Here is a 144,179-nt window from a genome sequence, read left to right as displayed (position 1 = left end):
GGAGACAACACTGTAAACAGTCTGTTTTTTGGCAGTGAAAATTCAAACCTTATTTGCAGCCACTGTAGCTCTTTTCGGAGCAGGCGAACGTACCCTGAAGCATGAATTTTTTGAAAGACCAGGTAAAAATCTCAGAAATTCATACAACTTTGATAATGAAAAATGTGCAGGTATCATGTCTTCAGGCGTGTGCACATGACCTGATTTCAGATTTTTTAAGCTTAAATTAGGCAATGTTTTTCCCAGTTTCTCTGGATAAAACTTTTTTATACTATTAAAAGTACACTTTTTTTTTTATTCCATTATAAACTAGAGAACATTCTGATTCCAGTGATATCTAGTTTTATACAGGTATCTTTCTTAATCAGTCCACCTATAAGGGTCACTTATACATGGTCCCTCAAAATATGACGTCATAGAAAAAAACTGTTGATTGCACCCTAAGTATGATGTCCGCCATTTTGAATTTTACCGGAAGTGAGGCTTTTTTTTCAAATGCCTCCCTATCTGAAATGAAAGAGAAATAGTTGAGGAAGGCCTATGCTAAATTTCATGCTTGTAGCAGGATGTGCACAATTTTTCACAAAGCCGCCGTACTATTATTATTGAAAAACACATGATAATAGCTGCATTTTAATATGATATAGGATATAACTATATAAAAGATTTCTTATAAATTAATAGAGATATCTTATATTTTAAATAAGATATCTTATATATTTAATAAGATATCTTTATAAACATTTTAATAAGATATCTTATTTAATATATAAGATATCTTATTTAATATATAAGATATCTTATTTAATAAATCAGATATCTCAATTAATATATAAGATATCTCATTTTGTTATTAAGATATCTCAATTAGTTTATAAGATATCTTATTTAACTAGATAAGATATCTCGAAATTGAATAAATATAATAACGGCGTGCCATAGGATAGCCTCGCGATTGTTCAAAGTTACTGCTTCTAATAAAACATACATCACTGTGTCTAAACCACACCGGCAAAATTTGTTCGGACTCAATGGTATCTAACATCCGGCACAATGACGGAACATTAAAAGACAGAAGAAAGCTAGGTTTCTCCTTATTTTCTTATTTTTTTTTATGATATCGAAGAATATATATACCTATACAACTATTTTCTATTGTGATATGCAATATTTTCTACAACCGTTCTATATTAACGAAGAAATAAGTCAAAATGCATGTCAAAATGACGAATTGAGTGAACCTTGCCTCGAAATTGTTTAATTTCTCGTTAAATTGTTCACATTGTACGGAAAGAAAGGTACGGGAAGATAGATATTGACACGGAGATTGCAAATTTAGTTCTTATGAGCATCTCAATAATTGTATTTCTGTGTATGGAAATATAGAAAACGGTCATGTCAAATTAACATAAACCGGTTTCGTCAATGTTGTTACTACACAATCACCCGGTTTCGTCTATATATATCAGCCGTTTTTTTTTTGGTTTTTTTGAACAAACAATTTATGAAAAGAAACTTTGGCACGGATCTAAACATTGTCTTTCGAGAATTTAAATATATATTTATTGTAAAGTAAACTTGGCGTGTTAAAATCTATTTTAAACGGGCACTTTTGGACATAGTTAATTATGATAATACACATTTTCCTATTGAAAGGCGTATCCCTTATTTCACTTAACCTCAAACTAATTTTAAATGGAATATAAATACTGAATAGCAAATACTGGTATCTAATTATTTTGTAACATTATTATATTTTCTTTGTTTATAATATTAGTATGTAAAGATGAAAAATAAATAGATGTGTTTTGATTGTGCCATAATTTTAATTTACTATACTATATTATATACACTTAGTTTACAATATTAACTATCAATTATTAATACGTTTATGCATTCAATCATTGACGAACAGTCCCAAACCGACTATAGTCTATACTGTTCTGCACAAATTAATCATGCATGCAGTCCTGCCAGATTTTCTGGTACTATATATACTGTGTTACTTGCGCACTAAAGAGAGTTTTCACACTTAAGCATCCATAACATAGCAGTGAGATTTGTAACTTTCTCCCCGTTTCTGGTAGGCACATTTATTTTCATAGGCATGTTTTTCACATTATTTTTACAGTTCAAATTCATTTTTTGTACAGTTCAAATTCAATTGAAACTTCAAGATAACTTTCGAAAACAATATCTGACAGTTTTGTATTTTCAATGTGAATAAAAGTTGGTTTGCAAAACATGACCGTCATTTATATCTAAGTCTTATTAAGAAGAAGTGACGGTAACCACTTATCCCATAAACATTGACAATGAGACAACTTTCTTTTAGACACAAAAATTATGTTGAATTAATCAAGTTTAGGTCAGCGTATGCCTTAAACAAAGAGAAAAACACACAAACTGCATGAAAGCAAGCTATAACAGGGCCCTAAATTATAAATGTAAAACAATTCAAACAAGAAAACTACCTGCCTATTTTATGTTCAAAACGCATATGGTATAAAGCAACCAAAGACAACCACGGAATTACAAGCGTGTGATTCGGGAATGGACTGAGTCAAAGTGTTATCGCTGACACAAACAGTACAACAAAAGTACAAATAATAAAAAATGATGAAAAAACCTTAACTCGTCCGATGACAGAGCCTGTATAGTAAATGCGCGATGTGTGCCAAAACTTGTATCATAGTTAAAATTATCCCTTAAATATAATAAATATACATGTATTCGCAGTTTACTATGAAGTCCACTATCACTGAACTAGTATAAATATTTATTAAGGGGCCAGCTAAAGGACGCCACCGGATGCGGGAGTTTCTCGCTTCATTGAAGACCCATTGTGGCCTTTGGCTGTTTTCTGCTCTATGGTCGGGTTGTTGTCACTTGGAATTTGTATGAACTTTTCATGTTGATAGACAGTTTTAAATAATCTGTTGTTTTTTATTAAGATAAGCTGTCCTGAAGTTACGGTGCGACATGTTTATGCTGGACAGACGGATAGATAGACGGACAGACGGACGGACCGAATGACTGATAGATGGAGAAACGGACGGATGGAAGGAAGGACGGACGGACAGACAGACGGGTGTATACAATAATACGTCCTGTCAAAATTGGGACGGGCGTACATGTAAAAACGCAAAGAAATGAAGAAAAAAAAACTCGTAATTAAAGGTCAATAAGTTTTATTAGGATATCGGCAAAGTCGATTTATTTGTATATTTGTCTGCCTTATCACTTTTGCTATATAACTTTTATACATACATGTATTTGAAAAAAATGTATAGAAATCGATAAAAACAACTTGATATTCGGCATTTATTATAATAAACATAATCCAACTCACATAATCCGATTTCCCGGGTGTCCCTGTTTTCTCATTTCTTACAATATTTTAATTCGGTATACACTTTATAAGATAAGTGGCGAATCTAAATGACGTATAGGTTGCACGCCCCGACCCCACCTTTGGCTGCCAAAACTATATTTATTCCTGTATTTAACGATTTTGTAAAGCAAAAAATAATCAAAATATTGTTCGACTCGCTACGCTCGGCGGTATGTAAAAGTTGTTCGAATTACGTCCACTTTGAAATAAACTGAATCCGTCTGTCCGTATATATTGTCAAAATATATTGACCAACGTCAGTGAACGATCATCATAACACAACGGCGACAGTACAGACTCGTTTTTTTTAGTAATATTAACAAAATAATTATTATTGAATTTTGTCGATGACCTGAGACTATTATACTAATTTGGACATAGCAGTACAGTTACAATAAGGGATAAAAAAATATTTTAATGCATGGTAGTTGTAATCCTACATTCATTTTCTATGTCGATTATGCATGCATATACAGTTGTCTTATTATCAAAGTTTATCCTTAAGAAGATTTATTTTTAACGATTGTAGAAAAGATTACATACATAGAATGATTAGATTACTTATAAAGGTGTCCATCCTTTTGTGCGAGAAAATCACATGTCAATTGTGTGTTTCGATTTTTAAGACCGTAAACTTTAATTTCAAGTTTAAACATGTTCAACATATTTTCCCATAACTCATATAGAAAACGCATATTTCGAGAGCTTTAATCTCAATATGCTGTTAAAAAATTTCGGAATGCAAAGTAAATTAAAAATTTTGTGTTCTATAAGAGTAGGAATTCAAGTTTTTGCTTATTATTTATTTGAATCTGAGACTAATATAAATAATAAGCCGTTGTCCGGTAAACGAACTTGTTTTCAAACGACCCACAAAACTCCTTTTGAACGCTGAAGTTAAATAATCAATTATAATGTAATGCGATTATGATTTTTTTTATTTGACCAAACCGGGTTATGCATTTTGAAATCTATGACGAAACCGGGTTGTATACATTGACGAAACCGGCCAGTTTCATTTTGACATGACCCATTTCTTTCGTTCCATACACAGAGATACAATTATGGAGATGCTCATAATAACTAAATTTGCAATCTCCGTGTCAATATCTATCTTCCCGTACCTTTCTTTCCGTACAATGTGAACAATTTAACGAGAAATTAAACAATTTCGAGGCAAGGTTCACTCAATTCGTCATTTTGACATGCATTTTGACTTATTTCTCCGTTAATATAGAACGGTTGTAGAAAATATTGCATCTCACAATAGAAAATAGTTGTATATGTATATGTATTCTTCGATATCATAAAAAAAAAATAAAAACTAAGGAGAAACCTAGCTTTCTTCTGTCTATTTATGTTCCGTCATTGTGCCGGATGTTAGGTACCATCGAGTCCGAACAAATTTTGCCGGTGTGGTTTAGACACAGTGTACATATGTATCGTAATTATTTCTTTATAATTACATTAGATGTATGTTTCATTATAATATTTTATTCTGATTGGCTAACTGCACATCACGTGTTATTCCGTAAGCAGTTGTAATGCTCAATACAACTTTTCATTCATGATAACACGTGCTCCAACAATAAAGTGCACAGGTGAATTAAATAATAAAATATATAAAATTCGTGTTTTCGTGATCATAGCTACAAAATGTAATTATAAGTATTGAATGCTTCTTTTTGTAACTTTATAGGGTTGTAAAAGCGTTGACCGTGCGTACATTTTTAGAATGAAGCGCTTCCGCGCTTCATACAAAATGTACTTCGGTCAACGCTTTTACACCCCAATAAATTTACAAAAAGAAGCATTCAATTCTTAAATAAAATAAAACAGATATATAATTGCACGCGCTTAACTGCACGCGCTTCATATATACAAAAACGTACTTCGAATCGGTCAAAGCTTCTACTTCCAAATAAAATCATACCAAAAGCATTTGATTCTTTATATTATTAAGATTTTTGTTCGATATTATCTCTGAAAACTTTATCATGACCTATACTTATGCACACGATATTTATACCAGGTGAAAATGTGTAAACATTTTTAACATCTACGAAGTGCCACACATGTATGATAGATAAAACCGATAGTACATGTTTAAGCGACTGATTCGTCAAAATGGCAGTGTATAAACTAACCTACTTTAACCTACGGGCACGCGGGGAAGTGTCAAGACTGTTATTTGCTGCAGCTTGCAAGGAATATGAAGACTGCAGAATTACCTTTGAAGAATGGCCTTCAATTAAACCTAGTAAGATTTAAATTTGATTTTATAAATAGATTTTTCCTGTTCTTGTTTATTTGCGTAAACTGAAGTGTTCTTGCACTTAAAATATACTTTAAACTTCTTAATTGACATCTCATCTCTTTATTAAGAATTCATATATTAATTTATGGACTCTCCATTTGGCAAAGAAACGTATGTATACATAAATCGTTTACTTTGCACATATTTTTTTTAATAATAGTTGATTTACAATTTCATTTTATCATATTACACCTATGATTCTTATATATTTATGGTACAGATACTAAAAACAAAACATTATTTTACTGCTTATACACGCCTTTGTTGATTTCTATGATTGAAGTATATTTGTTGGGTATTGTCTCGGGTGTACGGAAGCTGGTTTAATAGTGTCAGGTTGAAGTTTTATTTGTAAGTCGTTACAACGACTTAGATGACTTGTCATAATGACTTAGCTAAGTTGTTATAACGACTTAGCTAAGTTGTTATAACGACTTAGCATATTTATCTTGTTATATCAACTTAGCTAACTTGTTTTAACGACTCAGCTTTATATTTGTTTAAACAACTTAGCTAACTCGTTTAAACATCTTAGCTAACTCGTTAAAACGGCTTAGATAACTTGTTTAAACAACTTAGCTAAGTTGTTATAACGACTTAACTAATGTAACTCGTTATAACAACTTAGCTAACTCGTTATAACAACTTAGCTAAGTGGTTTAAACAAGTTAGCTAAGTTGTTATAACAAGACGATTATGCTAAGTCGTTAAAACAACTTAGCTAAGTTGTTATAACAAGTTAGCTAAGTCGTTTTGAAAATAAAACTCCAACCTGACACTAACCAGCTTCCGTACGGGTGCTTCCTAATTAATTTTTTTTTTTGGTATAAAAGTTACGTGATCACGAGCTCGTTGAATATAATTGCACTCAAAATCAACAGTACGTACATTTGTTGTCAAGCCATCCAAATTCTGTCAAAAATGCTATACCTTATGGATTCGGTATTCGTGTTAAAAGAATTTGCTCATCAGAAGAAAATTACATAATAGGAAGAGAAGAAATAGAAACGCACTTAAGAAATGGGAATATAATCATTCGTCAACTGAAGATCAATTAAAGTAATATGAAACGATTGACTGGTGAAAAATAATGTTTATCCAATTCTTGAAACAAGCATGTATATATCATAATTTTAGTCTTCTGTGCACGAACTTATAATTTTTTACGCAGATATATCGTATAAACATCTTTTTTTCCCTCTCTGTCTGTTATGAGGTGAAACAATGGCAGCTACTTAATTGTTGTGTTTTGAAGCCGTAGTTCACCTTATAGTAAAGCATAGATATTGAGTACATGTACTTATAGATTATCGTTGACAATCTCAACGAGATTGATTTTCTCGCTGTTTTACCTATGACGACGTTGTCACTGTCAATTTCATTTCATGTCAATTTCATTAGCAACGCCACGTGCCTCCTTAGTTTCTAGCGGAAATTTTCCATCTCAAGCGAGTAGCATGATATGAAAAATTATCACAAAAAAGGATCTAAGGAAAAATGCACAAAATAGCGATAAAATCAGATAATTGTTTATTTAAATGACAGATCCATTCGTATTGCGATCAACGGATTTTTACGACAAGGGTCACGCTGATGTCACTTTGCATACGGAAAATATGTCGGCGAATTGCGTCCTGGAAGCAAGCAATAAAAAAAAGTAGACTTCTTCTAAATGTGGACAAATTAAACAATTTTTCTGCAGAAAAAAGTATATGTACACAAGTTTTATAATTCAACTATCCATTTAGTTCTAAAAAAACATATGCATCATTTTTTTTTAATTTGAGGTTTCATATGACTTTTAAAAAAGACGACATTTTAAACCGAGACGATCTTTTACAGTGCAAGCCAAAGGAAGAAAACAACAGAGTAACCTTGGTAGTTTCCAAAGCACTTCCAAATATACTTTCAAGCACTTTGATTACTGTTCTAGGGTTATGTCCCTTTACACATTGAAAAATTGCTGAATTTTTCGTTTCCGTTCTCTAATTTCAGTTTGTCTTAACTATTATACCGCAGTCCCACTAGGCCATGATCGCACTATGATTTGTTAAAAAAAAATTTTGATGATCGTGGTACGATCGTGTAGATCGCAGTAAGGTCGTATCACGGTCGTGGTGAGGTCTTCAAGATCGTGATGAGCGTGGCAAACTTTGAACATGTTCAAAACCATTATGGTGCGGTCGTGGCGAAATCAGGTCGTAGTAGAAGTGTAGTGAGAGCGCACTAAGATCGTAGTAAGATAGCAAAGGTCGCTGTACCATCGTAGTGAGAGCGTAGCGAAATCGCGATTCTATTCGGAAAGACTGCGCTACGATCTCACAGCGACGTTTAATATTACGACCTCACTACAACCATCACGTTCTCATCGCGACCCAACTACGCTTCCACTACGACTATACCACGCTCTTCGCGACTACGCTTCCACTACGACTATACCACGCTGTTCGCGACTACGCTTCCACTACGACTATACCACGCTGTTCACGACCATAGTACGATTCTAGGGCGCCCTTGTCGTTCTCATCACGCTCCTCTTACGACCTGACTACGTTCATACTACGATTATTGTCATTTTCACATAAGATATATTAAATCTCTCCAGGTTTTGTTTGTTTGCATGTAATTAGGACTACTTGACTTGTCCATTTTCTCTCACGGCTCAACCATGCTTCTCGTTTTTTAAATATAGATTAGACCGTTGGTTTTCCAGTTTGAATGGTTTTACACTAGTAATTTTTGGGGCCCTTTATAGCTTGCTGTTCGGTGTGAGCCAAGGCTCCGTGTTGAAGCCCGCACACTGGCCTATAATGGTTTACTTTAATAAATTGTTACTTGGATGGAGAGTTGTCTCATTGGCACTCATACCACATCTTCCTATGTCTATTGACACATCTGTGTCATCTCTGCTATCGTTCACTGAACTATCGTCATTTGAGCTTTATGGACCGGCAATAGGTTGTAACTTAGGTTGGATTGGTCGGTCTGACATCTCTGCTTGATCAGGCCTTGAAGTCATAAAACTTTCGAGTCAGTTTTTTTTGTACTCAAAAATCAACCAATCAAAATGCTGGATTTCATGTTTCGAGTATGATTTTTGTGCTTCGAGCACTGAGTCATTTTTTATCACTTCAACCCAAGGATTCGTTACTATCAGAGCTCCCTCTGCCTCTAATTCAACCCCTACCACCACGCCCACGTGTTCTAATCGATTTTGGTGGCATGACTGTATTGTTTCCGAGAAATCTACATATTAATCAGAAATAAAAGGAATGAAACTGTCTTGATGTGGAACACGATATTGACGTTATTGGTGAGAACGTACTGAGTAAGATCGCGGTATGAACGCAGTATAATCATGGTAAGAACGTGCTATAATCGCAGTAGAAGCGTGGTAAAATCGTGTTGCAATCGGATAACTCGTGGTATGGTCGTAGTGAGAACGTGATGAGCGTAGAAAGATCTTGATAAGCGTAGTGAGGTCGCAGAATAAGCGCGATGAGAACGTGGTATAATCGTAGCGGGATCGTTGTAAAAGCGTAATGAAGACGTAGTAGGATCGTGAAAGCAACGAAAATTTAAATTTGTATGCCGCTCATACCGCGACCTCACCACGATCTGAATTTATTTTAGATCGCGGTGAGCGTGGTGCGATCGTGGTCTAGTGGGACTGGGGCTTAATACCGCAGTCCCACTAGGCCACAATCGCACTACGATCTGTGAAATAAATGAATATTTTGACAATCGTAGTCGATCGAACGTGCAGATCGCAGTAAGGTCGTAGTACGGTCGTGATGAAGTCTTCATGATCGTGACTAGCGAGGCTATATTTGAACATGTTCAAAACAATAGTGCTTCGGTCTTGGCGAAATTAGGTCGTAGTAAAAGCGTAGTGAAAACGTGGTATTATCGTAGCGGGATCGTTGTAGAAGCGCAATGAAGACGTAGTAGCAACGTGATTAAAACAAAAATATTTTCATGACGCTGATATTTCGAGCTCACCACGATCTGAATTTATGATCTATGAACGCGATGAGCGTGGTGCGATCGTGTTCTAGTTGGACTGGGACTTTAATGTTATGAAATTTATGTATTAATGCTAATTACCACAAAGCTTAGTTTAAGTTCAAATTTTGGTAGCGTCACTTTTACAGTTCTTGAGTTATGTCCCTTTATAACTTTATATGTTAGCGGTGTCATCATCTGTGTCCCTATGGATACATTCCTCATTTGTTTGGGTTCGGATCAAAAATCTATATTACTACACATAGTTTATTATAAGTTTATTATAAAATGAATTCATTTTTTTTTTTATTTTAGCTACACCTTTGGGACAGGTCCCTGTTTTATCAGTAAACGGGAAGTTGATTCCCCAATCAAGAGCTATCGAGAGGTATCTCGCCAGAGAATTTGGTAATATAAATAACTAAACAAATAACGGGCTTATCCTAAAAATACCTTTATTGATTTGTAGGAAATTACATACAAAATATCATTTTATCATACAATTTATAGTGCAAAAAAAATGACAAAAAATCGCACGGTAAATCCTAAATGAGGATGGAATTTGGACTCTTTTCCCATTCCTAAGATGACTTATATTTATAGATAGATAGATATGTATATAGATAGTTATTCTCATACGACCATGCAAGTACAAAGGTTAGAGAGAAGTTAAAAACATGCATACAAAATATAAATAAATACATTCATAAATGAATAAAAACGTTAGATATTTATTAAACAAAAAATAAGAATACAAAACAAGTAAATAAACCTGTTTAAAGAAATAGTTTTTGTGTGTAATGTGTTGAAATTATGGTTGATAAGAAGGAGAAATTTTACTGTACATCTTATGAAATTGCAAAGCTGTCTGAGTGTCTTTGGATTTTTGGAGTTCAACAGTGTCTTGAATTTAAAACATTATACAAACACGTTGATATATTCATCTCTTAAATCGCTTGTTTAAGTTTTACGTATCTAGTGTCTTAACATTTGAAATATCAGCAGTTCAAAATTAATTACTGACTAATGATAATTTAACAAATATTTTGTTAGTATGCTGGACTTTGATTTAAATCCAGTCGCAAATTTTCAATGCATATCCCAGTCGAGATTAAAAAGAGGAAATGCCGGATAGGGTAGACATCTTGTTATTGCGATAATCCGCCATACACTTTCGAACAAACCTAATAACTTTTCTGTCTATAGTGTGTAGCACGATCTCTTCTTGTTTAAAACCTTGTGCAAGTTCAAACAACTTTCTGAGGGGGGGGGGGGGGGGGAGATGTGGTATGAGTGCCAATGAGTATGTTTACATTCCAACTCAGTGAAACTGTTTATAGCGTGTCTTAAACAATAGACAAAAAAAATAAAATGCAGATCTAATTTCTAAATTCTTTGAAAATAAACACATTATATATATATACAATTCAAAATATAATTTTAAAACTTATCATGTTGGGAATATTTTAAACTGCCGATTTATTTCAGGTTTATATGGAAAGACTAATATGGAAAATACTATGTGTGATATTATCATAGATACTATTCATTGTGATGTTAGACCAGAACTTCGAAAGTACATTTTTGAAAAGGATGAAGCTAAAAAGGTAAAAGCAGTTAATTGGGAAAAATTTAAAAAGACTATAATAGATATAGGAAGATGTGATGTGAGTGCCAATTAGACAACTCTCCATCCAAATAACAATTTATAAAAGTAAACCATTATAGGTATAAACATGTTCCCCCCTCCCTGAAATGACATCTTTCTATGTGTATCTTATAAAAGATAATATAAATTTGCTATTTTTTTATAGGTGAAATATGGAATGGAATTATATGAATATAGATAAATATGTGATTACAGTCTATATTTACAGTTATTAAATAACATGTTTTGAAATGAAGGAATGTTGAAAATATTTCAGGCCGACATCAGCAAACATTTAGTCGAAGAAGTATTACACAAATTTATGTTATTTATTGAGAAGACGTTAAAAGAAAATGGAGGAAATTATCTTGTTGGGAATGATGTAAGTAACAAATATTTTTGTTCTTCAAATATTTTTTTGTTAATTTTACTCAAACCAAACTAGCATTATGTAAAGTAAACTTGTTAATCTGTTATATTTCTTCATTGTTACAATGATTGCATATGATGTTGAATTAGTGGTTGCTTGTTGTTCACTGAATATCCAGCGAACAATATTTTTTGCATATTCTATTCGAGAAAAGAAGAATACATTGAAAATATGGATTTGAATATCAAAGCTATACTTATCTTATTGCACGTTAGGAAGACGAAATCAATTTGAACGTGAAGTTTTTTTTATTTTATTTTATTTTTGGTGTTTTAACGGCACTTTTAAGCACCACATTGTGCTATTTCGTGGCGGCCAGTTTTTATTGGTGGAGGTAGCCTGAGTGTCTGGAGAAAACCACCGACCTTTTATAGGAAAACTGACAATCCTAGTCAATTAAGATTGGAGTCGAGTGCACCCGCACGAGCGGGGTTCGAACTCACAACCTCAGTGTTGACTGGCTAGTGATTACAATAGTAAATACTTAAACCACTCGGCCACCGAGGTCCGGATGTGTTTTCTTTGTGAAATCTGGTTAAATATTAAAGGGGCACTAGCTGTCAAATTCATGGTCACCGATTTGACTCAAATTCTAGGGTATTGGATTAATAACAATGTAAAACATTTATCCAAATCATAGCAGTATAAAATAAGCAATTTACAAGGCATGGTGTCAAGAATATGTAGTTTCGTGTGTTTTTTAGTCTAGACGCCATCTAATTAATTATCGAGTTGTCTCCGAATACTTCCGATGACCATATAAGTGATATAAACATAAATAAAGATATAAATAGAAAAAAGCGAACTCGTGTAATTGGATTTTTCTATGTCTGTTTAATTTTATATCATAGATTAAAAATATATGTTAATCATCGTTTTTTTTCTGTATTAGAATGAGTTTTTGTGGATCGAATAAGTCAATTAAGGTAGATGGGGTGTCTAAATTATAATCCATAGAATCTTTTAATAATTTGCCAAAATGTAGTTCATATCCTGTTTGTTTAAAAACATTAATAAAAAGAATGGGTCACCGTACTTATTTTCACACTACAGGTTGTGCAAAATTGTCAAGATTTTGTATAGATTATGCATGGAAAACCCATTTTTCCACCATAAAACGCAAACCACACCATAGAATTTTGAGATAAAATATGAGAAGATAGCTCCAATATTATGCTTTCAGATAAGAAAAAGAAAAAATGGGGTCACCGGACTCGTTTTCTTGCTACATATAAAAATGTATAAATTCCTAACACATTCTATTGTAAAAGTAACACTATCTGAATTATCTGCCCTTGCATTTGAGTTGTCTCCCCTTATTTGACAAAGTTGGAAAAAAATGAATCAAACAAAAGAATTCTTATTTTTGTAAAATACAATCATAAATATGATCAAACATAGCATTTTCTATATTATAATGAAAATTCTCACACATGAATTACCTACTACTATAAAAATTTGCACATTTCATCAAAGATCTAGACCTTGTTTTCTAGTATTACAAAATCCAAGATGGAGGAAGACACCCTATCTACCTTAAATGATTTACCCTTGTTCCACTTTCAATGTTGACATTCTTTTCCTTTAAATAACTATACACACACAATTCAGGTGTTATCCATCACTAACTAAGGGGATACATTGAAGTTCACATGAATACGGATTTAATGAGGTCGAATTATTCACTTGCAAGTGAATAGTACAAAATCAATGTTTCTTCGCTTATTTTGACAAAATTAACCCATACTGGCGGCTAAAAGCGATTTATTATTTCACTGTTTCACTTTCATTTATGATTGAACAAAAAATATTATATTTTTGATATTTTATATATCTCGTAGCTAGTGCCCCTTTAAGAATATGTTTGTCAAAAAGACGCGTATATTTGACAAACTGAATAGAATGCGTTTATTATGAAAGAACTGTCATATATGCCTATATATTTTAATTGTTTATGTCATGAGCAGTCTATCGTTTGAATTAAGTTCTATGTATATCGGGTTTTTGTTTTAGCTAACTTGGGCAGATCTAGCTGTATTTGACTTCACACAAGAGGTTTTAGCCGTTTGGAAACACGAAAAACTTAATTTTCTAGAAGAATTCAACAAACATCACGAAGGAATCAAAGCTGTTCCGAAAATCAAGAAATGGTTGGAAACGAGACCAAAGACAGAACGGTGAATCCCGATTTTTTTCACTGACACGTTTATGTTTTGTGTTTAATTGTATGTCTTTGTTTACCAAGCGAACAAATAATGGCACCATTGTGCATTGATTTTGTCATCTGTCAAAAATCATTAAATCAAAATAAAATAAAAATATATCGATCACCACTGGCACTTTTCTCTGTATTTGTTTCTACAAAATCTTTGAAATTTTAAAGTTAATCAAATGTTCTTAGGTTAATTATTAGTACGTCAATACCCAATAACCAACTCAATCTTCAATGCAGAGTTATCGGTCCTTGCTCTCTCTCAAGGACCGATAACACCTTGCAATCATCCAATACACTAAATATAGTTGACCTATTGTTTGTAGATTCAAATAAAACAGACTTAGCCAAGAAAACTTAACATTGACAATTTACAATTGCATATCAATGAGGGATAATTCATGTAAACACAGAAGTGCTGACTACAGGACTGGTGATAACCTCGGAGAATAAAAACTCCATCAGCAGTGGCATCGACCCAGTGGTTGTAAATAAATTATTCATCGATACCAGCATTGAAATTATGTATTTGCGCCAGACGCGCGTTTCGTCTACAAAACTCATCAATGAAGCTCGATTAAAAAGGGTTAAAAAGCCAAATAAAGTACAAAGGTTAAGAGCATAATGCCATTTAGGACCAACGTTTCTTAAAAGTATTGCCAAATACAGCGAAGGTATTGTATTTCTTAGGTAGACGCGTTTTCAAAGGGTACTGAACCATGATTTAAATGACGTCATAACACATGATTTTTAATATTTATTGAATTATGTTTATAATTACACTTAAACGAAATACAAACAATTACATTAAGTGCGGTTATTATAACCTTAAATAACAATTATTAAACCTCTCAAAGGTTAACACAAATTGAACTTAAGTTGTTTAGCACCTGTATATAACTGCAGGCTCTGAAGAGCCTGTGTCGCTCACTCGGTCTATGTGCATGTTCAACAAAGGAAAAGACACTCTTCATCATTGTATATGAGAATAGAATTTATGACAAACACTTTTGTTGGTCTTTTAATGCTGATTATTCAATCTGTTTATTTTATTTTGCCTTAATTATTATTTAAGTGATTTAAAGTGTCTATGTATCTATTATGATTTTTATCATATAAGACAAAATAGCAAAACAAAAAGATAAAAATCGTAAATAAAGGACAATAACTCAAATAAGGAGTGACAGTCTTTGGACGATTTTCTCCATATTGACTTTTAAAATTGTAGGTCTTATCTTGTTTATTAGTGTTTCTTCATTTCAATTTCTATCTATCTATTATAGTTTTTTAAAGATGTAATACAAAAACACAAAAACTTTCTTGGTACAATTGTCATCAAATGACATTAACTCTAAAAAGAAGTCGACTGACGATTTCGACCATTCAGACTTATTTGTAGAACTTGTCTTGCTGATTATTTTTGCAACTGTCTTTTATAGTTTTTAAGAAAATTGAAAAAAAATAAATGTAAAATTATAGGACAATAAATCCTATAAGAAAACGTCTAACAGTTTTGACGTATATGATTGTATTTGACGTATATGAACAAGAGCTCAACATTCTGAACTTTTTCCCCCTGTTAGATTGTCCTAAATATGAAGGTCTTTCAAAATAAAAGACAAACCTTGCATTATATCCCGTATGTTCTTTTTTTAGCTATGTCTGCCATCTTGCTTAGCAGGCGGGGTCTGATGATTGTCATTAAGTTTGGTTAAATTTGTTCTTGGTTTCAGAGAACAAAATTTTTGTAACTGTAACCGAACGAGATACGACAAACGATGACGATTGTGGGCGACAGACGCCAAGTCATGAGAAAAGCTCACTTGGTCCTGTTGGCCAAGTGAGCTAATGATATATAGTATGTTCTTTGTTTACCGGAATGTTTGTTCATTATATTTGGCGACTGTTTTTTTTCAACATTTACCAGGAACATTGTTGTGTTTGATGTGTTCCCATATATCTTTTTGAAATATAGCGTTTGACAAAAAAGCCCGAACAAATAATTTACAATTCCAATTTTCACTCTCTACATATGCCGAATAACAATAAGGCTGATGCATTTCAATATTTGATATCCAGGGTAGAAATCCACCACCATAAACATCTTCTAACCACAGAAAAGGTACCTCCTTAGTTGTGTTATACATTTTTCTAATGACATCAATGGACATTATGGAGGAAAATCCATCACAGTATGGTGGAAACGTTGGATACCGGTACTCCGATAAAGATGTTCTCCATTTAGAGTTATTATGTCTCATGGGTTCGGTATCGGTAAGCATATAACATTCTAAAACATTCGTTAACAAATTTTCCTTAGTCTTTTGTCGAAGGTGTTGAATTAATAATGGAATATTGATAATAACGTCATCATCAACTTTAACTACAAAGTTTGCATTACTGCAAAAGTTGTTGACCCAAAACAAACTAAATACACGTTTATATGTTAGATTTCTGTAAGAATCTACAAAATTACCTTGCACAATATCCATATATTTCTCACTCTCGTCATTAATTCTCTGTTGGATTTCTGGTTTTGGGGTTTGTCCGAGGACAAAAACATATTCAATGTGTTCATTTTCATAATCCAAAATTGATCCATATGTTGAACGTATCTGTTGGCGTTCCAAAAACTTTCTTGCAGAACTATGTACAAAAACCAACAAGAAAACACCTTTTCCTTTACATTTCATGTCATTGTTCAATAATGCTCGATACTGATGTTTGTGTAGCAACGGATTTTCCAATTTGTCTTCTGATATGTTCCTGTAAAAGTATTCAAACTCTGTAGAAATATTCATTCCTTTATATATTGTTCTATTAGATATACCTTTTCCTTTAGTCAGTTCCTTGCGTACAAATCTTTTGGAATTTGGTATTTCTGTCGAAAATATCGGAATTCTAATTTGGCTGTCAAAGTCCGATGTTAAATCATTTGTTCCAACCAAAAGTTCAAAATTGTTAGTTTTATAAATACTTAAAATCAACCATGATACTGTACAGAAAATTATTAAGGTTAAACATTTCTTCCAAGTACCTTTCATGATGACATCAAATGTGTATTATGTAGTAGTGTTTGGGATCGTGGCAGGAAGTGTAACAGTTGTGCTGCAAATCAGATATTTGCTTAAATTTGATTTTTTTCGAAATGAATTATCTTTTCACTAGTAAATGTATTACACAATTAATCAATTTGTTCAGACTGACATATGGATATTTTGACGAGTCCTCATAATGTATCTACTTTCCCTTTGTAAAAGATAATTGTTTTTAATCCTACCAATTCAGTTGTTGGCTATGCAATATTTTTAAATGATCAAAGCTTAAATAAGAAATATATTAACGCAATTTTAAGTCAAATCCGTGAATATGAATTAGACATCTAGTGCCCCTTTAAAAGGCCACCAGCTGTCAAATGTATGTTCGTCGACGTGACCAACATTCTCATATTGTATTCATAATATACTATAATGTATATTCAAATTTTAAAAAAGTAAACAAGAAACAATTAGCACTGCAATAGTTTTGTATAATGTGTCAGCATTTCATAAGTATTTTAGACCAGACGCCATCTAATTGGCATTCGAGATGACTCGCGAAACTGCCGATGGTCATATAATAATAAAGACATATTTCTTAAACTCTGAATATATCAGAAATAACAATAGTATGCAATGAAATGCATGTATACATGAAACATAATAAAATTGTCAATATTTCACTGATTAGTTATGTTCAATTTTGAAACATTCATAATGATTTTATTGACATGCGCAGAATTGTACATTGCATTATTTTCTTTATTAGGCTACATATTTTATTGACAAAAATAAGAAAGAAATCGTATGGGTTACAATTAGGTTCATTGTCTATGGCCAACTTATAATCATAAAGGTATTCTTAAATGTAAAATATTAGAATAATACATTTTTGAAATCATGAAGTTCTACGGTAGCGTATTAGCACCACATATTTATTAGGTCTTTCTACTTTTTTGTGAAAAGACCTATTATACTTATTGTGACCATTTTTTTTTCTTCCACTATATTTCTAAATTTGTTTTGTGGTTTAGCAAGATGTCGATTAGATTTTTTGCTCATGATATCGAACATTTTTTGCCCTTTTAAGACTACATTGATTGCACTTTTAAGACTGACTCTGTTAAGTGGAAGACTTTTTATTATAACAGTTATCTCCCCAAACACTGTTTTCTTTCGTGGTGATATCTCCTCTGTAACCGTAAAAGAAAGCGACAAATTGATGTTATCAGATTTCTCGTTATATCCTCATGATGATTTGTCAAATTTTAACCGAATCAATTCGTACACTACACTTGACACTTATTTCCCCTTTTGACTTTGACATAAGTGATATGTCAATGCATCACATGAATGGTAAGAAAGGCAGGTATAAGTTACATGTATTTGAGCTCCTGTGTTCATAAAAATAAATTTTAGGTCAAAGGTCAATTTCAAAGGTCGAGTTCATGTTCTAAATTTTGACTTTTCAATCTTCCGATATCTCCTCCGTGAATGTATAAGAAAGCGACTTTATTGTACCAAATTTCTCGTTATATCTCAAGGGGGGTACTAGAGAATAGCATAGCATTTATCATGTTAGGGTTAAAATCAATATGCCAATATTAAGACCATCCTAATATTTGTTCTAAATTGCTATTTAAGACATCCGTGTATTATGCAAGGACTGTTACTAGAACAAGAAAGAGGTGTTTCATCAGCACACGATCAAGTAAGACTTATCAAATTACCAGCTATGTCATTTAGATAAATAAGAAATAGTAGGAGACCCAATATAGAGCCTTGCTTCTTTTTTCTATTTGAAATATAACTAATTAAGTGATTAAATACAGTTCTAAATACAATTCTTTCAAATACTTTGCCCACTGGTGATAATAATAAGATTGTACAATTGAAAATCAGTGATTTGTCTCCGGTTTTGAAAATATATGAATACTCCTAGTCAACACATTTTAAAGATTTTGTGAAAGTACAATGGTAATGTGCATTTTTTTTTCTTTTACATAAAACACAAATAAATAAACACCCATTTTCAGATCGAAATATCTTAAATACCGCAATCCAGAGATACCATGTAAATAAAAAATTTATGTATACTCTACTGAATATACCATATTGATAATTTTACATTCGTACTGGTTATGTAATAAGATCTGTGTCCATGAAAAAATAATCAGCAGGGGGGTGTATACAATAAAATGGTTAGTGGCTTGTATTATACAAAGAGAGAAAATTTATTTAATTTAAGTGTCATATACTTGCCTACAAAGTATTAAACAAATTATAAACTATACATTTAACAATAATAAAAATAAAAGAAATACCCAGCCTAGATAGGCATGTGAGACACTTAACCTATTGCAACTAAAATGTTCAATTACAAACACGTTTTGCAGGATCTCGATATTGACGACTTCACGTCTAAACCTCCGGATTGCACTTGTGCTAGTTCCCAATTCACATATAATCCTGCTTGCCACGTTATTACCGGTGACCTCAACATTTTTAATAAGACTTCTCTACGAAATGTGTTATCTAAAGGTCCAAAATATCGTGAGCCTAAATCCATCAATTGAAAATACAACTTTAATGTTTTGATGGATTCAGTCGAGGATTATGCCAGGCAATGGGCTAAGCGCGAGAAGGAAGACGTAGACACTCTTTCCGAATGGATTAAGGCAGTGAGGTCGTTGATACAAATCAGAATTAAGAAACTGGATTGGTCTATCAATGCCCATACTACGTCAATCTTAAAAAACATATCTTTAAATCTTTAATTTTATTTACTTATTTTGTTTCGGAGGATAAACTAGTGGGCTTTCCTAACTATTTTTAACAGAAATTCTTTGGTTCAATGTATGGACGACCTGTATACTAAAACATGTATATCAAAATAAAAAAAAACTCTACGTTGTCTTTTTTTAAAATTTTCACTGGACCTTTGCTATTCTTCATCCTCTGATTATAGATATAACAAGTCAATTGTACAGCAATGACCAATAGAGGGGTTACGGAGGACCTAAATGCCAAAATACACGTGAAAATTAAGAAATAGCCAATTTTGAATAATGAAATAGATATTTTGAATAATGGAATGGACTGCTGTGACCCTTCAACCCCTAATGAGAGATATACCTTATACCTCATTCAAAAGCTTATTAAGGAAGGAACAAAAGGTACATAGTAAATATGTGCTGCAACGCATATTAGAGAAGTATCGAAGGACTTAATTATCGAAATACGCGTGAACATTGAGAAATAGCATATTTCGATATTTAGGTCCTTCGGTACTCCTCTAATATTAAACAGTCCAACAAATCAATGGAGAAAGAATGTATAATAAACCTACAAAGTAATTGAAAAGGAAAAGTAGAAAAATAGTGTTCAAATCTAGTTCAATGTATTATATACTGTTTTTGTATTTTCATTGTCCACTAGATTGTGTATTCAAATGTTAGTTTTTGAAATAAGTAAATACTCTGAAATTGATGCCAAGAGCAAACAGTACATCTGATGCTGTTAGTTTTTTTTTTTTTAAGTATTTGTCCAACCGTCAACCTTGAGAGCTTTGATCAGTTATTGTCAGCATCATCAAAGTTCGTTTTGTAAGGTTGTAGAATCCTAATTGAAAATTTAACCATTTTTAATTAGAATTATTAAATGGCAACTGTTACGTTTGAACTGCCCAATGATTCAAAGGAGAAAATATGAAAACAGTTTGAAATAGTCTGATGCATTTGAATGTACATGACAAAATGGTAAAAAATTACAAAAGATTATTCAGACCTCATTACTTATAGTTCTGAATAAATTGAATTGAACATGAATTTTATTTTGTATAACCATTGTCAACTGGATATTACATCTACGTACACATATATGCAGCAGCTGTTTTTTGAAAATTATTGTTTACAGTTTATAATACAAATAGATTTCAAAGGAATATAAAGCTTTTTATACATCAAAGATATAGTACTTTAGAAGAAAGATGTACTGTTGATAGTTGATAATAGAACAGAGCAGAAAGTTATTACCAACAAACATGTGATAATCAAGCTCAACTTTACTTACAGTATGCGCCAAATTGTGTTTTTTTCCCCTGACCGATAAAGAAATTTAACGTTAACTTTATCTATTATATTTTCAAATGAAATATCTGAAAATATAAGTCTGATTGAATGACTTTTTGTCCGACATTTTGATGGTCAGACAGAAGTTTATTGTCTTTAACATTGAGATATATTCTTTCTCACAATATGAAGTATTGTATTTTTTCATAAAATCATATTCATAAGAAAAATAAACTGCATTTAATTTTCTTAATTATACGGCTATATTTCTTGTAAATGAGTATCGAAAATTTGTCTGTCCTCACACAATCTATGTATTTTTATGGAATAAGTAAATATAGTAGAATGTGTTTTATGTGTGATATATATGTAGTAGAGAATGCATTTCATTTTAATTTACAATGTACAAATAAAAGTCATGATAGTGATACACGTAAAAAGTATAATTGGAATAGACCTTCGATTTATACATTAGTACACTTACTTTTTGTTGAAAAAACTTATGAACTTTGTAATCTTGGAAAGTACTTACTATAGGCATTTAAGAGCAGAAACAATTTCTAAGACCTATTTATATTATATGTAGTCAGAAACTCACAGGCTATATAATTAATATGTGACTGATATTTCTGACGTTTATTGGGTCTTTCCACTTTTTGATGGCCAAGTTACAATCAATCAGTTTATGCCAAATCTAGTTGACAATGGGCCGGGGAGAAAAAAATAATTATTGTCCTATGGTTTGACGACTTAGTCAAATATTTTGTATCCGTTTATAACAACATTTATTATTTTTGTTAACCGAAATATTATTTTTCATACCATTTATTGACTTTGTTTTAACATTTACAAGATGTATTCATTTGCTTTGAAATTTGTTCCCATATATCTTTATGAAATATAATGTTCGACGAAGAAGACAGATAAAATAATTTACATGCGTTTCCATGTATATTCTCATTCGTCACATATATCCCATAACAAGTTGGCTGATGCATTTCGATGTTTGAAATCCAGGGTAGAAATCCACCACCATAAACATCTTCTAACCACAGAAAAGGTACCTCCTTAGTTGTGTCATACATTTTTATAATAACATCGATGGACATTATGGAGGGATTTCCATTACAGTATGGCGGATATGTTGGAAAAGGATACTCCAATAAAGATGTTCTCCATTTAGAGTTATTTTGTCTGAAGGGTTCGGTATCGATAAGCATATAACATTCTAAAACATTCGTTAACAAGTTGTCTTTTTTCTTTTGTTGAAGATGTTGAATTAATAATGGCAAATTGACAATAACGTCGTCGTCAACTTTTACTACAAATTTTGCATTACTGCAAAAGTTGTTGACCCAAAACAAACTAAAGACAAGTTTATATGTTAGATTTCTGTAGGAATCTACAAAATTACCTTGCACGATATCCATATATTTCTCACTTTCCTTATTTATTTTCTGTTGGATTTCTGGTTTTAGGGTTTGTCCGAGCACAAAAATATATTCAATGTGTTCATTTTCATAATCCGAAAATGATCCATATGTTGAACGTATCTGTTGGCGTTCCAAAATCTTGTTTGCAGAACTATGTACAAAAACCAACAAGAAAACACCTTTTCCTTTACATGTTATGGCATTGTTTAATAATGCACGATACTGATGTTTGTGTAGCAACGGATTTTCCAATTTCTCTTCTGATATGTTCCTGTAAAAGTTTTCAAATTCTGTAGAAATATTCATTCCTTTATATATTGTTCTATTAGATATACCTTTTCCTTTGGTCAATTCCTTGCGTACAAATCTTTTGGAATTTGGTATTTCTTTTGTCATTTTAAATAATGGAATTCTGCTTTGGATATTAACGTTCGATTTTAATTCATTTGTTCCAACCAGAAGATCAAAATTGATAGTTTTATAGATACTTGAATTCAACCATAATAATGTACAGAAAAATGCTACAGTTAAACATTTCCAAGTTTTGTTCATGATGAAATCAAATGAATAGCGTGTTGTAGTGTTTGATATCGTCGTAGGTCATGTAACATTTGTACCTTCAATCATTTGCTTAATGCGATATTTTCCAAATGAATGATTTTTCAATAGCAAATGTATGACAAAAAGAAACAATTTGTTTAGAATAAAATATTGATACTTTGATGAGTTCTAAAAATATATTCACTCACAAACAAACAAAAATCCATATGATACGTTTGTGTGTGACGTGGTACAGTTTATACACCAATTAATTCATTTAAAAAAGCGTTGTATCCTTATAATTTTTTAAAATTTTAGATAAGGAATTTATTTTTTTAACCACTCGTAATCTCTTTCACACGCAAATTGTATATTTGTGTCATTGAAAAGGACTGGCGCATGCATATATTTGTTGGTAAACGTATATTTTTTATACTCCATGAAATTTGCAATCCGATAAAAAAAAAAATTCAAACGAATGTTTATAATTTAACGATTAACGCGAAGTGAAAATAAATTTTGTTAACGTCGATCCTGATTGTGTTATTATCGCCGCCATATCTTGTTTACATTGGTTACGAGAAGACGTTCGGTCAACGTCGTCTATTGAAAAAACGTCAAGAACAATTACCGGAAGTCCTGTCTGTCAATCAATCATATCAACGAATTCCCTAATATGCAAATCACATAAGAACTATATTAACGTGATCTTAAAGGGTCATCAGCTGTTAAATTTATATTTGTTGATGTTAACAACATTCATATATTTCATATATAGAAACAATCAGTTCTGCAAGCTAGCGTTCTGTATAATGTTTCAGCATTTCGTAAGTATTTTTCACCAGACGTCATCTAATTGTCATTTGAAATGACCCACGAAACTGCCGATGACCATATAATAATAAAGACATATTCCTTCACCTCTCAATATATCAGATATAACAATAATACATGCATGCATGTATTCGCGAAACATAATAGAAATGTCAGTATTTAACTGATTTATAATTTAGCAATTTTGAAAGGTGATTTTATTGACATGCGTAGAATTATACATTGAATTATTTTCTGGTATAATGTTTTTTACCTATTCGTCTGTTCGTCTGTCCGTCCGTCCGTCAGTCAGTCAGGCCGTCAGTTCTGTTCTTGTCATCGCGACTTCTATGAAACCACATAACATAATTTTATGAAACTTAGATAATAAGGACAGGAAATTATGATTCATTTTTTTTTCTAGGAGTTTCGCCTTTCTGAACTTATTTGCCTCAAAATACAATACTTCTACAGCAGTTTGTCATCACAATTCCTCTGAAACTACACAATAGAATTTCATCACTCTTTTTAGATAATAAGGACATACTAAGTAGATGTGCATATTGATAGGGAATTCTGCTTCAATATTTTTCTAGGATGTACGCCCCTTTAAACTTATATGTCCCAATATAATAACAGTTTGTCATCGCAAATTCTCTTAAACCACACAACATAATTTCATGAAACTTTGTAGATAATAAGGACATACTATGTAGATAAGCATATCGACAGGAAATTATGATTCATTTTTTTTCTAGGAGTCAAGCCCCTTTGAACATATTTGCCTTAATATAAGTTGCAACAGTTTGTCCACGCCACACAACAGAGTTTCATGAAACTTTGTAGATAATAAGGACATACTATGTACATGCGCATATCGACAGGAAATTAGGATTCATTTTGTTTTCTAATAGTTATTTCATTCGTCCAGTGACAATGTGGGGGCGTGGGGTATGTTAGAGCGCTCACTAAGGTTCTTTAATTTAAGTTAAAAGGGAATCAGTTGTTATAAATGCAGGAAGCTGCATGTATTAAAATTAACTTATTTTAAAGTTAAGTGCTTGTGGATTTAACACATATCAAGACATAATGACGAGGAGGAGAATACCTGTAAATGTGTATATCTATACTATTTACACCACTGGGTCGATGCCACTGCTGATGGACGTTTCGTCCCCGAGGGTATCACCAGCCCAGTAGTCAACACTTCGGTGTTGACATGAAAATCAATAATGTGGACATTTTTATAAATTTCCTGTTTACAAAACTTTGAATTTTTCGAAAAACTAAGGATTTTCTTATTCTTATCCCAGGCATAGATTACCTTAGCCGTATTTGGGACAACTTTTTGGAATTTTGGATCCTCAATGCTCTTCAACTTTGTACTTGTTTGGCTTTATAAATGTTTTGATATGAGCGTCACTGATGAGTTTTATGTAGACGAAACGCGCGTCTGGCGTACTAAATTATAATCCTGGTACCTTTGATAACTATTCATACAACTTGAATAGATATTCAAATATACAAAATTATACATCGGCTTAAAATTGAATTATTTCGGCAGAAAAGGGTTGTTTTTAAGTAAGAAATCGTTTGTTGAAAACTCCTTATTTAATGAAATTTCGCTTATTAAAAATCATGGGGTTTAAATTTCAATCTAGTGAGGTAGCTTTTTAAGATGTTTGGGTAGCAGGTCTTATGTACAGTATATAATTATATTAAATAAGCGCATATGCGCTATAAGTTTGTTTACATATTCCACGTTTGTTTGGATGTCAGAAAACAAATTTCAACTGATTTGATCTATTTAAGATCTTTTGCTAAATAAGTTCATTGTGTAATAAATATTTTGAGCTAAGCGTTCGATCCATCATAAACTACGTTTCCAAAGTGATAGCATTAGTATCTGAGCTTTCACTGTCAAGGTACCATGTATGCCAAGCTCATCAACTATTATAAATGTTATAGATGACTGACACAATATTTCTCCTTTTGTTACATCAAACATTAATCATTGTCTAATTCCACCAATAAAATATTGTCATCCACTACATTCCAACGAAGGTGAGAGGTTTATCTAGCTACTAAAAACTAAGTTTAATCCACCATTTTCTACATACATAAAGAAATACATGTACCAAGTCAAGAATATGACAGTTGTTTTTTGATGTGTATGATTTTTCGATTTTGCTATTTGATAAGGGACTTTCCATTTTGATGTTTCCTTGGAGCTCGTTTTTTTTTTTTTTTTTTTTTCTTTACTTTTCTCAAAAATGTTAAACTCGTTACTGGAATCCAGTATGTTTTCTGTGTCGGCAAGTTGACGAATTCCACGATCTGAGGTAAAATCTTCCTTTCTGTAATAAATTTCTGGAATCACGGTAAAATTTAATGAAGTTGTCCCTGTCATTAAAACTAGTTAAACATTGTCTAAATACAATTCCTCTGTAATTATTGAAGCTGTTTGACTGATTCTCTTCAAAATTGTTCACAAAGTTGCATTTAAGTATAAATGTAAGCCTGAAGTTCCGAATAAGACTGACTTGAAACCATAAGTTGTACACGTACTGTTCAGTCACTTAACCAGAAGAAGCGAGTTACATCACGCCCTGAATTATTAAGCACAAAATGCCTAAATGCATTTTCAATGTCTGTTGTCATTTCGAACTTCTGAGTACGTGTTTCGGTTATATCGTTTGAAATAGGTTGATATGAATGAAGATGGTCATTCAAAACTAAACTTTGCGTTGTCTCCACAACTGCAATTAGACACAAATCTAATTGGAGTAGTTGTAAAATCAGATGACACTTGTCATTTAGTCATGTACACCAAATATAGTAGACCTGTTGCATACAGTATAATTAAAAACAGACAAAAACACAAAACTTTAACTATAACCACTGAACCATGAAAATGAGGTCAAGGTCAGATAACAACTTCCAGTTGGACATATACACCTCATAATCCTTCCATGCACCAAATATATAACACCTATTGCTTATAGTATCTGAGATATGGGCTTGACCACCAAAACTTTACCTAGTTTATTGATCCATAAAAAATGAGGTCGATGTCAACTGAAAATTGTCTAATGGCCATAAGGACCTTGCAAGGTAAGGACATAATAAATAAAGTTACCTTATTACTCATAATAAGAGGGAAATTAACATGACAAAAAAAATAACTTATTTTCAAGTAGTCACTGAACCATGCAAATGAGATCAAGGACATTGCATATGTGACAGACATCCACTTCATAAAATAAGGCATCTATATACAAAGTATGAATCATCCAGGTCTTCCACCTTATAAAATATAAAACTTTAAATATAAAAGTTCTAAATTAACACCGGCGGCTCAATGCCCCTTTGTCGAACTTTCTGCAACAAAAGTGTCAACCTCGACAATTAGAAATTCATCATGGCTCTATGTTGATTGTTTATTTATACCACGATCCGGCATACTCAGGCAAACTTCTGCCGATCAAAAATCACTGAATGAAATACAATTTGTTAATACTACCTTATCTAAGATTCGTAATAAATGTTAACAAGAGTGCACACGCTAAAATGTCTCGCTTTCTTTATTAACCCTTGATATTATGTTTAGTCCTTAATATAAACCTTTGCTACAACAATCACATAAACTTAACACAATCCAAGAAAATGGAGTCAAGGTCATATAAACCAAACGAGGAATACATGTTCACCTGACAATCAATCAATACACTAAATATAGATGACCTATTGCTTATAGTTTGTAATAAAACAGACTTAACCACAAAAACTAAACGTTGACAATTTACAATTATGACCATGATAATTCATGTAAACACATAAGTGCTGACTACGTGGCTGGTAATAACCTTGGAGAATAAAAACTCCACCAGCAGTGGCTTCCGTGAAATACTAAGGCTTTTCTACCTCGGGCATAGATTACCTTAGCTGTATTTGGCAAAACTTTTAGGAATTTTGGTCCTCGATGCTCTTCAACTTCATACTTTGTTTGGCCTTTTTAACTTTTTTGGATTTAAGCGTCACTGATGAGTCTGTTGTAGACGAAACGCGCGTCTGGCGTATATACAAAATTTAGTCCTGGTATCTGATGAGTTTATTTCCACCCAGTGGTTGTAAATAAACTCATCATAGATACCAGGATTAAAATTTTGCATTTGCGCCAGACGCGCGTATCGTCTACAAAAGACTCATCAGTAACGCTGGATCAATAAGGATTAAAAGGCCAAATAAAGAGCATAATGCTATTGAGGACCAAAATTTCTCAACAGTATTGTCAAATACAGCTAAGGTAATCTATTCCTAAGGTAGACTTGCGTTTTCAAATGGTACTTAACCATTGTTGAAATGATGGCATTACAAATACTTTTTACTATCTATTTTATTTTATTTTGCTCACAACACAACAAAGGGTTAAGTAATCCTCATTGAAGCAATCACTCCTATAAAGAGTGACATTCGAATAAATACATCAGCAAAATTTGACTTGTAAGTAGATCATGCCTTGTTTATCATTTTAGTGATTTAAAGTGTCTATTTATCTTTTTTGATTTTTATCATATAAGGCAAAATAGCAAAACAAATATTATACAAATCGTCAATAAAGGACAATAACTTAAATAAGGAGTCGTTGAACGATTTGTTCTAGATTGACTTTTAAAATTGTAGGCCTTGTCGTGCTGATTAGTTTTCCTTCATTTCAGTCTATATCTATCTATTCTAGTTTTTTTAAGATGTAATACAAAAACACAAAAAAAAATATTTGTACAATTGTCATCAAAGGACATTAACTCTAAAAAGAAGTCGACTGAAGATTATGACCATTCAGACTTATTTGTAGAACTTGTCATGCTGATTTGTTTGCAACTTTCTTTTATAGTTTTTAAGTCAACCCACCATTTTTTCATAAAATGCCCTGTACCAAGTCAGGAAAATGGCCATTGTTACATTATAGTTCGTTTCTGTGTGTGTTACATTTCGGTGTTGTGTCTCTGTGGTGTCGTAGTTCTCCTATATTTGGTACGTTTTCCTCAGTTTTAGTTTGTAACCCGGATTTGTTTTTTCTCTATCGATTTATCAATTTTGAACAGCGGTATACTACTGTTGTCTTTATCTAAGTAAATAGGCAAACGACAAACGATAACGATTGTGGGTGACAGACGCCAAGTCACACTTGGCACTGTGGGCCAGGTGAGCTAATGATATATAGTATCATTATACCTTAGATATATTTTAAACAATTCTATTGGGTGAAACGTTATCACGTGACATGGAATAATTCAGTTGTTTTTCATTCAATTGCAAGGAAGGACGAATAACCCCAAAAATGTTCACCAGCGGTGAATGACCTTTTGAGTTTGTTGATTTGTACTTGAATTATCTCCCATTAAAATGACGTCACAGACTTAAATAAACAAAATGGCAGCGTTCACGTTACACTGGAAGCCCACTGAGAGACGGACGAGCAAATAAGGCATTGGACATGAATAGAGTGCCAGCAGCTGATGATATATGATATATCTTATAAACGGTCTTTTTCAGGGCCATCAATATTTTACAAAACGATTCTACCTTTGTTGTACATTCGAGAAATTCTAGAACACAAATGTATTTTCAAACGTCAGCTTGTCTTTATTGTGTAAAGTTTAAAGAATATAGAAAGTGTCCGAAAGGCCTTTTCACTGTTAGTTCGGTATAATAAAACAATTGTGGCCCCTTAGAATCGGTGAATATCCAAAATTGTCAACCCTCAAACATTATTTCACTTCGGGCTGCGCCCTCATTGAAATAACCTTCTCGTGTTGACAATTTTGGATATTCACCTTTTCAACGGCCCATAATTGTATATTGTTCATTATATTTGGTGACTGTTTTTTCCCACATTTACAGGCTACATTGTTGTGGTTTGATCTGTTCCCATATATCTTTTTAAAACATAACGTTTGACAAAAAAGACCGAACAAATAATTTACAATGCCAATTTTCTCTCTCCACACATGCCTGATGCATTTCAATATTTGATATCCAGGGTAGAAATACACCACCATAAACATCTTCTAACCACAGAAAATGTACCTCCTTAGTTCTGTTATACATTTTTCTAATAACATCAATGGATTTAATGGAGGAAAAGCCATCGCAGTATGGTGGAAATGTTGGATACCGGTACTCCGATAAAGATGTTCTCCATTTCGAGTTATTTTGTCTCAAGGGTTCGGTATCGATATGCATATAACATTCTAAAACATTCGTTAACAAATTTTTCTTAGTCTTTGAAGGTGTTGAATTAATAATGGAATATTGATAATAACGTCATCATCAACTTTAACTACAAATTTTGCATTACTGCAAAAGTTGTTGACCCAAAACAAACTAAATACACGTTTATATGTTAGATTTCTGTAAGAATCTACAAAGTTACCTTGCACAATATCCCTATATTTCTCACTTTCGTCATTAATTTTCTGTTGGATTTCTGGTTTTTGGATTTGTCCGAGCACAAAAATATATTCAATGTGTTCATTTTCATAATCCGAAATTGCTCCATATGTTGAACGTATCTGTTGTTGTGCCAAGAACGTTTTGTAGAAACTTCTTTTCCAACAAAAAACACATTTTCCTTTTCATTTAATGTCATTGTTCAATAATGCTCGATACTGATGTTTGTGTAGCAACGGATTTTCCTATTTTTCTTCTGATTTGTTTCTGTAAAAGTTTTCAAATTCTTTAGAAATATCCATTCCTTTATATATTGTTCTATTAGATATACCTTTTCCTTTAGTCACCTCCTTGCGTATAAATATTTTGGAATTTGGTATTTCTTTCAAAAATATTGGAATTCTAATTTGGCTCCGATGTGAAGGTGATACCTAACACTACAGGGAGATAACTCTGTAAAATCAGCTAAACGTTTTAATTACGTTGTGTTGTAAAAAGAATATTAAGCTTCTCAATGATCAAAATTGGTGTTTGTCAAACTGCTATATAACCAGTGTAATTTTTCTGACAAAACGGTTGTTTCAAATTTTTGAATTTTTTTATATTTTTGTTAAAGTGTCAAAGTAAATACTTTGACAAAATTTCATGAAAATTAAACGAGCCAAATTTATTTAAGTGAAAGTGTTGGGTACCACCTTAAATCATTTGTTCCATTCAAAAGATTAAAATTGTTAGTTTTATAAACACTAAAAATCAAACATGATACTGTACAGAAAAATAATAAGGTTAAAAATTTCTTTTCATGATGACATTGAATGTGTACTATGCAGTAGTGTTTGATATGGTGGCAGATGTAGTGTAACATTTGTACTTCAAATAAGATATATGCTTAATTTGATTTTTTTCCAAATGTATGATCTTTCTACTAGTAAATGTATGACGAAAATAATCAATTTGTTCAGACTGACATATGAATATTTTGATGAGTCCTAATAATGTATCTACTTTTACTTTGGAAAAGATAATTGCTTTCAATCCTACCAATTCAGATGTTGGCTATGCAATATTTTGTAATGAAAAAAACTTTAATAAGAAAATAAAATATAAAATATATATTAAAAATATATTAACGCAATTTTAAGTCAAATCGGTGCACATGAATAAGACAGCTAGTGCCCCTTTAAAAGGCCAACAGCTATCAAATTTATGTTCGTCGATTTGACCAACATTCTCATATTGTATTAATACTTAAATGTATATTCAAATTAAAAAAGTAAACAAGAAACAATTAGCACTGTAATGGTTTTGTATAATGTTTCAGCATTTCATAAGCATTTTAGACCAGACGCCATCTAATTGGCATTCGAGATGACTCGCGATACTGCCGATGGTCATATAGTAATAAAGACATATTCCTGAACCTCTATATATATATATTAGAAATAACAATAGCGCATGATGAATGCATGTATACGTGAAACATAATAAAATTGTCAATATTCACTGATTGGTTACATTCAATTTTGAAACATTCATAATGATTTTATTGACATGCGCAGAATTATACATTGCATTATTTTCTGTAAGGCTACATATTTTATTGACAAAAATAAGAAAGAAATCGTATGGGTTACAATTAGGTTCATTGTGTAAGGCCAACTTATAATCATAAAGGTATTCTAAAATGTAAAATATTAGAATAATACATTTTTGAAATCATGAAGTTCTACGGTAGCGTATTAGCGCCACATATTTTAAGTCTTTCAACTTTTTTGTGAAAAGACCTATTATACTTATTGTAATCATTTTTTTTTCTTCCGCCATATTTCTAAATTTGATTTGTGGTTTAGCAAGATGTCGATTAGATTTTTTGCTCATGATATCGAACATTTTTTGCACTTTTAAGACTGACTCTGTTTAGTGGAAGACTTTTTATTATAACAGTTATCTCCCCAAACACTGTTTTCTTTCGTGGTGACATCTCCTCTGTAACCGTAAAAGAAAGCGACAAATTGATGTTATCGGATTTCTCGTTATATCCTCATGATGATTTGTCAAATTTTAACCGAATCAATTCGTAGACTACACTTGACACTTATTTCCCCTTTTGACTTTGACATAAGTGATATGTCAATGCATCACATGAATGGTAAGAAAGGCAGGCATAAGTTACATGTATTTGAGCTCCTGTGTTCATAAAAATAAATTTTAGGTCAAAGGTCAATTTCAAAGGTCGAGTTCATGTTCTAAATCTTGACTTTTCAATCTTCCGCTATCTCCTCCGTTAATGTAAAAGAAAGCGACTTTATTGTACCAAATTTCTCGTTATATCTCAAGGGGGGTTACTAGAGAATAGCATAGCATTTATCATGTTAGGGTTAAAATCAATATGCCAATCTTAAGACCATCCTAATATTTGTTCTAAATTGCTATTTAAGACATCCTGTATTATGCAAGGACTCTTACTAGAACAAGAAAGAGGTGTTTCATCAGCACACGATCAAGTAAGACTTATCAAATTACCAGCTATGTCATTTAAATAAATAAGAAATAGTAGGAGACCCAATATAGAGCCTTGCGGAACTCCTGCATTACTATTCTCAAAAGTCGAAATGCTTCTTTTTTCCATTTGAAATATAACTAATTAAGTGATTAAATACATTTTTAAATACAATTCTTTCAAATACTTTGCCCACTGGTGATAATAATAAGATTGTACAATTGAAAATCAGTGATTTGTCTCCGGTTTTGAAAATATATAAATACTCCTAGTCAACACATTTTAAAGATTTTGTGAAAGTACAATGGTAATGTGCATTTTTTTTCTTTTACATAAAACACAAATAAATAAACACCGATTTTCAGATCGAAATATCTTAAATACCGCAATCCAGAGATACCATGTAAATAAAAATTTTATGTATACTCTACTGAATATACAATATTGATAATTTTACATTCGTACTGGTTATGTAATAAGATCTGTGTCCATGAAAAAATAATCAGCGGGGGGATGTATACAATAAAATGGTTAGTGGCTTGTATTATACAAAGAGAGAAAATTTATTTAATTTAAGTGTCACATACTTGCCTACAAAGTTTTAAACAAATTATAAACTATACATTTCACAATAATAAAAATAAAAGAAATACCCAGCCTAGATAGGCATGTGAGACACTTAACCTATTGCAACTAAAATGTTCAATTACAAACACGTTTTGCAGGATCTCGATATTGACGACTTCAAGTCTAAACCTCCTGATTGCAATTGTGCTAGTTCCCAATTCACATATAATCCTGCTGGCCTCGTTATTACCGGTGACCTCAACATTGATAATAACACTTCTCTACGAAATGTGTTATCTAAAGGTCCGAAATATCGTGAGCCTAAATCCATCAATTGGAAATACAACTTTAATATTTTTGATGGATTCAGTCGCGGATTATGCCAGGCAATGAGCTAAGCGCGAGATGGAAGACGTAGACACTCTTTCCGAGTGGATTAAGGCAGTGAGGTCGTTGATACAAATCAGAATTAAGAAACTGAATTGGTCTATCAATGCCCATGCTACATCAATCTTTAAAGACCCAAATGTTGCAAAACACCTATCCTACCTCCATGACAAATATGTTGTTGTCCCCGCAGATAAAGCATCAAACAACATCGTTTTTGTGTGTAAAACTCATTACATTTACTGCTTGATAAACGAATTAGGTATTGACAATTCACTTGGAAACTCAACATATACCCTCACGACACTTACCAAAGAGGAAATCCTGGATAATCATAGGTCTGTTCTATGTTCCTTTGGAATTTCAACCAAAGATGAAGAACTCGATCTTCCATAAAATTGAGAATGGAAATGGGGAATGTGTCAAAGAAACAACAACCCAGCCATAGAGCAGACAACAGCAGATGGTCACCAACAGGTCTTCAATGCAACGAGAAATTCTCGCACCCAGAGGCGTCATTACTGTATTGGATAGTTAAACTATATAAGTGTCCTTACAAACAAAGGTATATTGCTGGGTCTTCCAAGTGCTCTTTCTAAATTATTAACATCTATTTTATCAGCAATCAAAAACGGGTTATTGTGAAACTGCCTATTCTAGTGGTGGCATGAATCAGATGTGGATACTTAAAAATTCCAAAGATCTTTTAGAGTACATACAATCTAACTCTCTTTCATCTTGTAACAGTATTAAAACATTTGACTTTTCTACTCTTTACACAAGTATTCCACATTCCAAACTAAACGACAAATTGAAAGAGTTGGTATTGCTTTGCTTCATAAAAAAGAATGGCAAACGTAGATACAAGTATCTTGTCTTAGGGAGGGATAAATCCTACTTTGTAAAGGATAACTCTGATTCAAACAAAAAATTCTCTGAAACTGATATTATCAAGATGCTTGATTTCTTGATTGACAACATATTTGTTACGTTCCGAGGGCGTGTTTTTCAACAAATTGTCGGCATTCAATGGGAACAAACTGTGCCCTTCTACTTGCCGACTTGTTTCTTTATTATCAGAAGGCTGACTTCATGCAGGAACTTCTTAGAAAGAAAGACAAGAAGTTAGCAATATCCTTTAACTCTACTTTTCGCTATTTAGATGATGTTCTTTCGCTAAATAATTCAAACTTTGGTGACTATGTGGAACGCATCTATCTAATCGAACTACAGATAAAAGATACTACAGATACAGTTAAGTCAGCCTCATATCTTGACTAACATCTAGAAATTGACAATGAGGGTCGGTTGAATACAAAACTTTACGACAAAAGAGATGATTTCAGCTTTCCAATTGTGAACTTTCCATTTCTAAGTAGCAACATTCCAGCAGCACCTGCATACGGGGTATAAATCTCCCAATTGATACGATATTCCCATACTTGCATTTCTTATCATGATTTCCTTGATAGAGGGTTGCTGCTAACAAGGAAGTTATTAACCAAGAGTTCCAAATGGTGAAGTTTAAATCATCCCTTCGTAAATTTTACGGACGCCATCATGAGTTGGTTGACCGTTATGGATTAACCGTTTCACAAATGATATCGGATATGTTCCGTACGTCGTAACTACAATCCCCTTCCCTTTCATGAATGTGACCTACCGAATTAGACTATTTACCGGATTTGTTATCACATAAGCAACTCGACGGGTGCAACATGTGGAGCAAGATCTGCTTACCCTTCCGGAGCACCTGAGATCACTCCTAGTTTTTGGTGGGGTTCGTGTTGTTTATTTTTTAGTTTTCTACGTTGTGTTATGTGTACTTTTGTTTGTCTGTTTGTCTTTTTCATTTTTAGCAATTGCGTTGTCAGTTTATTTTAGATTTCTGAGTTTGACTGTCCCTTTGGTATCTTTCGTCCCTCTTTTACATCTGACTATGACATTTAGCTTTAGTACCATTTTGTTTTCACAAAGAAAAACTCATTTTTAAAATTATATATATAACATTCTGTTAAAAAAATCATTGTAATGGTGAATTGATATTAGCATAACATCCTCGAAATTACTTGTTCAGATCCAGGAACAAAATAAATAAGAATATACTAAATGCTTAAACATTATATATAGTACAATGAACACCAATCGCATTTTGATAGTGTATTAAGCGGTTTTCTTGTGTATTTTATATATTCTAGAAACTTCAACATCACATCAAAAATACATAAATAAAATTATTGTTTATTTAGTCATAATTTTCTGGAGTTTCGTTTTCATCATCTGAAGAGTTAAACACAAATGCAAATTTTTACGATTTTAATTTGGTTAGAATAATAGCAAACTTTTCAAGAATTATTTTTCTTTATGTTCATCTCGTCAGAAAATTAAAATGAGCATGAATAATATTATAACCAAATAAACAATAAAGCTTTAGACAATTCTACATCTTTTGGTATCAATATTATGAAAAGCGCTCATACAGTTACTTCGTAGTAATTTTTTGAAAAAATATCGATTTTAGTTGAAATTGACTTTTTTTTACTAGGAACTCACTTTTGTTCAATGACTGTATATTATAAATTGTGCTACAAAGATCGATTTATCAACTTTATGCCAAAAAGGCTAAAAAAAAAAAACACGCGGACCGATTGCACGGAACTAAACATTCTATGGAAAGCGGATTGTTTAAATTGCCAATTATTTTGAACAAAAAAGTGAATTATTTTTTTTATCCTAATGGTATTTTTTTTCTTTTTAACAGCACTATTTTTTGTTGAATATTCAATAAATGTATATGGTAAGTTGGTAACTGACATATATATACATGTACATGCATAATAATATTCCCTTGAACATATTTTAGTTGATTGAGTGTTGGTTGTTTAATGTCCAGTGTAAACTATTATATAACTTTCTATCAAGAATGAGTTTCTCATTACTAGAAAGTTTATATGCTGTTTTGTGCACAATAGCTTTAAAACTTAAAACTTACGAGTATTTTTCTCGTTAGATTTCTTGTGAAATTGAACAATGAGCGGCTTTTTACAAATGCCGAAAAAAGATATGGCGTAAACATCACGCTGAAGTACGTCCATTATTCATTTTTCATTATTCAAAATTCAATATTGAATAATGAAATAGTTCACTATTCATTATTTAATGTTAAGTGATGAATAATTAAATTGAGAATGGAAATGGGGAATGTGTCAAAGAGACAACAACCCGACCAAATAAAAAACAACAGCAGAGGGTCACCAACAGGTCTTCAATGTAGCGAGAAATTCCCGCACCCGGAGGCGTCCTTCAGCTGGCCCCTAAACAAATATATACTAGTCCAGTGATAATCAACGCCATACTAATTTCCAAATTGTACACAAGAAACTAAAATTAAAATAATACAAGACTAACAAAGGCCAGAGGCTACTGACTTGGGACAGGCACAAAAAAGCGGCGGGGTTAAACATGTTTGTGAGATCTCAACCCTCCCTCTATACCTCTAACCAATGTAGAAAAGTAAACGCATAACAATACGCACATTAAAATTCAGTTCAAGAGAAGTCCGAGTCTGATGTCAGAAGATGTAACCAAAGAAAATAAACAAAATGACAATAATACATAAATAACAACAGACTACTAGCAGTTAACTGACATGCCAGCTCCAAACTTCAATTAAACTGACTGAAAGATTATGATTTCATCATATGAACATCAGGCACAATCCTTCCCGTTGGGGTTTTTGTATCATACCATCATAACATATATGAGAAGAACATAACCCGTGTCATACCAACAACTGTTTTTAGAATAAATATGTTTAGTTCCGATGCAAAGACCTTATCATTGACTCAATATTAACGCCAAAATATGCAATCTTTAATGACTTGACAACAGTATCGTAATTATATCCCTTCTTAATAAGTCTATTCAAAGGTTTTGTAAGTTTCTGAGGTGAATACTGACACCTTTGTGCTTTATAAAGAATATTTCCATAAAAAATTGGATGTGAAATACCTGAACGTATTAGAAGTCTGCATGTTGAGCTATATTTACGAATGATGTCTTTATACCGATGATAAAATTTAGTAAATGTTTTGACTAGTTTGTGATATCGAAAACCCTGGTGTAATAATTTTTCAGTAATACATAAATTTCTCTCGTTAAAATCTAAAACATTGTTACATACACGAGCGAATCGTACAAGTTGAGATATATAAACACCGTAAGATGGTGACAAGGGAACGTCACCATCTAAAAACGGATAATTAACGATAGGAAATGAAAAATCATCCCTTTTATCATAAATTTTAGTATTCAGCTTTCCATTAGTGATATAGATATCAAGATCAAGAAAAGGGCAGTGGTCATTGTTAGTATTAGCTTTATTTAAAGTAAGTTCAACAGGATAAATTTCATTAATATACATACTGAAGTCGTCATTATTGAGAGCCAAAATATCATCCAAATATCTAAAAGTATTATCAAATTTGTTTATGCCCGCGTCACACTGTCCCGATTTTTATATACGATGGACACCCGAATGCGAAAATTGTAAGTTCGTACGAAGTTGTTCCCGAAATCGTTAAAATACCAAAAAGTGGCCGAAGCAAGTACGATGAATAATGAAGTCTATACGATGGTGCCGAAATTATATACGATAGCAAAAGATGGAAATACGAAAGTTAACCGAAGACGGGTATTTAAGCTTCATATCTCAGCCGAAGCCTACACGATGGATCACGAAGGCTACACGATGGATTACGAAGGCTACACGATGGATTACGATGATGGTGCGATGGCCATGCGATGTATAAAAGACGTCGTGTACAGCTTACGATGCAATTAAATTATATGCCGAAGGCATCACGCGTTTTAAATTGTTTGATCAATATTGAATATATATTATATTGTACATTTAATTTCTGGTTTAATCATAAGACGGAAGACCGTGGGCTTGAAGGGAAAAACTCTAGAACCAAAATGCGCAAAACTTGGTATGGTGTTACTCGTTAAGAATATCTTAAGCGCAATTGACTTTAAAGTTCAAAGGTCAAGGTCACAGTGGCAGTTGTAATACAAGGCAATATCACCCTTGTGTACACTCTAAAACCAATATTTTTAAAAAGATTTTAACCACATTTGGTATATTGTTCCTCCTTGTAATGATTTGACATTTTTTACTTATAAGGCCAAAGGTCAAGGTCATGCAGATGTACTTGTTTTTTCTCCTTGAAATAGCATAATACACAGGAAATTGGTTGGTCATTTTAATACCTGCTGGTTCTAAAGACAATAGTAAAGGTATATTTAGTTACTGAATGTTTTGGTTGATTTCTAAAAAAAGTGTTTATGTATCAAATATGCATATTCAATTTACCATTTTCTGCATGTGTCATATACAAATATAGTGTCCATATTTGTTCCCAATATGTTACATACGAGGGGATGTCACGCTCGGCAGTGCCTTGTTTGAACTGTCAAATGTGTGCACTAGTCTGAATAATCACCCATAGTATATCCCCATGTTTACTGATCTATCTTAAAGGTAATGGGTTCGTTGATCCCTTTTATTCAAAAGAGAGCTCTTTCCAGGAGAATATCATAAATATATAGACAAAAGGAAGGATGTGGGGAAAGCAACAAATGCGGCAAAATATGACATATAGAAAAAAAATGGTTATGGAGTAAACATTCGTGTGACAACAACTCAGACGATACATAAAAAATCAGAATAATGAAGAAAAGGTTGGTTTCCCTATATACGTGTACCTGCAGTGTTGGTGTATGAGGCGCGTTTATGATTTTCATTATGTTACTTGATATGAAAAATAGACAAAAAATAATATTTTACTTGTAAAAGTAAATCCTGAGCCTGTAATAGCTGCTCTTCTTGTTCCATTTGAATTAATAGAAACAACGCTGTCGCCTTTCTTGTTCTCATAGAATTATATGATATGAGCTCAATTTTTGTGAACGTCGTTCTTAACTGTCGTATCAGACTGACCAGTGCATATCGCGCATAGCACTTTAAATATATTTTAAGCGCGAAAATTAACTTACATTTAGCTGGATTTATTGCCGTCGTAGTTCCAACTTGTCGCCTTCGTACTTTTATTCGATGGCAACACGACGGGATTACGAGGTCTTCATGAAGTCGTGTTGCCATCGTAAGACCTTCGGGTAGCTTCGTGATTCATTCGTGAAGACATCGTAATGTCAAAACTGCCCGATGGAAACGATGGAAACACGAATGCAATACGATGTTCAAAGATGCATTCCCGGTGACATTACGATGGTGAGGATTGTGATACGAACTCAATACGAACCCTCAACATCGGACGCACCTTCGGGGATTTTTTTAAAATGTTAAAAAATTTAGAACCCTTCCCGAAGTTGTCCCCGTAGGCTAGAAAAAGTGGCCGATGGTTCTACGATAGTTAAAGATGACACTACGAATAGCCTGATCTGGATACGATCAGTCCCGATTTTGAAAATTTCCATAATCGTGTTGCTATCGGCGTAAAAATCGGGACAGTGTGACGCGGGCATTATCAGATGTTGTTTCGATGGGTCTTTGCTTATTTTTGTCATAAATTGTAACTCATAACAATACAAAAACAGGTCCGCAATAAGTGGTGCACAGTTAGTCCCCATTGGATTTCCGATAATCTGACGATATACGGAATCCTGAAATAATTTATATTTCATTATTCAAGTTGCAGCGGTGAATAGTGAAACAAAAATTAAAAAATTGACAGACACTATAGCTATATCCCGTATTTCTAAATTCGTCATGTTGGTGGTATCTAACAAATGTTCAAATTATAAAAGAAAAAAAGAAAAAAAACATATCTTTAAATGTTTAATCTTATTTATCTAGTTTGTTTCGGAGGATCAACTAGTGGGCTTTCCTAACTATTTTTAACATAAATTCCTCGGTTAAATGTATGGACGACGGGGTCCAAATCACAAACAAAGTCGTTTGGACTATTTCATGATTACCTCGGATATAGAAGCATTTGTAGTTTCATCAGATATAGGGATAAGTTATAGATCAGATCATTCTCCTGTATTGATTAATTTAAGGTTTTCTAGTCAGATAAGAGGGAAGGGTACATGGAAATTTAATAACAGTCTTTTGAGGGAAACTGAATTTATTGATAAAGTAAAAGGGGACATCAAAACTGTCATTGAAGAATATGAGTCTGATCCATCTATGGATATTGAGACAGAGGATAAACAGTTTAATATAAGCTATCAGCTTTTATGGGATATGATTAAGATGAAAGTCCGTGGATCTGCAATCTCATTTTCGTCTTTCCAGAAAAAAGAAGGAAATAAAAAAGAAAAAGAATTACTATATAAGATATCATTATTAGATGAAAAACTTTTGGAGAATAACTTGCCATCAGTATACCAAGAAAGGGAAGGGATCGAACTAGAATTTAAAATATTGGGGGGAAAAAATGTAAAAGGGATAATAACAAGAGCTAAGGCAAGATGGCAAGTAGAGGGGGAGAAGGGAAGTAACTATTTTTGTAATTTGGAAAAAAAACATTACACAGAAAAAATTATTCCTAAACTTATTTTGGAGGACGAGACTGAGATAACAGATCCCAGTACTATTAGAAATGAACAAAAACAGTTTTATAAAAAATTATATACTAGTTGTAAACCATTGTTACTGAAAACTCACAGGGACACATTTCTTCAACATGATAATCCTTTTATTACAAAACCAAATGAGGAAGAGTTGGGTTCCTGTGGGGGACCTTTAACAATGCAGGAATGTTTGTCTTCTCTTAAACTTATGAAGAACTCCAAATCACCTGGTATAGATGGATTTACTGTTGAGTTTTATAAATTCTTTTGGAATGATATTAAAATACCACTGGTAAGATGCTTAAATGAGGCTTTAGAATATGGAAAGTTTTCAATCACACAAAGGCAGGGACTCATTACTTGTATACCAAAGGAGGGTAAGTCAAAATTTTATTTAAAGAACTGGCGACCTATCACACTTTTGTGTGTAGACTATAAGATTGCTACAGCAAGTTTAGCAAATAGACTAAAAAAGGTGCTGGTAAATATAATTAGTCAAACACAAAAAGGATTTCTTAAAGGTAGGTATATAGGCGATTTATTTATGATCTGATGGAAAAGATGGAGGAAGACGACATTCCTGGACTTTTACTTTTAGTCGATTTTGAAAAAGCTTTCGACACGGTCGAATGGTCTTTTATACTAGAGGCTTTGCAGTTTTATGGCTTTGACAATACATTTATAAGTTGGATTAAGGCATGCTACTGTGATGCCTCTAGTGCAGTGTTAAACAACGGATATATTTCAGAATTCTTTTCATTGAAAAGAGGGGTTCGTCAAGGGGATCCTCTGTCTCCTTATTTATTTATATTAGTTTTGGAACTACTTAGTGCAGCTATTAAAAATGATCCTGATGTTGCTGGGGTATCAATTAATGACTCTGAATTTTTATTGAGTCAATATGCTGATGATTCTTCCCTAGTCCTGGATGGTGACCAAAAGTCTCTAAATGAATGTCTCAATTTGTTTGATAAATTTTCAGAATGTGCTGGACACAGGTGTAATGTTGACAAAACTGAGGCCATATGGATTGGATCAAAAAAGGGTAGTATGGAAAAACTTTTGCCAGAAAAAAATCTTGTTTGGAACCTTTCTGGGAGGTTCAAACTATTAGGTATATGGTTTGAGCTTGCTAAAAGGGATAAGACTCTATGTAATTTTACAGCCAAGATAAACAGTATCAAGTCACTTCTTAATACTTGGGCTTATAGAGAACTAACATATATTGGGATGGTGGTTGTTATTAAAACTTTAGCACTTCCCATTTTGGTTCAAGTTCTTTCTGACTGTCCTTCTTAACCCCCCAGATGGGGTTTTGAAGGAGATTCAAAATATATTTTTCAATTTTTTATGGAAAGGAAAACCAGATAAAGTGAAAAGAACAGTGGTTATGTCCGAACACTGTGATGGCGGTCTTAAGATGCCTAATATTTACTATTTTTGTTATAGTGTAAAAATGTCTTGGCTGTATAAATTACTAGACCCCCAAAATTATTCTCCTTGGAAAGTTTTGCTGCTTAGTTATATACAAAAATTTGGGGGGGACAAAATTTTACATTTAAGTAAGGAAGGATTGCTTTATTTAGCAAAAAAAGTCAATCCCTTTTGGCATGATATCCTGGTAAATTTTTCAAAATTGAAAAATAAGTTGAAAGTTGAAAACAATACCGATATTCTGGCCCAGTCCATATGGCTAAATCCAAACATCAAAATGGATGGCAAGATGATTTTGAAGGGTAAATATATTGAAAATTGTATATTTTTTATCAATGATCTGGTGTCGGATAATAATACATTATTCTCATATGAAGAATTTGAGAAAAAGTATAATATCAAGACTAATTTTGTAGAGTTTTATGGTATTTTAAGTGCTATTCCAAATAGATGGAAAAGTAGGATAGAAGGTAGTTCTAAACTTGATAATATTGAAAATAAATTAGTAGATAAAGTTAAAAAAGAACCAAAATCTTGTAAATTTTTCTATAATTTATTTCTGGAGGATAATAAAGTATTATCACTATCGTCCCGTAACAAATGGGAAATAGACTTAAATATACAGATTGAAGATTGGAATGCTATTTATTCCATGCCCTTCATTATAACAAGAAATTCGTTTTTACAAAATTTTCAATTTAAGATTGTTCATAGAATTTTACCATGTAATTCCTTTTTATATAAATGTAAATTAAAAGAAACTGAACTTTGTACATTTTGTTCAGAAGTTAGAGAAAATATTTTTCACATTTTTTGGAAATGTAATGTAACAAAAAACTTCTGGTTTTCCATTATAGATTGGATTAGAAATTATGACATCTTCTTGCCTTTTAGTGCAAAAGAGGTCATTTTAGGTGTGTCTGAGGATTTTGTCAACAGTAAAACAGTTAATAATATTTTGTTGTTACTTAAATACTATATATACAAATGTAGATGTAAGAGCGTATTGCCCACAAAATATGGTGGGATAGAATATTTAAAGTATTGGATCAAAATAGAAAAATACTCTGTATGTTTCTTAACCCCTACACAAAAGATAAAATTGGATCAGAAGTGGCAATTGTTAGAAGCAGCATTAAATTAACAAAATCAATTGTAATATTTATATCTTATTATACCATTATGATTTAATTGACCTTACAAGTGTTATTTAACCTTTTATACTTGTGTCTAATACTGTATTATGTAATTTCACATGTTTCATCTTCAAAAATAAAATAATTACAAAAAAATGTATGGACGACCTAAATACTAAAACATATATATCAAAATTAAAAAAAAACTCTACGCTGTCTTTTTTTTAAATTTTCACTGGACCTTTGCTATTCTTCATCTTCTGATTATAGATATAACAAGTTAATTGTGTAAAGAAATGACCAATAGAGGGGTTACGGAGGATCTAAATGCCAAAATACGCGTGAAAATTAAGAAATAGCCAATTTTGAATAATGAAATAGATATTTTGAATAATGGAATGGACTGCTGTGACCCTTCAACCCCTTATTAGAGATATACCGTATACCTCATTTAAAAGCTTATTAAGGGAGGAACAAAAGGTATATAGTAAATATGTGCTGCAACGCATATTAGAGGAGTATCGAAGGACTTAAATATCGAAATACGCGTGACATTGAGAAATAGCATATTTCGATATTTAGGTCCTTCGGTACTCCTCTAATATTAAACAGTCCACCAAATCAATGGAGAAAGAATGTATTATAAACCTACAAAGTAATTGAAAAGGAAAAGTAGAAAAATAGTGTTCAAATCTAGTTCAATGTATTTTATACTGTTTTTGTATTTTCATTGTCCACTAGATTGTGTATTCAAATATGAGTTTTTGAAATAAATAAATACTCTGAAATTGATTCCAAGAGCAAACAGTACATCTGATGCTGTTAGTTTGGGGTTTTTTTTAAGTATTTGTCCAACCGTCAGCCTTAAGAGCTTTGATCAGTTATTGTCAGCATCATCAAAGTTCGTTTTGTAAGGTTGTAGAATCCTAATTGCAAATTAAACCATTGTTATCTAGAATTATTAGATGGCAACTGTTACGTTTGAACTGCCCAATGATTCAAAGGAGAAAATATGAAAATAGTTTGAAATAGTCGGATGCACTTGAATGTACATGACAAAATGGTAAAAATTACAAAAGATTATTCAGACCTCAGTACTTATAGTTCTGAATAAATTGAATTGAACATGCATTTAATTTTGTATAATTCTTATATGATTTGCATATCTATAAATACTTGAATTGGATTGGTCAATAAGAATTTATCTCTTTTACACTTCGATAAACCATGTTTCCGAAACTACTTTTGTAATCTATTCATGCACGATACACAAGCTTGCAGTGATCCCGGGATTTTCAGCAAATTGAGATTAAAAAACAATTGCATAACAGTTGTGACTATTCTAGTGCATATATAACAAAAAAAAGAAATAAATTTATTGCACTAAAGCTTCGAAAATGTACAAAAAATAAATTTAATAAAAATTTCATGAAGGATTTGGCGAATTTACGTCATGGCAAAAAACGACGTCATACGAATGAAAATTTTCGAGGGAAAGATTATTTCGTTACGTGTACGCTTCAAATTCGGATAACATTAAATTAAAATGAAGTTTTTAAGGTAGGTGCTATTTCATTTAAGATTCCGTTGTATTTATCGGACATTTATGGTTTTTAGAAAGATGGCGGCGTACTCCTTAGTTACGACTTGCCATTGTGCTTTTGATTGTAAATATATATAGTAGCCATCAACAAAAAAAATGTTGGGCTGAAGAATAATAAGGATTAAACACATTTTTTCTAGAGGTTATTGATGTGTAAACCGGGGCTCTTACTCACAAACTCAACATAAAAGTCCTTCGGACTTTTATTCAGTTTGTGAGTTAATCGCCCCGGTTTACACATCAATAACCTCTAGAAAAAAATGTGTTTAATCCTATAATAACCATTGTCAACTGGATATTACATCTACGTACACATATATGCAGCAGCTGTTTTTTTGAAAATTATTGTTTACAGTTTATAATACAAATAGATTTCAAAAAGCTTTTTATACATCAAAGATATAGTACTTTAGAAGAAAGATGTACTGTTGGTAGTTGATAATAGAACAGAGCAGAAAGTTATTACCAACAAACATGTGATAATCAAGCTCAGCTTTACTTACAGTATGCGCCAAATTGTGTTTTTTTAAAGAAATTTAACGTTAACTTTATCTACTATATTTTCAAATGAAATATCTGAAAATATAAGTCTGATCGAATGACTTTTTGTCCGACATTTTGATGGTCAGACAGACTTTTGAATACACTATACTGGTCTTTGATGATTGACATAAATACGTCCACTTATATAATGCTGAAATTTAGAACCAATTCTTTTTTTTTAAATTCATATAAAGTTTATTGTCTGTAACATTGAGATATATTCTTTCTCACAATATGAAGTATTGTATTTTTTCATAAAATCATATTCATAAGAAAAATAAACTGCATTTAACTTTCTTAATTATACGGCTATATTTCTTGTAAATGAATATCGAAAATTTGTCTGTCCTCACACAATCTATGTATTTTTATGGAATAAGTAAAAATAGTAGAATGTGTTTTATGTGTGATATATATGTAGTAGAAAATGAATTTCATTTTATTTTACAATATACAAATAATAGTCATGATAGTGATACACGTAAAAGGTGTAACAAGAACTATAATGGGACTAAACCTTCGATTTATACATTAGTACAATTATTTTTTGTTGAAAACACTTATGAACTTTGTAATCTTGGAAAGTACTTACTATATGCATTTAAGTGCAGAAACAATTTCTAAGACCTATTTATATTATATGTAGTCAGAAACTCACAGGCTATATAATTAATATGTGACTTATATTTCTGACGTTTATTGGGTCTTTCCACTTTTTCATGGCCAAGTAACAATCAAACAGTTTATGCCAAATCTAGTTGACGATGGGTCGGGGAGAAACAAATAATTATTGTCTGGTTTGACTTAGTCAAATATTTCGTATCCGTTTATAACAACATTTATTATTTTTTGTAAATCGAAATATTATTTGTCTGACCATGTATTGACTGTTTGTTTTAACATTTACAAGATGTATTCATTTGCTTTGAAATTTGTTCCCATATATCTTTATGAAATATAATGTTCGACGAAGAAGACAGATAAAATAATTTACATGCGTTTCCATGTATATTCTCATTCGTCACATATATCCCATAACAAGTTGGCTGATGCATTTCGATGTTTGAAATCCAGGGTAGAAATCCCCCACCATAAACATCTTCTAACCACAGAAAAGGTACCTCCTTAGTTGTGTCATACATTTTTATAATAACATCGATGGACATTATGGAGGGATTTCCATTACAGTATGGCGGATATTTTGGAAAAGGATACTCCAATAAAGATGTTCTCCATTTAGAGTTATTTCGTCTGATGGGTCCTTTATCGATAAGCATATAACATTCTAAAACATTCGTTAACAAGTTGTCTTTTTTCTTTTGTTGAAGATGTTGAATTAATAATACAATATTGATAATGACGTCGTCGTCAACTTTTACTACAAATTTTGTATTACTGCAAAAGTTGTTGACCCAAAACAAACTAAAGACAAGTTTATATGTTAGATTTCTGTAGGAATCTACAAAATTACCTTGCACGATATCCATATATTTCTCACTTTCCTTATTTATTTTCTGTTGGATTTCTGGTTTTAGGGTTTGTCCGAGCACAAAAATATATTCAATGTGTTCATTTTCATAATCCGAAAATGATCCATATGTGGAACGTATCTGTTGGCGTGCTAAAGACTTTCTTGCAGAACTATGTACAAAAACCAACAAGAAAACACCTTTTCCTTTACATTTCATGTCATTGTTCAATAATGCTCGATACTGATGTTTGTGTAGCAACGGATTTTCCAATTTGTCTTCTGATATGTTCCTGTAAAAGTATTCAAACTCTGTAGAAATATTCATTCCTTTATATATTGTTCTATTAGATATACCTTTTCCTTTAGTCAGTTCCTTGCGTACAAATCTTTTGGAATTTGGTATTTCTGTCGAAAATATCGGAATTCTAATTTGGCTGTCAAAGTCCGATGTTAAATCATTTGTTCCAACCAAAAGTTCAAAATTGTTAGTTTTATAAATACTTGAAATCAACCATGATACTGTACAGAAAATTATTAAGGTTAAACATTTCTTCCAAGTACCTTTCATGATGACATCAAATGTGTATTATGTAGTAGTGTTTGGGATCGTGGCAGGTAGTGTAACAGTTGTGCTTCAAATCAGATATTTGCTTAAATTTGATTTTTTTCGAAATGAATTATCTTTTCACTAGTAAATGTATTACAAAATTAATCAATTTGTTCAGACTGACATATGGATATTTTGATGAGTCCTCATAATGTATCTACTTTCACTCTGTAAAAGATAATTATTTTTAATCCTACCAATTCAGTTGTTGGCTATGCAATATTTGTCAATGATAAAAGCTTAAATAAGAAATATATTAACGCAATTTTAAGTCAAATCTGTGAATATGAATTAGACATCTAGTGCCCCTTTAAAAGGCCACCAGCTGTCAAATGTATGTTCGTCGACGTGACCAACATTCTCATATTGTATTCATAATATACTATAATGTATATTCAAATTTTAAAAAAGTAAACAAGAAACAATTAGCACTGCAATGGTTTTGTATAATGTGTCAGCATTTCATAAGTATTTTAGACCAGACGCCATCTAATTAGCATTCGAGATGACTCGCGAAACTGCCGATGGTCATATAATAATAAAGACATATTTCTTAAACTCTGAATATATCAGAAATAACAATAGTATGCAATGAAATGCATGTATACATGAAACATAATAAAATTGTCAATATTTCACTGATTAGTTATGTTCAATTTTGAAACATTCATAATGATTTTATTGACATGCGCAGAATTATACATTGCATTATTTTCTTTAAGGCTACATATTTTATTGACAAAAATAAGAAAGAAATCGTATGGGTTACAATTAGGTTCATTGTGTATGGCCAACTTATAATCATAAAGGTATTCTAAAATGTAAAATATTAGAATAATACATTTTTGAAATCATGAAGTTCTACGGTAGAGTATTAAAGGTGTCATACCACCAATTAAAAGTCCCTATCTGTTCAACCAAATTTTTCAATTTTCACAGCTTTCTTAATATTTTACCTTAAGTTTAACTTCATAGAAACTAGGTATATCCTGAATCGTTCAGGTGTCACCTTTCTGCATGCCAATTTTCAACAAACATTCAAAATCATATAAGAAAGAAGAGAGCTTCCGAAAGGAGGTACCACTAAAAATAACCCCTGGTTTTCTGGAAATCTTAAATTAGTATACTATGGAGCGCATTAATCCTCAATTTTTAATGCAAACTCATAAACAGGTAAATTTTGGCTTTAAATGGTCTTAATATATTTCTCTTTCAACAAAACTTTCATTTCTGCAAATTTGTTGGTTAGTTTAGGTGAACAATGACATCAAATGCACTATTTTTTGTCCGAGTAGGCCTACGTTCTAAATTTGAGGGAGTAATTGGTGGTATGACACCTATTAGCGCCACATATTTATTAGGTCTTTCTACTTTTTTGTGAAAAGACCTATTATACTTATTGTGACCATTTTTTTTCTTCCGTTATATTTCTAAATTTGTTTTGTGGTTTAGCAAGATGTCGATTAGATTTTTTGCTCATGATATCGAACATTTTTTGCATTTTTAAGAATACATTAATTGCACTTTTAAGACTGACTCTGTTAAGTGGAAGACTTTTTATTATAACAGTTATCTCCCCAAACACTGTTTTCTTTCGTGGTGATATCTCCTCTGTAACCGTAAAAGAAAGCGACAAATTGATGTTATCAGATTTCTCGCCAGTATATCCTCATGATGATTTGTCAAATTTTAACCGAATCAATTCGTAGACTACACTTGACACTTATTTTTCCTTTTGACTTTGACATAAGTGATATGTCAATGCATCACGTGAATGGTAAGAAAGGCAGGCATAAGTTACATGTACTCCTGTGTTCATAAAAATACATTTTAGGTCAAAGGTCAATTTCAAAGGTCGAGTTCATGTTCTAAATTTTGACTTTTCAATCTTCCGATATCTCCTCCGTGAATGTATAAGAAAGCGACTTTATTGTACCAAATTGCTCAAGGGGGGTACTAGAGAATAGCATAGCATTTATCATGTTAGGGTTAAAATCAATATGCCAATCTTAAGACCATGCTAATATTTGTTCTAAATTGCTATTTAAGACATCCGTGTATTATGCAAGGACTGTTACTAGAACAAGAAAGAAGTGTTTCATCAGCACACGATCAAGTAAGACTTATCAAATTACCAGCTATGTCATTAAAATAAATAAGAAATAGTAGGAGACCCAATATAGAGCCTTGCGGAACTCCTGCATTACTATTCTCAAAAGTCGAAATGTTTCTTTTTTCTATTTGAAATATAACTAATTAAGTGATTAAATACATTTTTAAATACAATTCTTTCAAATACTTTGCCCACTGCTGATAATAATAAGATTGTACAATTGAAAATCAGTGATTTGTCTCCGGTTTTGAAAATATATAAATACTCCTGGTCAACACATTTTAAAGATTTTGTGAAAGTACAATGGTAATGTGCATTTTTTTTTCTTTTACATAAAACTCAAATAAATAAACACCCATTTTCAGATCGAAATATCTTAAATACCGCAATCCAGAGATACCATGTAAATAAAAATTTTATGTATACTCTACTGAATATACCATATTGATAATTTTACATTCCTACTGGTTATGTAATAAGATCTGTGTATATGAACAAATAATCAGCCGGGGGGTGTATACAATAAAATGGTTAGTGGCTTGTATTATACAAAGAGAGAAAATTTATTTAATTAAAGTGTCACATACTTGTCTACAAAGTTGTAAACAAATTATAAAATATACATTTCACAATAATAAAAATAAAACAAATACCCAGCCTAGATAGGCATGTGAGACACTTTACATCTGACTTTGACATTTAGCTTTAGTACCATTTTGTTTTCACAAAGAAAAACTCATTTTTTAAATTATATATATATATATATAACATTCTGTTAAAAAAATCATTGTAATGGTGAATTGATATTAGCATAACGTCCTCGAAATTTCTTGTTCAGATCCAGGGACAAAATGAATAAGAATATACTAAATGCTTAAACATTATATATAGAACAATGAACACCAATCGCATTTTGATAGTGTATTAAGAGGTTTTCTTGTGTATTTTCTATATTCTAGAAACTTCAACATCCCATCAAAAATACAAAAATTAAATTATTGTTTATTAAGTCATAATTTTCTGGAGTTTCGTTTTCATCATCTGATGAGTTAAACACAAATGCAAATTTTTACGATTTTAATTTGGTTAGAATAATAGCAAACTTTTCAAGAAATATTTTTCTTTGTGTTCATCTTGTCAGAAAATTAAAATGGGCATGAAAAATAATATAACCAAATAAACAATAAAACTTCAGACAATTCTACATCTTTTGGTATCAATATTATGAAAATCGCTCATACAGTTACTTCGTAATAACTTTTTGAAAAATATCGATTTTAGTTGAAATGATAAGACTTTTTTTTACTGGGAACTCACTTTTGTCCAATGACTGTATATTATAAATTGTGCTACAAAGATTGATTTATCAACTTTATGCTAAAAATTATTGATTAACCCACGCGGAACGATAGCACGGAAACTAAACATTCTTCGGAAAGCGGATTGTTTAAATTGCCAACTATTTTGAACAAAAAGTGAATTATTTTTATATCCTAATGGAATATTTTCTTTTTAACAGCACTATTTTTTGTTGATTATTCAATATATGTATATGGTAACTGGCATATATATACATGTACATGCATAATAATATTCCCTTGGACATATTTTAGTTGATTGAGTGTTGGTTGTTTAATGTCCAGTGTAAACTATTATATAACTTTCTATCAAGAATGAGTTTCTCATTACTAGAAAGTTTATATGCTGTTTTGTGCACAATAGCTTTAAAACTTAAAACTTACGAGTATTTTTCTCGTTAGATTTCTTGTGAAATTGAACAATGAGCGGCTTTTTACAAATACCGAAAAAAGATATGGCGTAAACATCACGCTGAAGTACGTCCATTATTCATTTTTCATTATTCAAAATTCAATATTGAATAATGAAATAGTTCACTATTCATTTTTTTTTTAATTTTCACTGAACCTTTGCTATTTTTCATCTTCTGATTATAGATATAACAAGTTAATTGTGTAAAGAAATGACCAATAGAGGGGTAACGGAGGATCTTAATGCCAAAATACGCGTGAAAATTAAGAAATAGCCAATTTTGAATAATGATATAGATATTTTGAATAATGGAATGGACTGCTGTGACCCTTCAACCCCTAATTAGAGATATACCTTATACCTCATTTAAACGCTTTTTAAGGGAGGAACCAAGAGGTATATAGTAAATATGTGCTGCAACGCATATTAGAGGAGTATCGAAGGACTTAAATATCGAAATACGCGCGAACATTGAGAAATAGCATATTTCGATATTAGGTCCTTCGGTACTCCTCTAATATTAAACAGTCCACCAAATCAATGGAGAAAGAATGTACTATAAACCTACAAAGTAATTGAAAAGGAAAAGTAGAAAAATAGTGTTCAAATCTAGTTCAATGTATTTTATACTGTTTTTGTATTTTCATTGTCCACTAGATTGTGTATTCAAATGTGAGTTTTTGAAATAAGTAAATACTCTGAAATTGATTCCAAGAGCAAACAGTACATCTGATGCTGTTAGTTTGTTTTTTAAGTATTTGTCCAACCGTCAGCCTTTGAGAGCTTTGATCAGTTATTGTCAGCATCATCAAAGTTCGTTTTGTAAGGTTGTAGAATCCTAATTGCAAATTTAACCATTGTTATCTAGAATTATTAAATGGCAACTGTTACGTTTGAACTGCCCAATGATTCAAAGGAGAAAATATGAAAACAGTTTGAAATAGTCGGATGCACTTGAATGTACATGACAAAATGGTAAAAAATTACAAAAGATTATTCAGACCTCATTACTTATATTTCTGAATAGTATGAAATTCAAAACAGTGTAGCTGTGGCCATTGATTGACACATTAAAATCATTCATTGACTGGGACAATTTAGGTGAACGTTTGTATGTAACGACCAATGCTCACTATGTACTTTTTAAAGACACTTAAACTATGGGGTCACCAAAGGTTCTCAACACCTAAATAAAGTAATTCGAAAAATTAATCAGAAATAACACGATATTTTGATTTATATCAATTATATAAATCAAAACACAAAGGTTATTCCTGATTAATTTTTCGAATTATTTTATAATTAAAGGCGTTAAGAAACCTTTGTTGACCCCACAGTTTAAATGTCTATCGTAGGTACGTCATGAACAGTGGTTGTTACAGACAAACGTTCACGTAAATTATCCCAGTCAATAGATGATTTTGATGGGTCAATCAATGGCCACAGCTACAATGTTTTGAATTTCATACTAAATTGAATTGAACATGTATTTAATTTTGTATAATTCTTATATGATTTGCATATCTATAAATACTTGAATTGGATTGGTCAATTAGAATTTTTCTCTAAGTTTACACTTCGATAAACCATGTTTCCGAAACTACTTTTGTAATAAAATTAACGGTACCAATTTTCTTGCACCAGATGCGTAATCTATTCATGCGCGATACACAAGCTTGCAGTGATCCCGGGATTTTCAGCAAATTGAGATTAAAAAACAATTGCATAACAGTTGTGACTTTTCTAGTGCATATATAACAAAAAAAGAAATAAATGTATTGCACTAAAGCTTCGAAAATGTCCAAAAAATAAATTTAATAAAACTCCGCGAAATTTCATGAAGGATTTGGCGAATTTACGTCATGGCAAAACACGACGTCATACGAATGGAAATTTTCAAGGGAAAGATTATTTCGTTACGTGTACGCTTCAAATTCGGATAACATTTAATAAAATGAAGGTTTTGAGGTAGGTGCTATTTCATTTAAGATTCCGTTGTATTTATCGGACATTTATGGTTTTTAGAAAGTCAAGTTGGCGGCGTACTCCTTAGTTACGACTTGCCATTGTGCTTTTGATTGTAAATATATATAGTAGCTATCAACAACAAAAAATGTTTGGCTGAAGAATTATAAGGATTAAACACATTTTTTCTAGAGGTTATTGATGTGTAAACCGGAGCTCTTACTCACAAACTCAACATAAAAGTTTTATTCAGTTTGTGTGTTAATCACCCCGGTTTACACATCAACAACCTCTAGAAACTAGAGGCTCTAAAGAGCCTGTGTCGCTCACCTTGGTCTATGTGCATATTAAACAAAGGACACAAATGGATTCATGACAAAATTGTATTTTGGTGATGGTGATGTGTTTGAAGTTCTTTCTTTACTGAACGATTTTGCTTCTTACAATTATATCTATAATGAACTTTGCCCATTAGTAACAGAGAACTATATTTGGTAAAAATTTACATAAATTTACCAAATTAATGAAAATTGTTAAAAATTGACTATAAAGGGCAATAACTCCTTAAGGGGTCAACTGACCATTTTGGTCATGTTGACTTATTTGTAGATCTTACTTTGCTGAACATTATTGCTGTTTACAATTTATCTCTATCTATAATAATATTCAAGATAATAACCAAAAACAGCAAAATTTCCTCAAAATTACCAACTCAGGGGCAGCAACCCAACAACCGATTGACCGATTCATCTGAAAATTTCAGGGCAGATAGATCTTGACCTGATAAACATTTTTATTCCATGTCAGATTTCCTCAAAATGCTTTGGTTTTTGAGTTATAAGCCAAAAACTGCATTTTACCCCTATGTTCTATTTTTAGCAGTGGCGGCCATCTTGGTTAGTTGACCAGGTCATGCCACACATTTTTTAAACTAGATACCCCAAAGATGATTGTGGCCAAGTTTGGATTAATTTGGCCCAGTAGTTTCAGAGGAGAAGATTTTTGTAAAAGATAACTTTAATTTACGAAAAATGGTTAAAAATTTACTATAAAGGGCAATAACTCCTAAACGGGTCAACTGACCATTTTGGTCATGTTGACTTATTTGTAGATCTTACTTTGTTGAACATTATTGCTGTTTACAGTTTATCTCTATCTATAATAATATTCAAGATAATAACCAAAAACAGCAAAATTTCCTCAAAATTACCAATTCAGGGGCAGCAACCCAACAACCGATTGACCGATTCATCTGAAAATTTCAGGGCAGATAGATCTTGACCTGATAAACATTTTTATCCCTGTCAGATTTCCTCAAAATGCTTTGGTTTTTGAGTTATAAGCCAAAAACTGCATTTTACCCCTTTGTTCTATTTTTAGCCGTGGCGGCCATCTTGGTTGGTTGACCAGGTCATGCCACACATTTTTTAAACTAGATACCCCAAAGATGATTGTGGCCAAGTTTGGATTAATTTGGCCCAGTAGTTTCAGAGGAGAAGATTTTTGTAAAAGATTACTTTAATTAACGAAAAATGGTTAAAAATTGACTATAAAGGGCAATAACTCCTAAACGGGTCAACTGACCATTTTGGTTATGTTGACTTATTTGTAGATCTTACTTTGCTGAACATTATTGCTGTTTACAGTTTACCTCTATCTATAATAATATTCAAGATAATAACCAAAAACAGCAAAATTTCCTCAAAATTACCAATTCAGGGGCAGCAACCCAACAACCGATTGACCGATTCATCTGAAAATTTCAGGGCAGATAGATCTTGACCTGATAAACATTTTTACCCCATGTCAGATTTGCTCTAAATGCTTTGGTTTTTGAGTTATAAGCCAAAAACTGCATTTTACCCCTATGTTCTATTTTTAGCCGTGGCGGCCATCTTGGTTGGTTGACTGGGTCACGCCACACATTTTTTAAACTAGATACCCCAATGATGATTGTGGCCAAGTTTGGTTTGATTTGGCCCAGTAGTTTCAGAGGAGAAGATTTTTGTAAAAGTTAACGACGACGGACGACGACGGACGACGGACGACGACGACGACGACGGACGCCGGACGCAAAGTGATGGGAATAGCTCACTTGGCCTTCGGGCCAGGTGAGCTAAAAATGTGTTTAATCCTATAATAACCATTGTCAACTGGATATTACATCTACGTACACATATATGCAGCAGCTGTTTTTTGAAAATTATTGTTTACAGTTTATAATACAAATAGATTTCAAAGGAATATAAAGCTTTTTATACATCAAAGATATAGTACTTTAGAAGAAAGATGTACTGTTGATAGTTGATAATAGAACAGAGCAGAAAGTTATTACCAACAAACATGTGATAATCAAGCTCAGCTTTACTTACAGTATGCGCCAAATTGTGTTTTTTTTCCTGACCGATAAAGAAATTTCACGTTAACTTTATCTACTATATTTTCAAATGAAATATCTGAAAATATAAGTCTGATCGAATGACTTTTTGTCCGACATTTTGAAGGTCAAACAGACTTTTGAATACACTATACTGGTCTTTGATGATTGACATAAATACGTCCACTTATATAATGCTTGAATTTAGAACCAATTCTTTTTTTTCAATTCATATAAAGTTTATTGTCTGTAACATTGATATATATTCTTTCTCACAATATGAAGTATTGTATTTTTTCATAAAATCATATTCATAAGAAAAATAAACTGCATTTAACTTTCTTAATTATACGGCTATATTTCTTGTAAATGAATATCGAAAATTTGTCTGTCCTGACACAATCTATGTATTTTTATGGAATAAGTAAAAATAGTAGAATGTGTTTTATGTGTGATATATATGTAGTAGAAAATGAATTACATTTTATTTTACAATATACAAATAATAGTCATGATAGTGATACACGTAAAAAGTGTAACAAGAAATAAAATGGGACTAGACCTTCGATTTATACATTAGTACAATTACTTTTTGTTGAAAACACTTATGAACTTTGTAATCTTGGAAAGTACTTACTATATGCATTTAAGAGCAGAAACAATTTTTAAGACATATTTATATTATATGTAGTCAGAAACTCACAGGCTATATAATTAATATGTGACTGATATTTCTGACGTTTATTGGGTCTTTCCACTTTTTCATGGCCAAGTAACAATCAATCAGTTTATGCCAAATCTAGTTGACAATGGGCCGGGGAGAAAAAAATAATTATTGTCCTATGGTTTGACTTAGTCAAATATTTCGTATCCGTTTATAACAACATTTATTATTTTTTGTTAATCGAAATATTATTTGACTGACCATGAATTGACTGTTTGTTTTAACATTTACAAGATGTATTCATTTGCTTTGAAATTTGTTCCCATATATCTTTATGAAATATAATGTTCGACGAAGAAGACAGATAAAATAATTTACATGCGTTTCCATGTATATTCTCATTTGTCACATATATCCCATAACAAGTTGGCTGATGCATTTCGATGTTTGAAATCCAGGGTAGAAATCCCCCACCATAAACATCTTCTAACCTCAGAAAAGGTACCTCCTTAGTTGTGTCATACATTTTTATAATAACATCGATGGACATTATGGAGGGATTTCCATTACAGTATGGCGGATATGTTGGAAAAGGATACTCCAATAAAGATGTTCTCCATTTAGAGTTATTTTGTCTGTAAGGTCCTTTATCGATAAGCATATAACATTCTAAAACATTCGTTAACAAGTTGTCTTTTTTCTTTTGTTGAAGATGTTGAATTAATAATGCAGTATTGATAATGACGTCGTCGTCAACTTTTACTACAAATTTTGCATTACTGCAGAAGTTGTTGACCCAAAACAAACTAAAGACAAGTTTATATGTTAGATTTCTGTAGGAATCTACAAAATTACCTTGCACGATATCCATATATTTCTCACTTTCCTTATTTATTTTCTGTTGGATTTCTGGTTTTACGGTTTGTCCGAGCACAAAAATATATTCAATGTGTTCATTTTCATAATCCGAAAATGATCCATATGTTGAACGTATCTGTTGGCGTTCCAAAATCTTGTTTGCAGAACTATGTACAAAAACCAACAAGAAAACACCTTTTCCTTTACATTTCATGTCATTGTTCAATAATGCTCGATACTGATGTTTGTGTAGCAACGGATTTTCCAATTTCTCTTCTGATATGTTCCTGTAAAAGTATTCAAACTCTGTAGAAATATTTATTCCTTTATATAGTGTTCTGCTATATATACCATTTCCTTTGGTGAGTTCCTTGCGTACAAATCTTTTGGAATTTGGTATTTCTTTTGAAATTTTAAATAATGGAATTCTGCTTTGGATATTAACGTTCGATGTTAATTCATTTGTTCCAACCAGAAGATCAAAATTGTTAGTTTTATAAATACTTAAACTCAACCATAATACTGTACAGAAAAATGCTAGAGTTAAACATTTCTTCCAAGTTTTTTTCATGATGAAATCAAATGTATAGTGTGTTGTGGTGTTTGATATCGTGGCAGAATATATAACATGTGTACCATAAATCATTTGCTTAATGTATTTTTTTCATAAAATCGAGATCTTTTCAGTAGTAAATGTATGACAAAAATAATCAATCTGTTCATAATAATATAATGTATCTTCTGTTGCATTTGAAATGATTGGCTTTCAATCCAATCATTTAAGATGTTGGGTATATGCACTGTTTTGTTCAATGAAAAAACTAAAATAATTAAAAATAGAATATCAATTATATATTAACATAATTTATAATTTATATTCATCGATTTGACTCAAATTCTCATACTTGATTTATAACCATGTAAAACATTTATCCAAATTAGAAAAACTCTAAAATAAACAATTTACATGGCATGGGATCGATAATAAGTAGCTCCATTTCGTGTGTTTTTAGTCCTGACGCCAACTCATTAACTATCGAGTTGACCTCCAAAGACCTCCGATGGTCATATAAGCGATAGTAACATAAATATAGATATAAAAAGAAAGCGAAATCGTGTGATTGGATTTTTCTTTGTCTATTTAATTTCATATCATAGATTAAAATACATGCTTGTCGTCTTTTTTACATGTATTAAAATGATTTTGTCAGGATGGATTTAGTCTATCAAATGATTTACCTTTGTTTCACTTTCAATGTTGACATTCTTTTCCTTTAAATAATCGGACACACACAATTCATGCGTTATCCATCTCTAGTTAAGGGTTTGAATTGATGTTCACATGGATACGGATTCAATGAGGTCGAATTATTCACTTGCAAGTGAATAATTCATCATCAAAGATTCTTAGCTTAATTTGACAAAATTGAACCATACTTGCTGCCTTAAGCTAATAATTATTTCACTATTTCACTTTCATTTATTATTGAACAAAAAAGTCATACTTAATATGTTTATATATCTCGTAGCTAGTTCCCCTTTAATGTCAATAACAGCAATATCAAAGTCCATCTCCGTTTCCATGTTCAACTCATCGAGTTTTTGAAAAAATGTGTGTATGTGGCTCTATTTCCAGCTCAAATAGACTTAATTTTAGTCTCGGTACCAATCTCATGATCGTATATGGTAGAATTTTTTGTGTTAATGTTGAGTAGAAAAAAGACGTCTATACAAATAAACTATTGGATGGTGGATGGCAATGGCATTTAGACATACATGCCGTTACATAGACAACACTTATGTGTATAAATGCATGTATATTTCCCGCAGTACTATTAAAGTCTTTATTTATCCTTGAGAATATTTATATTAGAGTAAACATTTCTAACGTTTCCATCCTATTGCATAATACCATCGGTTTCAGAATGTCAGATTAATGTTAATATCAAACCTATTAGACATTAATACAAATGGAGAACATATGTATTGGAGTTTCTGACGTTTCCACTATACTGTAATGAATATCCCTGCATAATGTCCATCGGTGTCCCAATGTCAGATTAGTGTTGAAAGCAAACCTATTAGACATTACTCCAAATGGAAAGCTTCTTTATTGGAGTACCGGTATCCAAAGTTTCCACCATACTGTGATAGGAGTTACTCCATAATGTCAATCGATGTCATTAGAAAATTTTTATAGTATGACACAACTAAGGAGGTATCTTTCATATGGTTAGACGATGTTTTTGATGATGGATTTTTAGCCTGGATTTCAAATATCTTTATGTCAACTTGTAATGGGACATATATGATTAATTGGAATATGAACGAAAAGGCTTTAATTATAGTTATCAAAAGTACCAGGATTATAATTGTATACGCCATACGCGCGTTTCGTCTACATAAGACTCATCAGTGACGCTCAGATCAAAATAGTACTAAACTAAACTATTTATCTAACTTATTCGTCCAACATCGATTTTTAAAATAACTAAACAAAATATTTAAAAATCGGATTTTTTACATGATGGTCCCGTTCAGTACAAAATCCGAATTTCTTTTTTAAATTTAGTAAAAAGAGAAGCAAAATATACCAAAAGGACATTCAAACTCATCAGTTTAAAATAACCTGACAAGTTGACAACGCCATGGGTAAAAAAGAAAAAGAACAACACACAAACAACAGTGCAATAAAAAAAAACATATACATGTACATTGGCACATCTTTCTATATCTATATAACAACTAAAAACTAAAAACTGAGCAACACGAACCCCATCAAAAGCTGGGTTCTCCGAAAGGTAAGCAGATCCTGCTCAACACGTGGCACCCGTCGTGTTGCTAATGTCAGGACAAATATGGTAATGCGTCTTAATTCGGTAAGACACATTTGGGGAACATGTGAAGAAAGTAATATTGTTATGACGACAAATGGAACATATCCGTCGTAAATTTCTGAAACATATATTTTATAATGGTCAACTAACCCGAAATGACGTCCGTACAATATTTGAAGGCAAGACTTTAAATTCAACACTTGGAACACTTGGTTCAATAGCTTCCTTGTGAGCAGCAAATCTCTGAAACATATATTTTATAATGGTCAACTAACTTGAAATGGCGTCCGTACATTATTTGAAGGTAAGACTTTAAATTCGACACTTGGAACACTTGTTTCAATAGCTTCCTTGTGAGCAGCAACCCTCTATCAATGAAACCATGGTCGGAAACACAAGCCCTGAAATATTGTATCAATTGAAATATATATGCTCGGTATGCAGGCGCTGCTGGAATGTTGTTACATAGAAATTGGGAAGCTGAAATCATCTCTTCTGTCGTACAGTTTTGTTTTCAACCGAGTCTCGTCAATTCCTAGATGTTAGTCAAGATGTGAAGCAGAATTTACTGTATCTGTTGTATATTTTATCTCAAGTTCCATGGGGGGCGGTAGATGCGTTCAACACAGTTACCAAAATTTGAATTTTTATTAAGTGAGAGAACATGATCTGTATATATATAGCGGAAAGTTAAGTAAAAGGATACTGTTTTTCTTTCTTCCAAGGAAATTCCTGCATAAAACCAGCCTCATGAATAAAGGAACAAGTCGACAATAACGAGAGCACCGTTGGTTCCGATGGAAATGTGGATTCTTTGTTGAAAAACATGTCCTCCGAAGGTAACAAAGATGTTGTCTATCAAGAAATCAAGCATCTTGACAATATCAGTAATTGATTTTTTTTGTTTGAATAAGAGTGGTGTTTTACAAGGTACGATTCATCCGAGAATTTATCCCTCCTTCAGACAAGATACGTGGATCTACTTAAGCCATTCTTTTTCGTGAGATAAAAACATGACAAACTGTTTCAATTTGTCTTTAAGTTTAATCAAGCATCTTGACAATATCAGTAATTGATTTTTTTTGTTTGAATAAGAGTGGTGTTTTACAAGGTATGATTTATCCGAGGATTTATCCCTCCTTCAGACAAGATGCGTGGATCTACTTAAGCCATTCTTTTTTGTGAGATAAAAACATGACAAACTGTTTCAATTTGTCTTTAAGTTTAATCAAGCATCTTGACAATATCAGTAATTGATTTTTTGTTTGAATAAGAGTGGTGTTTTACAAGGTACGATTCATCCGAGAATTTATCCCTCCTTCAGACAAGATACGTGGATCTACTTAAGCCATTCTTTTTTATGAGATAAAAGCATGACAAACTGTTTGAATTTGTCTTTTAGTTTGGAATGGGGAATACTTGTGTAAAGTAAAGAAAAAGTCAAATGTTTTATTACTAAATTGTAAGATGCATGAGTCCTAGACTGTATGAGCTATAAGATATCTTTGGAATGTTTTAGTGATCCACACCAACACTAGAATATGAACTTTCACAATAACTTTGAAGTCCGGCTTTGATTGTTGATAAAAATTTATGTAAAGAATTTAGAAAGAGGTTTTGTGGAGCACTTGGAAGACCCAGCATTACAATGTTATTTCAGTTTCTTTTTTAACATTAAAATATGTTAGAATGAAGAAAAAAATGATACGGACTTCGTTCCCTTTCACATGTAACGCCTGCGTCGTATTATATATTATCTTAAAACTACTGAATAATTAATATTCAAGAGCCCTAAGATTTGCGCAACGGTACTATAAATATAAGATGGTATTAAACGGAGACGATTTAAAAATAGTTTAGTGACAACCATCTTCATCTTATTATCGTTCCAGAAACTTAATACTATTAGACCAATATTTGTTTTCCTTAATGTGCGCAGTATCGCCGATTCTACTCGATTCGGTGCTGATTAAATTTGCTGGTTGGTCCTTTTTAAAGACTTTTCAGTTACGTGCCATATATTAATTGTAATTGTATGTGTATTGAAGAAACAACAAAAGAACTGCCAATGTTTACCAGCACTGGAAACATGATCTCATTTATCTTTAAATTCATTTTCTAATATTACAAATTTATTTTTTAATATTAAGAAATCGTGGGTTTTTTTTTTCTTTTTTTCATGTTAGAAATTAATTTCTAAATATGAGAAATTCATTTCCGAAAATAAGAAATCATTTCCGAAAATTATAAATTCATTTCTTCATATGTATTAGAAATTCATTCTCTAATATTAGAAAATGAATTTTTAATATTAGAAAATGAATTTTTAATATTAGAAATTCATTTCTTAATGTTAGAAATTCAATCTCTAATATTAGAAAATGCATTTTCAATATTAGATAAAATAATTCTTAATAATAAAAAAATGATTTTTTAATAGCAAAACATATCTTTTTTTGTCAACGTTGCCATACTGATCGATTCATTTCGTATATGAGACGATATCTGCAAAAGTATATTTCCATGTTCCATCTTTTACCAGCAATTATTTTTTTATTAGTTTAAACATATTTATTTATAGTGGATTGGGAAACAAGTTTTATGCAACTTATATTTATCCCTTTCCACTTCAGTTGCGGGTGCGAGTGCTGCCTTGTAGCGACATTAGCCTGCTCTTTTTCGAAATCTACAAGAGTGTCTTTCACCATGTTCACGTGCAAGAGATATGGCTCTCTCTTAACATGGATCAGCAATTTATCGTCCCCTTCCGACGGACTATCATCGTTTCCTCAAGACCATACTCGCAAATAGTGACAAGGGATAGCCGAAAATTCAATCCCTGAAATTTTCATCCCGCAACGGGAATCGAACCAGGAACCTTTGTGTTAGTAGTCCGATGCACTATAACCACTACACCACGGCTCTCTATTTTTGTATTCAACCAGATTTTTTTTTAATTTTAAGTTTCAGTATTAACTAGAGTATATAATGCACCAACTATTGCCAATTAAATACTCTTTCTTATATTTCTTCCAATAAAATATTATAATTTGAATATTCAACCCCCAAAAATTCTTGTTGTCCGGTGGTGTTATCTGACAACTAAATCATTCAAAGAATATCCAAATTAAGTAAACAGGCTTCCGATTTTCACAAATATGATAGATCATATAGAAAACTTGTCCCTTACTGGTCTGATTTTGTTATAACTGAAGCATGTGATAAAATTTTGCATTTTTAAGGGTCTTTTAAATTTTGTCTCAAGGGGTAATTTCCCTCCTGTTACCACAAGTTTTTTTCACCTGTGGAACCGTTTGAAAGACCAAAATTCGATGTCTTGTAATGTAATGCGAATAGCATCATTTCCTGAATGTTTGACTCCATATGTATAGGTGACTGGCAGCCAGTTTGAAAAATCCTAACTCCCCAAAGAAAAGAATTTAGGAAGAATAATTTTGTTGTTCTCTTCTGTTAAAGTCTTTTTGTGTACCTTCTGAGAATATTTCATTGTCAGCACCATATAACAGTAAATGTGTTTTTATAGTATCTTATTAAATTGATATGTAGATGGAGTAAAATTCAACACAATTCATATAAAAGGACAAAAACTTGAGTACTGTGTAATTCCTTTCTGTTACGTTCTGTCATGATATACTAGTATACCACAAATAGAATCTTTAACTTATTCTTTATTCCCATTAGGCAGCAACCATTTGATTTTCGGGGGGGAAGGGGGGCTATGGATTCAGTTTGTCCAGACAAACTTTTTTGACAAAAAGCAATCTACTTTTTTGGCCGACAAGTCGAAAACTGTTTGAATTACAGACAACAGTTCCTAGATCCTCAATTTGTGTTCTTCGATTTGTGCTATTTAAACTATGTTAAAGTACCGGTTTTAAAGACATTTTTTTTCCTATTGCCAAACTGAAATAAGACATTTTCATATATTGTCTCATATAGACTTAGTTTGATTTTTATTCGTCGGAAAACTCTTATAACTTCTGACATCAATGTAGCAATAAAGATGAGACCATCAATGTTAGTCATGCTCGGAAACGGTATTTAATAATGATATTTGTATTAATTTGTTGCCCCCCCCCCTTTTTTCCACCCCGTCATAATCACTGTTAAAAAAAAGTGTGGTTTATGTCTTACTGGACAATTTAAAAAGAGTTCAATGTTAATTTTATAATGATAAAAAGTGATCAGCAGAATTAGATATAATTTATAAAAGTGATGTTGGTCATTGATAATATTTCAACCAATCGAATGAGGCGTTATATCTGGTTGCCAAACGTAAACAAAAATGGCGGATGAAGGTAAAGTTTTGAAAATTTACACATGTTTTAATAGCATTTATCACAAGTCTGATATTATTCACAATTTTACGCACTGTCTAGTGCAACAATAATAAACAGGATATACACAATTCTTGTAATAATTGTAATTTTGTGTAAGAAACAACAAAATAAATGTCAATGTTTACCACAAAAACATGATCTGACCTGAATTTTTCAATTTTTAGGTTGCAATCTTTATATTCACTCATTTCGTATAGATTGAGTTTGATTTTTATTCGTTGGAAAACCTTTTGACTCTTATTAATTCTGACATAATAAATTTTATGTATCGATAAAGATGAGACTATTCATGTATAATAGTTTGACAGTTTTCTTGTAAAAAAGGGTTGTGCTATTTAAAATCTTTAATCATGTTAATTGAGAAACGTACGGTAATTGAAACTGAACGAAAAGTTGGCAAAATCAAATGAACTGGATATTTAAAATGTAGTTTACTTTCCTCTAAAACCTTGCTAAAGTAAATAGAACAAAGTTTATATATTAGATAATAGATCATACCCGTCGAGTAAAAGCCAATATTGGAGGTGGGTACAAGTCAAATCGGCACCCATAGAAAAAGTCAAATCGACACCTGGTTAAATCGGCATCTAGTCAAATCAGCACCTATTTAAAATCAATTCGACATCCAATAATATTTGATATAATATATGGTACTGGGACTATTATGCTAAGTTAGTAATTCAAGTATACTAGCATAATAGTCCCAGATATATATAAATAATTCTAAAAATGTTTCGCATATTTCTGTTAATATTTTCACAACTATATGATACAATCTAATAGTGAGAATTAATACAAAAACATTACCACAAAAAGACTTTTTATGGATATATGGTATCAGGAGAAAATAAAAAATAATAAAATTCGAATTTAAACCATTCAGGTATCCTCATTTCCATTGTGAGGACAAGGAGAATAGCACAAAATGTTAGGTTGAAGTATATACATTTGAATTTAAAACATTGAACTAGAACATTTTTAAAGATAAACTTGTATCACCTGGTGTAAGAAAATGTGTGTCAAAAAACTTATAACTTGTACAAAAAAAACCTGTAGTACAAACTTACATCTTGTACACAACATACAATGTAAATATTAAACAAATTTAACATGGGTGCCGAATTGACTACATCAAGTGCCGATTTAACCAGGTGCCAATTTGACTAAGTGCCGATTTGACCAAGTGCCGATTTAACCAGGTGCCAATTTGACTAGAATTCCTTCGACGTAACAATACAGATACAGATACATTTGTCATATAACATATCTAATACATTGTTGTAAGTCTGAAAGCAGGGAATACCTGAATCCCACATTTCCTGACTTGTGCCCAACCTGTTCAAAGACAAAGTAGATAGATTTTAAAGCACGATTCAGACCATTTTTACTTAAAGTCTTTAAGATTTTATCCTTCAAACAGGAACACTGTCAGAGGTTAGACACAAAACATCTTTCAACCCACTGAGTGCATCTTGATTTGCTTTGTGTCTAACGCTACTTGTATGATTGAAAGGTGTATATTGTAGTCAAAATTTATTACTTTGGTTGGCAATAAGTTGAACTTATTATAACATATAAATAAATACAACAATAGTATACCACTGTTCAAAAGTCAATAATTAATTAAGCTAAAACAAAACCAGGGAAATACAAATGTACATTAACTATATGACTACATTTATAAGACATTCTAAGAAGAAACCAACCGGAACAACAGAAAACTGAACTGCAACAAAAACGAACGCAAACATGAAAACAATTAATAATAAATGCCATTTTCCTGGTACAGGACATTTTAAGAAAACATGGTGGTATGAACCTGGTTTAATGGCTAGCCGAACCTCTCTCTTACATTGTATATGGCAATGTTAAAAATATTGCTAAAATTACAACATTTCATGCAAGCATTACAAATAAACAAAAGATAGAGAAATACACAAATAAATAATATAATACTACACAACAACATATAAACCACAGAATAACAAAGGACACCTCCGATGAATCAGAGTTCTCGTTAAGACGCGTATACAAGTCATTTTTGAAACTGTGAGTCCCAGGAATGCATCCTGATTGTATCCCCTGAGTCCCAAAAACATTGTTTTGCCTATAAGATTTATGATTGTCGACATTGTTTTGACAAGAAACTTAATGGAGTCGATGTTGAAATTATTTGTTTTAAATGTGGCCCTACACCAAGAATTGATAGACCAAGAAAGAAGTCTGTTATATATTTTGTAATGAACAATTACTATTAAGAGATCATAATTTTTATAAATATCTAATAAAAACTACAATTTAACATGCATTGTTTTAGTTTTATTTCGTCATATTTCATTATATTAAGACGCAAAAAATAATATTACATGCATCCTGGACTCACCATGAAAAATTCCTAGTGAGAACCCTGATTATTTATTTTTTTATCAAATTTTCACCACATTATTTGCAGTGAGAAATTTTCTGATTTTTAGTGCCAACTCCTTTAATTTCCACACAATATTACAAGTTCATGTAAAAAAATATTCTTTTCTATTCATGTACAAAATGTATATATGACTAATGTATTTATAACCAATATGTTATATGTTATACATACATGTACATGTATAAAGCAGATTTGTATTATTATTATACTTTTAATTCCTGTTATTACTTTTAATTTCAATGACAGCTGCAGCAATTGAACAGTCCATCAATTCAATAGAGAAAGAATGTATATTATAAACCTACAAAGTAATTGAAAAGTGAAAGTGGCAAAATATTGTTCTATCAAGTTCAATGTATTTATATACTATTTTTATATTTTCATTGCCCATTGTACATCTGTTGCTGTTAGTATTTTTTGTCATGTTTGTAGTACATTTTATTTGTCCGACCGTCAGCTGTGACAGCTTTGATCAGTTATTTGAAAGGAACAATTGCTGTAAAATCCTAATTGAAAATTAAACCATTGTTATAAATCTAAAATTATTAAATGGCAACTGTTACGTCGGAACTGCCCAATGATTCAAAGAAGAAAATATGAAAACAGTTTGAAATAGTCTGATGCATCTGAATGTACACAATGAAATTGTAAAACGTCACAAAAGATTATTCAGACACTTTTTTGTATAACCACTGTCAACTCATTATAACATCTACGTACACATATATGCAGCAGCTGTTTTTTTTTATACGCCCGTCAAAATTTTGACGGGACGTATTATGGTATACAAATGTCCGGTGTCCGTCCGTCTGTCTGTCCGTCCGTCTGTCCGGCGTAAACATGTCGCACCGTAACTTGAGAACGACTTATCCAAATTTCATGAAACTTCATATATTTGTTTCTTATGATGGTCAAATGATCTGTATACTTTTTGGTGAAAATAAGATTTAAACTTTTTGAGTTACGGCACTTTGTAACTAAAACAGGGGTGTGTTTTTTTTCACATGTCGCACCGTATCTCAAAAACTTTTCTTGATTATTGCTTAAAACTTTACACACTTCTTAGTTATATTAATCTTAATATCTGTATACTTTTTGGTGATGATTCAAAATTTCATTTTTGAGTTTTTGAGTATTTTGTAAAAAAGGGGGAGGTTTTTTTTACATGTCGCGCCGTATCTCAAAAACAATTTATGATTATTGCTTAAAACTTTACACACATCTTTGTTATATTAATCTTAAGATCTGTATACTTTTTGGTGATGATTCAAAATTTCATTTTTGAGTTATTGAGTATTTTGTAAAAAAGGGGGAGGGGTTTTTTACATGTCGTGCCGTATATCAAAAATGATTTATGATTATTGCTTAAAATTTTACACACTTCTTTGTTATATTAATCTAAAGATCTGTATACTTTTTGGTGATGACTCAAAATTTTATTTTTGAGTTATTGAGTATTTTGTAAAAAAGGGGAGGGTTTTTTTTACATGTTGCGCCGTATCTCAAAAACAATTTATGATTATTGCTTGAAACTGTACACACTTCTTCGTTATACTAATTTAAAGATCTGTATACTTTTTGGTTTGATTCAAAATTTTATTTTAGTGATATTTGTAAAAAAAAAAACAGGGTGGGTGGGGTTTCACATGTCCCGCCGTGTCTCAAAAACAAATGGTTATTGCTTAAAACTTCCTCAGAAACTATTTATGATTATTGCATAAAACTTCCACACAAGACGTCGGGCGTATCATGCGCTCATGGCGCAGCTGTTTATTAAATTATTGTTTGCAGTTTATATAGTCCAGAAAAGATTTCAAAGGAAATAAAGCTTTTTATACAACAAAGATATAGCACTTTAAAAGAAAGATGTACTGTTAATATTTGATGATACATTTGTACAAATGTAGAACAGGATGTTATTATCAACAAGCATGTGCATAATCAAGATCAGCTGTACTTACAGTCTGTGCTTAACTATTTGTGTCTTTTTTTCTGACCGATAAAGAAATTTAACGTTTTTCAGCTCTATTTTCAAATAAAATATCTGAAAATATAAGTCTGATCGAAAGACTTTTTGTTCGACATTTTGATGGTCAGACAGACTTTGGGATACACTATACTTATTAATTTCTAGCTTTTACAGTTTTTGATGACATACATTTTTTAAATACCTCAATTATATAACATTGTATAATGATGGAATATAGAACTAATCCTTCTTTTTTTTTTTACAATTTATATAAAGTTTAATGTCTATAAAAGTTTAAATATGTGCTTTCTCACAATCTGAAGTATTAATTTTTTTCATACAATTATATTCATAATAATCATGATAATAGTACATTTTTTGTAAACTGCATTTACCGGTAACTTTCTTGATAATACGGCTATATTTTTTGTAAATGAATAACGAAAAATTTTCTGTCCTCACACAATCTATGTTTATTTATGGAATAAGTAGAAAAAGAAGAAGTGCATTCGTATTATGTGTGATATAAATGTAGTGGGTCTCATTGGGGTCTAAGCGTGACACAGGATTGCCCATTTTTTGTAAGCGGGACACGTGAAATACAACAAATTATTGTGCCGTGAAAACGGGAAATGAAGTCTGGCAAGACCCAGGAAATTACAAAAAAATGACAATTGCTTTCATACATAGTGTAAGCGGGATACAGGAATCTGACAAAACAGTAAACGGGATCAGGGATCAGAACCCCCCAATGAGACCCCCAATGTAGTTGAGGATGAATTTCATTTTATTTTACTATGGACAGATTATAGTGATATATGTAAGAAGTTTATCAAGAAATATTATTGGAATAGACCTTCAACTTATAAATTAGTACAATTACTTTCTGTTGAAAACACTAATTATAAAAAAAGAAAATGTGGTATAATTGCCAATGGCAATGAGACAACTCTCCACAAGAGACCAAAAATGACACAGAAATTAACAGCTATGGGTCACCATATGGCCTTCAACAATGAGCAAAGCCCATACCGCACGGCATAGTCAGCTTCAAAAGGCCCCGAAATGACAATGTAAAACAATTCAAACGAGAAAACTAACGGCCTAATTTATGTAAAAAATATGACTTTTTATACGACCGCAAAAATTGAAAATATTTTGGTCATATATTGGTATCACGTTGGCGTCGTCGTCGTCCGAAGACATTTGGTTTTCGCACTCTAACTTAAGTAAAACTAAATAGAAATCTATGAAATTTAAACACAAGGTTTATGACCATAAAAGGAAGGTTGGGATTGATTTTGGGTGTTTTGGTCCCAACAGTTTAGGAATTAGGGGCCAAAAAGGGCCCAAATTAGCATTTTTCTTGTTTTTTGCACAATAACTTTAGTATAAGTAAACAGAAATCTATGAAATTTTAACATAAGGTCTATGACCACTAAAGGAAGGTTGGGATTGATTTTGGGAGTTTTAGTCCCAACAGTGTAGAAATTAGGGGCCAAAAACAGGTCCCAAATAAGCATTTTTCTTGGTTTTTGCACAATAACTTTAGTATAGGTTAATAGAAATCTATGAAATTTTAACACAAGGTTTATGACCACAAAAGAAAGGTTTGGATTGATTTTGGGAGTTTTGATCCCAACGAATTAGGGGCCAAAAGGGTCCAAAATTAAACTTTGTTTGATTTCATCAAAAAATGAATTATTGGGGTTCTTTGATATGCCAAATCTAACCGTGTACTCAGATTCTTAATTTTTGGTCCTGTTTTCAAATTGGTCTACATTAAGGTCCTAAGGGTCCAAAATTAAACTAAGCTTGATTTTAACAAAAATTGAATTCTTGGGGTTCTTTGATATGCTGAATCTAAACATGTACTTAGATTTTTGATTATGGGCCCAGTTTTCAAGTTGGTCCAAATCAGGGTCCAAAATTATTATATTAAGTATTGTGCAATAGCAAGAAATTTTCAATTGAACAGTATTCCGCAATAGCAAGAAATCTTCAATTGCATAGTATCGTGCAATAGCAGGAAATTTTCCATTGCACAGTATTGCACAATAGCAAGAAATCTTCAATTGCACAATATTGCGCAATAGCAAGAAATTTTCAATTGCACAGTTTTGCGCAATAGCAAGAAATATTCACAGTATTTATTGTCCTTTCTAAAGGGTCAAAAATTAAACTTAGTTTGATTTCAACAAAAAATGAATATATGGGATTCTTCAATATGTTGAATCTAACCATGTATTTAGATTTTTAATATTTGGGCCCGGTTATCAAATTGGTCCACATTGAGGTCTAAAGGGTCTAAAATTGAACATTATTTGATTTCATAAAAATTGAATTCTTGGGGTTCTATGATATGCTGAATCTAACCATGTATTTAGATTTTGGATATTGGACCATAATAGGTAAATGTTCTTAGACCACATTCATTCTCTGTCAGAAACCTATGTTGTGTCAACTATTTAATCACAATCCAAATTCAGAGCTATATCAAGCTTAAATGTTGTGTCCATACTTGCCCCAACTGTTCAGGGTTTGACCTCTGCGGTCGTATAAAGCTGCACCCTGCTGAGCATCTGGTTAATTTTTGAAAGTACTTTCTATATGCATTTAATTGCAGAAACAATTTCTATTTCCAAGACATATTTATATAACATATGTAGTCAAAGACTCATAAATTATTATAAATATATAATTAATATGCGACTGATATTTCTGACGTTTATTACAAATGTAGGTCTTTCCACTTTTCCATGGCCAATCAACAATCAATCAGTTTATACCAAATCTAGTTGACAATGGGCAGAGGAGAAAATTTAATTTGTACAAAATTATTGTCCTATGGTGTGACATCAGTCTAGTCAAATATTTTTTAAGAGAATAATTAAACAGTAAATTTTTTAAAATTACTAGACAATCTTTGTTTTAGGCAAAGTAAAGAAGACCAGAAAGCCTAAAGCCAAGTCTGATATAAAGGAAAATGCAGGGATTGAAATGGGTAAGTCAAAACATAGAAGTTATCTGTAAATAAGACGCAAAGGTTCTTTATATAAACGTACCTTCAGAGTTGTTTGTAAAAACGACAAGTAAAACTGTGAGTGAGACATGTAATGAATTAATGTCTGGTGATGACTACTATCTATAATGACACAATTATATAAATTATTCATCGCTGCTTGACTTTTTTCTATAAAAAAAAATAATTCAATGTTAAATTTTCGTGTTTTGGTCTGTTTTATTTTTTAAATACTATGAGTAATAGATCAACTGTATTGGGTGTATTGAATTATTATAAGTTGTACATGAATGAACCAAGACCTCATTTTCATTATTCATAAGTCAATGTTGAGTTTTTATGATTTCTCAGACCTATGAGCAATAAAATAACTATGTATAGTTGGTGTCTGGAATGATTGTAAGTTGTACTTTTTATTTTTTTATACAACTCATCATCATGTAGATACCTTTATGCCTTTTTCAGATTCTTTTGGTGATAGTGCAAAGTCAAAGCTGGATATTTTACTTCAGCAAGCTGTAGTTGAGTCCACTTCGTAAGTTTAACTTTTTTTAAAGAAAATACAAGTTGATTTTTGTTAAGTCTGCGACTTCAATCGCAGAAAGCTCGACATAGGGATAGTGATCCGGTGGCTGTGTTAACTAGCTGTTAGAACTTTTATATTTAGAAGGTGGAAGACCTGGATGCTTCATACTTTGTATATAGATGCCTTATGTTAGGAAGTTTCTGTCTGTCACACTTTCATTGTCTTGACCTCATTTTCATGGTTCAGTGAGTCAATAAGCACACTTAGCTCCATGCAAATGAACCTTATATATATATATATACACTTTATCTCGGAAAGGATAAGTCTAGGAGGGTAACCGATTGGATTTAAAGATAAAGTGTATATATATATATATGTTACAGTGAATTTGTATAATCAGTGATTATGTAGAATCCCTGAAATTTTCAGGGATTATGTAGAATCACTGGCTAGTTTAGGGATTATATATAATCACTAAAATTTTCAGGGATTATGTATAATCACTAGAAAAAAACGTCAGGGATTCTACATAATAACTGAAATGAAGAAATAGTTTTATTTATAAAGAAAATGAATAAAATTGAAATTATTTATTCTATAAAATCACATTAAAACATCATTATAAAGTAACATAAATTGTAAAATGTTAAACACAATATTTCAAAATGATAACCCAATTTTTTTTAAATGTTAGGCACACTACATGAAAATGTGAAACACAATATATCAAAATAATATGCTTCAAATCTGTTATTACCACAATATCCAAATTTTATAATAACCCATCCTGCACATTTCGAATCAGATTTTAACGACACGCCTAAGTGAAATAAAGTGTTCAGTAAAACATCTTAAGGTACCCCCAACAAAAGATGGGAATTTGCAACCTTGAACCGGTTCGAGCAAGAAAGATACCATATTTTGAAGTCAGGCGATATTCTTTTACAGACTTTTTTTTAAACAATTGTCATTATGTTTTTCGGGTTTCCCTTTCCTTTTTTACCATGTGGAATTGCTATGAGAATAATACACCAAATGCAAACTTCCTCTAATATTTGTTTCTATGTGTCAATCCTAAGTTCAGCCTGTTTTTCCTACATTTAGATGTCTAAGTTCTCACAGTTTGAATGTCTTGTTCATTTAAACAAAAACAAAACCACACAAAACAGATGTTCCATAATCTTCTTCACCATTTGCTTTACATGTATCACAAATAACATGCTTTGTGGATTTAAAAAAAGAGCATAAATAAGGCCGTTCGTTTTCTCGTTTGAATTGTTTTACAATGTCATTTCGGGGCCTTTTATAGCTGACTATGCGGTATGAGATTTGCTCATTGTTGAAGGCCGTACGGTGACCTATAGATGTTTATTTCTGTGTCATTTTGGTCTCTTGTTGACAGTTGTCTCATTGGCAATAACACCACCTTTTCTTTTTTACCTGAATATTCATTTGACGCTGGCTTTTAATAAACAAGCAATACATGTAAAGCTATTGCTATAAAGGGAATGTTGATATTATTAATTTTTGAAGTCTTCAACTTTATCTCGAAACCCTGTGTTGGTTATAACTTTTAGATCATCTTCTGTGTTTAAAAGCAAAATTATTTCATCCGGCAAGAAATTAATGAAAGAAAAAAATATAATTTGTCTATATTATTTTTTTTATCAAACAAAGAATCATTAAATTATTCATAATCCCTGAAATCATATTAGGGAATTTGTAGAATAATTATTAAAATGTTCAGTGATTATGTAAAATCACTGGTCATTTTCAGGGATTATATATAATAACGGTACTAATGATTTTAGTGATTCTACATATTCCCTGAAAAATCAGGGATTTTACATAATCCCTGATTATACAAATTCACTGTAACATATATATATAAGAACACACAATACAAAAAAGATTAAAAAGAAATATTATAATACAAATATATACAAATTCTCCTGAATTGGCTTAGAACAGTTACATAAAGTTGTACAATATTACAAAACAACATAGTCCGACAACAGTAGATAAGAAAAGGCCTGACAATCACTTTAAGTAATAATTAATTAAAATTTTCTTTGTAGTAGAAAAGATTCAAATTTATAATGAAAGAACTTATTCCTACGTACTTTAATAAAATTTAGATTAAGGAAAACAGTCATGTATTTGAATAGATACTACTGTTAATTAGGGATTTTTATGTTTGCAAATGCAGATTTTTGGCGATGTGGATCAGTCAATATAACAGATATATTCAAATATCAAATCCAGAATTATTGACATTGACAATCCTTCAAATATAGTACTGTTATTCTTATTCTAATTCAATAAACTTTTTAAAAATGTTCAAAACATTTCCAATGTTGGTAAATGTCAACTGCCATTGTGCAACATTTTTTCAAATGTCATCCCATCAATGATGGAATTAATGAAGATCACATCCAAACAAAATTAATCTAAGTGTATTTTTTTGAAAGATTAAAACTATGATTTGATATATTTCAGGAGTGCCAAAGCCAAGAAAAAGAAAAAGAAAGATGATTCAGTTGTATGTTGAATTTAAATATAGTTCACGAATTTGAACCTACAATGACTTTATTGATAATTTGCTGTTTAATTGCATTTTTTTCTTTATTTGTTAAAAGTTTGTCAACTTGTCGTCTGAGGTAATAATTTCCAGTTTACTCTGTCCAAAACTAGCTGATGTTACCTAGTAAAAATCTGTCTCTATGTTGTAATCAAATCTAGGATCCTTGTATATACTATGTAATTAAATCATACTTTTCTGTCTAGTCTGATTAGAATTTAGAAATTCATATATTGTACTTTTTGTTTACATGCTAGTTAAAAGCTATAAATTAATATATATATATACATACAACTGAAAATGTTAGAACACTTGAACCACTGTTAAACCATTGATTTGCTAACAACACATTTATATGAAAATATGTGTTTTTTGTAGTTGGAATCCCTGCGTAAGGGAGAAGGATTACAGAAGGATGAAGATGCCGCCATTAAAGCCAACACTTACGATCCTAATGATAGTCCAAAAAATATGAAGAGCAATAAAAGGAAACAAAAAATAATGGAAGAAAGTAAGAGAAAACTGTATAAAGTGATTTTATGGCTCTCCAGGCCCCTTTGGACGAGTTGAGCTTATGCAATCAATTGTCATCAGTTATTGTGGTCCTGAATTTTTTTTTAAATCTGCTCCTCTGAAAGCATAAAGTCAAATGTTATGAAATTTGGCAGTAACTATTTTTGGCATATCCTCTTCAATAATCCTTATTTTGTTCCTTTTAACTGCCTCATGTAAACACAGAACATGTTCAAAATGGTTGCAGCTGTTGTTTATGGTTTTAGTGTTGCATTTTTTTACTAGATGAGCAATTTTAGCTTCTCAGAGCCTCAAGTTTTGTTCTTGTATGTTTCAAAACAACTTTAACAAGTTTTGATGAAACAGGTTTAATTCTTTTATTTTTTCAATGACACATTTTATTTCAAACTTTAGAATTAATTATTTTTTAGATACATTTGAACAACACTTTTAAATGGTAATTGTTAATTAAATATAAATTTTAGATGCAAAGCTTGAAAAACCAGATAATACAGATAAAAAGAAGAAGAAGAAACCCATAGATGATACATTAAATGAACAGTAAGTCAAAATCAATATAAAAAAAACTAAATTTATTTACAGGGTTTATTTTCTGTGATATGTTGTTCTATAGCAAAGGTTTTTACAATTGGTAACATTAGTTTTAGCATATTAAAACACAATTTTGCACAATTTTGGGAACCACATCTCACATTTTGGTACTGTTTTTATTTATATCATTTCCTGGAAGCACATCACTCATTATGTGCTTTTGATTTAGGAATAAAGTTATTACAGTCAAAAGGTAGAAGTCAAAAGGACCTGATACACCTTTTCTTCTATCTCAGAATAGAATAGACGAAGTCGAGATTTCAAATCAACAAAGTTCAACTCATTAGGGTTAAAAGGGCTTTAAACAAGTGGAACTTTTACTTTTTTCCAATTTTGAGGAAAAAAATGAAATAGAACCAACAATGTTCAGGGGGCTTGACTATATACTCATTAATTATTTTTCAGCTGTTTATTGAACTAATGTTACATTTTCCAGTTTTCTACATAGATTTTACACTTCTTTAAGGGTAGAATTTTCATGAAATATTATGTAAAGATATGTGTTCACCAAGAAACAAATTTTTTGATTTAAGTTTTTCTTAAATTATACCATTAATACATTACCATTATCAGTATTGCAGTTAATAAAGAGGAAAATGGAGGTATCTAAGTTATTTCCTTGTATGTGTGACTTTAAATTGATATCTATTACAGGGAAACTGAAATCATTTCTCCTCAGAAAACTAAGAAGAAAAAGAAGAAACCACCAGATAACACAGAAGAAAATGAAGTAATATCTCCACCTTCAGAAGAAGCTCTCTCACCAAAAGGAGGTAAAAAGAAAAAGAAAAAGATTGCAGAAGAAATAGAACTGTCACCGACAGAATCTGAAGAAGTTTTGACCCCAAAAGAAGGTAAAAAGAAGAAAAAAAAGATTATGAATACTGAACCTGAGGAGGAACCTTTAGTAACAACAGACGAAGCACCAACACCCAAACCAAGGAAACCAAGAAAAAAGAAAGAATTATTATCTGAGGAAGAAGCTACAATTTCACCTAGAGAGGAGGAAACTCCTACAAAAACGGGTAAGAAGAAAAAGAAAGCAGTTCTGTCAGATGAGGAGCGTCCTGTATCTCCAGAACCCAGCCCAAGCAAGGAGGGAAAGAAAAAGAAAAAAGCAGTGCTATCAGATGAAGAGCGTCCTATATCTCCAGAACCAAGCACAAGCAAAGAAAGAAAGAAGAAAAAGAAAAAAGATACAGAAGACACAGAAGGTCCAACAGTATCTCCCAGAGAAGATGAGCAGATTACAACTCCAGAAAAGAAGAAAAAGAAAAAGAAAGTGAGAACCGAGGAGGAAGGTCCACAACCAAGTGATGATGAGGTAATTATTAAAAATATTTTGTTGGTATTGATCGCCTTTAAATTTAAAAGAATCTTTCCGAAAGTAAGTTTAACAGTTTATTTTCTAAAAAATGATCTTTTCATCAAATCAAAATGGCTGTCTTTTAAACTTGTTTAATATATAGGTCTGCCTAGAATTTCAAAAAAATCCTTTTAGAATTGAAATAATTTCATTAATCCATGCTCTATGCTCATTTTAATTCAGGTAGGTATTATATTTGTCATCATTTTATACCGCTATTGCTTGGTACAAAAATATTGAAAAATATAATGCCTACCCAATGTTAAAATGAGCATAGAGTATGTTTTGGCAGATATATTCATAAACTACTCCTTGTCTGGAATCTTTTCACTGGTTTAATGAGTTTAAGAAATCTATCAAGATATAGATACTGTATGCAATATGATATTTTGTTGTTGATTTTAATCCCAAATAGACTGGCAGGGTTTAACATTTAAGATCAAAAGCTCACAGCTATAAATATAGATTCTACCACTGCATCGAGTGTAATACAATATTTATCCACTCGAGACAGTTAAATTTTTAATTTTAAAAGCAAGGCTAACCGAGAGTTTTAAATATTTTGTTCTTTCTATGTGACGTCATCAGACATGGTTGCCTTTTTTCATGCCATTACAACAGGAATTCAAAGGAAAGCAAGAAAATTCTATGTCATAATCAGATTTTAACCAATGAAGAACTGAAATCAAATGTACCACAACTTGATTAATTTTTTTTTATACAATGGGTGCAAAAAGGGATAAATTGACCAAGAATTAGAGAAATGTAGTTATCAATTTAAGGAGGCTCAAGGGTATAAAAATTTCAGAAAAAATTAAACATTTTTTTTTCATTTCACATTTTATTTATTACTTTATAATTAGTTGTTACTTTATCATATGGTACAAAAATCATTAAAAAATCAATTCATTTTGGCCCCAGATGACTTTAAAATGTATATATATATATCATTGGAAAGCTCCAAAATTATCTCCCTTTGGTGCAAAAATGCCATTTGTAAGCATTATTATTGAAATATCTTTTTTAACTCATCCGTGATCTACATTTTTTATTTTTATTTTTAAATAAGCTGTACTTAAACTAAACTATTGTAAAATTTGATCGATACATTGTATCTGTAATTCAGTTCTTTTTTTATTTCGATATTACCTCTATTTCTCCTATTAGTTCAACAGAATAAAAGTACATTTACAAAAATATATGCTTCTTTCGAAGGCAGATTGTGAGTGTAAATGAACGGTGACCCCATTTTTTTATTCTATTTTTCTATTAAGTTTAAGATAAAGTTCCTTTATAGAAAAACATAGGGAAATCCTATATTAGGGGAAAAATTTGATTTAGACCCGCGAGCCCCCTTAAAACCATAATCAATATATTGTTCTTATATTTATTTGTCATTTTAAGGTTTTGTCAAATGCAGATGAAGAGGAAGAGGAAGAAAAAGATGAAACTGAAGAAAAACTAAAAGAAGAACCAAAAAAGAAAAAAGGAAAAACAAAAGCTAAAACACCAGAAGAAAGTAAGTTTGAGAAATACCTTATGAGTGACAATAACAACCAGATAAGAGCATTGATTAACCTATGTTAGATGTCATTGTTCAAAGTTCTTCATTTGATTTTGTTTTTAAATGTTGTACTTTTATTAGGATGCCTTAAAATACCTTGAAATGACCAAGCTAGTAAATAAACTCATCATAGATACCATAAAATTGTCTATTTAAATGAATAATTTATTGATTGAAACCTATGCATGCAATTTAACATTATTAACCATTCTGATACAAGCGAAAAAAATTCATGTTCCTCTATCGACTTACAACAGAATTAAAAGTATTCAAATCTTAAAAAGTAAGTTAAAATTAAAAATGTTAACATTTTTTCCTAGTTGAAAAAGCGAATGAACAAAGAAGAAAAGAACGAGCAGAAATTGAAGACATAGGACAAGTTTTGGCTGTGATGATTCATCGTACAGACAAATTGAAAAATGACTTTCACATCTTGCATCCACTGGTCCGTGTCCATATTGTGGATGAGAATACTGGGGAATATCTTCTCAAGCAAACAAAGTATGTATATGCATAAGTATTAACAAATTTCAATATTAAAGACTGCTGCAAAGGTGTTTTTTTTTAAAGAGCAAACTATTGATTAGATTCTGTGGATTTATTTAATTTGTTGGATACCAATTTTCATGGTTTCTGTGGGAACATGTCAACCACGATTTTCAATGTTTAAAGAATAACAAAATTTCTATTAGGTTGCAATGACAAATCTATTTGTATTGAAATGGTGTCTAGGACACTTTATAACAGTAGTAAGTTTTCTTTTAAAGATTAAGCTGTGTGTTAACAACCCTGATGTCTTTAATAAAATGCCCATTATAGACAAGTTTGAATTTATAATGGCACTTCCCATAAAAAAGGAAGATCAGGTTCCTAAAATATTTCTTTTGAGATGACTTAGATCTATATATAATGTATAGATGCTTACCTATTGTTAAATGTCATATATTGATCTCTAGATGTTTTTCTTTAGAATTCTGTCACATCTTGTTGTGTTAACTAAGTTTAAGTCAATTGTATTGAAGTATTGTATCTATGTTTATTTTATTTTCAGAGATCGACCTGTCACAACTTATTTTGAGACTAAGAATGAAGCTATAGATAAGATCTTACCTATAATGACACAACCTTTTGACTTCAAGCAAAAGAAGTAAGGAAACTTAGAGTTATATGAATGGCCTATTTGAATAAAAATATAATCTGTAATTGGTACAAGTTAAAAGAAGAAATGGGTTGATATCCTACTTGAATAAGTAACCTAATTATAACTATTCCATCAAATAAGATAAACTGCTTACAACAAAGATTTATCTACCTTTATGCTGTTTATTGAACATCCTTGCAACAAATAAAAAACATAAAACAAAGTTTGTACAGTTGGTCAATATGAAAAGAAAGGGAAAAAAATGAATGTGTAGGAGATATTTTGGCTTTAAAATTTAACAACTTATATCCAACTCCGTTAGATCTAATCTTTGCTGTTAAAATTCATTTTCAAATTCTATTTTTATAACATGTTTATTTATATGGTCATCCTACCTTGGTTATTAATTTGATGAAAGAATTTTTACAAGCTGGTTATATGAGATTCGTGATCACAAAGTTTATCTCTTCAGAATTTTACAAGCATGCGAAGAGGACTTACGGGTCTAAATTTCTATATTATGATACATTATAGATCTGTACTGCCTGTATAGGAAGTTTAAAGTGTCATATTATTTTTTAGGTCTGTATTGCCTGTGTGGGAAGAATTATTGCTGTTTAATGAGAACTACAATTATTTTATAAAATCTGACCCCAAAGTTATTGTTCTCTTTGAGGTAAGTTTTCTGTTGTGCCCTCTCTTGAAATTTAAAAAAAAAAATCTGTTATTTTAATGTTTAATGTTGAAATGCCCAAAAAAAGTTTTATTTTTATGTTCCACCTACGATAGTAGAGGGGCATTATGTTTTCTGGTCTGTGCCTTCGTTCATTTGTCCGTTTGTTCATGCGTCCGTTCGTCCTGCTTCAGGTTAAAATTTTTGGTCAAGGTAGTTTTTGATGAAGTTGAAGTTCAATCAACTTGAAACTTAGTACACATGTTCCCCATGATATGATCTTTCTAATTTTAATGCCAAATTAAAGTTTTGACCCCAATTTCATGGTCCACTGAACAAAGAAAAAGATAGTGTGAAGCTCAGGTTAAAGTTTTTGGTCAAGGTAGTTTTTGATGAAGTTGAAGTCCAATCAACTTGAAACTTAGTACACATGTTCCCTATGATCTGATCTTTCTAATTTTAATGCCAAATTAAAGTATTGACCCCAATTTCACGGTCCACTGAACATGTAAAATGATAGTGTGAGTGGGGCATCCGTGTACTATGGACACATTCTTGTTTCATAATTTTTCACTACAGTAAAACTTGAGTAAACCGGACCCTGAATAAACGGGATTCCTGTCCATTCTGGCCAGAATTAGAGTCCCATTTTTTTCCTTTAAAAGTCTATGTTAAAATACCCTTTGTAAACTGGACCCTGTGTATTCCGAATTCTGGTCTAATGAAGCAGTCCCAATACTCTTAATTACATTAATTATTACCTGTCAAAACCATTTTGTCTAATTAATTTCAAATAACAGTATTGATTAATATGCAATCAAAACATATTTGCTTATACAAGATGGATTTTAAGGATAATCAATTAGACAGGTGTTAAACAGTGAACTTAAACATGGTACATTAGTGAGCTGTTCTATTGTATATCATATAGAACGTACATTTTTACTTGGATACTTTTTTCAAATCGCAGAGTAAGAAATTTTAATCATGTTTACAAACTTTTGTTTCCCTGTTGTGAACCTCTCAACCAATGACCTTGATAACGAAGAACACCCAGATGACTATAATCCATGAATAACGAAGATTGTACAACAATATTTCGGTCGTGATGAAATTTCGTTTGATAGTTTTGGGGTTTTTAATCGACTATTCCTACGTCAGGAATAAACGATGGAAGTAAAACGTAACTCTTGTGTCACAATTCAAACAACCCAGGGATTCTGATGCAATAAAAACAACGAACATTACACAAAATGACAGTAAAACTGCCAAATCAGAGACTGATGCTATCCAGGTCTATTTGCTATACAAGGATATGTAAACAAAAGTTGTTTGTTTCTTTTTAATTCGAGGAACAACTAGTTCTTTAAATTTCTTTAGCCAATGAATAATTAGAAGATTCAAAATAACGATCGTGCAAAATTTTTACGTTACTACCTTTTGCATTTATCAATACATTTTAACATTTACACTCAAACAAAACTGTTCGTCAAAAGTCATTAATTTTAGGTCAAAACGGAAGCCTGAATAAACTGGCTCACTGTCCAAACCGAACCTTTTTCATAGTCCTGTAGCCAGCTGGTTTATACAGGTTTAACTGTACTTAGAAAAATTAGGTTGAATGAAAAGTTTTCATTGATGTTTTGAAACAAATATGCATATTACTCTCAACCTTTGAACATTCATGCAAGTATGTTTTGGTTTTTTTAATTCTCTTTTAAAGAAAAATTGAGAATAGAATAGACATATTGATCATACATCAAGTAAATACTGTTTCAAGTGTAGCTTTTTTTTTTATCAACTTCCCTTAATAGTTTAATTATTGATTTTTGTGCTACTTGAAAACAAATATCACTGTATAGTATTTCATAATACTTTTGACACCAGTTAAGTTCCAAGACATGTAATATTATTTTTTCCAATTTTAGCTGCTTGACTTTGTGAGTATGAATCATGCCAGTGAGAAGTTTTCTTCCCAGGGTAGTGAAGGAGGATGGTACAGAATAGCATGGGCATTTCTAAAGGTAAAATACACAGGCTATATTTAGGCTCCTTTTGAGTTCATTCACCACAACACATATACAGTGGATTCATCATTATTCATTGGATACCAATTTAGTGAGTTTCATGGGAACAGGTGAACCACGAATTCAAATGTACAACGAATAACATATATCCAATAGGCTTTGTAAACAGAGATTGGCAAAACCACAAAATCAAATATCCATGAATATGCAAGTTGAAAATTGATACCTGCGAAAATGTATCCACAGTAGACTACGGTAAATAGATACAAGAAGATGTGGTATGAGTGCCAATGAGACAACTCTCCATCATAAGAAGATGTGGTATGAGGGCCAATGAGACAACTCTCCATCATAAGAAGATGGGGTATGAGTGCCAATGAGACAACTCTCCATCCTATAGATATAAGAAGATGTGGTATGAGTGCCAATGAGACAACTATCCATCCAAGTCACAATTTGTAAAAGTAAACCATTATAGGCAAAAGTACGGTCTTCGACATAGAGCCTTAGTTCACACCAAACAGCAAACTATAAAGGATCCCAAAAATGACTAGTGTAAAACCATTCAGACAGGAAAACCAATGGTCTACTCTTATTCTATATAAAACAGAGAGGCAGGAAACACTTATAAACCACATATTAAACAAACATAGGATACACCTACAGGTCTCCTTTTTGATTTTATTCACCACAACACATATGGACTGAATGCCTACACGTCAAGAATGCATATCAGAGCATACTGCAAATGATAAGTGCCATACATGGTAATGAAACATACACCCTTAAAAATATCTTTTGTTTACTTTTTTTTATAAAAAATTACATCATGGTCCAAAAATTTAAGCTTTAACTAATGAATTATTTTTTTTACAGGTTGTAGGAAATAATAATAAAATAAATACTGGTTCTAAAGTGAGATTACAGCTGTTTGAACCACCATCTTCTCAAGTACGGACAGGACCAAATCAACCTGAGGTTTGTTTATTTGTTATTTGTTTATGTCGTATTGATTATATAAAACTCTGTATTATGATTTTATTGTCTCATCTGCTGTGTTTGTAGCAGTATGCCTCACATGTATAAGTTGTGTCTTCTAATTATTTTTTTTGACTTTATGAAACTTTAGTAATAAACATGAGGACAGACTTACATATATATGACACTCATTAGGAAAAACTTCCACATATAACACCATTTTATCGCTATTTTGTGCATTTTTCCTTTGATCTGTTTTTGTGATAATTTTTATATCATGCTACTCGCTTGAGATGGAAAATTATCGCTAGAAACTAAGCAGGCACGTGGCGTTACTAATGAAATTGACATTAAATTGACATCGTCGTCATAGGTAAAATAGCGATAAACAGATTATCATTGATCATCTCAACTCGATTGCCTTTCTCACTTTCGCTGTCCCGGCATGCGAGAATATCAATCTCGTTGAGATAATCAACAATAATCTATAAACATATATAACTCAAATAAGAATAAAATAACAAATTTACACACTTTATTACTTAATATTTGACACACTTACATATTTGACACACATTATTTAACTCTTACATATTTGACACACATTATTTTACATTTACATATTTGACACACATTATTTAACTCTTACATATTTGACACACATTATTTAACTCTTACATATTTGACACACATTATTTAACTCTTACATATTTGACACACATTATTTTACATTTACATATTTGGAACACATTATTTTTGTACATTTATATTAAGCACACATAGTAATACATTACTATTCTATTGTAGGTTTACCAGTGGTGGAAGTCCTCACAAAGACGTCCCTATCCATCTACAGTATATGTTACATTGAAGGGTATAACACCACCTGATGAAGTGGAACCTGCACTCAGATCTATGTTTGCTACACAAAAGGTACTAAAAATATTTTATTTTAAACAGTTCATGGGATATCACTCACTCCCATTAGAGACAAAGACATCAGAAAGAGAGACTTTGACTTAACTAATTGAGGTTACTGTAAATTCAGAAATTATTGTGTGTATTGTGATTTAAGTAGACCAAACAATAATGAGAGATTAATTATTGAAAATTCAGGGAAAGCTTCATACAGTTGTATGTATCAGATATCAGAATCAAGTTCATATAATTGTGATTCTCACCCATTGACATTATTCACATTAATAAAAACCTACCAGTAATTTATGAATTTACATTACTTGATATAAAAACAAGATGTGTTATGATTGCCAATGAGACAACTCTCTACTACTGATCAAATGACCTAGAAGTTGACAGCTATAGGTCATCATGGCTGTTAAATGATCTATAGTTACACTACCTTCAATGTTGTCAGTTGGTTACTTAAATTATGAATTCCACTTCTGAGTAATTTTGCTATTTTTATAATCTTCTCATAAAGAACAAAATATAGATCCACAAAATTTGAAATAGTCTAGAATTAGATTTTATCCTTAAATTGGGTAAATTTGAACCATTATGAGAATATTTCCAGAGGCGGATTTAGGGGGTAGCCCAGGGGGCCCGGGCCCCCTCCTTTGTGGGAAAATTTTGGTTGGTTATATAGGGAATCACTGAAGCCTGTCAGAAGCAGGCTCCATCTTAGGCAGTCAGTGGACCCCAACTTATGAAAAATTCTGGATCCGCCATTGATTTCAAAATTGAGGCAATCTTATAGCATTAATGTGTAACCCGCATATTCTTTAATTGATATTTATTAATGAAACATATATTTCTTTCCTAGGAAGAAGGATTTACAACCTATCAAGATTTAAAGAAGAGTGTTAGCTGGGGAGATAAGAAGAGACTGTAAGATATTTATCTAATTAGCATATTAAAATTTAGATTCTATTGTGCCAACTGATAAGTGCAAGATAGAAAATAATAAAAAGATTTGATGCTAGAAAACTCATAAAGATTATTTAATAAGAAAGAAAGAAAAATATTGAGCTTAAAGATCACATATGCTTTAACCTTTAGGAGGTTGAACCTAGTTTATACAAAAATTTCTCAATTTATGCAGTGTAGATTTATACAACTGTTGTCAATGTAAATAAAACTTTGACTGCATAAGGACAATAACTGAATTTAAACCATTTGAATTTCTTATAAATACAAATGTATCTTTTTGATGATGTTATATATAAAACTATACAACTATTTTCATGGCTGATGTTATATGATTACAGGGATAGTACGAGACACACTTTATCATCATGGACAAGACTTGTAGGTCAGACCTGTAGGATTCCTAATCATTTAGAAAACATGATACCTGGAGGAAGAAGAGGTTGCTATGTTCTAAAATTCTCTCACGATGGCAGGTTAGAATGATGACAATCACATGTTATTAAGGTTTTATGGCCCAGCCATAGTGGAGGGGACATAAGTTTTACCCTTAACCGTCTGTACATCCCAAGTGCTACCAAATGTTATGAAACTTATACTCAATGCCTATAACCACAAAACACAGATCCGCTATAAATTTATCGGTATCACTTTTACTGTAGAGTAATTCCCCTTTCAAAATGAAAAAAATGCTCATTAATTTTTCGTTTCCCTTCTCTAGCTTAAGTTTGCACCAACTAAAACAGTTGAACCAAATGTTATGAGACTTATACACAGAGATTATTACATAAAAACTACGTTCAAATAAAAAATTTAACAAACTTCTGTAAAAGTAAATTTTGAGGTTTATGCACAATAAAATCAACAGAAAGTAAATTTCTTTTGTCATTATGGCCAAGAAAAAAAATTACAATTGTTATCCATTTGTTTGATGAATTGGAGCTTTTGATTTTGCCATTAGATTAGAGACTTTCTGTTTTGAATTTTCCTTGGAGTTCAGTATTTTTTGTGATTTTACTTTTTACAAGAAAGGCTTGAAAAATCTTGTTGTGTATGGCTTATTATAATAACATGAATGTTCTACCAAACTTATTAATGTATATTCCAGGAGTTTAGCCTGTGGATGCCATGATAGAGATAGTTACCCAATTCTAGTCTATGAAGTAAGTGTGTCTTTCAAAATCGTGATATGTGCATTGAATAGTTTTTGTCTCACCTTGACAGAGTCAAAAAGCGAGACATAGGTATGCTGTTTCAGGCAGCGGCGTCAACAATGATTAGAAGAAAAACACAGCTAAATCGTACATTTCAAAATCAGTCTCATGATGTCTGGGTTTGTGCTCACAATCTACACCAGCATTCATTGAATTGATGTCCTGAAAGTGTGGTATTTTCTAATAAATTAAAAGTTACAATGTTTTAAAATTTGGGAAAATAATCTTGTAAAAAAGGAGTGTTTATTACATACATTGCTATGAATGTAAATACTGTGGATTCATTATTATTCGTTGGATACCAATTTTCGTGGATTTCTAGTAACCCTTGAAGCACAAATTCTAATGTACCACCAATTACAAACTTTCTACAAGATGTATGCAAACTTTTGCAAAACTACAAAATCAAGTATCCAAAAAATTGGTACCCACGAAAATTAATTAATACATAATAGACAAAAATTAGTATCCACGGAAATAAATGAATACATAATAGACAAAAATTGGTACCCACGGAAATAAATGAAACAAAATGGACAAAAATTGAGTTATTTAGTTTTTAGATATGAAAAATAAAACATATTGAGTTCTCGTGTCATTTAATTTCATATATAAAAAAACTTAATATTAAAACTATCTTTCTTATTCAGGTGCCATCTTTTGAACTAAAAGGAAAATTAAAAGGTCATTTTGGTATTGTTTATGATTTGTCATGGTCAAAAAGAGATACACATTTGAGTTCAGCATCATCTGATGGCACTGTAAGGTGAGTATTTATAATTCTTAATACCTGAAAGTTTCTAAATTAGTGAAATCGAATATTATTTATTTTAATTTACACAATGAGGTTTTCATGTTGTTTCTTCTGTCTGTCATTGCTTCATTGTAATAAAACTCAAAATATGTTGATAGGTTTGTGCATCGTTAAGTTTTATAAACAATTCCTTATGTAGAATGTAGGTACATATCTTATATGTAATTTTCTTTAGAAATGACTTTTTATAGTTACTGGGAAAAAGACTAACAGTACAAATTGATAGTACAAAAGAAGAATCTAGATTTCAAATAATACATAAAAAAGAAGGCATTTTTGCCAATAGCATTTTAATGTAACTCAATTTTTGACATATCTATCTAAACTTAAGTCACATTATTCTGTTATAATACTACATGTTTATTGCTTAGAATATCATTTCAAACATATTTTTCTCTTGATATTTTTAGAGTATGGAATTTAGAAGACTTTGATAAAGCTGAGAATATTTTACCTCATCCAGCCTATGTATATACCTCTCAGTTCCATCCCCGTATTGACACCATTGTTGTGACAGGATGTTACGATCAAGTTATACGTGTGTGGGACATACAGGGAGAGGATGTCCATGGAAATGTAAGTAGTCTTAGAGGGTTTGTTATTATCTGGTAGTATATATCTAATACACCTACACACAAAACACATACAGACAAATCAGTTGTATATTGAAAAAAGTGACAAGTTGAGATCATAAATTGTGTTGGACACTCTTAGGTTGGATCTCCATTGAACAGTCTGCAGGTACATACCATTCCAATCTAATTATTATAGTTCTCACTTATTGTTTCTGTCAACTGATACTTTACATGTGTGTGGAGACGTTACACCTGACTGTGTTTCAAACATATATTTATATCAAACCAATGACAATGTTTACATTGAAAATATACAAGATTTGATAAAAAAAAATCTTAATAGCAAAAATCATAAAGTTTTGTTATAAATGTTGTTTTTCAAAAAAGCATATATGTTGTGATTGCAGTAAAATAAAGACTTTATAAACATAAGAGTTATAACTAAGGTTATATATACAAATATTATAACTTTTTTAGTTAAATTCTATAAGCAAAAACCTTTAATTTAACACATTAAGGAAAATAAAATGAAGTGGTGCAGCACAAAATCAATGTATTTGGTATGTAATCAATAAAGACAAAAATGCAGTACATGTACTAGAAATCTGCCGAATAAATGTAAAGCATCCATACTTCATATTTACAATTTAAAAATTTTCTATCCTGAACTTTGAAAACAGATTTGTTCGTTTAATTGGATGTTTGTAAGTACAATTTATTTTCCAAGAATGACCTTAATTCACAGACTTAGTTCTGATGCATGAACATTTATTTCAAATCTCTCTGATTCTGTCTTTTAAAGTGTCTTTCTTTCGTCTGCTGAATTCTTCATAAAAAAGTTCACTAAATCTTAGCACAGTCTTCGGTTTTGATTCAGTGATATGCCTTTGTCGGTAGATTTTCTGTTCTAAAAATAGAGAATTTGGAATTGTTGTATACATCACAAGATAATATTTCATTAGGCACAAGAAGACAAAAAATTGTGAAATAAAAGGACAGAATTTTGATCTTTTATATTAATAAACAAGTTGGATGATCTTTATAGATTTTCCATTTCCTGAAATATTTGTCTCATCAGCATTTCTCAAATTGATTTAAATTAAATTATGTATGAATTATTATTAATATTTCAAGACTTTAAATGTTTTCTTTTTCTTTTTATTAATTTAGCTAAAGCAAGAAATAGAGAGTCACAAAGGCTATGTGAATTCTGTATGTTTTGATAGTGATGGACAAAAAATGTACTCTGCAGACAGTATTGGAAGCATTAGTATCTGGAATGTGTTTGTAACGGAACAGCCCCACCATAGAGGTAACTTAAGGGAAATCATCCCATTATATCATACAATAAACTTTAATGTTTAGTATTGCAGCCTAACAACTTTGCTTTATTAATGCTTGATTATATTTATCCTAGAGAAAGTAGAAAAGGCAAAATATATGCAAGCTGTTTCTGGTATCATCAAAAATGTATTAGTTTGTGATTAAGTCAGTTAAAAGATTAGGTCATCTTATGGGAAACCAATAGTGGTAGGCCAATGAAACTTGGTATGCAGTTTTATAAGCATTGGTACATCTTTTGTCTATGAAGATTATTTGGCTCCACCCCTTCGGTCATGATCTATTGACTTTGAAACTTTTGCATGGTTTGCATGTTAAAGTTTGTGTTCAGATCAGTTCAAAGGAAACCATATATGAAGAGTCAATGGTATTTGATATGAAGATGTAACAGCATTGGCATTTCTCATTTCCAAGAAGTTTTTTGGGCCATGCATCTTTTGTAATTGACTTTGATATTTTTGCATATTTGTCATGTTCAATTATTGCCATTTTGATTTTTAACAATTGCAATTTACTATCAAAACTATATAAAGGTGAAATTTGTCTCTGTGCCAACAGTTTATATACAAGGTAGTAGTTATTAGTGTGAACTGAAACTATAAGTGTAATACTGTTAATTTCTGTATTTTATCCCTTATCAAACACAGTAGTAAGTTATTATTCCCTGTTCCTTAATCTAATTTACTGTGTGTAATTATATTGGTCAAACCCCAAAAAGTGTCCTAGGAAATGTAATGGAAATGGACCTGAAACCAATAAGGACAGACATGTAAAAACATACATGGAACCCAGGAATGGCTCTTTAATAATATAGTAACCACCCATAGAAGTATTTGAATTGTTAGCTTCCTATATTGGTATAACTTGTGATCAGTTTAATTTTAGATTTTGTTTTGTTTTTCAACTACCATATAATGTCCTGTGTATCTAACTTATAATTTTACAGACACAAATAAAAGTGGTATGTATTTTTGAGTGTGGAATACAGATTAACAGTAGTGTCTTACAACTCTATATTAATATATAAAAGTGTCATGAGTGATGGTTTCTAACTTAGCATATTTTTTCTCCCTTAACATCAATGAAAACCTTGTGACTGACTTGGTTTTGAACATTATTATTGTACTCTACATTCTCCTCCAGCCCTTTTATATATATATCTTTATTCTCAATCAATCATCATTATGACAAGGTAAAGAAAGGGTTTGTGTTTTTTCTATTTTTAATAAATTTTTTTGCTCTCTGATATTATTTGTAAAACATGTGCATTAAAATCATGTAATTTTTGTGCAATATTCAATTAATATACAGAACTCAGAATAATTTTCTGAACGTTGCTCAATATTTCTGATAATTTTTGCACAGCCCTTAGATGTATATACTGTTTTCTATTTGCTGCACATGGTTTTGACAAAATTGATAGGGTCAAAGAAATTTAAATCAATGATTGAAAATGATTCAAAATTCTAAGTAAAACTTCGATAATATTGATACATTTGTCATTGGTTTTATGATTGCTCAAAATATGTTTTACTCCAACCAACAAGTTTTTTGACATGCTACAAAATCGAACTGGAGTTGTAAAATTAATTTGTGATATAAATGTTTTTAAAGTACCTCAGTATTCAAATGAAATACTAATTCCTTGAATTTATGCATATAAAAAGTCAACACAACTTCTAGGAAAACGGGTATGTATAAAAACAATGTTAATTGTCATCAGAGATTAAGTTAGATTGTATTAAACAACTCCTTCACTATAAACTAACTATAAACTAACTCATTAACTTACACTTTATGTCTGTTTTGTTCACACATTATTTACAATAAAATGAAATTTTATGCAACTGTCATAGAAGTAAGATGTTTAGCTAGCTTTAGAATCAGGTTTAATCCACCATTTTCTACTCAAGAAAATGCCTGTACCAAGTCAAGAATATGATAGTTGTTATCCATTCGTTTGATGTGTTTGAGCTTTTGATTTTGCTATTTGATTTAGGGATTTTCAATTTTGAATTTTCCTCTGAGTGCTGTATTTTTGTGATTTTACGTTACACAATACAAATAGTTTATACACAACTCAATCAGGGTAATGGTATAAATACACATATCAAATGACCAGCAAAGTTTTAATTGTTTTAAAATTGCCTTTAAAGATGGCTTTTCAATATTAACATTCTATGTGCATTCAAATTTTCAGTTAAAGTGTCATTAAAGACAAAACAAAACATTTGACATAGCTAGTTACGCTTTTCTTTGTTTTTGAATGAAGCTTTTATGTCATTTTAAAACAAAAATCCTATTTTGGCGTGCATAATCCAGGGCTTTTTATTTCAAAAATAAAAATGCCCCGCATATTACCCAAAGAGATAAAGGAAACACTTGATCTTGATAGGTTCATTATATTCTGACATGTTAGTTCTTAAAATTGTAGACTAAAAGGGTTCTCTCACTTCTTTTTGTTTCTATTCAAATAATTTAATGATTTACCTAATCCGTATTTATATACAAATTTAATTAAAATTCTAATATTTACAGGTACCGGTAACTATCAGAAAAGGTTGCTTCATTATGCCTTCATTACAAATTTCTTCTTTCTTTTGATTGCATAGGGACAAAAAGTCCTTGGCTTGGTTATTCTTTCAGATTCAGTGTTTCATACTGCTGCATGTAATTAGATTGAGCTGAAGGTCCTTCAAACATTTTAAAATGTGATGAATAAATTAAGAAATATTTTAATTACGGACAGTCTTACTTTCAAACTTTTTTTTTGTTATACCTATTAAGTAATGAGGGGTTGTCTAGAATTGATTTACAAATATTTTCAACTTTTACTTGATGATGTAAAGCAGTTTTTTCTACAGCAAAAAATCAAACATGATTTGATCTTAGTGGAGTTTTATTGTATGTTTTCAACAAGTGCTTAAACGTTTTTTTTCTTGAACTCCTGTGGTAAGAAAAAGGTTAATGATTTTAACAAATATGTAATGAACTTCATGTAGTAATTAAATGGCCAAAAAGACCACAATAAACTAGAAATCGTATGATTTATTTGCAGAATTTTTTAACACTTAGTTGAAAAATAAATGTCAAATATTAATCACATATTTATATTTTGGTTATTTGTTCCTTTCAATCTTTTAGCCATTAGATTTTTTTTTAAATTTATATAATGTTCTCTGACATTAATAACTTATGCCTATTGGAAAACTGACATGTCAAGGACACTACAGTTTTAAAATAAAGGTGGGACAAGCAAAGTTGTTAAAGTTTTAGTTTTTAAATGAAAGTGGAACAAACATGTTGAAAAGGAAGATGCAAAAATGGTTAATGAAGCATATGATTCTGAAAGTAATAATTTTACATTTCACTTCAATAACATCAATGATTATTTTTACAGGTTTCATGAGAGACTGGACATTGTTCCATACAATATCAGATCCAGAATTAAAGGTTAGTAGATGTATATAGAGTAAGAGAAACCTTTAAAAAATATACAAAATCGAATAAAGAACTTATACCAAATGTAATTGTCATCATTTCTTAAAATATTTAATCTTATGAGAGCCCTTGATATTGATTGATTGTTGGTGCATATTAAGCACTCTCTGCAATTTCATGGCTGCCAGTTTTTATTGAAGGAGAAAGCCTTAGTATTGAGAGAAACACCACCTGCAGTATGAAAACTGGCAATCCAGTAGGCCATATTAAAACAGTCATCTTATGTTTATTTATAGATTCTACCACTGCTTCAAGTATTAAACAATATTCATCCACTCGACACAGTTAAATTTTCAAATTTTAAACGCTAGGCTCTCTTGATTTTAAGAAATAAACAGACAATCTTTATCCGTGTTTTTGAATGGTCTGCGAAAAGATCTGTTGTTTCTATGTGACATTATCAGGTGTGGTCGTCTTTTTTTCATGAGGTCACAATAGGAAATTCAGAGGAAACCCAAAAGAAAAGGATATCATAATCAAATTTTGTCGAATGAAGAACTGAGATCAAACAAACCACATATTGATAAAATAGAAATAATAAGCAGGTCCAGAAAAGGATAAATTTGATAATAATTAGAGAAATTCATTTATATGATATTGTATTGATTCATATTTTTAAAGCAAGTTGACTGTGTTGTAGGACACCCCCATTAATCATTTAAAACTTCATCACAGTGGACGTAGACTTTTGGTGCATAGCAGAGATAACATAATACGCATGGTAGATCTTAGAGTGTAAGTTTTATTATACTGAATATTGTTTTAAACACAAGATATATAGGTAATAAGTTTTTCTTTAAAAAGTGGTTATGTAAGAATGCTTATTCGGATAAATATTTTTTACAATAAATCATACATATGATGTGAGCCAAGGATCTGTCCTGAAGACCGTACCTTGACCTATAATGGTTTACTTTTATAGATTGTGACTTGGATGGATAGTTGTCTCATTGGCACTCATACCACCACTTTCTATATCTATATCTCTTCATGGTCAATAATTTAATTGTTTTGCAAGTGTTCTAAAATAATTTGATAGTAGGTGAGTCATTTTTAATGTAATTTTAACCCAAACTGGAGCCTCTTTGAACTTTGAAATACCTAGGGACAGTAAGGTACCCTAAATTAAAAGAATAACAGGCAAAACCAGACAGAAAGAAAAATATATAAGATTTGAGCACTTTGTATATTCTGACATTACAGAAACTATAACAAATTTTGTTGAGGCTGTTAATAAGAAATACTTTAGCAAACAAATAAAAAGGATTTAAGAAATATTACAATTAGTTTATGTGCATTTGAAATTTTATCTATCACATTAACGCTTTTTCCTTTTTCCACAGTCAAAGAGTGATGCAAAAGTATATAGGTCATTTGAACTTCCGTGAACAGATTAGAAGTACAATTACCCCTTGTGGATCATTTGTGTTTTCTGGGAGTGAGGATAATTTGGTTTATGCTTGGCATACAGAAACAGGTATAGTAAAGTAATCTTGAGTCTTTATGAGCAGGGTTGGCAAAAACCCGGGTTTTATGAGTATTGCCCAGCCCAGTGGGAAATACTGGGAAAACCCGGGTTTTACTGGGTTTTAGTGGGTAATACTGGGCAATACTGGGTAATATAAAATATTTGTCTGAATTTTAAAGAGGATTCAGTGATAAACACAAATGCAATACATTTAATAAGATATTTTTACCCTATTTTGTTTGTTTAGCATTTGTCTAGATTGGAAAACTGTAAATAGAAAGCAAATTAATCATTTTTTTTCTCAAATGAATAGAGCTCCTATTAAGAATTAACAATTACATGTATTAAAGAAACATCACATTTAAATAATGTATATGTCCTGTCACTAATTAATAATTATTCAGATTAGAACACAAATTTGTTTATGTAACAATAATCAGTCCTTTCAATTTTATAAGTGTTAATGGCATGACCCTGTAGGGTGTTTATTTAGCAATATGAATGTATGACAATTAAAATTAACAATTCACTTAAACACTGCAATAAAATGCATTTTTCAAAGTATGGATTATTGAAACAATACTTGGTAATTAAAAGGTATCTTTAAATGCGCAAATCTTCTGACTACATATAAAATTACTAGAGAAGAGAATGAAATTGAATTTTCTAGAAATGACTTTCAATGGTTATCTGTATAAAAAGAATACATTTAGCTGTTATACTATGAAACTATAACAAGTCTTTACTATTTTGTGTTAAAATAAGCTTAAAAAATCATATTGCCCAGTAATGCCCACTATACCCATTTCTGGGAGTATTGCCCAGCCCGGGAAAACCCGGGTTTTCCCGCCCGGGAATTCCCGGGTGGGTAATACTTTGCCAACCCTGTTTATGAGTGAAAATCCCAATATTAATGTTTGGTTTATAAAAAGCTTAGAAAACTTTAAAAAGCAGATTTATTTTACCAGTATGTTAATTTGTTTCTTATTAGTTGAATTTAAAATTTTGTCGATTGAAATGCTTACTGAATGTTGAAAATTTCAGAAAAATATACGTAAGTGAAGTATTTTAGGATGAAGTTGTTGCTTTTCACAGTAATACAGCATAGAGTTGTATTTTTCATTCAAAAATATTTGACTACCATTAAATTTAATAAATTCTTTGTTATCTAATTACAGGTGACCAAGTGGTGATGTACACCGACCTGAATTACAGAAACCCTGTGACAGATGTAGATTACCATCCTCGAGATCACATGATTGCCATGTGCTCAGTAGGAGAAAACCAACCTATCATTATTTATAACTATGATCCACACAGTAAGTAGTCATTTTAAAAGAGGTTACTTTACAATAGGAGTTACGTCCCCTGGCTTTAGATTATTATTATGGAAATAATCTGCAAGTAGGATGAATCAAATAAAATGTCAGAGCTGCTTCCTATTGTGTACTGTTCAAAAGTAATGCAGTAGTGAAAGGCATGTGTTTCAGGAACTTTCATAATTTTTTTTTCTTAATTTTCTTTTTATGCAAAATGCTGAATTTCAAGGTTATTTTTTGGATTTAATTTTACAGTAGGCTTTATATAAAAAAAAAAAAGCAGATGTGGTATGATTGCTAATGTGACAACTCTCCACAAGAGAACAAAATGACACAGAAATTATCAACTTTAGGTCACCGTACGGCCTTCAACAATGAGCAATGACCATACTGCATAGTCAGCTATAAAAGGCCCAGAAATGACAATATAAAACAAATGAAACGAGAAAACTAACTGCCTTTTTTATGTACAAAAAATGAAAGAAAAATATGTAACAAATGGACAACCAGTGAATTACAGGCTCCTGACTTAGGATAGGCACATACATACATAATGTGGCGGGGTTAAACATGTTAGCAGGATCCCAACCCTCCCCTTACCTGGGACAGTGGTGTAAAAGTACAACATAACTTACTTACTTAGTCCTTGCTATGCCTTATGGCACATAGGGCAAAGACAAGTTTCCTCCACTCTTCTACAACATAAGAAGGAACTATAAAAAAATAGTTGAAAAAGGCTTAACTCATCAGATGGACAAAAATACAAGTGGACGTGGCCTGGTACTTGTACATCCTAACAACAAAAAGACACTAGGTACAGATCTGAGAGTTCTCGCAGTTAACTGACAGCTAGTTCAAAGCCACTAACAACTATTAAAAAAATCATGCATCTGAGACTTAATTATCAATCTGTACACATCCAACATCCAATGGATTTAGTGTAAAGACGTCATAAACAGTCAGAGAAAATGTCATGTATGATTTTTTATTTTTTTTAATATTTTCAATGAAATACTGTTTATTCAGAAATTTAAAAAAAAATCATTTTTATTATAAACCAAATGTTAAGAGACTTTTCTTATCACCACAAAACACAGATCCTATTTGAATTTGTGTTGCAACACATTTGCCATTCTAGAGGTATGTCCCTTTATAAGATTATATGCAAGAGGGGCATCATATGTGTTCATGGACACATTCTCTATTCGTTTTAGTTTATAAGTATTCCAAAGTAACTATTGAGGAAAGTTTTGAATATACTGTGGATTTTAAAGTCTAAGGATTTGTACTAGCTTTATAAAGTATTTTTACTCCATCGAACATATAAATTTGTGATTAACGTATTCCCATGTTATCTAAGAAAATTGGTATCCAACAAACAATAACGAAGCCACAGTACTATTTGTATGTTTCAACATGTATGTACATTGGTATAAGAGTTTAATAAACATCTAACAAATGTATTTGTTGCTGAGCAATAAGATATGTATATAAATTTCAGTTGCGCAGATGGAAGCAGGTTTATCTCCAAGACATATAACACCTGAACCCATTAGAGAACACGAGGAAACTGTTATGCCTGGGTAAATATCTTTATATGTTATATTTCAAAACCCATTGTGTAACAAAATAGAATTAGAAGTAGAGCATAACATCAGCTATGCATTCTTCAGTTTTGTGAAATTATAAGGAAATGGCTAAATATTAAACATTGTATTTGGGGTTTTTGGGATACGATTGCTTTCAAGCAATCTGTAGACTTATACCAGTGGCTCAGAGCATTGCCCTCACGTCAATCGTTTTATTCTAAACATTAAGGAACATCTCAGATTCTTATGATTGTCTTGCTTTAAAAGGTAAAAACAAACAAAGGGATTGAACTTTAACAACTTTCTTATAATGTTCTTTTCATAATCTTCATGTTTGATAATTCCCTTGACTTATATGCGTGTTTTTAACAACACGGAAAATCAGAATTAAGCAGTATTTATATTTAGTTTTTCTTATATTTTACCGTTATGAAACTGATATTTGAGATTGTACTTCCATAAAGAAATAGAGAACCATCTAGGTCATTTTATAGCTATAAATACGTTACCATCATAAATTCTGAGTGTAACCCCAATTGCGTCATAGGTCAGATGGAAAATCCCTACTAAAAATAAACGTACTCTCACTGGTCCGGACATATACCCCTGTTTGCCCATATTCTTCCATTCAATTTCCATCTGCGACATCGGTCACACGTGCACATCAAGTTTTACAGATTCAACAGAGAAGTGTTTAGTTTGTTTTGAATAGCTTAATTGCTTTTCATATATATATATTGTGTATTTTATTGGAAATATATTCCCTTGTTTGTTTAAATTTCTAAACAAATTATTTGTGTTTTTTTTACTAAAGTAAAATTTATTATGGACTTTAATTTGAATAGTCCGTATGTAAGTATTCCTGGTTCGGACTATCTCTTAGATGGGTCACTACCTTTAAGTCCCCCCCAAACTACCAGTACATTGACCGGAGTTTCGACAACGGTGTCTGGTAATGCTACCTATCCGACCCTTTCACAAGGTTCGGCCATGCATTTTGGGGGGGTACCTACGTCAACTTCGGTGACTCATACTTTATCTAGGCCTGTTAATTCAGCGGGTACTATTAGTTCTGTCCCAGGTACAGCTATGGGCTTGAACTTGCCAGGTTCTAGACCCCCATTATCCTATTGTGGGTATATGCTTCCCAACACGGGCACACAACCTTTACCCTCATGGTCTCAGCCACCTTGGCCACAGTCTTACCCTTATGGTGGGTTTATGCCAAACCAACCTGGTTTTTGGCCTTATAGGGACAATTTCTATGGTCCCCCTTCTGGGGTAGCTACTGCACCACCTTTAGCTCCTGCTCTACCCGTAGCAGTATCTTTGACTTCTGCAGTAGCTCCTTCTACCACCGTACCTGACTCTCAAGCTTCTAGTTCTTCTCATGGTACTCAGGTTTCTGATCATGCATCACCTTTGGATGGTTTACAGAAGGTACTTTTGGACTTTGGTGAGTCTTTCAAGGCTGAATTTAGCACTCTATCCAGTCGTATGACTCTACTGGAGAATAGAGTTTCTTCTCATCAACCTTCTCCAGCTAAGTCTGTAGAATGTGATGAGAGGGAGGATGACGAGCTTTCTGTTTCCCCTGGGAGTCATGAAAGGGCTTTCCTCACTGATGAGGATGTTGAAAGTTCTTCTTCTCCCAAGGTATCGAAGACGGCCCCTGAGCCTTCTTCTAAGTCAGCTCAACAACCTCCCACCAAGGAGACTGAGGATCCTCCTTCCTTGAAGGATCTTAGGGATAAGGTGTATACCTTGATGAGGGATGAAGCACATATCCCTTTTGCCTCTCCTTCCAAGCCGAAGAAACCTTCTTCAACTTTTGAAGCTTCCTGTGGTATTTCTCAGGATACTGTGACTTCTCACAATTCTTTTCCTGAATCTGGCCATATGGCTTTTGCTTTACAATTTATTAATGAAGGTATCGCTAATTCTGCTAGTGAAAAGGTTGCTAATAACAATATCTCAGGATTTGGAATGTCATCCTTTTCTGATAAGGTTAAGTACAAGGATTTTGATATCTTTGATTCTTCACTGGGTAGACTTGTTCCCAATTGTGACAAATCTATGTCATCTTTATTGGGAAAAAAGCCAGTAGATGGTCTTCGTCTCACTCAACCTGTTTGGTCAAAGACTGAGAATCTCCTTCGTAGTGCTTCTCAAGTTCTTGGCACAGCCGAACATTTTCTAGCTGCAACCGGACATTTGCTTAACAGCGAAGATTCGGTTGTTCCAGCAGAAGTACGATCCTTCTTACTTCAACTGGATAAAGCTTTAGGTTCATCTCAGTTGCTTTTAATGGGTTCTATTGCTAATTGCACCCTATCTAAAAGAGCAGAGTTTCTTGAAAACATTTCTATCACTGAGCCTTTGAAAGATTCTTTACTGAAATCTCCACTCTCTGACAAGATGTTTGGTTTACCCTTACAGCGGGTTCAAGAGGAACTCAGCAAAAACCCTCCTCCAGTCAAAGTTAGTGTACAAGTTACTAATGGCAAGAGGTCGGTTAATGCTACATCTAGTTCTACTAGTACTTCTGCTGCAGGTGGTCCTCCTTCTTCTGCTAAGAAAAGGAAGAATAACTACGGCAAACCGCAGAACAAACCCAATAACTCAGGAAAAAGCTCAGGTAAGCCTTCTGGTGGTTTTAAGGGTTCCAAGAAACCTGGGTCTAGTACCTAGGTTCTTGCCCCCTCGTACGTTATTGACAGCTTCCCCAGGGGAAAATTTACAACAAGTTCCTCAAAAATCAATACCAGTAGGGGGGAGGTTAAGTTTTTTCCTAAATCAGTGGAAGAAAATTACCTCAGACTGTTATGTGCTGTCAATAATTCGAGGGGGATTAACACTTCAGTTCAAGAACCCACCTCCTCTGTCTGCAGTTCCAATAAGTTTGTCTCATACTCAAGACCCAGTAAAGTGTCAACTTCTATCAGTAGAAGTGGACACAATGTTACAAAAAGCTGCAATAGAGGAGGTGTCGATCTTAACTCTGTCTCCGGGATTTTATTCCCGTCTTTTTCTGGTTCCAAAGAAGACTGGAGGAATGAGGCCGGTCATAGACCTATCTATTCTGAACAAATTTCTTATTGTTCCCCACTTCAAAATGGAAACAAACAGATCCATCAGGGCTTCAATCCTTCCAGGAATGTGGACTACTTCTCTGGATCTTTCAGACGCGTATTTCCACATTCCCATTTCCCAAACTTACAGGAAATACCTTCGCTTCGTTTGGAACAACAAAGTTTTCCAGTTCAAGGCTCTCCCTTTTGGCCTGTCTACAGCCCCTTTGGCTTTTACAAAAACCATGCAGGCAGCTATAGCTCACCTACATTCCCTGTCTATTCAGATTCATTCCTACCTGGACGATTCCCTTCTCAAGGAATTTTGCCCAATCAAATTGAGGGTTCAGACAGATTTGGTCATCAATTGTTTTCTGTCCCTAGGTTTCCTTATCTCTTGGAAAAAGTCAGAGATAATTCCGTCTCAAGACTTTGTTTTCCTGGGAGAACATTTCCTAACCAGTGTAGGCCTAGTTCTCCCACCAGAGGAGAAATTTACAAAACTATGTCAGAAAATACATTTATTCCTGACGGTTCAATCAGTCACAGCACGTCAATTCTTGCAACTTCTGGGTCTATTGAACTCTCTGGCAGATGTAATTCCATTGGGACGACTTCACATTCGTCCGCTTCAGTTTTATCTGCACAAGTTATGGATTGCAGCTTCACAAGAATGGGAAGCATTGATTCCAATCACTCAGCCTTTATTTCCACACCTTCAATGGTGGTTAGTACGGGAAAATGTAATGAGGGGCCTATGTCTGTTCCCTCAAGTTCCCAGTCTAACATTATTCACAGATGCCTCCACCCTCGGTTGGGGAGCATATCTGGAGGGGCTTACAATCTCGGGAGTCTGGAGTCCAGATCTTTTGGAAGAGCATATCAATGTATTGGAAATGAAAGCAGTTCTGTTTGCACTGAATCATTTCCAAATGTCTCTAAAGAATCAGTCTGTCATTCTGGCCACGGACAACACAACAGTTGTAGCTTATCTCAAGAATCAGGGAGGAACTCATTCACCTTCTCTTTATCAGATAGCCAGAGACATTCTCCTTCTGTGTTTTCAACTCCAGGTTCATCTAGTGGTGAGACATATTGCGGGGCACCTCAATATTCTAGCCGACACTCTATCCAGATCCCTTGCTCCAGTAAACACGGAGTGAGAACTACTTCAAGTAGTTTTCAAAGCTGTGACTCTTCATTGGGGGTCACCTCAGATAGATCTGTTTGCGACCAGTCTCAATCACAAACTTCTAACATTTGTGTCTCCGGTTCCGGATCCAAAATCTTTTGCGGTAGACGCAATGAGCCTATCTTGGAAAGGAATGTTCGGGTACGCCTTCCCTCCTTTCAGGTTTCTCTCCCCAGTACTTCAGAAAATAGCAGGGGAAAATTGCAAGATCATAGTTATTGCTCCAGCATGGCCAAAACAGTCTTGGTTTCCAGACCTTCTGCGCCTTTCATGTGCTTGTCCTCTAGTTCTACCTCTGAGACCAGACCTTCTGTCTCAAATCAAGGGCAAGGTTCTTTATCAAAATCCAGAAAAACTCCATCTACACGCCTGGCTTCTCTCAGGGTTAGCCTCAGAAAGAGAGGTTTTTCTGAAGGAGCAACCAAGCATCTCACAAAGTCTGTCAGAGACTCCACTAGCATTGTCTATGATGCAAAATGGTCAATCTTCTCAGATTGGTGTAGTGAGCGGGAAATTGATCCTTTCCAAGTCACTGTACAACAATTAGCAGACTTTCTAGTTTTTCTTTTTGAATCCAAAGGATTATGTCCCTCTACTATTAAGGGATATAGATCAGCTATCTCAAGAACTATTCATATTTCTGGTGGCCCAGATTTTGGAATCAATGAGCATATTTCTCTTTTGGTTCGTAGTTTTAGTCTTGAAAGACCAAGACAAAAAACTTTAGTTCCTAAGTGGGACCTTGGACTAGTTTTATCCTTTTTAAAACTTCCTCCTTTTGAACCAGCAGAAACAATAGATTTAAGGTTTCTTTCCTATAAATGCTGTTTTCTTTTAGCTTTGGCTTCTGGACGGAGAAGGAGTGAAATCCATGCCTTCTCTATTTCTGATGCTTGCCTTCGATTTAACAGGGATAAATCTTCTGTTACTCTTTTAACGGATCCTGCTTTTTTGGCAAAGAATCAGATTCCAGATAAGGGTGCAGAACCAGTTGTGATTCCTGCACTCCCTGGCGATTCTATTTCTGTACTTTTATGTCCAGTAAGAATCCTTTCTATTTATCTGGAAAGAACGTGTAGTTTACGTTCTGTTTCTAACTCAAGACTCTTTATTCCTATTAAAAAAGGAATCTCATATCTTTCTGTTAAAACTATTTCTACTTGGATATGCAAATGCATATCTTTAGCTTATGGTTCTTCTAAGGCAGAACTTTTAAATAGTTTTAATGTTAAAGCCCATGATGTTAGGGGTATCTCTACATCCTGGGCTCTGTTTAACAGTGCATCTTTAGAAGAGGTACTGTCTGCAGGTTTCTGGAGAAATGAGAACTCTTTTATATCTCACTACCTCCAATCTATGGCTACTTTTGCCGAGAGTTTATACTCTCTTGGACCTATAGTTTCAGCACAAAGATTGAACTTTCCTCCTGTTTCTTCTGTTACAGGGGATTCAGCTTTACGTTAGATTCTGTTACTCAGAATTTATGATGGTAACGTATTTATAGCTATAAAATATTCAAATTTTAAAGTAAATTTGGATTTTATTAGATAAATACTTACCATCATAAATTATAGGTCCCACCCACCTCCCCTTCATCCCCTTTCCTTATGTTTCTGTCTTGAGGAAATTGAATGGAAGAATATGGGCAAACAGGGGTATATGTCCGGACCAGTGAGAGTACGTTTATTTTTAGTAGGGATTTTCCATCTGACCTATGACGCAATTGGGGTTACACTCAGAATTTATGATGGTAAGTATTTATCTAATAAAATCCAAATTTACTTTAAAATTTGAATATTTAATAAACATTTAATATACGTTCTTGCTCCAGGGTTTGTTTTGGAAATTATGCACATGCATATAGTTTTCTTGACTTCAAGGGTATTTCGATTGAATGGTTGCTCTGGATTTCCCACTCAATTAATAAATTTTTAACTCATGGGATCTTTTCTATGTATGTCTGCTATTGAAGGTTATTGTTGTTGCATAATTTTAAATCATATGCATCAATTAAAATAAATATAGTCCACATCGTAGAACACCCCTTCAGGTGAAATGGAGTCTTCCATATTATTGTTTCGAGTTGTCTCCCTTCCGGAAGTAACTTCCGTGAATTCTGAATCAAAACAATACGTCCAGTATTAACTCGTTCTGTCAATAAAGTGTATTATATTAAAAACGATCGCAATTTAAACTGATAAATGTGTACGGAAAGGAGTCATGATCACTGACCCAAAGGAAATTAAATATTTTAAGAGTTAGGAATGGTGTTTCTCCTAGAATTAACGTAGGAAAATAGGTGATAAGATACGAAGTGAAACACCTTCTCTCACTCTGAGTCTCAGTGACTGCTGTGGAAAGTAAACTTGGAATTGATAGTACAAAAATAAAACACAATAGGCCTAATTACATTGTTCATACACTTTTATCCGGGATTGGCTATTTTGTAACTATTTTACATGTGCAGTTGAAATAGTTTTGAAATAATATTATCCAGCTACATGTATACATGTGTCAATGAAACAACGGCAATCGTATCCCTCAGAACAATCTGCTCTTTGATTTAATAATAATTTTAAGAATTGTCCCTGAATAAAAAGGTTATTATAAAAATATATCTGAACATCATCCCCCTTAAAATAATATATATGTTTCAATGCATCTAAATTTCTTGAAAAATTCAGATTTTATTCATTACAATGTAGATTTAAGAGATATTATTTATATTTTTTAGTTCTCCCAGAAAAGAGGAATTAACAACAGGTGCTTCATCTATGATATTCAACAAGGAAGAATTCAATTCCCATACTGCTGGAAGATATGAAAAAGTATTAAGGAAACTTCATAGTGCTACAGTACGTGTTTATATTTTCTTTCTTTGAAAAAGTTGTAGCACTAATGACTGGCTAATTGAACATTTGCATATATCTAACTGAATCTTCCTATCTAGCCTCTGGGCTATCTATTATTTGTATGGATGTAGCTGATGGTTAGGCAGTGTCTACCAGTCATTGTAACTCGTAGATGTATAATGTTAATATTAACCCTACATGTATTTTCATGCTCTAGTGATCAGGTAAAGGAGTTGCAACTATATCAGCAAAATTTTACTTGTTACCGAATGTTACTTCCATCCACATCATTGACTCTGGTGGATATGTGTCTCAACCGCAATCATACATCTCCTTATTTTTGGATAAAATGATTTTGATTTTAATAAAGTTGTATTTGGTGTCTCATATTAGTTGCCTTAATCATACCTGAATTGTTGCAAGTCAGTTTCTTAAATTAGATCTGTTTTTCTTTTATTGGGTATTGCGGGTTCAGATGGGTTTTGATTAGAATTATAAGTCAGTTGTAACATAACCTTGACATCATTTTCATACACATGCAGCAGTTTAAGTCAAAGTTTTCAGATTTTACTTTTTTAAGGATCTATTTCTAAAGAAAATATATTGGTTATTTATTATTTGAATTAACCTTTGAAAGCTGTTGATAAAGTGAATAATTTCAGTTAATAGACAATTAGTTTAAGATTTCAACAGATGGTAAATACCAGATATGTCGATGCAGTTTTCTCTTTTGTAGACTCAAATGGCATCCACCCCATCGCTGGACCTCCCAGGAATGACACCAGCTACTACCTCGCCACACCTTGCACACACAGGATTCAGATCATTAGACCCTAATATGACACCAAGAACTATGGTAAGTTTATTTTATCTTTGGACCCAACAATTACATAAAGACCTTTGGTATGCTTTTTCTTTATCATTAGACCCAACAGTTACATCAAGAACTATGATTGGCTAAATCATTAAGCGCAAATTATGACATAAATGATAGACCTTAAACGCATGATAAGAACTCTGGTAGATTTGTTACTCAGTATATCTAACAATTACTTCAAGAACCCATGGAGGTTTGTAAGAGGTGTGTTGGAAGAAGTATATATACAAGGGACCATTGAAGTTTGGTATTCTGTCTCATGAGTATCCCTTCATGTCAGGTTTAAGATAATTTTAGGCTCTACCTACTTAGAAAATCATGCTTCAGGAATTGGACATTGTTTGAATGTTTGTTTTCTATGAATAATGTTTGATGTTTGGAATTTTATCTTTCTAACATAAAAAAAATGTATCTCATGTTCAAAAAGTATGTCTAATTTCACTGAATCGGATGCATTTGAGATTGTACTTGTTGATGCTTACTTCTTGTATATTTGCAGATATTTACCTGACTTATTATGAGTTACATAATGAATTTAAGCATCATTCCAGTTGTATTCCTTTTGATACTATAATCCCTAATTTGACTGTTGTAGTCAGGGTATCTTAACAATACATCTATTCCTATTTATATATGATAATTATGTATGATTTGATAATCATTTAGCCATGACAATTTGTATGTTTATTTTCTATTATTAGATGGCATCCCCAGCTACATTCTCACCACATTCAACGAAGACCATGAGTGGTATAATGCAGCAACAACAGTTTAGATCACAGAATATGTACATGAAAACTGGGGACTCTGACTGGAGACCAGGATTTACAGATGGTATTTATTCACCTAATAAAGAAAAGTGTCATTACATCTCTTGCTAAAGGTCTAGTTAGGGTTATGAATATGTGTTCCATGAGGTTGAATTATTGACTTGCAAGTCAAAATTCATTTGCGATGTTTATGTTCCTATTTTTACCAAATTGAACATAAACTGACTCCTAATTGTGAAATATTAATTTAGTATTCCCCTTTTATAACAGTTTGTAACAAAAACAAATCATGTTTTATTTTGTTGTCTAAGTGGCAGATAATGCCCCTTTAATAGCAATGAATTGTATAACAATAAGTTATGATTTCCCCTGTTTATGGTTACAGTGGGCAGATATGGTACAAACCTTAATTAGTAATAAAATGTTACACACTAAGTTATGATTTCTCCTGTTTATATTTACAGTGGGTAGATATGGTGCTAGAAGTACTAGTCCAACATTTATAGGCAGGCCACCACAACTATCAATGACAGCTGTAAGTATTTTTATCCCACAATCGAGTGTCTTTTTAAACATTAACAGCCAAACAGATATCACCAGCCTGTGTCTGTATGCTATACAGATATCGCTTTAAAGCACATCACTTTGCTTGAAACAGGAGTAATAGCTTGCTGAAGCTCGCATTACACCTGTTTGTTAGCCTCAAACTGCTGAAATTTAGTCACTAAGCAGTTATTATCTATATAATTTGACAAGACCTTTCTCCACATCTTTTCCCTCAAAATATACTGATTTGTCCAATAAAAAGTAAGAATCATCTTTTATTAAACCAGATGAAGAAAAAAAACACATTTTAAGTTTTGAGTAGATTTGAAAAAAGGGAAAACAATTAGTGAATCATTGGTTTGATCAAATTTTCATTGATCATTGAAAGTCATGTATCATTTCCATTGTAACAGCCAAGGTTGTATCTTAATAGCATGTAGGCGTTTAGTGTTGGAGGTTGTGAGTTTGAGGCCTGACAGGGTAAAACTATACAACCTATTTAAATATGCTATGTGTTGCTTTGGCACCAATATACTTCTAATATAAACTTGCCACATTTTAAATGATAACAGCTGTAAATCATGGTTTCTTCTAACATATATAGGGTGTTGTTAACATGTTGTAAATGGCCTTATTCGGAGTAAATCATGTATAAACCCCTTTAATAGATATCTGTTGGTCCTTAAAAATCCTCCCAGAAAGATTCTTGTATTAAAGCATATAATAAAATCAACATGTTATTGTAAAGTTAAACAAATCCAGCTTATGTATTTGAATGTCTAAAATATAAATGTTAAGAACATTTAATATGTACAGATTCCATATCAACCCATGAAGTCTAGACTCAAAATCAATAAACTTGAAAATTTAACTGAATAATTGATAGTCATGGAAAATTTCAAACTTTAAAAAAAGTAACCTTTAAAGTATCAATTGATGAATGATGTTTCAATCAAAGGTGAAAGAGAGTGATTCTGTTTCATATTGCTACTACAGGTGGGTGTTTAATGACCTTGACTATCCACAGAGGTCACACACAGTTATTAGTTTCACATTAGCTAGTGACCTTATACAATATATATTTAGTCAGATAATTCCATATTGGGTGAAAGCAAAACAAATTTATCTTACCATTAGGCATTTAGACTAGTGTCCTATCAAAGTGATCAAGTCTTTGATATAAAGAATCTATTTCCATTGGTCTATACAAAAACAATAACAACTTGTTAGCTTTTAATATGTTTCTGCATTTATTTCAATCATTCATTATCAATTTCGTCATCTGTTGTCCGGTTCAAACATTTCAGATTTTTCATCAATGTCTTGTTTTTATATACCACTACTAACCATGTTCATTTATTAAAATAAACCACACTGATCCCATATTAAATATATAGGGTCTCCACATGGTAGCTCTTAAAGTCATATGAAACAAGTGACTGGTGAAAATAAATGTTTATCCAATTCTTGAACAAATGCATGTATTAGATATCATAAACTTAGTCTTCTGTGCACGATTTTATCATTTTTAGCTCACCTGGCCCGAAGGGCAAAGTGAGCTTTTCTCATCACTTGGCGTCCGTCGTCCGCCGTCGTTAACTTTTACAAAAATCTTCTCCTCTGAAACTACTAGGCCAAATTAAAGCAAACTTGGCCAAAATCATCATTGGGGTATCTAGTTTTAAAAATGTGTCCGGTGACCTGGCCAACCAACCAAGATGGCGCCATGGCTAAAAATAGAACATAGGGGTTAAATGTAGATTTTGGCTTAAATTTCTGAAACCAAAGCATTTAGAGCAAATCTGACATGGGGTTAATATTGTTTAACAGGTCAAGATCTATCTGCCCTGAAATTTTCAGATAAATCGGACAACCCCATTGTTAGGTTGCTACCCCTGAATTGATAATTTTAAATAAATTTTGCCGTTTTTGGTTATTATCTTGAATATTATTATAGATAGAGATAAACTGTAAACATCAATAATGATCAGCAAAGTAAGATCTACAAATAAGTCAACATGACCAAAATGGTCAGTTGACCCCTTCAGGAGTTATTGCCCTTAATAGTAATTTTTTAACAATTTTTGTTTTTGTAATCTTTTGGAAAAATCTTCTCCTCTGAAAATACTGAGATAAATTTAACCAAAATTGTCCATAATCATCATTGGGGTATCTAGTTTTAAAATTGTGTCTGAGGCCCGCAAACCAAGATGGCCGACATGGCTAAAAATAGTACATAGGATAAAATGCAGTTTTTGGCTCATATCTTTGAAACCAAAGCATTTAGAGCAGCAAGTCTGTTGAGAATAAAATTGTTCATTAGGCCAGGATCTATCTGCCCTGAAATTTTCAGACCATTCATGAAACCAGTTTTTGGGTTGCTGCCCCTGAATAGGTAATTTTAAGAAAATTTTGCAGCTTTTGGTTATTATCTTGAATATTATTATAGATAGAGATAAACTGTAAACAGCAATAAGTAAGACCTAAAAATAGTCAAAATGACCAAAATGGTCAGTTGACACCCCCCCCCCCCCCCTTAGGAGTTATTTCAATTTTAATCATTTTCATAAATTTTTACAAAATATTTTCCACTGTAACTTCTGGGCAAAGTTCATTATAGATAGAGATAATTGAAGCAGCAAGAATGTTCAGTAAAGTAAGATCTACAAACACATCACCATCACCAAAACACAATTTGTCATGAATTCATCTGTGTCCTTTGTTTAATATGCACATATACCATGGTGAGCGACACAGGCTCTTTAGAGCCTCTAGTTTACGCATCCAAATTGTTAATTGTCAAACAAAATTCTCTCCGTCTGGTATGATATGAAAGTATGGTAGCTAATTTATTGGCGTGTTTTGATACCATAGTTAACTGATCGTCACCTTAGTAAACAATGAACAAAAAAGCATGGATAAGATAATAGTTCATTTCAATGACATATCCATGCGTAATGCAATCAATGTATTTTTACGAGAAAGGTCACGCTGAGTTAACTTCATTCGGAACACATATCGGCAAATTGTTTACTGAAAGCAAACAATTAAAAAAAAAGTAAATTTCTTCTAAATTGGACAAACTATAGAATTTTCTTGAGAAAAAAGTATATGAACATAAGTTTTATAATAAAAACTAGCCATTTAGTCATAAAAAAACATATGCATAATTTTTTTTTTTAATTTGAAGTTTCATATGACTTTAACCAATGATATTCCTAGAAATGAGAGATAAGACAATATATTTGATATGGATGACTAATGGTTTTTGCTTGCCTCATTTTTATCGTTTCCCCCTTTTGTATTCATTACATAAAAACTTTTGAAAATTGTTGTAAGAAAGTTCTCCCTAACATGTTTTCTAAAAAATAATATATGAATTGTGATTTAAGAGAAATACCAAGAGATTTGTTAAAGGAACTTTTGATAAATGTGCCTCCTTAGAATAGCATGAAGTTGATACATCATTAGTTAAAATAAGTACAAATGTATCCAGAAATGAAAGTTTCTATTTGTCACTTGTAATGAACCTATTTAGATGAATATTTAAAATTAGTTGAAGAAGCTTTTTTCAAATGACAGATCAAACAGAAAGGTTTATTCATGCTTATACACATTGGGTTTTTCCTTTCTTAATTTACCTACTATTAAATAATGATTTTGAAATTTTTGATTGGCATTCATAAAGTTAAATTTTATTTTCGTATGAAATACCATATCAATGACGGCAAATGCTATTTGTGACAACATTAAAACAATGTACAGAAAAACACACATGCTTCTTCTTGTAATTTTACAAGGTTGCAATATTGTTGGAATGTGCACACATTATTAGTATGAAGCATGATCTGCATGGAATACAAAATGCACTGAGGTGACCACTTTTAAACCCCAAACAAATTTCAAAAAGAAGCATTAAAAATAGTTAAATACATTATTAAATATTGCGACGCTAAAACGGCCTGGGGAGATAACCAATGGTTATTATTTTTTCAATTACTTTAATATAATATTTAAAACTGCTTTCATTATTTATAATAATTACACAATATGATAACCTTGATGTGTAAAAAATTTCTTTGTCTTTGCAGGGACCAGGGAAAGCTCAGTTCAGTTTCCAGGCTCCTGCTGGTAAAGCAGTACCTAGTTACAAACAGGTAATTAAGGAATAACAGTACTGTGGTTGAAGAGTTGCCACCGTCTATTGTCAATTTGACAGTCGCAAATGCAGTTTTACTGGCGATGCCTAGCGAAGACATTAAAACGGACATTTGCAACAGTCAAATTAAAATTGACGGTGGCAACTCTTCAACTACAGTACTGTTATTCTGATTCTAATGCATTACAAAAAGAAATGATATCTTAGAGCTTGAAAAAATGTATAAATTTGACAAACAAAAAAATTCCTCGAAATTTTATGAATGATTTTGGCGCAAAGACTTCATGGCTAAACGTGACAACATACAAATGAATTCTTACAAACTGGAGGTTAGTACGTTACCTCTATGATTCAAATTCGGATATGGCGAATTCAAGGTAGGTGTTGTTTTATTTTCGATAATATTGTAGTAGTCAAAAACATTTGTTGATCCAATCAATTCAAAATGGTGGGCCCCTCCTTAGTTATGCCTAGTCAACTGTGGATTTGATGGCAACTTTTAGCCAATGAAAAAAATTGTTACATAAAAAGTGCATTAGAATTGTAATTAGACATTTATGAAAAAGATTTTAAGATTACTTAAAGTCTAGCATGTTCTGTCTAATGTAAGTGAATATATTACAGGGGCGGATCCAGCCATTTTAAAAAGGGGGGGTTCCTAATCCAGGACAAAGGGGGGGTTCCAATTACATGTCCCCATTCAAATGCATTGATCGTCCAAAAAAAAGGGGGGGTTCCAACCCCCGGAACCCCCCCCTCTGGATCCGCGCCTGTATTAAATAGCTTTTCAACAAAAAAATTGGAATCTTCTGTTCAATAAAGTGCACATATATAGATAGCATCTACACACAACAAACACGTGAAATATTAAAATATTAAAATGCTATACTAAAAATTGACAAATTGAAATTGAGTTGAAAGGAACAAGGTGAACTGCAAAGTAATTTGATGGTTGTAAGAACTGCAAAGTAATTTGATGGTTGTAAGAACTGCAAAGTAATTTGATGGTAGTAAGGTGTAAGAAGAGGAATTATAGGAATATGTTAACTTGAATAAAAATATCCACATAGAATCAGTGATAGATGCAAACTTTTGGGGTGAAATGTGCTGTTGTCAGAGAAAAAGTGCTCAACTGTCTCAACATGAAAATAAATTTATAAACAAACTGAAAAGAAGAAATAATTAATGTGGATTGTTAGAAAATGTTTCAGGTAAAATTTGTCTAATTGTGTTCATCAGTTCTGATTATTATTTTGTATTTAAATAGGTTATTGCTTTGTATAACTACCGTGCCCAAAGATCAGACGAACTGACCATATTCAAAGGAGATGTTATATCTATTTTGTATAAAGATAGTGATAGTTGGTGGATGGGAGAACTGCCTGATGGACAACAAGGCTACTTCCCTTCAAATTATGTCGCTGAAGAAGGTAATTCAAATCAATAAAGTAATCAATGCTAATGTTCATAGTAAGAAATTATTGCTGGCATTTATTATTAAAATTGAGGATCATCAAACAAAAATGCTAGATTCATATATTGGATTTCATGAAATAGGCATTTCATGAAATCCAATATATGAATCTAGCATTTTTGTTTGATGATCCTCAATTTTAATAATAGCATATTCCTAGAATAATGCTATTAGACCATAAGATGTGAAGTCTAATTTAGGCTTTACTACTTGTATCACATTTTCTGGCAATAATTAAATTTTCACATACATTTCTGAATTCACAGTAACCTTGCAGTAGTTATACCCCTGCTTTGATTATACCCCACTTTATAAAAAAAAGTGGGGGTATACTGTTTTACATCTGTCAGTCTGTCCGTCCCATTGGTATTTTCTTCGCATCTCTCTCATCACAAGGATTTCTAAAATTCATTACAAGGATTTCTAAAAATTGGTTTTAGGGTTTATATAAGTCAGTTATACCATGTGATGTGTTTTCAGATTCATCACTCAACAACTTCCTGTTTATGGAACACATGATAGCCAAGTTGAAAATGTTTGTTACATTTTTCTCAGGAACTACAATACATTGAGTTCTGCAATTTGGTTTAAATGAACAAGGTATTTGAATGTTCATGCTTTGCCTGCATAATTGACTTAAAAAAACAGTATCTTCTCAGAAGTCTGCTTAGAAGATGATGAATGCTGTCCGGATGTAATGGCAACCAGACCAGGGGTCTTGGCGTTAATTGTTATGTTTCCCAACCAAAATCTTTTGAGCCATAAACACTGTATTTAGCAAACTTGGCTTGATAATGCTTCATTGGGAAAGATGAACTCTAGATTGTGGGTTTTATGGTCAACATCACAGCAGCTATTTATAGACTGAATCAAAATTTGGGTTTTAAGACAAAATATTTTGAACTTAATTATGTCCAACTGTTAGACCAATCTTGGTGTAATAATGCCCTATGAGATGAAGTAGAACCCTATTGAGTTTAGGTCATTAGAGTCACAGCAGTAATTGATTGACTAAAATGGGTCAAAATGTTATATCTTTTGAACGATTTGTCCACATCAAAGGCCCATTGAATGAACAAGTTAGCTGTAGATATTTTAGGGCATTACGTAAAAAGTCATGGTCATCATACCTATTGTTTCTTTTACTACAAATGCTGAAAGATAACTCAGCTTCTTGAATTTTCAAAATAATAACACATGGTTTATATTACATAATACTGTGCTATAAGACATGAAAAATATGGGAATTTCTATGTAAATAAAGGAAAAGAAGTTTTATTGACTGACATTTTATGTAAAAAAATTGTAGGAAGTCATCAGACCACAAGAAAGAATGAAATATAAGATAAAGAATGTGTCATAAAACTTCCTGTCTGTACCAGTAAATGTATTGAATAATTTTTTTGAGTGGCATCAGTTTTGAAAGTGTACCAAAATATGGTGGGTTAAAATGGATTGGATCCTTCCATATGAGCCCCACAACGATCTTACAGGTATCTTAGTTACAGGTATAGAGTTTGGAGTCAAATTACTATGAAAAGTATGATTAAGTGGTTAATTGTATTATACAGGTGCTGATATTGATGCTAAAATGGGTCTGGTACAAGATAGTGAAAGTGACGAAGATGATGATAAAAAGGTAGGTGTTTTTTTTTTAGAAATGGTATTCTTTATGAAGTTAATGTGAATAATATAAAAGTAAATATGAAAAGACAAGTTTAGTTGAACCAAAAACACTGAAAAAACAAATGTTTGTTTTCCATATACAAGGTATTTGGCTGTACGGCCACAACTTTTAAAGTGTTGATTGATTCTCATCCCCTAGTATGATTATCTTTCAACAGCTTATATTTATTTTTTAAGCCCCATTTATGGGCATTTTGTTTTCTGGTCTGTGCGCCGTCAGTCAGTCCTCGTTCAGGTTAAAGTTTTTGGGCGAGGTATTTGATGAAGTTGAAGTCAAATCAACTTGAAACTTAGTACACATGTTCCCTATGATATGATCTTTCTAATTTAATGCCAAATTAGAGATTTTCCCCCATTTTCACAGTCCACTGAACATAAAAAAGATAGTGCGCATGTGGCATCCGTGTACTGTGGACACATTCTTGTTGTGTTTTGCAGCATTGCATTTCTGACCTAGCGGTCACAAAAAAATGGATCATGATTATCATACTTAGACTCAAAAAATCAACCAATCAAATTATTGCATTTGACTTTTCTCGCACACATTTTGTACTCCAAGTACTGAGTAAATTTTTATTAGAGATAGCCCTGGCCTTGTGTTCATAAAACTTTCAAGTATGATTATCTTAGTCAAAAGAAAGGAAGTTGTAAAATAAATTTTTCAACACTGTAATCTGTGTCACTGTCCATTCAATTCAAAAATCTTTTTTGTCATTGGTTGTATGTTTGACATTTTTTTGCAATTCTTTAATTAAGGTGACTGCAGTCAGAACAAAGACTGGAGAGTTGAAGTTTATTTCTGCCACAGAAGATACTGAAGATGAGCTTCTGAGTTCAAGAAAAAGGTAGGTTAGAAAAAATGCAAAATCATGATATATTCTGTAAGAAAATGAAGGTGGTTTATATAAAAAGCTGTTGATAACAATTATTCTGAAATAATCAGTAGAGAAACAATTTATACATGCTTAAGCTATTTTTTTTTACCCCGCGTAACACGTTGCGGGGGACAGGAAATACCTGGTGTCCATCCATGTTTCTGTCCTTCCAGTCTTATTAGCGCTCTCATAGGTACAATTTTTGCCAGATTTTTATAAAACTTATACTATAGATTAATTTCAGCAATATCTCGAACTTGTTTATAAAATGGTTTCATTTGACTTTATTTAAAAGAGTTATGCCCCTTGGAAATATTATATTTATGGAAAATGGCCTTGTTAGCACTCTCACAGGTACAGTTCTTGCCAGAATTTTATAAAACTTAAACTATAGGCTAATATCAGCAATATCTTGGACAACTTTTATAATGGTGGACGATACACTCTTTTTAAAAGAGTTATGGAAATATAAAATATGTGCAAAGTGGGGGACATTGGAACTCTGTCCTTTTATTATGCAAGGTTTTGATTACTTTTATATGTACACTGCTTTAAAGGTTTATAAGAAAATTCAAGACGAAAAAATTCTAGCTGTGGAAATGTTGTCACATGTACTGTTGTTTTATTTTTTTTCATGATTACCAATTTTCATACGTTGAGGAATAATTGAGTTTTTTATGGTTTTGGCAAAGTCTGCATGCAAGCCTATATAGAAGTTAAACTTTATTGATAGATATAGGAAGATGTGGTGTGAGTGCCAATGAGACAACTCTCCATCCAAATAACAATTTATAAAAGTAAACCATTATAGGTCAATGTACGGCCTTCAACACAGAGCCTTGGCTCACACCGAACAACAAGCTATAAAGGGCCCCAAAATTACTAGTGTAAAACCATTCAAACGGGAAAACCAACTGTCTAATCTATATAAAAAACGAGAAACAAGAAACACGCATAAATTACATAAACAAACGACAACTACTGTACATCAGATGCCTGACTTAGGACAGGTGCAAACATTTGCACATTTAAACATGTAAAGTCATAGTTCACATATAACCAAGAAATCTATCAAAAATATGTGTCACAAATGATAATTAGTCTACAGTATATAAAAGTAATGTCTTTTACATCAAGGATTTCATGTTTTTCGCTCTTTCTGTGACCTGATTGTAGGTGTAACCCTTTAACTATTGCAGTTCATTATTTTACAGTTCTGACCAAATTGCATTTACTTTATCAAAACTGTTTTTACTGCATAGAATTTTTAACAACCTGTTTTATAAAATTTTGACACTATGAAATGCACAATGTTGTTAGATAACAGACATTTTGTTTCCTGTTATTTGTGTATTCAGTGTCAAGTTATTATTTTTTAATCTTAGTACCAGTATTATAAGGAGACAGTAAGTATAGTAAAAATATCATTCAGCAAAATGGCAATGAAAAGGGAATCAGCAATGGCACAATGAAAAGGGAGTTAAATTACACTGTGTTTTGCAGCTGTGTGCTATAAGTATTTGTATTGTTTTCACTGAGGTAAATGGAGAATCACACTTTGATTAATACTGTCATATTAAACAAGATTTCTATCTTTTATATGATGTTGATCATTATTCCTAACGCTATGAAGTAGCGAAGTTTAAAGTTTTGTCCCAGATCATAAATGTCTGTCAGTCATATTGACCAGAATGGATCAGTGATTAATGTACAAGTTTTTTTTAAAGCAATTGCTTTTATGCCGTCGCGTATGGCCATCTTTGTGACCAAGATCAGAGACTCCGCCCAGATCAAGCCATAGTATTTTGTTAAACAGGCTCCTGGTCAGTCATTCTTTAACACCTATGTATGTTTTCTAATGCAATACATAGCTTGAAACTTTAAAAAAAAGTTAGTGGATTTAAGAAGTTTCAGAATATGTTCTTGTAGATGTATTTTTGTATTTAAAGGGTCAACCGTTTGACTATCAAATAACATAGAAGTCCGAGTGAAAAAAAGTACATTTTTATAAATGCGATTCCGTTTTCCGCCGTTCGTACGATGTTTCAACAAAATATGGATTCATTTCAGTTGTTGATTTAGTATTGAAAATTTAACTGAATTATCTCCTAATAAATACGTTTTTTTATGTTTAATTTGTGTTTCTTTAAGAGGTCAGGTGCTCTTGTTCATTCATAAAATTATCGTTCATTCATACATTTATCGTAAAATCAAAATCACTACACAGATTAATGCGTAGTGTCAAATTATTACCTGTAATCTAAAAATAGACAAACTTTATTTGCGCAAATAATTTAGCGGAACGAAACCCTTGTTGAAAACACATAACAATAAGTTCGTTTTCCTTTTCTGTCAAAACTCCGTAATATTTATCGATCACCTTACTAATGAAATGGACCCGTCCAAACGTAGCAGATGCCAAGTCGGTCCAGATGAAGAGATATTTACAATTTGGAATTTTCTAGTTTATTAATACATAGATTGAAAAAAAGTACGTCTTTTTAAATATCATGATCAAAACTGGGTTTGCATAACAAATGTCAGATGAAACCATTATCCTCGTCTTTTCAGTGAACAAGTCTACTACGTTTGTTGACACTCGACGGTCCACCGTGTTAGCAATTTTATTTCACATGTTTTCGAAATATTGAAGATCATTTTTCGCAATGTTTCCTGAAAATTGATAAATATCAAAGCAACGTAGAGCTGTTTGTTCTTGTTCGTATAATAAAATTGAGAATGGAAATGGGGAATTTGTCAAAGAGACAACAACCCGAACATAGAAAAACATACAACAGCAGAATTAAGGTCACCAACAGGTCTTCAATGCAGCGAAAAATTCCCGCACCCGGAGGCGTCCTTCAGCTGGCCCCTATACAATATATATACTAGTTCAGTGATAACGATTTAATGTCATGTTTGTCTGTGATGACCCCCCTTTTCGGGATTGCATGAGAATTGTAGTTATCTCGTACCCACATGCACTTGTTTATATCCATAGGAAGGTCGACTATCCATATAAAACTATTTATATGGATAATCGACCTTAAGCTTCCTATGGATAGAAACAAGTGCCTGTGCTCGTACCGCATCAGAAGGACACATATCAACTGAGCAATAATGTTTGGAACTTAGTTTTATTAAAATTAAATCAATAAAGGAAATTATTGCCAAGGAAGTTACAAACACTACCAGGGGATAATCCATGATGATTTCTTTTTGAGTTATATGTTTCAGCACATGTATATTTGACCCCAACTTTAGCCTGGTAAACGTGTTGTCTCCTTGTGAAATATAAAACATATTAAAAATGACTTTCTGCTAAAGTCTTTTATTTATATAAAGTTAAAACCTTCTTACTTTTAACTAGACAACACTCATGTCAGGTTTAATTCTTGTATATATGTGGATGAAAAATAAAAGTCCCCAAACATTAACATGGCAGCAATTGCTTTTACAGCCTTTAAGGCTTTGATTATTGTTCCCATATCCACTATTTTGCAGTCTGATGATTCAAACTTTTTGTTGTGGTTTGGCAAAGGATTTTTGATTTCAGCATTTGATTTGTAGATTTTTTTTTTGTCTCAGCAAAGTCTGTGATTAGGTCAGTATATGGGGAACCACTAGTTGTACTACAGTGTAATCATAGTTGGTAATAACTTGGTACACAGTTGCATAAGCATAGGCTCATTTCCTTGGAGATTGGCCTCTGCCCCCATAGTCATATTCTATTGACTAAAACTTTTGCATAGTTTACATGTATTAGTTTGTGATTAGGTCAGTTAATGGGAAACCACTTGTGGTATGTCAATGATAATTGGTATGCAAATGTATTAGCATTGGTACATTTATTTCCATGGAGAATATTTGGCTCTGCCCCCTCAGTCATGTCCTTTTAACTTTGAATATTTTGCATAGTGTACATATGCAAGGTTGTGATTAGATCTGTTCCAAGATGAACCACTAATGTTAAGTTAATGATGTTTGATTTGTAGTTGTGTAAGCATTTAGAAGTCTCATTTCCATAGAGATGATATGGCTCTGTACACTCATTATGGTTTATTGGCTTTTAAACTTTTGCCTCAAGAAAGCCATTGGAGCAAAAAAAATAGTACATTGGGTAGAGGCTGTAATATTAGGGAACCTGCACAGTAAAGGGTTACAATCCACCCATTTTAAAGTTAATTGAAATATGATATTATCGATCAATGTCTAGTGTAAAAATTTATCCGTTTACTCCAATATTTAGAATATCTGATGGTTGTCACTTGTATTGCTTTGTTTTCACATCAGTATCAAATATTTGCTTCTGTACCTCCACTCTAAAATGTAAAAACTTTGCAGAATATGTTTAAATTCTATTTAAAATTAAAGCAAAGTAAATATCAAGGAGTATCCTTACATGCTGTGATATCCCTCAGAAATACCTCAGTATAAATTTGACTGCTTGTATTTTCTAAATGTTTGTCGAGCCTACATTTTGTAGAAATAAATATATTTAAATACAGTTTCAAATTATTTTTTTATTAACATATTTCTAAAGAGGTTTTTAAAAATATATATGTTATGTAAATGTTTCAGTGCAGGTTCTATGCTTAGTAATACATTTAAAGCCTTTATTTATGAAAATGTCAGCAAAAGTAAGAATCAGATAATTTTACAATGAAACTTCTAACATACTGTATTATTCATAAATCTGGAACGCTGACTTTTCTCAAATGTCACAAAATATAACAATAATCATTTAACTGATTATTGGAGGTATATATAATTCATGACAAGTTCCTTCAGCGAAATGACCAACAATTTACAAGTGATACATGATCCCTTAGGAAATTGACATGATAAATGGATAAACGTAAACATGTAATTGCATGAAATTCTACGTAATGTCCCCACTTGTTAATTAGAACTTTTCATTACTCCAGAAAATGTTTTAAAGAATTATTAAATGTTTGACTAGTGTTTGGAAATGTTTTGGCTCTGAAGCAGAAAAAGCTTTGAAATATTGATGTCTTATTCAAAACAGTTCTGAAAGATCAAAGAGTCGTTAGTTGATTTTAAAACTATCACAGTATCTGGTAATGAATTTTGTATAATATATGCATGGGTCAACATCCTAGTTATCATTAATTGCTAGTGAAGAATTTCTCTATCAACTCTGATCACATGGAATTATCTATTGTTAATTCCATGTCATCTCTTTTCTATTGATTTTTAAATTTGCAATAATTCAGGTTAGATTCAAGTTTTAAATGAAAAGTTGTATTTTATATTTATTTTGTTTCAATGTTACTATTGATTTAAAAGAAGACTATGGTATAAAACAAGTGAAATTTATTTCATGGTTAAACGGGGGTTCCTACATATCTAATATACTGTAAATTCTAAAAATTTAGTGAAGTTTTTAATCATTGCGATAATTGCAATAGGGTAAATGAGATCATGCAATCTAAATTTTAATAGCTTGATTTGTATGAAGCATTTCTAAATTTCAATAATTATTCTCTCATTCTTTCAAACAGTATCCTAAAATTACCTTTGAGCTACAAATTTGACAAATTCTCTCTGAAGTTGACAATTTCATCCAAAAATAGGTTTGACTGGTTTCAAGTGTTCATGTTATATTGGTTTCACTTCATCATGCTAAGCAGCTTGGATATCTAATAAACATTTTAACTGTCTTATTTAGTATTTTTGTGCCTGAGAATTTAGCTTTGTTTTGTTCATTGTCATTTTGTTTTTGTATTCAGATGAATATGGCTTCTAATCATACAGCATAGGATAGACTTAGTATCGCTCTTTTTATGCCCCATTTATGGCAAATTATGGGCATTATGTTTTCAGGTCTGTGCGTCAGTTCGTTTGTTCGTCTGTATGTCCCCCTTCAGGTTAAAGTTTTGGTCGAAGTAGATTTTGATAAAGTTGAAATCCAATCAACTTGAAACTTAGTACACATGTTCCTTATTATATGATCTTTCTAATTTAAATGCCAAATAAGAGATTTTCCCCCATTTTCACGGTCCATTGAACATAGAAAATGATAGTGTGGATAGGGCATCTGTGTCCTGTGAACACATTCTTATTTGTTTATTTATATAGACAGGAATTAATAGGTCAAGTTGTTGGTAAAATAAACCTATTGGAATTTCTTTTGAGTTGAGTGCTAGTTCTTGGCAATCATCTTACCTACATGATATATATTGTTTGTTGCTATATGTCAAAGTTTAACCCATCACAAAAACAAACTGAAATTGAATTATTTACTCTACAATATTTCCTACTAGGCTTTTTCTACTTCTTGCTTATCTTTGTTCTATTCCTCTAACACAGGATGCTTGCAGTAAAACAGAAAAATTCTATTGAATAAATTGAAAGTAGTAGCATTTAAATAATCTTAATGTTAAAGCTGCAGTCTTTTGTGATTAGAGATATTGTTGTGAGGGATTATAGGCTGCCAAGTTCTTATAGAAATGGTCGGCTATTCAGGTGACATTCATATTGCTGAGAACAATAGTATATTTCCATAATATAACAAGACTTTCTATGTTAGATTGAAAACTTGATGGTTTGATCAGCTTTATTGATGTTTCATTTATAAACCTGTGGAAACTTAAAGAAAATCTCTCTGTGAAAAGAAAAAAAGATGACTTTTAATTTCCTAGTAGATGAAAGGTATATAGATGTGGGATATTTATTTTTTGAAATTACACAGCTTTGCAGTTATATTTGCATAAAAACAGTTTGATCAAGTATTTTGTATGTAATTTTTCTGAAGTATGCAGAAAAGGAGATGTTAGGTTAATGGCATTAAAACTGCAACACAATAACATATGTAGAACACTGAAAAAAGCACATGTATATGTATGTAATGAATATGATGTATTCTGTTAATAGTGAATAGAAAAGATGTTATTTTTAATGAATTTTAATTTTTAATCAGAATTGAAATAAAATGCATCATATTAAGTATAAGGAAGTTAATTCTAGAAATTACCTTAATAAATTCTAAAAAGATCAATAGATAGAGGAAATGAATGAGCCATTATCTCAATTCAAGTTCACAGTTTTAAGGTAGCAGTCTGCATGTAGGCATATTGCTTCACTGGGTAACATTAAACTGACTCTGAGCCAACCAGATTTTACTTTTACCTCATGTTTAGCCATTACACAGCAATAATTAACTTAAAAGTGTTAAGTTTGACCTTGTCATTGGTCTGAGCAATATAAGGCGAGGTCCATATCATATATGTCTGATTATTATGGTTTGAAGAAAATGTGCAGTTTTTCTTTTCTTCCAACTAATGAACTCAAATAATTAACCATCTACAGTGTTTTAAGGGGGGTCAGACCTTCATTGGGGCACTGAATGACTTGATATTGGGTGTTTTTAAACTCAGTATTTTGGGATTGATCCTCTAGGGATCTTGGAATCATTTTTTCGAATTTTGGGAGGTCAGGATTTAAATTTCTTCCAATTCGGAACCTCTGATTTCATGTTTTTAAGCCCGGGGTTTTGGGATCAGGACCCCTCTATCCCCCCTCTTTTAACTGTTTTAAAGACACATGAAAACCCCAGTCCTTTAGGGGATAACAAATGTACTAAACTTCAATGAAGAATTGAATGCTTCTTTTTGTAATTTTATTTGGGATGTTCTAGCTATGTGTAAAATAAGATTGAGTGCACACAATCTTACTATTGAAAAAGGGCGATATTTAGGTTAACCCACCGATGAACGAGTTTGTAATGTATGTAAATCAGGTGAGGTAGAAGATGAAAATCACTTTTTACTGAAATGTGAAATTTTTTCCAACTACAGAATTAACTTAAAAATATTATATTAGATATACTTCCTACATGTTGTAGTGAAAATCAGCTAAATATTAATAGTTGCATTAATAGTAATTCTTTAAAAGTCCTGAAAGTGACTAGTTCTTATATATATAAATGTCTGGTGTATAGAAACGAGATTTTAGCTTCTTAGTTATAACATATTTAACTACTAGTATACTGTATTCATTGTTGTAATGCACTGAAATATGGGCCTTTGCCAATTATTGTAATTGTGTTAGTGCCAATAAAATATTTGTATTTGTATGTCATTGTATGTAAACAAATGCATGACCGAATTACATTTTATATGAAGCACAGAATTTTTTTGGATACCAGTTAATTCCTTAACCATTTCATTCATTTGACATAACTGTGAAATATGTTACTGATTTATTTTCATTTGATGACAAATATTACGGACAATTTAGCAACAACAAAAACATAAAATTCTTTAAGAAAAAAAAGGATTTAAAAAATTGATTTTGTTTGCAAGGTAATTAACGGCAATTTCCTTGTAAACCAGCATCTACCATGATAAACATCAGAAATCTATAGGTTGTAATTGTGTAGCAAACTTTTTATTTTTATTTGTACTTTTATGCCAGAGTAAAATGAACAAACGCTATTTTATTTGTCAATGATTTTTGCTCTTGTGGCTATGCACAAGTTTTTGTTGATTTAACCGAAAGGTAAATATTTGTAGAGTTTTCCCACATTTTGAAAGAGAAAAGAAATAAAACGATTTTATATTGACAGTGAAAATGGGGTGTTACAATTTCCTGAAGCATCAGATGAATCCATGCAGAAATTAAAATTATTGTATTCTACCCTACAAATTATAAATCTATGAGAAATTATTGGTATAAATTCAAAATAAGCTATAACAATGGAGGAAATAAGTCAATTTTTATGGGAAAAGGGAGGTTCATTTATTGAACTAACACAGTTATTCTTTTATGAAAGATGCTCTAATGACATTTTTATAATATTTTACAGTAATTGTTAAACCCTTTCTTGAGTTCTTAAATGTAGGAAAAGCCCATGTAATATATTGAAAGTTTGTGTTGATGTATCAACTAACAGAAATGTGCTTTGGAGACCATGGCTATAAGGAAAACACATAAAAGCTGTAGGATCTTCATACTAAGATTAAAAAACAGCTCTGTGTTTTATTTTGTGGCTTTTAAGCCATTCTGTGTTGACTTGTCAACAAGAATCACCAGCCAAGATTTATGGGTTGTCACAGTTTTATTGTTATGATCACATTCGACACTAGTTCTCCGTTAAAGCGCCCAACGTCAGAGTAAAAAATGATAAAATATAAATTACAGCGAAACTTGTTTATAAAGAACATAGAACATCTTCATAGTGTATTCTATCCACCCTATAAATTTCAGCATGTAATGTGCTACCGTAAATTTGTAATGATCGAGACAGTTTAGATAATAAAACAATAAAAAAAAAAAAATTAACGTCATTTTATTTCCTTTGACGTCGTGATTTTCAATGCCAAAATGCTAAAAACTTTTTTTATTGATTCACGTAAACTTTTTTTTCTTTTTCTTGTTAGTTGAAATTTAAGATATTCTGTCATGTCTGCATTATTATTATATATATATAACGTAAGGGTACCCAAATTGCACCGAGTACCCAAATTGCACCTATTTAGAAAAAATAGCAATCTCTAGGATTCAAAGATTTCCTAGAGACTAAACAATTTGTATTTTTATGATTTGATACTATGTACGTCTTTCAACATAGGTAAACATATTTAGATATATATACAAAACGTTCACAGTATTTATCAACAGATGGACTGTTTACTGAAAAAGCAAAATGTACGAAAACTTCACCATGCGACGTCATCAAAACGTCATCTTTTTAAAATTAGCAAATACAATATATTATAAGTATCCATTTCGTAAAATATGAAGAGTAAGCATGGACTTATATCCAATTGTTCAAAATATATGAAGAAATTAAACAAAAGCTCGGTTATTAGACTTTTGACGATGTGAATTAAAGCATGGATGCAATTTGGGTACTCCTCATTACAGAATCATGGATAGTTTGGAGGTTGATTCAAACCCATTTTTTTTATGACTCAATATGGATTCAAAATTAAATTGGTGTACCTATACAATAAAGAAGGACAGGGCTACAAAATAAACACAGTATGGACATTTTTTTCTTGATCATAAAAAAACGTAGGTGAAAAAACTGTCAAAATAGGTGCAATTTGGGTACCGTCACGTTATATATATATATATATAAATCATTTTGTCATCTCTTTAACACAAATTAATGTGATAAATCTTCAATTTGGCCGTTTCTGTATGAATAAGTACGATAAACAATCGACTCAACATTTTAGTCTTGTACAAAGCAGAATAAATAACAAAATCGTATTAACATGCTTTCAACCCAACTATGCATATAATTCGCCACTGAATTCTCCTCTTTTTCGTCATCATCCTATTTACCAATCTGTGTTACAATGAATTATCATTGATGTGGTCATATTGATATCGAAAACATATATATAAATCAACTGTTTTAATTTCAAAATGCACAAGTATGGCGTATAACGCATGAATTCCTTGCTTTGAACTGTTTTGAAAAATTCTTTCGAAGCCGAAGCGCAACCCTTGTATGATCTTGTATCTTTGATGGGTTACTCCCTTTGATACCTTTTTGTTCATTGTATCGAAAATTTGGGAAAAAAATTAGGAGAGAGACGAGAAGTTTATATTAGTATTTTATATATATATAGCAGACCAATGAGAGTATGTTTCTTAAAACTGAACACTTGAACACTTTAATATAACAATTAAGAAGATGTGGTATGATTGCAAATGAGACTCGAGTTTAAAATTCAAAATTCAACTAATAAAGATAGTCGGCACGATAAATTCGTTATACAGTGTGTTAGTGACCTGATACGATATACAGGGTCAGTAAATTCCATATGAGGTTCTATTTTCGCTCAAACCCCTTATGGAATTAACTGACCCCGAATTTATCGTATTAGGTCACTAACATAGTGTGTAACTGATAATATCTGACTAGAATTTAAAAGAATCACTTATTTGATAATGTTTACAGTTAGTATATTACTACAACTTTAGAGGAGATATGATTTATTCGTGATTGATGTTTTCTGGACGTACAGTGGCAAATATTTCATGCAGATTTATGAGCGGGAGAAGAATATTCAAAAAATAAATCAGATGTTACATGCGTTGCCGTTGATAAAGAATTTAAAAAGGTTCAATATAAATATATAAAAAAAAGCAATGATGAGACAGACACGACAAAAAATGATCCAGCAAAATATAAATATAAAATCATTTTTCATAGATATTTTATTCATCCTCTTTGTTGGTTAGTTGTAGTCTATTAATCTCGCAACTTCGATTTTTAGACAACCAGTAACGACTAATTGAACAGCTTTTTTTTGTAGATACTCTTATACTAATAGTACTATGCATCGTATTCCGCTTGAATATCATAAAGTTATTTGAATTAATCCAAGATATAGGAGGTGGTTTATAGATTAAAAAACAATTATGAAAAATAAGAATATGGTGAATTAAAAATAACAGAAATAAATGATTTAAAGATGAATGAAACTTTCCGCTTTCTGCATATTAAATGCATTATTGACAATATTCTAGTAGATCATTTCGAAAGAAACGTTGAACTTTCAAATTGGTTGTAAACGCAACTGGTCAAATGAAATAAGCGATGCAAATTTTATACATTCATATAAACATCCGTTCAGTGTTTTTCGCCAAAATCACGATCTTGCATGAGTTAACTTGTCATTTCGTTTCCTATTGTAGGCAAATTTAACCTTACATCCTTCTCGTATTTAATATTTAATGTTATTCACCTTAAAAAAAACAGTTCGTGACAGATGTCAGACCACGATAATCCGATAACAAAAAGATCTGCAATAGTGGTCGAAAAAAAAGTTATAAATTTCATGCGTTTGAAGCGAGCACTATCTTTGATTGATCTTCATCATTTACGCCTCAGCGACAAGTATTTGAAATCAAAAGATATGAAAGAATAGAAAGAGTTGATGAGCTATATGACAAAAATGACACACAAAAAAGTCAAATCAGTCGAATGTAACATTGATTGATGAAGTTTAAAACCTTAGGTATCTTTATAATTCCAAAATATATAAATTGACCATTGATTGGAATTGTAAGGATTTGCAGAATCAAAACATTGTCATAATTCGTACGTTTTAATTTTCATACTGATGCTCGAGGACGGCAGACTTTTGGGTATAACATTTTTTTAGTACCAACATATATTAAATATATTTCACTATTCACCAAAACAGTTGATTGATAAGCAATGTCTCTTTCTATATTTTGTTGGACAGATGAGTAATCAATGATAAAATCTTTTTGGTGATCAAATTTTTATTTTATCCGATTTCAGATTTCTCTTAATGTTGGTTAGCTACCGGTACTGTCACTGTTATAAAACTGAACGTTCAGCTCCTCATTACTAGTACCCCGAATCACAAGGAAAATATGATAAAGTATACCTCATATCATCTTTCCTTTTGTTTATTATCCCAAATATCCAACTGATTTCGAACAAATTGAAATACTTTTTTTTCTCCAAGTTTTATACTTATTTTAAACATGGTATCATTTATGCAGTACAGTGACAGAATAAAAAAGAGGGGCTATACGGAGTAGTGTCGTTATACGTATATTTTTGATACAGTCAAGACACTATATATTGTCAAATATTATATACGGAAGTTTTCAAATGCAGGAACTGAACCCAAGAATTTACATAGAAGGGCATATATTTCTAACTGAATAGAGAAAAATGGCTAAAAGAATTATAGAATACAGAAATGTAGATCTCCTCCTCTAATACAGACCGTAATATATAGCATTTTGACGGATAGTTTTGTTTAATCTATTTAACTGCTTTTAATTTCGAAAAGAATTTTGTACAAGGTGTTGTTAATAAATGTAGCAGACAATATATCATGCCTTTTCAACCGACGTCCTAATTTCGATGAAAGAAATTAAAAGCTTCTCTCCTTGTGCAACACACAAAAAAAAAGAAAGAACAATTTTTATACCTTTTTGCAATTGCATAATTGTTAAATCGTATTGAATTCGGAATCAAATTTATATTAATCATATAAAAGCTTCATATCTTAAATATTGAAAACAGGTCTAAATTATTTACATGCATTACGATTGATATAAAAACATCCGGTTCGGTTGTTTTTCTTCTTCTAGATTTGAGAAAGAAGCAAGTCTGTGACACTCAAACAATTGATTTATAAAAATTGTTACATGGTGTCGTCTTATGTCGTCTGAATTACAATATATTATTGATCTGTAAGTGATTTATTCGCCATCCATTATAACTATCTAATATGTTTATTTGGCATGCCATACTCGATAAAAGTGCGGACGTGATAGAAAGCACTCTTTACCAAAATGTCAACGGAGATTACATTCCACGGAGGTTACATTTCGACGATTTCGTCATTTATTAACCATAATATGTATATCTAAAGATTGAAGTTGTACTAAAAATTAATGTTGACACCGATATCGATCTGTTGGATGTGGAATTTATTTTCAAAATTGATGTTTTTTAAGAAATTGGCTATTCCACGGAGATTACACGCTTAACAAATCTCTACAATTTTCAACTTTGCTTCGTTTTTCAGACTGATGTAACTTGCAATAAATGACCATTGTTATAAATAAAATTATTCATGGTAACCTTATGATCAAATTAAACTCATATTACACTCTATAGTGTACTAAATATTTTGTCCTGGTTGGTCTTTTATCCATCAACGGAAATTTCAGCTTTTCAAAGAAAATATTATGGACGGCCGGTACGATCACCATCGTGGTGCAATATGTACTAACCTTTATAAAAATTAAAAATATAGATAATAAAGAAATTTAAAACTCTCAGATATAAGTATAACAAGCTACGGGTATATAACTGGAAGTCGTTAGTTTTGCTTTCTTACGGTGGGACAAAATAACGTTATAAAATGGGCGCTTTAACGGAGAACCAGTATCAAGTCTGTTTTCTAGAATACTTTTTTGTATTGATTTCCAGTGGTAAACAGAGCATGCTTTTGTTCAATTTACGAGGAATTTTGGCTAGAGGATATTCTAGTAATATCAGTTATTGCACATTTCATTGTCAAAAGTTCACCATTACATTGTATTTGTAAAATTGAGAATGGAAATAGGGAATGTGTCAAAGAGACAACAACCTGAACATAGAGCAGAAGTATACTTTTAAAGGAAAGACTAATTGTATTTATATAACTTTATAAAATATTAAATGTTGTTTCTGGTTAATTCATTTTTCTCAGACATTACTCAGGATGAACAAAGTCTGAGGGAAATATCAGTCAAACACTAAACCTTAAATGTATGATGGAAGTTTCATGATTAAAATATTGGAGAAAAGGATAGCTTGAAGCTTATGTTATTCTGCCAAGTATGTCCTAAACTGCTGTGTACCCCTAAATAAATGATAAGCTATTATTACTGGAGGTATAAAAACTAGTTAGATGGGAATACAACTTCTACAGCTTATTTAACCATGCTAACTCAGCTATGTTGATAGGTTTCAATTAATTATTTATTCTTTCATATTTTGTGTGAAAGTCATTATTTCACACTTTGAAGGTCCTAAATTATTCATTGGTTTCTATTATTTCTTATTATCTTTTCAGTAGGAGGAAAAAGAAACGTGATTCCTTGGAGAACAGTGAAGCAGCCTCACTTGATAGTGCTAGTGGGAAACGAAATAGCAAAATTGTTGGAGAATCAAATGCGTGAAGGATGAATTATTGACAAAAATTTTGTGACTTTACTGAAGCATAACTGTGATAGATATTTTAAGTATTTTGAATCATGTCAACTTCATATAAAGGAACCATTGCATTATGAGGTCTTATTTTTTGCTAGTATTTTATACAAACTTCAAAAAAAAAACAAAGGTTGGAATTATTTTTTAGATATGATTAGGGCATCAATTAGGCAATTAATGTTATATGGATAGGGGTCCCAGTAATATTAATGTAATACTATTGTGGACAGAAAATACAAGATTAAACAGAAATCTTCAGGATTTTTTTATATTTTTGTAGACAGTATAAGTTAATTTCAAATATACTATTGAACATTTTCCATAGGGAGAAAACTATTTATATTTATAAATATTCCATATATTAGATATCTCATATATTTTGAAATTTGAATAATTTGCTTTTTCAAATACTATTTCAATCTTAATGAAATTGTTTTATTGAAAATATGCAAAATTCTCCACCTTAATTTTGTTATGGTGTTTACCTTTTAAAAAAGGGATTGGTAAACGATTAATCCTATTCTTGATTTCTATGATCTGGTATCAGGTATCTTGACTTGTCTCTATGGAGATTTCTCCCGTTTATCCATCCATGAACACTGATCTTTGGTTGTAGTAGTTGCATGCATTTACATGAGTTACAATTGAACTATAATTTAAACTATATACAGTAGAATCTCATTATATTTTCTATTTATTTATTTATTTGACATTTAAACATTATTGAAAGAAGCAATTATTTTTTTGTCGAAACTACTTTAGTGCTTCTGTCTGATTCAGTTCTGCTTGTGAATTTAAGTTTGGTTAATTTTTTTTTTTTCAAATTTCAAAGAAAAGGATTAAAAATATGATATTTTGCAAAGTTTTAAAATATTTATAAAACTGGTTTTATTTTATGTAAAAATGATATTTGATACAGTTTAAAATCCATCAGAAACATTTTTCATACAGGACTTATTGAAAGCCATGTCCTTTGTTGAATATTGACGATTTTGATACGGAGATCGGTTTTCACAATTAAAATGATCAATTATTCAGTGGTCTTTATAGGATAAACAAATGCATATCGCCTGTCACTGATGTTTGTTGTACATTTCGTTTACTGTCGAGTAATAAATTGAAATGGAAAAATGAATCAATAATTGATTGAAATTATATTTCTGATGATTTGTCAGATAAATGTCTGTTGGATTTGTTAATGTCATGTTTTTATATTTTTATGCTCTTTTTTGTTATTTAATGACGGCATTTAAATATAGAAAAAAATAAATGATTTCATTCATAGTTCTAATTATTCATATGGTACACAATGGTTATTGAAATCAAATGTAGTAATGCTAGTATATTTATTTTTACTTCATGTATATGTATTTTAATGAAATCTATTTCATCTCTTATTATTAGACATCAAAGAAAATATATGTTTTTAGTACATGTATCAAAAAAAATTTACACACACCCACCTTTTTTTAAATCATGGACTTGCCACTGTATGTCATCAGTGAGAAATCATCTAACATCATACCCATATTTTGGTCATAGCCAGGAGGGTTAGGGGTTCATATAAACCACAAATTAAGAGCACTTTTAAGGATGATATTTTTCAGTCAAATGCCCACAAATTGCCATATTGTGGGATTTTGAAATGCCCTATATCTCCCCGCAACTCCTGTCATGCTAGTTTGTTTAATAAATAAAGTTTCTATTTGGTGTCCAATTGATATGGTTCTTATAAACAACAACTTGACTATTGTATTGTAAAAGAAAACATAAGGAAAACAGGTGAACAAATAAAGCATGGTTGTCTTTTGATGATCACCTTTCTGATCTTTTGGCTAAGACTCATTTGTACTTCTAGCTATTTTGTTTAGAAAACATTTAATGTAGTATGATAAATATATAAGATTTTAACATCTCTTAATTATTTCATTCAAGGGATTAGGTATACATGTACATGTAGAATCATTTTCATATGTTTTGATGTATTTTGTCATTCTTGAAAAAATATCTGCACAATGCGGTGGGAATATATCTTTATTAGCTACTTACCAACTGTTAAGGAATAACAATTAGTTATAGAACATTGGCATTGTATAACATTACAACAGTTTTAAGCACATTAAACATCATAAAATCTTGCTGAAATGTTCGTTCACTAGTACTACACACAATAAAATTGAAAATCAATATTAATCAAGAATCTAAAAAGAAATTAGAAAAATGATGTCTTTGAAAAAACTAGTATGAATAGGTTACAGAGTTCATTGTAATTAATGAGATTTAATATATAAGCTGATTCCGTCCAGGAAGTTGATTCAGGTTGTTGTTGTAGTTTGTTTATTTCCACTCATTTATTTCTTAACTGTGATATGATTAAACATGGTTGTTTATTAAGCTTTGATGTACAACACAAGATTTTTTAACCTTCCATACGAATTAATTCATTTTGTTGTTGATTTGTAAAAATTCAGTTAATATGAATCCTCATTTTGTACCTGTTAATTTTAGATGATATTTTTTATAATTTCTGACATCAGTTTTATTTGTAATTGTTTATTTCTATAATTATGATTTTTATGGTTGATGATGTAATATCTGACATGTTCAATGAATCTGTTAGACTGAATTATTGTATAATTAAGTGAACTGGGTTGATTATTTTTTGTGCTTTTTCACCGATAATTGCATAATTTTCACAATTTGTCTGTAAGTTATGATTACTTTAATTACAATTGATAGTCTAGCTAGCTTTCTCTGGTGTAGGAAAACTCTGTCAATATTGTAATAGCAAATGAAGGCTGTATTTTTGTCAAAAGAAATAGTAAAAGTTTGTTAAAGATATAATTGACAATAAATCTGCCAAAAATGCAGTTTTTGATTTTCATGATTGTCAAGATATAGTTATAGGGAGTAGCTAGGCAGACAGTTTTGTTTCAAATTAGCTACAACCATCTTCTTCTCACAAGTAAATTTAATTTGCCCTGCATACGAAAGTAGGGAGAAGAAGGTTTTCAGATCTGTCCATTTGTAAGTAAAAACATTGTTTTTGCATTTAGGACTTTTACAAATGTTTTTATTTTTAAAATATGTTATCCATATAAAGGATTCCTTTTTATTTATACAAAGTTAAGACTTAACAGAACAGAACATTAGCTGACATGATATATATCCACCTAAATTGTCAATACTGTGCTTCATTTTCTTAGTGCCAAAGTGTAATGTTTATTCTTATGTAACTTTAATGTTTATAATGTACAGTTTTATACTGGAGAAGCTTTGATAAGGCCACTTTTTTGGTTTCTTGAATTCAAAATAAAAATTTATAAATCCATCAAATATCATCTTCAAGATGTTTCCAATGCATAATTCTCTTAAATATCATAATTTATCATTTTTGAATTATGTCTTACAAACAATGGTCCTTATCATACCCCTTTTTCATTGAAGCATGATTTCTAGTGATTTATAATATTATTAGAAAAATTACTATGCAAATTATAAATATATTTATATATAGTGTATATATGTAAATGTACTAGATGGATATTTATTATGAAAAATACAAGTTGAAAGCTTATCTTGTTTTTATTTATATCAATCGAAAGTTATATTATTTCCCAGCTAACCAAAATAAAACAGAATAGATCCATGGTGCACAGATCCCTACACCTATACAATGTAGGGAGGACAAGCTTCAGTTATTTTTGTGAGAAATGAATGGGACTTTTTGTCAAGACCAAACTCTTACAGCCTAGTTTAATGAAATACTGCATCAAATACACTATAGGAACCATGCACCTCTGTATGCTGCTTAATCTAGGTTCCCTTAGACTGATTGATTGTCGATTGTTTAATGTCCAGTGGCAAATGTTTCATGTATATGCACCCTATTCAAGGTGTGTCACTCCAAATATATATTTCTAAACAGAGGTAAATGTAGTAAATATATAAATAATTTGCTAACACATATTAAGTGCAATTACATCTCACTTGATAAAAGGAATATTTTACTCCACAGATGGAAGTATAAGTATTTTATTGTCAACCTCAACAAATGTGAAATGATCATATTGAGAACCTTTAGCGCCTATTTGCCTCTGCATCATCTCCCATATCAGCCATATGTCAAATATTGAATGTAGGTATATCTGAAGAAGTTCAATGTTCAATGTAAACTCGGTGTCAAACCTCTAATTTGGCTTTAGAATTAGAAAGATCATATCATAGGGAACATGTGTCCTAGGTTTCAAGTTGATTCAAAAACTTTAACCTGAAGCAGGACAAACAACGGTTGCACAGACAGAAAAAAACATGATAGACCTAAGTGGGGCATACAAAAGTTATGTGACTCAAATTTACATGTGTTTGGGATTATATCCTCGATGATGTAGGTTTAGTTGTACATCTAAGTTCATATGTAACTAAGAAATTGCAGATCCTATAAACATGTCATGGTTTATTTATTAGTTGAAAGTGGCTTTGAACTGTTAATATTGTGTATTGATTAGTTGAAATTAGGAATTGCACAGTAATTATACGCTTAGATAACTGTATCTTTGGTTCTTTTTCTTTCTTTTTTGTAACTGATCTGATTAATAGAACTTTTCAACTGAGTTTTACAGTTTGTTCTCGTATGGCATGTCTTCTTGTATTGTGTTGTTTCACTATTGTCCCTGGTCTGTAGGGTGACAAATAAGTGCTGACAAACGTGTTTCGTCCCATTCTCTACATGCATGTGCCAATACTGAGTATTGTTTAATCCACTGGTTGTTGCAAGTTATATTGTCTGCCATAATGTCTGCTGACAGGGTTAATCTGACCTTGATTTTGTTTTCTTGGTTCATTGATCATTTTATGTTTTTGTGATTTTGTCAGTTCTATATATAATACTAAGTAATATTCAAATTTTTGATATTTAGTATTGAGATTGGTCGAAAGGGATACCTGTCTGGTTGACAGGGTTTGTTTATATTTGTCCATTTGGTCGGGTTGTTATCTCTTTGACACCATCCACATTTACATTCTCAAATTTATTCATCTGTCATTTTCATATTGTTCTTGGCGGGAAGGTATTTAGTCTTATGTCTGGTCAGCAAGTTCCATAAAGGTTCAGTTATGTGTCCCTTACTTTTTCAGTTGCAGATTAATGTGTTATATATACAACAACAAAAACTTGTGTCATCTTACAGAATGATATGACCCATCTTGAGGAAAGCATAAGTTTGGTCCTCGAGCACTCATAACACAAAATCGACATTGTTTAGGAATAATTCTACATCACCAACAGATAACAGAACACCAGCAGCATCACTTCCATACTTGACCATCTTAAATGGGAACTAATTATAACTCAGAGAAGATATCAACCGAATTACAATGGTGTACAAAACTACACACAAACTTGAAGACATTGAACTATACTATTCCCTCTTCAGCAGTCAGTCAATAGCACCATTTACATCAAAACACTGTAGTTTCAAATACTAGTATTTAGCACCAGAACAGACGACTAAAAATACAGTGACTTTCCTATTCAAAGTTGTTTTGTGAAACTCGCTTAAAGACTTTATCAAAACATGCTCAATCACTTTGGGCCAGTTTAAAATGCTCGAAGTCAGTACATTAAGACATCTAGATCAGTTTGAACATGTGTTGTGTTTTTCTTTGGGGACACACTAAGTTTTGTTGGTTATGTCTGTTTTGATGCGCCTACATAAATGTGTTGTTGGCTCCTGAAGATGTGCTTGGAAGCATTTTAATCATCGACCTGTTAACAAGCTGAAGTAAGGCATTCATGTCTAAGAATTTTAACCTAATTTTTAATTACTGGGTATCCTCATTTCAGCGTGCTCTTCCTGGAGTACTTTGAACGTATTTATAAAAAAATACAGAACGCTGATATATTGTTTCCACGTTTTTCAGTTTTAGACAGAATATGAGGACTCAACCTAATATTTTTGCTTCAATACATTACCTTAACTGTATTTGGCGTACTAGTATCTATCACGAATTTATATTTAATCATTGTCGTCCTGAACATGCATGAAGTATTTGCCACTGGACATAAAGCAACCAACAACCAATCAATCATGTTTAATCATTGTTCTTATTAAACATAAGAATCCTTAATATAATCTTTTAACTTGATGGATGCTACCTCTTGTCCAGTATTTTGAAATGGACCAAAAACTTTAAATTGTAAGAGGAGAAAAGGGTGAGTGCATTCCTAAAGGTAGATATTGGTGTTAATTTTGACAGTACCCCACATCTAATTATTGCAATTCAATTACAAGAGCCGAGTTGAAACTGTTTAAATTATGAAAATAACTGTTACAAAACGTGTCATTCGAAAAACTACATCAATTTTAAATAAAAGTTCATGCTGATGAAACATTAATATAATTCTCTATCCACCTATTTCATTTTCTGTGCATACCTGCTGATTATTGGAAGAGATCGATGAAGCATTATCATTCATGTTTGAAAGGAAATAAACAGTCGTTATGGTTAATAGCTTTTGTTTTCAAATACTTTAGGTTAAGTCCCATATCCGCCAAATCGATAATTCATACGGGTGGAAACAAACAGCTTACAGCATAATCGAATATTTTAACCTAATATGTTCTTTTAATGTTGCGTCCAGCAGCCGACACGTTTTAAAAATTAGCCAATCGAATTCCTCCACATCCGTCGTATGCATTCATAGGTATTATATCTCATGGGACGTTAGTTTTTTGTTTATAAATCGGAGATGCATGCTAATGGCCAATTATATTTTATGATCTTAGTAATCAATGGAATTGAGTTCAAACCAATTCCCACTCCTCTTTGGGTATCCAAATCGACACGTTTTCCAGTGCACAATACAAATCAAAATTTTTGTTTTATATCTTAGGCTAATTTAAATAAAAGCAAAGAAATGGAAAGGTCAATAGGTTGACATTGGTATTCATGAGTTCAAACAATATTTATTGAAATAATTCATCACATAGTACTCATATAGTTCTAGTAATATGTTGAATTATACATGGGATACATGGGGTTCAAGAAACACGCAAAGTTATTTAGAATAATCGGTATCTTGGACTACAAAGAATGTTTTTAACATGATCAACATTATATACAATAGATAAAAACTCCCATTCAAACGTAACTTACATATTCTCATTAAGAATGTATTTTCATTGTGTTTTGATAATCCGAATTGAGCAATATAGATTTGTTTCTTATGTTTCTTTTTTTTTATTTATACTAAACCGGCCCCAAAACCCGAACATATAAAATTGCAGAGAGAGAGAAAAGAGAGTATACTCTGACGACATATATCAATTGTTTCTAAGCAAACACAATAGTGTAGCCTTCGTTTACGACTACAATAACAATGAAGGGTGACTGTGTTGATTGGTCGTGTTTTTTTTTTCTTTCGTTGTCGTTGTTTAGTTAGTTTCATCCTTCTGAAATAAACATTGATTCCCGAATTAAGAGTTCTTTGAAAGATTATATTTCGAAAAGGAAAATCTTAAATATCATGTATGGACTGCGTGTCTTTGTTTGATACCTTGGGGTCTTTTACACTATATAGAACATTGCTAAATTTTCAGGGTACATTTAATGAACTAAAAAAATAGACCGGGCGGAGCTTTCATCAGTATCTCTTTTGCCTTGTTTGCTATCATAAGGGTCACAATTCGGTCCCTTCGTTTATATAGATCCAGATCGTAACTCGTGCTTAGTAGAAGAGAGGGGATGGACCGTAACACTGAATTAAGGACTTGATCGTTATCCCGGTGAGTTAGCTGAGAGGAGGGGACGGATTGTATCCCAGCTTGAACAATCGGGAACGGGGATCGGATTGTAACTATTGGCTAGCGAAGATGCTCTTTTGCTTTCATAACCAGGTTAATTAATATTTTCTGTTGATTACTTTCGAAAATAAATTCCCAGTTCAAAATATGGAATCTGTGATTGCGTGTTTGTGCCATTGTTACGTTTTGTGCTTAGGTTTCATTTAATTTTCCAAATGCATTTCATGTTATTTAATCTATATGATGATCTAAGCGAACTGTATAATGTATCCAATGTTTGCATTTTGGAGAAACTTTAATGCGATCGTTATATTGGATCATCATGTCGTTCGTCAATATTGGTAAACCTGAAAAATATAGCACGTGGCTGCTTGTACTGTTTAATATTTCACGCGCTTGGTGTTCTACCTGGGACAAAATCATTATTATTATATTAACTTCTGGAATTCTGCGACACACGATAGGTTGGATGCTTGATAAGAGAAATCCTGCGAGAATAGGACACGTTTAAAATGGAATTGAAGCTTCTCTATCAATCAGTACTGCAGGTGACAGTCAGCGCGTGCAGGTATTCTAAAGCAATTGGATAATTTAGATATACAGACGACAGGTGCACACGCGATGTTTTAGAGAGAAGTACAATTGATTGGAAATTAATCAGTAACAAATTTAGTTTCTTTGATGGAACTAATGTCCGAGATGAAACAAATCCAATAAAAACGCACTGCAGGTAAGCACAGCACTGTATATATAGGAGAAGTGTAATTAAGTAACACTACATTGACCGATGATGAAGTCAATTTCAGGTATATCAAGCAATACTGTTGAGAATTCTGTGTCAATAAGATTACTTCGAAATATTGAAACACGACACATCTATAAAGTTCTTGTCAAATACTGATCTGACGCAATGTAATTTACCGCGTGCTCATCATTCAAGATCAAATCTATACTATTCAAATGAAAGATAATTCATCCGATCTTTTTTCTCAAGTTGTAACAATTAGCCGCTGATCGTAAATGTATGAATATTGAATTGTTTTCACTTTAATACGCGATGAAGATATTTCGGAGAATTGTGATTTGTGCAGGATTTTCTGCCTTTGTTACTTTAGCGAATATAATTTATATTATTGCTTGGTCTTCTTAACTTTAAACAATTCGGTCACAACTATAATGGATCTCTTTAAAATTAATATTTTTTTAATATGATATTGATATATTCTTGTAAGCATTTCCTTTTCTTCAAACAAAAGCAATCACATTTATTTTTTACTAAATATGCGGTATGGTCATTGTCAAAGGCCGTACGGTGACCTGTAGGTTTAATTACTGTATATCATTTTCGTCTCTTGTAAATTCGTTCGCTTTTGCTTAAGAGAAAATGCACTGAAATTATTTTTTTAAAACTACTGCATTAATTTTAAACAATGCACGACTTCGATTCAATCAAACTTGACAATACAATGTGTGGGTGTGCATATGATTTTCGCGATAAATCAGTTAGATCCTTTGAATCTTTGTAATATTTTTAAATATTTACTTCCAATGACCGATATTTTTTTTAAATTTCTAATGACATAGTAATATAGTAATTATTTACCAGCGACAATAAGACAGATTTCATTGGTCTAAGTAATCATATTTTTGACAGGACTCTCAATGTTGCTCAAACAGTGTTTTACCTTTTTAAAAACAATATTACCTTTATCTTATTATATTTTTTTTAAAGAGAAAAAAGCCAATCCACTGTATTGCAAGCAAAATCATAATATACGGATCTCCGTCACAGTGGCTTATTTGGCTACATTGATCGTTCGTAACCACGAGCAAGTCTCAAGATTGGGGACGTATCAAAATTATAGGGAATTTATCCAAATGCATAAATGTATGTAGCAATTCATCGGACAGTCTCTGTAATACTGGTCTTCCTTCTAGAAGAATGCTATATGAATCAGAATTTGCAACTCCTCGAAAACATCCAAAAAGTCATGGCAATGTGAAGGCATACCTATATATACGGATTGTATTTTTGGAGGGAGATAATGCATATTTTTATATTTTAATCTTATTGATTGTAAAAGTATTTGAAAACAAATATGATCGTCAGATTCCTCACCTTGTTCCAATTAAAGCAGTTTATTCATGAAATGCAAGTGACTCTTTTGTATTTTTCGGAGAACTCCTGCAAATTTGATGTAAAATATCAATAAATGAAAAAGCCAATTCATAAAGGGTTATATTGACACCAGTATATTGAATCTATAATTCAGCACTTAATAAATATAAATATTTTATACTGAGTACAGGTTTGTTTTGTGTAAATTCATGATTTCCCGATGCTTGACACAAACAATGCACCCAATTTTAGTTCAGTTAATATGGATAAAGAGACCTTATCAAATATTTATTGATATAACTGCGTGGTCATACTTTGGATGTCCGATCACTGGTGCATGAACATGTAATTATTGATTTTTGTTAATCACCATAAAAATGTAAAAACAGCTGATCTAACGACAAACATTGTCGCATCAATAATCAATATGTAAATTTCAAACGATTGTCTATTGTGAGATGCATCTTGCAATGATCCCGAATGTAGCTGATCAAATAATAAAGTTCTTGGAGAATTTTCCCAGTTCCGGGAGTAACTTGAATGATTAAGTTTTGACATTCACCAGACAAAAATACAATCGATGCTTAATATAATTTTACTCTTAGTCTAATTTGATACAATTAAACACTTGTTCTTACTGGTAAACAGTTTGTTTCTTTTAGACTGGAATATTTGCTATTATAGCTATTTTGTGCACTTTTCCTTTGATCTTTTTTGTGATAATTTTTCATATCATGCTACTTGCTTGAGATGGAAAATTATCGCTAGAAACAAAGCAGACACGTGGCGTTGCTACTGAAATTGACATGAAATTGACAACGTCGTCATAGGTAAAATAGCGATAAACAGATTATCATTGGTCATCTCAACTCTATTGCTTTTCTCGCTTTCGCCGTACCGGCTCAAGCGAGAAAACCAATCTCGTTGAGATGATCAACGATAATCTATAAATAACAGAAACATGCAATACAATTGTAAATTTTCATTTACATCGAGCGTATCAAGCAAAGTTTTTATACATAATAAAAAAAGCGTTGCACGTGTACACTTTATTCCAAAAGATAAGACTTGCATCAATAATTATATTTACTCGACTTGAAAAATGCCACTTATATACGAAATCAAATCCAATAACAAAATATCAAATTAATATAGATTAAAAATTTTGTATTGATTTTATTCTAATGTGAAAGTGAAAATATATCTTAATTGATGATCGTCTAAAATTTCATATTTTCAGGTAAATTCTGGGACATGGATTTACATTATTAAATAGTGGATGGCGAATGCATCTTATTTGGCACTTGTGGAATAATCAGGATACTTGTTTGATTATACACCGGTGCCAAGTAATTAGTGGCGCCTTTTCTACAACATGTTAACTGAAGACACTATTATCGGATCACGTGGGACACCACACAGCCCATGAATAGCAGCAATATGATATCGACATATGTTATCGATGGAGTTTGGTAGGTCTATCATATGTCGTTTTAGTATCTTGATGTTGTGTCTCCTCTTTTAGTTTTCCACTATATACTTTGACCAAATTCAGGCGAAACTGAAAATGCCCAAATCCTTTTCAAACAAAGTATGAAATGTTATACTGTTCCCTAAATGAGACGAGTGGGGTATTTGTGCAAAGTTTACTGGTTGTCTTTCTTATAAAGTAGGGAAAAGATAACGGTTCGTATTATCAAGCAGACTAAAGAATTTCAAAAACTCACCAATAACACCAAATATATTTCTTTTTGTGATTACAGTTTTCATCCGACAGAAATAAATTTAAACATCTATGACAACTGATCTCAGTTCAATTCTATTGCTTAATCAGGTTCAGATTTATAAGGCATTTTGATGAAAACCATCCATCCACTTTCGGTTTAGTGGGAAAGCCACCAGGCACGCTATTCAAAACTTTTTTGAGTATTACAGTGTTTTTAAACGTTGATACTCTGCACGAGTTTGGAGGTGAAAAATAAGTGTCTCTTGCAACTATTGTATTATTATTTTTTTCGTTCCGAGTATTGCATCTTGTGTTATTGTTGGGTTTTTTTTTGTTCCTTTCGGTTATTTGTTGTTGGTGTCAAAACATTGGCATATTGTTGAAGAACATGTTGACTTTTGAATGTGTTTTTGTTTTATTGTGTTGTTCGGTTGTTTCTTATTGATGTATATTCCACATCTACCTGTTTATTTCTTTCATTTGTTTGTTGAAAAAAAGTTGTCGTCTCATTGGCTGTACACCTCATATTTATTAATCTAGTAAATAAAGGCAAACACACGTCAAGAGACAGCAACTTTGTGATAAAAAGAAACATCCAGGGGTTAATTAACGGTCTTTAACAATAGACAAATGTCTATACAATATACTAACCTCCAAATCGTTTTTAGTATCAAAAGTAGTTTAATAAAGAATACCCAGTGAAAAATCTTTGTTTCTTTTTAATTCCTTCTCACACGTTATCGTTACTGTCAAATTAACTTCTTTGTTCTGTGATGTTCATTCATGAGAAGTCTGTTAATTTATCCTATTATATGACTTACATGGAAATGAAGGAATGAAATACTTTCGATCACGCCACACCGTAGACGCGGGGTTTTGTCATAAGTGAAAGTTCCTCATCGTTAAATTATAATTCATGATCTGTATTTATTTTCTAATGAAAAAGCTAATTCAGTTCTATTAGCGTTAAGCCAGTCTAATATTAAAAATATAAGTAAATTTTTCCAACTCTTGTTCGATTTTTCCTTTTTTTTAACCAGCGTTGTGAGTTTCTTAATAGCAATAATATGAATAAATATTGAAGCTAAACATTTATATTGAAACATTTTCTCGTTTTAATTGTTTTATATAAATCATTTTTGGGGCTTTATTGTTGAATATGCGTTATGGGTTTTCCTCATTATCGAAGACCGTGTAGTGACCTATAGTTGATAACTTCTTTTGGTCTCTGTTGGAAAGTTGTTTCATTGGCATTCATGAAAACTTATCAGATCAATATAAAGCACACAGACATCTAATACATAATAAATACACAAACAAAGCGTGGCAGGCTATTTATACACCCCAACAACACAAAAAACAAGAAATGCAGTCCTGTTCAAATCATGCATCTAAGACTAAAATATCAATCAGTACGCATTCGTCATTCAATGGATTTAGGATAAAGACATTTTCGTTAACAGTCAGACACAAAAAAAATGGCCCTGTGTAATCCCAAGATACAGGTGTAGACAGTTTGTGAGCCATGAATGTGCAAATGTATATGAAATTAATATTTAGTTTGATTTTTTATTACTGATAACAAAATCAATAATAATACCAATAAACACAATATTCAAAGATCTAATCAGTATACATTGTTTAAGGGGTAACCTTTCAAAATAAGATTACTAAAAGGATCTTCAGGTTTACCCGGGTCGTATATAAATTTCCGAGCTCGATAAACAACATCTTTATAAAAATTAGAATGTGCGATCGGAATGCATCAAGTATGTTTGCATCCTTAGCTTTCCAATTTTTTATTTTTTTTTTTCTAATGATGGTTAATAAAGAATTTCATTTTTTGGGATACAATTGCCACTTAATCGAGAGCCTTTTCTTCTTTTTGTTTATTGTGCGTTTCAGTTCTACGATTTATTTTTACACTAATGGAGAAAAAAATCATGATACTGGCTTTCCCGCAGCCACAAGATAGTATGTCAGGAATCTCAACAATTTGAATACTACATGCATGTCTTATCTGTTAAATTTGTACACAATTCT

The 144,179-nt window shown here is 31.8% G+C and overlaps 6 protein-coding genes across 13 annotated transcripts; 2 read left to right on the top strand and 4 right to left on the bottom strand.

Moving 5' to 3' along the window:
- The first annotated feature begins 5,429 nt into the window (after nt 1-5,429).
- Nucleotides 5,430-14,127, top strand: LOC139527286 (glutathione S-transferase 1-like). Its single transcript, XM_071322636.1, has 5 exons — nt 5,430-5,654; nt 10,032-10,124; nt 11,205-11,323; nt 11,642-11,746; nt 13,808-14,127. The coding sequence occupies exons 1-5, from the start codon at nt 5,522-5,524 to the stop codon at nt 13,973-13,975; spliced, it is 618 nt and encodes a 205-aa protein (XP_071178737.1). The 5' UTR covers nt 5,430-5,521; the 3' UTR covers nt 13,976-14,127.
- Nucleotides 14,128-14,750: 623 nt separating this feature from the next.
- Nucleotides 14,751-17,068, bottom strand: LOC139527276 (beta-1,3-galactosyltransferase 5-like). Its single transcript, XM_071322623.1, has one exon. It carries the CDS (start codon nt 17,048-17,050, stop codon nt 15,920-15,922), a length of 1,131 nt encoding a protein of 376 aa, XP_071178724.1. The 5' UTR covers nt 17,051-17,068; the 3' UTR covers nt 14,751-15,919.
- A 4,858-nt stretch (nt 17,069-21,926) lies between these two features.
- Nucleotides 21,927-23,106, bottom strand: LOC139519251 (beta-1,3-galactosyltransferase 5-like). Its single transcript, XM_071311204.1, has one exon. It carries the CDS (start codon nt 23,097-23,099, stop codon nt 21,954-21,956), a length of 1,146 nt encoding a protein of 381 aa, XP_071167305.1. The 5' UTR covers nt 23,100-23,106; the 3' UTR covers nt 21,927-21,953.
- A 23,437-nt stretch (nt 23,107-46,543) lies between these two features.
- LOC139519244 (beta-1,3-galactosyltransferase 5-like) lies at nt 46,544-48,203 on the bottom strand. The gene has a single exon (XM_071311193.1). The coding sequence runs from the start codon at nt 48,159-48,161 to the stop codon at nt 47,019-47,021; it is 1,143 nt and encodes a 380-aa protein (XP_071167294.1). The 5' UTR covers nt 48,162-48,203; the 3' UTR covers nt 46,544-47,018.
- An 8,948-nt stretch (nt 48,204-57,151) lies between these two features.
- Nucleotides 57,152-58,537, bottom strand: LOC139519235 (beta-1,3-galactosyltransferase 5-like). The gene has a single exon (XM_071311180.1). It carries the CDS (start codon nt 58,516-58,518, stop codon nt 57,370-57,372), a length of 1,149 nt encoding a protein of 382 aa, XP_071167281.1. The 5' UTR covers nt 58,519-58,537; the 3' UTR covers nt 57,152-57,369.
- Nucleotides 58,538-65,011: 6,474 nt separating this feature from the next.
- On the top strand, nt 65,012-134,063 carry LOC139527229 (jouberin-like). Of its 8 annotated transcripts, XM_071322557.1 has the most exons (37): nt 65,012-65,103; nt 72,478-72,546; nt 73,030-73,099; nt 75,590-75,632; nt 76,050-76,182; nt 76,670-76,745; nt 77,451-78,120; nt 79,567-79,681; nt 80,047-80,227; nt 80,778-80,873; nt 81,450-81,543; nt 83,469-83,564; nt 84,444-84,545; nt 85,353-85,478; nt 86,329-86,393; nt 86,774-86,908; nt 87,541-87,595; nt 88,297-88,412; nt 88,871-89,036; nt 90,206-90,347; nt 91,323-91,337; nt 92,044-92,067; nt 93,777-93,829; nt 94,518-94,612; nt 95,221-95,354; nt 96,524-96,664; nt 98,166-98,247; nt 105,251-105,371; nt 106,105-106,224; nt 106,947-107,079; nt 107,480-107,550; nt 111,653-111,718; nt 112,988-113,150; nt 114,766-114,833; nt 115,637-115,725; nt 117,141-117,161; nt 130,350-134,063. In XM_071322557.1, exons 1-37 carry the CDS (start codon nt 65,091-65,093, stop codon nt 130,453-130,455), a joined length of 4,065 nt encoding a protein of 1,354 aa, XP_071178658.1. In that variant the 5' UTR covers nt 65,012-65,090; the 3' UTR covers nt 130,456-134,063. The 8 variants fall into 8 exon arrangements, with proteins under 8 accessions (XP_071178658.1, XP_071178666.1, XP_071178683.1 ...); XM_071322565.1 differs by lacking the exon at nt 91,323-91,337; XM_071322582.1 differs by lacking the exon at nt 92,044-92,067.
- Nucleotides 134,064-144,179: the final 10,116 nt, after the last annotated feature.

Source organism: Mytilus edulis, chromosome 1 (assembly GCF_963676685.1).
Source record: "Mytilus edulis chromosome 1, xbMytEdul2.2, whole genome shotgun sequence".
Lineage (NCBI taxonomy): Eukaryota > Metazoa > Mollusca > Bivalvia > Mytilida > Mytilidae > Mytilus > Mytilus edulis.
Note: the sequence above shows the minus strand (reverse complement) of the source record. Positions and strands in the feature narration are given on the sequence as shown.

Excerpts from the sequence above, each read along its gene's own strand:
- LOC139527286 (XM_071322636.1), top strand. The coding sequence starts at position 5,522 with ATGGCAGTGTATAAACTAACCTACTTTAACCTACGGGCACGCGGGGAA. Across the intron at positions 11,324-11,641 it reads AAAAGGATGAAGCTAAAAAG|GCCGACATCAGCAAACATTT; the intron begins GTAAAAGCAGTT and ends AAAATATTTCAG. Across the intron at positions 11,747-13,807 it reads ATTATCTTGTTGGGAATGAT|CTAACTTGGGCAGATCTAGC; the intron begins GTAAGTAACAAA and ends TTTTTGTTTTAG.
- LOC139527276 (XM_071322623.1), bottom strand. The coding sequence starts at position 17,050 with ATGAAAGGTACTTGGAAGAAATGTTTAACCTTAATAATTTTCTGTACA.
- LOC139519244 (XM_071311193.1), bottom strand. The coding sequence starts at position 48,161 with ATGAAAGGTACTTGGAAGAAATGTTTAACCTTAATAATTTTCTGTACA.
- LOC139527229 (XM_071322557.1), top strand. Across the intron at positions 75,633-76,049 it reads AAAAGAAAGATGATTCAGTT|TTGGAATCCCTGCGTAAGGG; the intron begins GTATGTTGAATT and ends TGTTTTTTGTAG. Across the intron at positions 80,874-81,449 it reads TTTGACTTCAAGCAAAAGAA|GTCTGTATTGCCTGTGTGGG; the intron begins GTAAGGAAACTT and ends ATTATTTTTTAG.
- LOC139519235 (XM_071311180.1), bottom strand. The coding sequence starts at position 58,518 with ATGAAAAAAACTTGGAAGAAATGTTTAACTCTAGCATTTTTCTGTACA.
- LOC139519251 (XM_071311204.1), bottom strand. The coding sequence starts at position 23,099 with ATGAACAAAACTTGGAAATGTTTAACTGTAGCATTTTTCTGTACATTA.